Here is a 121896-nt window from a genome sequence, read left to right as displayed (position 1 = left end):
TCCACCAAGGGATCCTCACCAGTGCTGGCAGCAGAGGTGTGAGGTGGTCGGGGCTGACGTGGCATGGCTGATAGAAGCCGTGATGAGACATCTGGAAGTGCCACCTCATAACGTGTGAAGAAATACTGCTGAAGAACCAGATACCCTACAATTTGCCAGTGATTGTGTTAGGATCGTGTCCAGAAACAAGCCGTCTCCGGAAACCTGGAAAGAATGAATGAAAGCAGCTGCTCTGTGCGGCTGGGTGAAGAAAATCGAAACACCTTTGGTAGTTAGACCTGGAAAGTAACTTCATTGTTTCTTTAGGAATGGTTACGCTGTTAGCTATAATTTCCCGCATGGCAAGCACTGCTTGTTGTATCCCAAAGTGAATAAAAATCATTACATGTGATGGGCACATTTGGCACATGGGCATTTCTCTGAAACTGAATGGAGGGGGGGGGGGGGGACGACAGGTACTGACCTCTGGATATGGAGTTAGTGAGGTTTGCTTGCAGATGGAAAATCACGTATGTATGGCTCAGAAATGATGTGTAAACGAAGGCTCGAAACTTACTTTGAGAGAAAAGGTTAAAAAAATCATGTAAAAAAGCCTAAGGGTGACTAAAATCCTCAGGGGTGATAGTGCTGGCCGGCCCGCTTCAGAAGCAAGCTTCTCATCTTGGAGAAGGAAAAAAAAAAATAGAAGAAAATGCTTCTGCTGCTTTTTTTTTTTTCCTTTTCCCAAAAAGTTGTGTTTTTTCCCTCCCCGCCGTTTTTGCAGCAGCCCGACCCGCCCCCCCTGGTCGGGAGGCCTCCTCCGGCGGGCCCGGGCCCGGCGGCCGCGGAGAGGAGGAGGAGGAGGAGGAGGAGGAGGAGGAGGAGGAGGAGGAGGAGGAGGAGGAGGGGAGGGGAGGGGGGGGGGGCGGCGGTGCCGGTGCCGCACCCCTCGGCCTCCGCCTCGCCCTCGCCGCGGCCGGGCCCGGCGCGGAGCGGAGCGGAGCAGGTGGGCGGCGGCGGGGAGGCCGGAGGAGGAGGAGGAGGAGGAGGAGGAGGAGGAGGGAGGGGAGAAAGGAGGGAGGGAGCGAGCAGGTGGGCGAGCGGCGGGGCGGCCACCGGCCCCCCCCCCCCCCCCCCCGCCCCTCCATGGCCGCCGCCGCCGCCCCCCGGTGAGCGCCGCCGCCCCCGGGGCTCGGTGCCGGTGCCGGGCGGAGGCGGGATGCAGGCGCGGCGCCTGGCCAAGCGCCCCAGCGTGGGCAGCCGGCGGCTGGGCTCCTGCGGGCCCCCCAAGGCCGAGAGCGGCTGGAGGCCGGCCCGCAGGGAGGGCTCGGCCGCGGCGGTGGAGGAGGAGGACGAGGACGAGGACGCGGCGGTGGTGGAGGTGGACGAGGAAGAGGAGGACGAGGAAGGCGGAGGCGGCGGCGGTGCCGCCTCGGGCAGCCCCCCCCTCCGCGGCAAGGGCCCCAAGGTGCGTCCCGGGCGGCGGCGGCGGGGCCCTGGGCCGGGGTTGGGGCTCCGGGGGCGGCTCGGCACCGCCCGGCCCCGGCTCAACAAGTCCCGGACAAAGCGGCCGGGGCCACGGGGAGCCCCACCCGGGGGGTCCCGCAGCGGGTGCCGGGGTCCCGCGGGCACGGCCGTGGCGGGTAAGGGCTGAGCGTGGAGAATGAACACGCCCCGGAGTTGTAGCGGTGCCTCTCGGGCTCTGCTGGTTGTGGTGTTTGTTTGGGTTTGCAATCCGTGTGCTGACTCTTGCTGAACAGGAGGAGAGGAGAGGCCGTGCAGCGGAGCCGTGCAGCGGAGCCACGGGACCTTTGGATCGCGCCCCGCGTCCGCAGGGAGAAAGCAAAGCGCAGAGGGGAAGCGGCGGCAGCACCAGCTGGCCCCGAGCAGCTTGGCTTCAGCAAGTTCGAGGCGGCAGTGCCAAGGCGAGCCCAGCCCAGCTTGGCCACCAGGCTCTCGGGGCCGCTGCCCGGCGTTCTGGGCTGCCAGACACGCTGTCTGACGCGTGGTCGTGGCCCAGGTGTCCGAGCCGTGCTGCCGCAGCTCCCCGTGGTGCTGGTGCTTGGGCACCGGGCATCAGCAGAGGTTTGGATGGAGGCAGCCCCAGCAGTGAGGGCAAAGGGCTTTTGGTCAGCCCAACAGGCCGAAACAGTGCTCAGCGTGGTGACAGCCCACACGAGGGCTCCCAGAGGGTGCCCTTCTCTTCATGAACCCTCAGCACGCTGTCAGCGTAGGTCAGGTACAGCCTACAAGTTGAGGTGGCTGTTACTTTTTTTTTTTTTTTTAAGTCTGTGTGTGCATATGAGAACATCACCCCTGCAGGTGGTTTCACCCCTGGAAAGTAAATCTGCCTCGTAGATGAGGTCACAGGAGCAGCGTGTGTTATGTGTAATAAACCCTCGAGCCCTCCGCAGCACTGTGGTTCAGCGAGTAGGTGCAGGTATTTACTGCATCTGCAAGGGTATTTCTAATAACTGTACCTTTATCTATTTCTATATCTTGTGACCCACTCTGTTTTTGCTTTCCGTGTTTACACTTTTAAGTACTATAAACTTGGAAAAATATTTCAATTTAATAATTTAAAGAAATTAATCTGTTTGCTTTTGGTACATCTCTTTAGGGACTGATGGTGTAGGAGTGCAGAAAGCTCAATCTAGGGGTTCTTTCAGACAGGTTTAAAGGAAGAGATCAAGTGGGAAAAGCAGGCATGCAGGGCACTGACCGCAGAACTGCAAGAGGATAATAGTCCTGTGCCCATGGTGAGTCAAACTGGATCCCAGGCAGACGGAGAGCTGGCATGTGGTCGGGAGCATTTCCACCCCAGGAGCTAAGTGAGCTGGATGGGGATCTGCTGTGGAGGTGGGACATGGATTGTGATGGCATCTCTGGAACAGGAGACGTCCCAAAGAACTTTGGAACTCAATCAGAGTCGAAAGTGAGGTCGTTCGGGCCCTGTTCTTGCAGTATGCTCTTCTCAGAGCCTGAGAATTTGGTCCAGTAGTCAAAACGAACAGCACCCACGCCACCAGTTGTGTTTTCTCCAGTGGGAAGAAGTCCCCTGTGTGGTTGCACCATGGCGGTCAGTTCGTGACCACCACTTTAAAGTGTGGGGAGAGATAGGAAGAAGTACTTTCCAGAGACAAATCTCACCTCTCCGATTTCAGAAGTCTTGGAAGGAGAGAATAAATAGGGAGGGAGTGCTTCACTTTGTCGCTGTGGCCACACCGTTACACGAGAGGTGGAGGCTGGATGCTGAAGAGCACACGTTTTTTCCCCTCCCCTTTTCCCCTGCTGTTCCAACCTGATGCTGCACATAGCTGGTGGGTAGTGCAAGGACAGCCAGGGAAACCTGCGGCGCCTGTAAAGCCTTGGCCAGAGCTGCTGGGATCTCTGATATTGTCAGATGTGCCCGTTCATATGTACTGGAAAAACAAGTAGTGCTGAGGTGCTGGTTGTACCAACTCATTTCACATGTGAAACTCTTCTGGTCTAACCCACAGTTTCTGCTTTGGCTGCATCTAGATTTACAGCCATTTGAAATCAGACGAGAAAGAAAAATAGCATAATTACCAATGCTTTGTCTCGTAGCATGGATTAATTTGCAGTCCTGTTCATTTCATCTTTTATATGGAGTTTCGGTGAATCCCAGCGGAATGCTTCCTGCTGATACTCCCGCTGCATCAGAACCTGTGTAATTAGTAAGACGGTGCTTTATTTTGTATGCTCATGGCAGTTTCACAAGTTCTTGTTTTTCCAAGCTTGAGTTGGAAAAGTGGTGGTCTGATGAGAAATCCTTCGGTGAGCAGCCCCCCTCTGCTGTGCCCTGCATGCTTCTTGGATGCTACGTGCTGTGTAGAGACCCCAAAGCAGTGTGCCTGGGTTGGTTCGGACACCATGAACAGCTGAATCTGTGCTCTGCTGGGCCTGCTTCACGCTGTGGGCACTGCTCTTTGTGGCGATACGAGAGGAAGAGGTGGACGGGCTCTGTCAGCCCCCAGCCAGCCCCGCTGCAACCACCGGAGCGCTGGGATTGAGGATTTGGGCTGGTATCACAAGTCTGTGTTTGTTAACTTGCCAAAGTGTCACCGTATTTTCTCTGCTGTTAAAATGGTAAAAGGCTTAGTGGCTTCTGCTTAGCCCACCTGCTTCACCTTCAGTTCTGTGCCCAGGCTCAAACTATGGAAACGGGGCATTTTGAACCCGTCCTGCTGCAGGGCTGCTCCTGCTCCTCCAGCATTATGTTTCCATGGGCTGTGCCCTTTACCTTGCCATAAGCACCTGTAAAATCATTCATTCTAGGTGTTGGGCTTGTGTGAGAGTACTTTTGTACTTCAGAAGGACGAATTTACTGCAAATGGAGTTGTTCCCCCAAATACGCAGCTCCCAGAATATGACAGTGCAGGCGTATGATAACCCACGCCGGATAACCAAGATTTCAACTCCTTGCACACTGAGATGCCCTCAGTTTGTCCCACCTTGCGATGTGGAAATTGCAGCAAGTGCAAAGTGCAGAGCACGGACAAGGCGCTGATAAAGGGTCTAAGTGCGGCTGGCAGCTGTTGGTAGCAAACTAGATTAATCCAGTAAAAAGTATCCTTTTGGTCATACTTATTTTTTTTTTTTTTGATGGAGACGTACATCCAATATGTGCAATGTAGAGGAATCTTCAGACTGTGTCTGGAAGCAATTAGTTGCCTCTAATTTGTTGCTTTGTTTCGCTTGGTTGAGCTCTTAGCTCCTTTTCTCTGTGTTCTTTCTAAAGCCAGGTATTAATTTATTGTCATCCTTTAAATCAAATTTCAGATTTACTGTTGGAATGGATTATAGTCACGCCTCAGGCAAAACAAACTTAATTTTTGCTTGATTAGTAAAGTGCTATTGAATTTAGCTTTCTTATGTCCTTACAACTATATTTTAACTGGCAATTTGCAAAGTGCAGAATTCAGCAAATACCAGATCCGCTTGGTGGTGGGGAGATATCAAGAACACTTTAGGAACTTGCCTACTAAGGGTAAACTGAAAAGTGCTCTCTCAGACTAGTAATGATAGTAACTATGAGTATTTTCAGAAGTGTCCCTATAACATAGACCTGGTGTTGTGGTCTGGGAGCAGGACCCTGTTGTACTGGGCTGTGTGGGGACCCAGAGCAAGCATAGTGCTGCTCTACCTGCTCCTGTGAAGCTGAAGTGTGACACAAGGGAGAACAAATGGATGCTGATGGACTGTGGCAGCGCAGGAAGTGAAGACAATGTACAGCTATTCACATCAGCAGCTTAGCCATGGTTTTGCAAGAAAGTAAACATCATTTTTATCTTTCCAACTGCGTTCAGTTATCGACCTCGAGTGTGGAAACCTGGCAAGTGAAGTTGGTCTGGAAACTGCCCAAGTAAACTTGGGATTTTTTTCTTCCTTATTAAAAATTAAAAAAAAAAAAAAGTTTGTACATAGTATGGCTTAGTGGAGGCAGAGGTGGGGGTGGTGAGATTGTAAGATTATTTTTTTTTTTCCTGAATCTCCCATAATAAAGAATGAATGAGAGTAATTTGCTGGGGGGTTTTGATGTGGCTTATTTTTTTGTTGTTGGTTGGACACGGACCAAGGGTAACTACTCTGGCCTTACAAGGAGCTGTATTAGAAAACTGTAATTACGGGAGACTGAGGAGGTGTAGCGGAGCTGCTAGCAGGTTGGATCCCTGCTTGCTGGATTGGTTTCACGCCGGCTGAGCTTGGCTCAGAGCGATCCTGTAGCTGCCCTTCGTACGTGGTCTGTACCAGAGGGCAGGTGTGTGCTGCTCCGTCCTTTTCCCTCTGAAAACTCCACACTGAAAAAGGGCTTTTCATGGTCCGGCCATCGATCCGTGTGATTGAAGGCTCCCCACTGTTCGAGCAGGATCTCTATACCTCTGAGAGCATTGTAGAGATCTGAAGGGACTGGGACAATAACCTCATGCCCCAAACCATGCAGCCTGGCCGTATCAAAGCAGGGTTTTGCTGCTCGGGCCATCAGGAGCATGCTGGTCCTGGCTGGTGTCCACTCTGCAAATCCTGCTGCGGATTGAGCAATGATGGGTTTATTTATTTTTTCTCAGAGTAAGAGTGCCCGTTGGCTTTCCCATCATTACCCTTGAGTATTTGTAATGCTTTCAAGTGATTTATTGAAGAATTTATTCCTAAAAATAGCCAGCAGCTTGGCCATTCCTATTGCTCGAGGTCAGCCAAAAGAGTGCAGAAGGATGGTAGGCAAAGAGAGACTGTAATTAGTGTTTTTGTTTATTTGTAAAGATTGAACAGGAAGTACAGAGCGAACGAAAAGCGGGCATTAACTTGTGTGGTGTTCAGCTCAGACGTCGTGGATGTTCAGCTCAGACGTCGTGGAGCAGTGTTGGTGATGTGGGAGCCCAGTGCCACCCGCCCCGACCAGCAGCCCGCTCACTTTCACCGCTCTGGAGACTGGCCAGGCTCCCCAATCTGAAACGAGAGCCACGGTGACGTTCGCCTCATTGTGTTAAGAAGTACGTGTGTGGGTGGTATTTGTTGTCTGACAACAAAACTAATGAAGACAGGAAACTGAACAGCTCCTGTTGCCTGAACTTTGGATAAAAATACAGATCTTTTTATTACGGATTTCACAAAAGATAAAGAGTCGAACTTCCATAAAATCCTGACCCAGCTGAAGTTGATGGAAAAATGTCTTTAGTTCAAGCAGATTTGGCATTTCAACCTAATTACCTAACCACAGGTGTGCATCCATTGGCCTCCTAAAAACCTTTCTGCAGCAGTCCATTCATCTTTAAGGATTGCTTCAGACTACAGGAGGCAGCTGCCATCACTGGGCACAGAACCAGAGAAGGTAAAACGCCTTGGTGATTAGATACCGAAGTGAGAAATTACATAGCTCATCACTTTACCATTTTGAATGTGTTTTTTAATGCAGTGGATAAAAGGTTGCTCGGACTTTAGGTAGACATTGCAATTATGATGAGCGGTTTCAAGATTGGATGGTTACTTAGAAAATTTTCTGCTTCAGCAGAAGTGGCTAATGCCTCCATCGTTCTGACATAGAGAACAATTTGTGGGATAACTTCATATAAGTTAGACTTCTTAAATTTGGTGAGATAAACATTTGGGCCAACGTGATCTTTTGTACATCCATGTCTATGCCTTTAAAATGGCAAGAAGAACTGTGTTTAAATTGAACATTTTGGATCCCATATTTCTTAACAAGTCTCTTTTTTATGTAATTATGAGTAATGTAAGTACTGTATGAGGCAAAAATCTGAAATGACTCTTTTACTACTGTAAAACACTTCTAAAGAGAGCGCCGTGGTGCAGATCTTGCTGCTCGTACTGCCTGGGTGAGTGGTGGCTCCTCAGCGCCTCGTGGTTCACAGGGCTGCGGGAGGTGGCGCAGAGCTGTGTGGAAAAAGGGAAGTTAATAAAGGGTAAAATTGTAGTTGCCAAGGGTTTAGAGTGATCTTTTTCTTCAAAATTCATGGCCAGTGGTGTTGTAGGCAGGTGTCCTTCCTTTGGCAGGGTAGGAGGAGAGCAGCTTGTTCTGATGGCCTTCTTCTTCCCCCTGCTCCCTCAGTGGGAGCAGCAGTTCTTGGGCCCTGCTGCCCAAAAAACAGGTAAAACTGGGTGCTGCTTGAGGAGCTGTGGTGAGCTGATTGGTTTCATTAGCACAACAAGGGGTAAAGCATCCCCTTCCCATCTTTCCTTCGTTTCTTCCCTCCCAGCAGTGCACTGGTGGCCTTGGTGCGTGCTTTGGTGGGCTGCCGTAACTCACCCAAACAGAGGGAAACGAGTGCAGTGAAGAGCCTGTAGGCTTCTGGTGGGGACAGTGACTCAGGCAAGGGCTTGCCAAATATCTTTATGTTCCTTTATGAGGAAAAGAAAAGCAAGAGAAGGGAGCGGGTCTTCTCCCTTTGAGGACAGCATCCACTTGACTGGGTGGGCTGTGTGTGGGATTTGGGGCTTGGTTGTTCTTCGTGCTCTTGGTGAAGGCTCTTCTCCCCTCAGACACTTTGTTGTGTCCATCTGCTTTGCCAGGGGCTGGTTTCTAGAGTGGCTGAGGAAGCGAGGGTCACTTCTTGCCTCTGCGTGTTTCTGCTTGTGCTGTTCCCTTGCCTCCAGGGATAATGCGATGAAACTCTGTGATACCGCTCCTCTGCGTAGTCAGGCCCCAAAATAAACTCCGCTGTTGGCGCCTCTCCCACTCAGCAGGAAAACTGGCAATGTTTTTGTCTGGAGCCAAACATAGCTTTGGGAGAACCTGTAAACTGGTGGCAGTGCTCCTTACGTGTTGATCTCCTCTGGAGGAGCAGGCTTTCTGCTTCCCGACTGGAGCTGAGCTAGAGGAGACAAGGACGTGTCTGTAGCACTGAGGCAGTATCTCCTCCACAGATAAGCACCAACCCTTGAAGCTTTTGTCCACAGTATCTATTTCATTCAGAAATTGGATACATCTGAAATCCCATCGTAAATAGTCATAATAATTAGGAAAAAAGCCCCTTTTTTCCCCAAAGATGCTTAGGAAAATGGATTAAACATTCACACCCTTTTAAGGGATCTGTGATCTCCAGTCTCTCGTCTTGGCTGGCTGCTTCCAAACTCAGGCAATCGCTTCTGACCTTAGAAGATTTACACCTCTCTGTACCTTACTTGCAAGAGGTCTTGCAAACGAGGCTAATCTCTCCTCTCACTCACACTCACTCTCCATCTCAGTCCAGGCAGAGAAGAGCTTTCAGATGCAGATGAACCAGGCCGGTGTTCCTTACTGAGGAGCCAGTGAGGCAGCCTTCCCAAAATCTTTCTGCTATGTGTGGAAAGTTCCCCCCTGCCTCTCAGATGCTTTGATTTTGGGAGCTCTGCTTGCTTAATCCTGAACGAGGTTATCGAAGAAGCGGTGGTATTTCTCCATCCTGCTTTGAACCACTTTCTTACTTGTCCTGAACCACTGGAAAATGGAAAGAGAAGCGGAGCTTCTCATACACCTTCAGCAGTGGCCTTGAAATACTTGAAATCAAGGATTAATGTAGATTCCTTGATTGAAATGTTTTATTTACACATGAAATTTGGCAAATACTCCTTACAGAGTCCATAGCCAAGGCTCTGTTAAACTGCTTGGAGCTAAAGCTGTAGTGTACAACTTAATGTAGACAGAACCAAACTCAGGGTCAGCAGATACACCAGATACTTGTCTGTTAGCTTCTAAGACCCTCTTTACATCTCTTACAGTAGAAAAAAGTCATTGTTTCAGGAGAAATCGATGTCCACAGGAAAAACAGCTTTCACGGAATGCTCGCAGATGTTCACAGAAACTACCTTGGTGTGAGGTTTCAAACCTTCAGCCACTGCGATAGGAACGCCTGATTTGATGGCACTCAGTAATTACAGCTTGCGATTACAGCTAGCCCCGTAATAGAAAGGAGAGAGAAAAAGCTTGTAGCTTAATGAATTTGTTCTCTACCGTGTTAACACACTCATTTTTAGCTCCCGTTTTTTCAAGCTTTCCCAGGGATGGATGGACAGACCCAGGTGCACCCTATTCTTCTCTCCTCTCCTGCTCCATGACCAGCCCGGTGGCACGTTGTCAGTCCCTCTCCCGTCTGGTGTCCGGGGGCAGAAAGCACGTAATGTCTCGCAGGGACCTCCGACTCGCAGAGCCAGGCACGTATGCCACCTCAGGGAAACGTGATAATTGGCTTAGTTAATTTTAAACTCGCCATTTGGGAAACCAATAATTGGGAAAGCAATTATGGCTTCCCATTCTGGGCCAACCAAGCCCTTTTTAATTTGCGTCCGGTGGAAAGCCGAGTGTTTGACGGTGAGCGGGCTTAGCAGAGCTTAACGTGCAGTAACAGGATTGCTGAGAGAAAAATGAACCTGTCCTGCAAATACAGTCCTCTCCTTTCCTTCTGCGCAAGGCTTTCCAAACCAGCTTCTTAATTTTTAGGTGTCTAGAGGCAAATTGCTTCTCCTTCTTTTGTTTAAGAAAAGGAAGATGGGACTCAAGGGCCTCTGCTGAGATCGTTCCAAGGACTTCTGTGTGCGGTGGCTGTCTTCCAGAGAGGTCCAGGCTGGAAAGAGCCTCAATCCATTTGACCCTAGTAATCCACTTGTGTTCATAGAATATCCAAGATACTGAGCACTGAGAGTTTGTGCTTGTTTGTTTCAGATTTAAGCATTGCAAACAAATTGTGAAGACACGTGCACTCGATAGCTGGTATTAATACTTAGTGATTGTTATTAATTGGTGTGTGACTATCTTAGAAGTGATGTCGTGTGTACTTTTCTGTAAGAAATTTATGGCCCCATTTAGAATGGGAGAGGAAGCTGCCAAATCTTCTCTTTCATGACTTTGTCCCTTTGTTTCTGTGACAGAGGGACAAAAGGCTGTAATGTCTCTGGATTATTTGTTTTTAGAACTGAAAATGGTGTATGGGAAGGGCCATTGATTGCTGGTTGTTCAAGACCAGGTTGGATGAGGCCCTGAGCAACCTGATCTAGTGGCGTCCCTGCCTATGGCAGGCAGTTAGAACTAGATGGTCTTTGAGGTCCCTTCCAACCCCAACCATTCTGTGATTCTATCTTATTAATACATCTTTATCCAGTTTTAATACTGCTTGTGCTTCCTGTGTCAGTTATTGCTGAATTTCAGACATTGCAAACTGATGGTCCTTCCCTCAGGGTGAAGGGATAGAAACTTCTTGCTGACTCCAGTTCTTGCTGCCAGTGCCATATTGTGCATCCACACTACATAAATCTTTAGATTCACATTTTAATGTTTAGAAAATACATTCTCATAACACTTTTGTATATTCAGGCAAATGGTGAAGATACAGACTTCATCCTACCCAGGTTGAAACTGAATACTACGGTCACACTGATGTATTGGAAAAAATACATACAGTGACCTTAAAATGCATTATCTTAGGTATAGTTAGAGAGAAACAGTTTACAAATGCTTGCAGTGATTAGATTGACAAGGTTTATGTGTAATGAGCAATAGCTGGTGAAGCAAGTAATTAAATGCAAAGTATACTCCAAAATGTAATAATACATTGAAATTCAAGGCAGATTATTTCCAAGCATCATTACAAGAAACTGTCTTATCTCTTTGTATTCCTGTATGAATAGAGATTTCTGGTGAAATAGGAGTTCAGTTTGTACAATGTGTTCTTTCCTTCCGGTGAGAAGGCAGTTTGGGGATGACAGAAATGAGATCCTGCTTACATAAAGCACACTGCCAAAGGAACTCCAACTGCAAATAGTGTATGAAATAGGAAGAATAAACCAAAGCCTTTGTCCTTTGGGGGATTTAATTTAAATATTTTTTACTTGTATGATGTTATCTTGGTAATAAGTTCAGTGTTTCTCATTGCTGCTTATTCTGTTTTGCTGTGAACTCTACTTCTGATTTCTTTCTTGTACTGAAAAATGGATAGGCTTATCGCTGTCCCTAGAACATAGCCGACTGTTCAGGCTGTGCCTGAAAATAGGCTTGAAAAAAAAAAACACAAGAAATGATCTCTTACTTTGGCTGAATGTATATCATGTTAAACATATTAATTTCATTATTATTATTTGCCCTTTCTATTAGTATTGCTAGGCTGAAATACATTGATTCCTCCTTCCTTTCTGCCCTTGAACTGTGTATTTGTTCAGTGATAGATCAAAAATGGTAAAGTCATGTTTTTAAAAAAAAAACAAACAGTGACTTGTGGTTTCTTACCAGGTGGAAGTTGGCAGTCCCTAACACATATCATCTTTGCATTTATTTCAGGAAGTAGAAGAGACAAAAGTCAGAATGGGAAAATTACCTGTGAAATACAACAGAGTCGTGTGGCAGGTGGGATGGTACTAAGCCATCCAGTGGCTATTGGTGTGTTTACTAGTAAGGTGAGGGGGAGGGTTGATGAAATTAGACCAACTAATTGCATAATAAATCAGACAGAAATCCAAAATCCTCATCTTGAACTGTGCCTTCTTTAACAGCTATATAGTGTTGATACTGTACGTAAGCCAAGTGCTCACAATTAAGTTAAAATATTTATCTGTCAACAATGGAAATTTATCCAGAATGGGAGCAGAGTGACTGTTGGTGTGTGTTTTGTTTTGTTTTGTATTTTAATGAAATCCTTCCTAATTTGGAAAGCAGCCAGGGTGTTTTATTAGGGATCTTGTTTTGAGGTGACACTGGGGCGGAATCCAATTACAGTGACCTGGAGTTGAAATGCTGGAAGTCTGACTTTATGGGTTGAGGGAGAAAAGGAAGTTTCTATAAAAATGGAAGCGTGGCAATGGCATGAGGAATATTAAGATAAGGTGTTGTGTATCTTTTTTTGTTGTTGTTTTTTTTTTTTTTTTTTTAAAAACGCTAGTTTCCCAAAGCATATTCCCATTGGCATTTTTTTATAGGGAGTTTTGGATGCAGTCAATATTTATTTATTCCCCACCCTCATCATAAAATAATTTTGTAATGTTTCTAGAGCTACTTTTGTAGTAAAATGAGCTCTTTTATTTGGCAACAGAAAAAAAAAAAAAGGCGTAATGGCACAAGTAGACCATAGTAGCAAGATTATTTAATTTACCCAGGCCTCTGAGATTTGAGCTGTGCAGAGAGGGGACTTGCTTGGACATCTTAGTCCTTCCAGAGTCCCAGCAGACACATGAGGACAAATGAGAGTTAGCTTCTGATTGCTGGGTGGCTGCTCACGTGTGTGGCCACATCTTCAGCTGGCATAAATCGGCACAGCTTCACAGAGGTTGGATCATAGAATAATTGGGGTTGGAAAAGACCTCCAGGATCATCTAGTCTAACCACCACCCTACCACCAATGTCACCACTAAACCATGTCCCCAAGCACCACGTCCAACCCTTCCTTGATCACCCCCAGGGACAGTGACTCCACCACCTCCCTGGGCAACCCATCCCAATGCCTGACTGCTCTTTCTGAGAAGAAATTTCTCTTAATTTCCAATTCAGATGAGCAGCGCTCAGTGCTGGGTGGCCACGCTCTTCTTGTGCCATCCCATCGCATTGAGTTGACATCTGGCCCCTTGTTGGTGAATGAGCTCCTATCTGAAATTAACTAACTTCAGTTTTTAAGCAGCAATATACCAAAAGCGGGGGAAGATGCTAAAAGCCCCATGGGGTTGTACTTGAGGTGACGTGTATAGTCTGCCAAACTGAAGTCACTCAGTTTGGTTGTAAATAAAAGATGGGTCTCCTTTTTCTAGTCCTAGTCCTGGTAATCTTTTACCTGTAAGATGGAGTATTATACTACTTTAGTTAAAAATAATGAATCAAGAAAGAACTTAAAAATCTCGACCAAAATACCATCTTGGCAACTTCATAACAGAAACTAAAACTCTTTCCACTTTGCGTTTAGCAAAGTTTCTGCTCAAAAACCAAAGTATAAAAAGCTACTTTCAGTTTTCGTGGGAAGATCACCAAGCTGTCTAGCTGCAGCAGCACCTGCCTCTGGCTTGCTGGAGCGTGGCTGCCACAATCCTGATTGCTGACCTCGGAGAGGGGGAGAATTGCGGACCGAATTAGGGGAGGAGGCTCTGTGGCCTGCTTCATGTCTCAGAAGAAGTTTGTGGAAATGTTCCTGCTATTTGATGTTGAAAATGCCAGGGAGAAGGAGTGGGAGGGCCAGCACTTGTTGCAAAGCAGCAAGAAGAATAAAAGAGCAGGACCCACGCTCGTGCGAGTGCCAGAGCAGAGCTGCAGGGAGGAGGCTACAGGTAACATTGAGCTGTCATTTCCACACGTATCAACAGTTTCACGTGCCCAACCACCGCAGGAGGGAAGTTGTCAGAAGGAGGTGATGATAACTGCAGATAGAGACAAGGTTAGATTAAAATTTGCAGATTGCTTCTAACTCGTAGTTTTGTACCCAAGCTTCCAAGCAATGTCAGTTGCCGGAGGGCAGGTTGCAAAGCACTTAGCTGAAAGCAAGCTGAAGGTTACTGATGTCTTGAGGGCAAAAATATGCAATGAATTACATAGAAAAGCAGTTACCCTAGCATAAAATGGCTTGTATGAGTGATAATTAGTTGTGTGTATGGAAAAACTCTGCAAGTTCTTATCAGCCATTGATACCGGAGGCAATAAGGTGGCAAGTACTAAGGTATGATGACAAGAAAAGCCAAACCATTAGCAAACAAGGTAATCAGGTGGTTTAACAACTGCTTTGCAAGGTGTCAGAAGTAAACTGGAATAAGTTGGTGGAACCACGTTAGTGTACAGCTGTCAGTGAGGCTCTATCTGCTTATGCCAGACCTTCCAGTAAGTTTTTGCTGAAACGGGTTGCGACTTTACAGAACCACCAGAAGCCTTGAAACGGTTAAAAGGCTATGAGGGATCCATGGAAAAAAATGCGTCTGGTAAGATATAGCAGAATAGTTAACTTACCTGGAAAGATGCATTAGCAATTGGCAGTGGTATTTCAGAACTGTGAATAATTGTGAAGCAGAACTTGAGGGCAGAGTAGTCCCAATGGTTAATCAATGGATTTACCGAAAAGTGAGGAACTTGATCAGTCAAATTGCTAGTGGCACTTGGTGCTCCCACATCCATGTCTGCTCATGTAGTGGTTGGATTTCTGTAAAAAGCTCAGGTACCACGTAGGCAGGTGTCTCAAGTGGAAGTGATTCTTACAGACATGGATGAGTTAAAGACAAAAACCTGTCTGGAGAGCAGAAGAGAGTTATCAGACAGTGGCTACCGAGTTAAAGTCTTGTCTTTCTGTTATCACCACCTATTTTTAAAGCAGAAAAGATTCTTTATCTGAAATCACCGTCAAGGGGATGTTTAAAAAGATGTTAATCATTTTTTTTCAAGTATCTGTTGAAAACAGAATAAGCATTAGTTTTGGTCTTCTGCCATTTCTGGCCATTTAACCAGTGGACCTGAACTGTTTGGCAGCAGCTCTGCAACCTTCGGAATATTTGCCTCTGTGGTTTTTGTCATTTTTTCACTTTCACATGCTTGGATAGGTCTGGGTATTTATTACAGCATATTGACATATGAAAAACAAGCCATTATTTGAATATGTTTGAACTGCATATGAATAATTTTCATATATATATATATATATATATATATATATGAATAGACAATCTAGTATCACAGTACAAGTATTCTGCTTTTTGCTTTGGACTTTATTTGTCCAACCGCTAAATTAGTCTGAGTCTGCAAGTCTGCAACCTTTTGTGCTCACTAGGTCTGTAAAGTAAACTTACAAATGTGTGACAGTTTATTCGTTGTCAGCAAATATAACATAATAGTTCCGTATGTTGAAAAAAAAAATCCTTTGATGAAATCATGAATTTATTGGGTAAAAAAATAATCCTGATGAGTAGTGTGTTCAGTCTGGAATTGGAGGGTAGGTAAGAGGGGAATCTGCCTGCGAGAAGGAAGACAGTGGGATTCACGTTTTTATACATACCTTCATTTGGCTTTATCTGATGTCTAGGGGCCTGATAGTGGAACCTGGCTGTTTTCAGGCATTTTTTTTCTTTAGTGCCTCACTTCTAAGCTAACTTTGATGCAAATGGAAGGCACCTCAGCATCCGTTAAAATCCTCAGAACAGGACTTAGTGTAAGTCTAAGTTTTCTGAAAATAATCATTAAATCATAATTAAATTTATATTGTTTATGTCTTTGCTTAATTTTGTGTGATCACATGCTGACTGTTTTGTCTTCCAGGCAAATTTTCTTGGTAATGTGTCATCTGTTTGTGTGTGAAGAAGTGTAAAATGACTAATTCTTTCTACTATTTACATTCATAAAGCAACAATTCCAGCTTTGTTCTTGAAGCGAGTGCCAAAAGCCCTTCCATGGAAACATGAGAATGAGAGACATTAAATCATCCGTCCTAAGTATTTGTGTGTTAGTGGTGACATAGGCTTTGCATAATGCAACAAAATTACCTTGACAAGATTGTCTTTCCTGTGAATTTAGGATAGCTTGCACCATTGTTATACCTGCTAAGGTCTGGAAGTTATAAATAGATTTGTGGGGAGAATATATTCTTGCTTATGTATAGATGTCAGTATTCATTACATCTGCAGTATTTTTTTTTTGAACACAATGAAAAGAAGAAGGAGTAAGGTGGGAGAATTTACACAGTTTATTCATGCTGTTGGTACCAGAGGGTAGCACGTTCTGGATTTCTCCACTGTAAAGCTCAGCAGTAGTTTACAGGAGTCTAAAAATCCAGGTTGTGGCTCTCAGGGGATGTCTGGGTTTCTCTGGGGCAGTTCATGTGCTCTGGAAGCGCATCTGTTCAAGCCAGGCATTTCTGCTGGCTGTCTTCTGCTGGGGGCCGTCAACCTTCAGGGCCTTCTCTGGGGCCTCCAGCAAGTAGGTGGTTGAGGCTCCTGATATTAAAAGCACAGACACTTAGAAATAATACATGAGCTTCTGGTTAGCCCTGTCATGTCTTCATGTGGTCATACAGGCATGAGGATGTTAGCAGGCTGAGGGGCTCACCCAACATGGAGCAGTGGGCTGTAAGGGCCCATGAGATGGTGTGGTGGTTTTACCGTACTGGGCAGCTAAACCCCACAACCGCTCTCTCACTCCCCCTCCTTTAGATGAGGAGGGGAAGAAGTAAAGCGAAGAACAACTCACGGGTTGAGATAAGGATAATTTAATTAAAGGGAAATAATTATAATAGTTAAATAAAGACTACCATGAACTAACAATTTAACTAAGGGGAAAATAAAAAGGGAAAGGGGAAAGGGAGGGGAAAAAAAGGAAAATAAAAAGAAGGGAGGAAAACAAACAAACAAAATAAATGAAGGCTATATGGAAGTGCAGAGGAAAGAAATTACTCTCTACTTCCCACAAATGAGCGATGATTGACCACGTCCTTGAAGCAAGGCCTCAACGCACGCAGCCGGTGTTCGAGAGGAGGACCGACGTCTTCCAAACGAGAGCCCACCCCACCCCTCTTCTTCCTGTTTCCACCTTTTATTGCTGAGTGTGACATCACATGGTATGGAATATCCCTTTGATTGGTTTAGGCCAGCTGCCCTAGTGATGTTTCTCTCCTCACCTTTTGCCCACCCCCTAGGAGGGTTAGAGAAAGGCCTAATACTGTGCCACTGCTGCTCAGCAGCAGACACAACACTGGTGTGATAACACTGCTGTTCCAGCTACAAGTACAGAGTACGGCACTGTATGGGCTGCTGCTGGGAAAGTTCCAGCCAGACCCAATACAACCTCCACCCCTTATTCCATAACATTTGTGTCACACTCAGATCCCCATACTTTAGCATACAAGCATCCTCATCATTATTCCTTGTCCTTTAACAGGACAAGGATTTAATAGGACAAGATTAATAGGCAGGTGTATCTTCTCATTCCATAGGTCTTTCTTGGAAAACGTTCATAAGAACTGCTGATGATTAGGTCTTCATCTGCCAAAGTGGCCACTCAAGGCAGGTGGAGTTGGATGTCTGGACGCGAGCACCAGCTTAGCTCAAGTTCTTGTTGCACTGCCCGGCTCCTTGCAACGTTGACCTGTCGTTGATCCTACAGCATCTTCCTACAACATATAACTTAGATTACAGATTAGTTTTCTCTCAGTGTCAAATCTCCTTGAGGCACACACTTGATATCCCCATTCCTTTGCATGACCCACCAGGTATACCCTGGTCCTTGGGCGAAGACAATCCCACGAGTGGGTTTGCCTTTTCCCGAGGCAGGAGCAACCCACACTGCCTTCCCCATCCACCTTCCTACATGCACTACGGGAACTTTAGCTCCTTTCACAGTGTGTAGGGGTTTTGTTTCGGCAGGACCAGCACGGCTGTCAGACCCCCTATTGTTAACTAGCCAAGTGGCTTCTGGTAGATTTGTGTCCCATTGTTTCCATGTCCCAGCACCTAATGCTCGTAACATAGTCTTTAACAGTCCATTGTACCTCTCAACCTTCCCAGAGGCTTGTGGGTGATAAGGGATGTGGTATACCCACTCAATACCATGCCTCTTTGCCCAGGAGGTAACAAGATTGTTTCGGAAATGAGTCCCATTGTCAGACTCAATTCTCTCTGGTGTACCATGACGCCACAATACTTGTCTTTCCAGGCCCAAGATAGTATTTCGGGCCGTGGCATGGTTTACAGGGTATGTTTCCAACCACCCAGTAGTTGCTTCTACCATGGTAAGTATGTACCGTTTGCCTTGGCGGGTTTTTGGAAGTGGTCCAATATAGTCAATTTGCCAGGCCTCACCATATTGAAACCCTAGCCATCTCCCCCTGTTCCAGGGAGATTTTACCTTCATGGCTTTCTTGATTGCAGCACAGGTCTCACACTCATGGGTAACCTGTGTGATGGCTTCAATGGTCAAGTCCACCCCTCGATCACGAGCCCATCTGTAAGTGGCATCCCTCCCCAGATGTCCTGATGTTTCATGGGCCCATCGAGCTACAAACAGCTCACCCTTACGTTCCCAGTCTAGGTCCACCTGAGCCACTTCAATTTTCGAAGCTCGATCCACTTCTTCGTTGTTCCGATGTTCTACAGTAGCGCGACTCTTGGGCATGTGGGCATCTACATGACGTACTTTAACATCCAGGTTTCCTACCCGGGCAGCAATATCTTGCCACAGGGTAGCAGCCCAGATAGGTTTACCTCTGCGCTGCCAGTTGCTCTCTTTCCATTGCTGCAGCCACCCCCACAGAGCATTTGCCACCATCCATGAGTCAGTATAAAGATACAATACTGGCCAATTTTCTCTTTCGGCGATATCTAGGGCTAGTTGTATGGCTTTTACTTCTGCATACTGACTCGACTCACCTTCCCCTTCCATGGCCTCCGCAACTCGTCGTATGGGATTCCACACAGCAGCTTTCCATTTCCGATGACTCCCTATCACACGGCAGGATCCGTCAGTAAACAACGCATACTGCTTTCTGTCCTCTGGCAACTCATTGTATGGTGGTGCCTCTTCAGCACGGGTTACCTCTTCTGTTGGTACTCCGAAATCTCTACCTTCCGGCCAGTCCATAATCTCTTCCAGGATTCCTGGGCGATTGGGTTTTCCCATTCGAGCCCGCTGTGTAATTAGTGCTATCCACTTACTCCATGTAGCATCAGTTGCATGGTGTGTAGTGGGAATTTTCTCTTTGAACATCCAATGTAACACAGGTAACCGTGGTGCCAAGAGGAGCTGTGCCTCTGTACCCACAACTTCTGAAGCAGCTCGAACACCCTCATATGCTGTGAGTATTTCTTTTTCAGTTGGGGTGTAATTGGCTTCTGATCCTCGATAGCCCCGACTCCAGAAGCCCAGAGGTCGGCCTCGAGATTCTTCTGGGGTTTTCTGCCAAAGGCTCCAGGTGAGGCCATGCTCCCCAGCTGCAGTGTATAGTATATTTTGCACAGCTGGTCCAGTACGGACAGGCCCAAGGGCTACTGCACGAGCTATTTCTTGTTTGATTTGTTCAAATGCCTGTTGTTGCTCAGGGCCCCACTCGAAATAGTTTCTCTTTCGAGTCACTCGATATAGAGGATTCACAAGCTGACTATAGCCTGGCACATGCATTCTCCAGAATCCCACGAGGCCTAGGAAAGCTTGCGTTTCTTTTTTGCTAGTTGGCGGAGACATTGCTGTTATTTTATTGATCACATCCATTGGAATATGGCGACGTCCATCCTGCCATTTTACCCCCAAGAACTGGATTTCCTGTGCAGGCCCCTTGACCTTGCTCTGTTTAATGGCAAAACCAGCTTTCAGGAGAATTTGGATTATTTTCTTCCCTTTCTCGAAAACTTCTTCTGCTGTGTTGCCCCACACGAGGATGTCGTCAATGTACTGAAGGTGCTCAGGGGCTCCCCCTTGCTCCAGTGCAGACTGGATCAGTCCATGGCAAATGGTAGGGCTGTGTTTCCACCCCTGGGGCAGCCGATTCCAGGTGTATTGGATGCCCCTCCAAGTGAAAGCAAACTGCGGCCTGCATGCTGCTGCCAAAGGGATGGAGAAAAATGCATTAGCAATATCAATTGTGGCATACCACTTGGCTGCCTTTGACTCTAGTTCGTACTGAAGTTCCAGCATGTCCGGCACTGCAGCACTCAGTGGTGGCGTGACTTCATTCAGGCCGCGGTAGTCCACTGTTAGCCTCCACTCGCCATTAGACTTTCGTACTGGCCATATAGGACTATTAAAGGGTGAGCGAGTCTTGCTGATTACTCCCTGACTCTCCAGTCGGTGAATCAACTCATGGATGGGAATCAGGGAGTCTCGGTTGGTGCGATATTGCCGTCGGTGCACCGTTGTAGTAGCAATTGGTACCTGTTGTTCTTCAACCTTCAGCAATCCTACAACAGAAGGGTCTTCTGAAAGGCCAGGCAAGGTAGACAGCTGCCTAATCTTTTCTGTGCTCAAAGCAGCTATGCCAAAAGCCCACCGGTATCCTTTCGAATCCTTGAAGTACCCTCTCTTGAGATAGTCTATGCCAAGGATACATGGAGCCTCTGGGCCAGTCACAATGGGATGCTTTTGCCACTCATTCCCAGTTAGACTCACTTCAGCTTCCAGTACAGATAGTTGTTAGTTATATGCGTTTAATCAATTCTATTGTTATCTCAACCCTTCGAGCCCCACGTTGGGCGCCAAAAAGGACTGTGGTGGTTTTACCGTACTGGGCAGCTAAACCCCACAACCGCTCTCTCACTCCCCCTCCTTTAGATGAGGAGGGGAAGAAGTAAAGCGAAGAACAACTCACGGGTTGAGATAAGGATAATTTAATTAAAGGGAAATAATTATAATAGTTAAATAAAGACTACCATGAACTAACAATTTAACTAAGGGGAAAATAAAAAGGGAAAGGGGAAAGGGAGGGGAAAAAAAGGAAAATAAAAAGAAGGGAGGAAAACAAACAAACAAAATAAATGAAGGCTATATGGAAGTGCAGAGGAAAGAAATTACTCTCTACTTCCCACAAATGAGCGATGATTGACCACGTCCTTGAAGCAAGGCCTCAACGCACGCAGCCGGTGTTCGAGAGGAGGACCGACGTCTTCCAAACGAGAGCCCGCCCCTCCCCTCTTCTTCCTGTTTCCACCTTTTATTGCTGAGTGTGACATCACATGGTATGGAATATCCCTTTGATTGGTTTAGGCCAGCTGCCCTAGTGATGTTTCTCTCCTCACCTTTTGCCCACCCCCTAGGAGGGTTAGAGAAAGGCCTAATACTGTGCCACTGCTGCTCAGCAGCAGACACAACACTGGTGTGATAACACTGCTGTTCCAGCTACAAGTACAGAGTACGGCACTGTATGGGCTGCTGCTGGGAAAGTTCCAGCCAGACCCAATACAGATGGCCTGCCCCTGTGGAGCTGAGGAAGAGTGGCTGGCCAGGGAGCAGTGTTTCAGAGAAAATTGTACATCCCAGACTTCAGTTTACTTGCTGGCAAGAAAGAGTGGTCTTGGTTAAGGCACTCATTTTGTGTATGTGAAGCAGCTGCAGGAGCTGAGGCCACTCCTGTGTGTGTCTATGCTCCGTGTTGGTGGTGGAGTTGGCTGGCTCCTCATGGAGGTTCTGTGGGCATCTCCTGCTGCTCTGTGATGCCCAGCAGATGACTTGTGTTGTGGCAACTTACCTCTCTGCTCACAGGGAAATCCTCATTTACAAAAATAGCTGCTAAAAGTATCTTGTACGTGGCTGTTGGAAACTTCTTCATTGCTTGGTTGCCGTTTAGAAAGCATCTGTATAAATCCTGACGTCTTTACTAGGATTTTAAGAGGAGGGTGGCTAGGACTTCTTCTGGATAGTTACACAATGCAAATATACATACTGTAAATGTAAGTTGTACATACTGTGGCTTACAGTATTTAAATTGAAATACCTGTTTCTGTTTAGCAATCAGAGGTAACTGATTGCTTTACGAAGTGGCCAAGAACTGCTTGTTTTCTTGGGCTGTCTTCAACACTGCTCAGAAATTAAAGCAATTTCAGAATTTATGAAGGACAAAGAAGTGGTGTTCTATGATTCAGAGAGCTAATTAGAAGTAAATGCCTGTGGGTATTGGGCTTTTTGCCCCCCACTTTTTAGGAGAATTAGAGGAAAATTTAATAATTGCTTTTAATTTTGCAGGCAGCCAACATCAAGCGTGAAATGACCTTCCCTGCATTTCAACAGGAGGATGTAAAAAGTGACATCAGTCAAAAACTGCCAGACCAACAGTTTCTCCTGTTCACCACAAAGGAGGAAGATTTAAAAACAGCAGAGACCAAAAAACTGAGCAGAGTTCATGAGTATGAAAAGGAAAACACTCGTTCTGTTTGTCTTCTTGAACAGAAGCGCAAGGTTGTTTCTTCAAATATTGATGTGCCTCCAGCAAGGTAGGGAAAGTTGTTTTTTGTTTCTAATTTTTTTTTCCTACTGGGATATTGAAGGCAAGTTTGACAAGTGGTACTATGAACTATTAAGACTAGTAGTATTCATGTACAAGCAGTCTAAGGTTGATAGCAACTCCTCTCCTTGAAAGATGTGCTGCAAGTTTTACAGTAGTAGTGGGAGCTGAGACTGTTTGCAGTGTAGGACTTTGTATTGCTTTTGCAATGGTTTTGCTTTTATCATGTGCTGCAACTGAAGTACCCTGAGAAGGGGACGTGCCTTAACAGGAGGAGATTGTTGACCCAGCTTCAGCATTGCCTGATAAGTAATCTTCTAAATGAGACTTAGAATCAGCTTCTGGCAGTGTTATTTTTTCATACCTACAGCCAGCTTCTACTCACGGGAATGTGCAATGCCTTATTCGGGATAGTAAGGTTGTAGTATATTATTTTCTTTTACATCGTTCTATAGGGGTAGAGCTGGGTCATGACATGGTCTATGAAATGAATTAATAGAAAAAAGTGGCATAGAGAAATTGAATTCCTACAAAATAGGGATTGGGGGATTTTGGTATTGCTTTTTAATTTCTTATTCCTTGAGGAACTATTATAAATGCACGTATTTTTTTTTTTTTACTTCGGCACTACCATCTGGGCAGTTATACTTTTAATTATAAACTATTTATAGGGAAATATTTTGAGAAAAAATATTTGTTCTTTAAGACATGATGTACATCACAGCAAGAAATTCAAGATTTATTTATGTATTTTTATTTCTTTCTGACATATAAGTAGAATGATAGTAAGAGAAGGGGAAACTGAGAATTGCATCCTAGGTAATGATTTAAAGAGAAGGGGCTAGAAAATAGCCTAGAACCTTGAACTTTGCGGGAAGGTTTCTCTGTTTTCAGAGGGAAGGGGAATGATGCCTCTAGACAAGTGCTGAAAATGAGTGTAAAGGAAACATCCAGTAAAGCTGCAGATTCTCATGTAACAGTGGTGAAAAACTGACAACAAATTGGGTGTTCTGTCTTGCAAGATGACAAATGCATGGGAGACTTTTTTGTTGTTTGTGATTACATGTTGGCATCAGTCTTGTCTGCAAAGATACTTTTTTTTTAACCTGCCTGGAAAATTCACTTGCACAAAATGTTCAGTGAAATTTCTTCTGTGTTTATTGTCTATGATGTCACTTAAAAATTTAGTAGTCAAACTGTATGTCTTGTTGTTTTTTTTTTTTTTTTTTTGGTTTGTTTGCTTTCTAAAAGCCAATATAGAGCATCTGGTTTTGCCATGTCATCCAGAACAGGATCATCATTTTCCTCTGGCTCTCATAGATGACAGTTGTGAAAACCACAAAGTTCGCAAGCATCTTGTTAGTTTTTTTGTTTTTGTTTTTTTTTTCCAGACACCTGCCTAAAGCTATGCATTAAAATGTCAAAAATTTTAGGATACTTGATATTTTCACTCATAATCAACCCTGTAATGACTGACTGCCCTTGTCATTCATGCCTGCGTGTCTCAAAGTAAATAGGATCATCAGAAAATTCAGGTTGGAAGGAGACTGCAGGAAGTCACCTGGTCCAACTTCCTTCTCAAAGTATATGTTAGCATTCCCATTTTACAATTCAAGAAACGAAGGTACAGGCTTTAAGAGCCTTTTTGTTTAACTTCATGCAGATAATCCAGAGCAGTCAAGCTCCTCTTTTCTGTAACTGCAAGCAACATCATCCTTCCTCTGAGGGATGGGCATTTCTTCCCTGACAGGGTGGAAAAGGGAATGAATAAATGTCTTTAATATGTCATTAGAACTAATTATGACACTAGTTTTGAGAATGGGATTATAAGATGATGGGAAATGTGTTCGTTTGCAAAGGTTTCTTATGAAATAGTTAATTGTGAACAGATAAATGATCTTACGTACCTATGAGAAATTTTTTGCATGTTTTCAGGCACGCAGGCCAAGGTGCTGTTATTAGCAGATTTAGAAAAGGAAGTAGAAGACAAACCTAAAGTCTAAATTCAAGAGTATGATAAGCATCTTGGTCACTTGTGCTACGATTTGGAAGATGAATTTAATGCTCCCTTAGAATTGGAGGTGACTTGTTGGCCCGTTTGTCTAAAATCGACAGGAAGAGCTATAAAAACCTTTGCTTGGGGAACTTACTAAATATTTGTTGATATAATTAAGGGAATACCCAGTCTCTCTTCCTCTTCAACACAGTTTGATCTTTAAAAACCATATTCTCTGGAATATAGAGGTGTGTAAGGGCAGGCATTTGAAGTTCTGTCTCTTTCCAAGCCCCTTCCAGTCTTCTCTCTAGGACTGTGCTGCTGCAGCTGTACATTCGTGTGGTGCCAGGAGTTGGACTCAATGATCCTTATAGGTCCCTTCCAACTTGGGATATTTTATGATTCTACGATTCCCTCAGGTGAATTCCTCCTCCGTTCGCCCCCTGGCAGGGTTGGCTGGGCAGCTTTCTCCCACTTTGACCAGAGTGTCCACCTCCCTCTGAAGCTTGCTGATGACCTTAACAGATGACTTGTCCTGTCCAGTTGTGGAAGACCATCTTGTGATAATCAGGTGATGTTTATGAATGTGTGGGAGAGTTAGAGATCAATCACGGAATGGATGAGGTCGGAAGGGATCTCTGAAGAGTCCAACCCCATGTGATCTTCCCTTGCATTTGCTCTTTGGAACAAACTCAGCTGGTGTTTTGAAGTAGAAAAATGCCATGGAAATGAAGTTTGTTTGTTTTAAAACCTTGATGGAGGTGAGGAGGTTATCTACTTTACTTCAGATGCCCAAGTAAAGGGTAAAGTTAAGTTTTAATGAAGTGATTTGGAGACAGAAGGTTGTCATACTGCAGAATCCTCATTAACAGGAGCATATGAATGTTATGGAAAAGGGTCTGCAGAAGAGCTAGCAACATGAATAAATATCCTTCACTTTGACCACTAAATGAAATGAAGTCCATCCCATCTCATCTGTTCTTAAGGATACCAATGAATATGAATGAAAATCTTTGTGAAGCACTGTATCCAAAATAACCAACAGCTCAGAAAATATTGGCACAATAAATATTGCTTCTCAGACATTCAGCTGCAGTGGTGCTGCAGTGCTTTAATTATTGCTTACAGACTCCAACGTTTTAAGGATGTGAAAATATTTTATCGCTCTCCCTGGCATCTCAGGTGCTTCATACTAAGGTGTGCTGAAATTAGCGTAGATGGAAGTGTAGAGAGGGGACGCTCTGGTGGCCATGTCATGTGCATGTGTGGGAAAAACAGGAATCCAATGGAAAACATGGACACTAAAATTTTGTTTTTCAATGAAATCTGCAGCGAAGGGATAGATCTGTAGCAATTAAAAACCTAGCAGTTACGGACTTTCCTGGAGGGTGGAAGGTGTGGGTTTAGGTTTTTCTATTGCATTTGGAAGGATGCCATGGATGTATCGGGAAGGGGGTGTCATAACCATCGCATTCCTGGCACGGTTGGGGTGCTTCAGAGGGCAGGTCTTCAGAGGCCTAGCATTGGGATGAATGTAGCAGATCTGGCTTCGGTATTTTGTTACAGTCCAGAGAATTTCAATACTGAAATGCAAACTGATTTTTTTTTAAGTTCAGTGTTTACAGTTTTTATTTAATCTTGCATTGTAACTGTAGAACTTACAGCGCATACTACAGACACTGCATTGGAAGTGTCTGCTGAACTAAAATAGGAGATTAAGAGGTTGTTGTGTTTTTTTTGTTTTTGTTTTCTTTTTTTTAAATAAAGATTTTTTATGTTTGGGAATGCAAAAATGAAATATGAGATAAACAGCATTAAGTCTTTCCCTTTTCAGATCCCTTCATCATCATTTGCTCATTTTGAACAAAAACCAAATTATATAGCTTTCCTACTTTTGAAACTCAGATGAGTGAGTGCAAGTGAAACCGTTCAGCTTGAGTAAATGATTTGTTTAATATAAGGAAATTTGAATTCCTCGCTTTTCCTTTCCAAGTTTAAATTTAATCAGTAGTTTTAGTGTCTGCAGGACTGAAGTCTTGGAGAAAGCAGTCTGAAAACTCAACTATAAACTGCAATTATCTCTGAGAATTGAGGTTTTATCTACACAGTAGAGGAAAATATGCTTTAGATTGGCTTACTGTTCAAACGTAAGTGATCAAACACAGAACAGATCCCTAGGATCTGAGTAGTGAAAGGTCATTTACTAAAAAGAGAGTGGTGTCACGGAGGGAATAATAGCGTTGCATTGCAGGCAGAAGCAAGCACGGGTCTGCTGGTGTTTGGGGCAGCTCCATCTGCAGAGGTCAGATGCAATCAAAGACGATGTCCCCAGTAGGCTGCGGTGTACAAGTTAACAGAGCCTTTTCACTCATTTATATTTTCATCAGTTACTTACCACAATCCACGCTTACTCCCAAAGCACGTCGGCAGGGAAGATGAGAGAGAGCCTGGGCTGCTGCTAGCACAGCTGTGAGCAAGGGAGTCAGGGCATGGGGAGCAAGCTCGTGCCTCACAGAGATGGACAGCAAGGGATGAAGTTTCCTTTTTTCGAGTAAAATGTAAGGCTAAATGTCTGGAAATGGCGATGGGGTTAAAACTCCTTTTTAGACAGCTGTGTTTTGAATCAGCTGTATCTGGAAACTCTTCATAACTTTTATGTATTACTTAGAAGGACTGTCTTTCCTGGTGTCACAGAAGGGAGTAACTTGAAACATCCAGAAGGATTAAAAAATCAAAGTGGGCAGGCATCACTCCTGTCCCCCTGCTGGGTGGGAGTATTTTAGTAATTCCATTTTTGCTAACCTTCTGCTAGAAAATCTGAAAATACTGTGAAGTTTGTATTACCTCCTTGCCATGTCGTTTACCCTCTCCCCAATTCTCCTGTACCGTATGTCCAACAAAAAAATGAAAGAAACCCAAACTTTCCAAATGGTTGAACTTTACTATGTCATTTGTGCTCTTAAAGGAGAAGCCAAAGCTAAACCTCATCTGCTCAAGTACTTCCTACAGTGAGGAAATAGGTATTGAGCAATAAAAGCCTCGAGTTCCTGTGCCTTCTGGTTCACTGTTACTGAGCGGTGTCATTTAGGATGACAATAATATATAGGATTTTCCTATCCCTTTCTTTTTTTTAAAACAGTTGCTCTTACTACAAAATTAATTTTTATTCATGTGCTAATTAGTTCATAATTTAATGGAAAAAATGTGTGGTGTACTTGAAATAATGTAAATGAATTGTCTCTAGGAATTTCCCCCCGTTGCCTCTTTATGCATTTCTATAATAGCCACAGGAAACTGTGGCAACATAAATTGTAGCCATGTTTTCTAACCATCATTATAATGAAACAGCGTAGGCAGTGCTGTGTTTTCATCCCTGAATGATTTTCTTGCCTGGTGTCTCCAGAAATGTAGCTCTGGGCAGTCTCCTGGTTAGGGAGTTTGTTGTTGGTCTGTGAGGCCTGCTGGCTATGCCTGATTATGCACCACACATTTCAGTGGGAACATTTGCATGGTTTCCTAGCCAAAACTCTCCAAGAGCCTGACTCTGACATCAACAGCAGTATCTGCTTAGCTGTGATACCCTCGCGGGGAGGACTTCACGGTGTGCTTGCAGCAGGAAGGAAGAACCCAGTGATCACGCTGCGCTGTTCTGCTTACCCAGAGGTGTTTATTCAGATGCAGTCTTCTGTGGTTCTTCGCACTCTGTTGAAGAAAACCTTCAGCTTTGCTGTGGGAGAGCAGTGTTTTTATATGCCACATAATTTTGGCAGAATGGATTATCAGGCAACTTCAGAGGGAGTCAGAGAATCATTAAGGTTGGAAAAAACCTCCAGGATCATCTGATACAGCTGTCCCTCTCCCACCAACATTACCCACTAAACCATGTTCCTAAGCACCACATCCAGCCTTTCCTTAAACACCCCCAGGGTGCTGATGCTTTTCAGTCAAATACTGAAATACCATTGAGATACATCACAAGTGTTTTGGTTTTTTAACCACCTTATAGATTGAATGTACTAATTTTTTTGTTTTCTATTCATCCATGATAGTTGGAAACTTTGAAAACCATTGTATTTTTTTCATGTAATGAGAATTACTCCCAGAGTAATTCCCATATTTCAGGGCTTCTGTAAAAATGCTGGTAGTTGGCAACACCATGTGTTTAAAATCAGCTTCTCCAAATAACCGCACCAGCTAATTATTGAAGTATTGTATTGTTGCTTTGTTTTGCTAGACTTCTTTAGTTAAATTTGTGTGCAGCTTGATTGGATTTCACCCAAAAAGTCATTAGAGCTTGATTATGTTTAATATTGATGGTGAACTGCTTGTCATGGTCTGCTGCAAGAAAAATAGGCATGCCTTCTAGGATCTGACTGTTAACAGAAAACAGAAGTTTATCCACAAAGCAGTCAGAGAATCAGTCAGTGTGTTGTTCTTGATGCGTTTCTTGATGCTGCTTTCTAATACTGAATTTTCTTTGCCTTCTAGAAGGACTGTATATGTATATTAAACCCTAGAGCCTTTGAAAAAGCACACAAAAGTGGTGTAGCAGAATCAGGTTTGAAAAAACATAGATGAAGTTGCATATAAAAACTCTGCCGGTGCTTACCACAGTCACCACAGAGCGAAACCAGAACTCCAAAAGTCACCTTGCTCGTTTAACTGGGGCCTTCCAGATCACTTGCCTAATGCTTGCTGCCGTGATAGCTGCACCAGCTTCTCATGGTGCTGAGATGGAGAAGGGGAACATACCCGTAGATGCGTTGTGACTACTTTGAGCTGCTGGAAACTCACCTTTCAATGGTGGATCAAGTCTCAGCAGTGCTGGGGAGCAGAGGACACGATTGGGACAGTCCCTTGCAAAGGGAGGCTGAACGTGGGATGGTCGAGCCAGCTACAAGTAACGCAGACAGGCTGGGGTTTCGTAGCTGCATGTGCTCCAGTTGTGTGACTAAAGCAATTTGTCTTCTCATCACCACTCTTAGATTTGAGGGCTAGCCTATCCAGAAGGATTTTGTCAGCTTAGTATTCTTGCAAAAGCGTGAGTTTTGGATGAGATAAAGTTTGTTTTTTTGTTTTTTTTTCAGTAATGCCTAGAGTAGAGGGAATATAATGTCATGAATAAAGCAGAGTCCTTTTTATTTTCTTCACTAATAGTCGCCTGCATTTGCTAGTGATTTTCGCACAACTTGATATAATGCCAGCTATTTGTGTTTGTGGTCTTTCAGCCTGTTTTGCTTTACTCGATTCTGTGAGAACAGGATGGGATTTACGAGTGATTGAACCATCAAGAATGTGAGTGAAGTCTGCTTCTCGTGAATAAGGTGCTTTCTGCTTGGTGGGGCTCTTTGTAGCAACAGGTCATCCATTGCACAGACTTCTTAGTTGTTCCTTGGTTTCCATAATTGTTAAATTGCACCCTTTCTTCTACATTTTTTTCCTTCCTAATTTTTATTAGGAGAGGAACTTCACACACCATTAATATGATTTTAGCCATCTGGATTTTTGGCCAATGTTACTTGTCTTTTTTTTTTTTTTTAAACTGCAGGCTTGTGATAGAATTCCCAAGGAATGAAATTCCATTGAAAAATAAACACATGATGATTTGGTTGTGCAATTAATTTGTGGTAATGTTAAGTTTTCCCAGTGCCTGATGTTGGAGTCTGTATTATTTTAGGTAGTCATTGTTTCAAAAGGAAGCCTAGAAGAAGATTTTGAATGCATCTGTATACATGTATGTATATATAAACACATGTGTATATGTACACATAGAAATAAATTTCCCACTTCTCTAGAAAACTGTATTTTCAAAACACCAAAGATTTGTCTCCATCTGTAGAAATGTAACCTCTTTTCTTTAAGATCTTATTTTGATGGTAGCCCAGACTGAGGGCTGAATTATTTCAACTGTGTGACCAAAGTTGCCAATGGACAATGATCTCATTACCAAGCAAATTTCAATGAATTCTTCTAATGTGTCACAGAGGAAAAATGTGTCCTTAATCTGCAACAAGCACTGGGTGCTGGTTCTTGAGGAGCTGTATTCAGCAGTCATTGCTGCTCTATCTGCTAGCTATCACTGTGAATGCATGTCTTGTTCTCAGCTCTTCAGTTCCCTTAAAAAATGGAGTGTAATTTCAAAACACTTTAAACAGCAGGCAATATTCAATAAGAGTAATTTCTTTGTGGTTTGTGTTAGCTGTGGCACAAAAAAATCCCTCTTGAAATGCCATCTGTGCTGAGAAAAAGGAAAAAAGTCAATGGGTACATGGTTTTAAACTTGTCTATCTGTGAAACGTGCAAGAATGGGATACCAAGTGTATGGTTACACAGAAGCATGTTCATAGCCATAATTTTCTTTAAATGCTATAAAGTTAAAATATTCTGGTTTATGCAGTGATCTTTGACACTGTATTGTTCAGGCCAGGAAAGACATGAAGCCTGCCTCTCTGAGACTAGTTCTGTCACTAATTGTTATTTTTAAAATATTTTTTGAAATTTCTGTTTAACTCCTTGAACTCCTCTGGCATCATCTCCATGCAAACATTCATTTTACAGATTAAAAAAAAAAAAGGTAGAAAGTTTGACTTTTCAATATTTAAAGTAGTATGCTTGCATTGTGTGTAACGAGTTTTTCAATATTTTGTTCGTGTTCCTAAGATGACTGTTCTGTGGTAAAGCTCGGTTAAATCTGTTGGTTTCATTCTCTGCTTACTATTGGTTTGCATAGGTGAAAGGCTATTTTTAAGGTGCCGTTTATTAATTTCTGTAACAAAGATTTCCTAATGTCTACTATGAGATTTTTTTATACATCAGGTACTTGTTTTGCCTATTACTACTAGAGTTTTTGTGGCTAGAGGAATGTGAAAGGATGCAGCCCTTAATCTAGATATTGGTGTTTCAACATGATTAGGATATATATATAAATTAACAATAGATTTTTCTAATGTGTTACTTTTGAGGCAGAACTGCATCTTTCTGTGGGTTTAGAAGACTTCCAGGGATTAAAAGTGTCGGAACAGAGGTGTTAAATACACAAGATCTGCATGAATCAGCTATAATTTTCAGTAAGTTTAGTTCTTCCAAGAAGCATGTCCTTTGGCCTGGTTGTAACAGCAGCACTTGATGGCAATGCATTGCACAGAAAATGCATTGTGGATGTTCTTGCAGGTGGTTTTTATTCTGTAAGCAATGCTGAGTTACTCTGCAGAGCTGAGGGGATGCTCCTTGTAAGCTTACAAGAGTTAACGTTGCTGTCTGGTGTATTTTTAATACATGCTAAATGACTAGTCCTCAGTTTTGAAACAATGACAGTAAATGTTAGTTGCTGTTCCTCAAGTACACCAGTCGAGCTCATTAGATAGGAGGTCTTGTGATTTTGTGTATCCCTTTATTTTAAGTGCTGTCATAGGAAATCCTGCTGTTGATGCAATGCCAAGTCTACCAAGTAACTTTGGGCCTTCAGTGAACTGAGCATCTTTGGCAAAAAGGAGGAAGCTATGGGTGAAACGTGAACTTGTGTTTTGACTGGTCCCAGAAAAGAGTATATCCTGTAGCACCTTGCTGCTCCATCCAGACAGTGAAAGTAGGTGAAATGACATATCTTGCTAAAAAGATTTAACGTTCCCCAGCAAATGTATGTTTACACTTTCCGTAGAACTGGTGTTTAGGAAGATAAGTTATTTTGAGTTAAAACATTCACTGTTAGTAGCTGTGTCTATGAAATTGTTCAACAACCACATTTTCAAAACAGACTCCTTAGGAAGTTGGAGTAAAATATATGGAATAACATTGCCAGAACACAATGGCAGAGTGTTTCTTTTTTATTATTTATACATCATCATAAACTCTGGGTGTCTGATGGTTGCCCTTGCTTCTCTTAAGGAGCATACCAGAAGCCCAGATGCAGCTGGGCTCCCAAACTGTCTTGTCCTAGGGGCACGATTGCTCTCGGCAGCGTTAACACTGGCACATCGCATGGAAGCTGCTACCATGTTGACACAGGAAGAGAAAATGGATGTTTGGGGTAACAGCAGTATTCAAGATGGTAAAAGGAGTAACTAGCCAACTGATGCTTTTAATAGGCTGTATTATAATGCCATAGCTGCTTATTTGATTTGTTTTGCTACGCGCAGTTTAATATCTTGGCTGCTCGAGGAAGCGCAGAGGGTGCTATTTCCACCATCAGCAGATGTCCCACATTATGGTCAGCTGAGCTATTTCCAATGCCATTTTATGTGGAACATTTAGGAAGAGCTGTTGCCTTGAACATGCTAAAACATCCAGCTGCTGCTGGTGGCCATGCTCGCAGTTCAGACGTCTTTCACCTTCAGGATCCCACACATCTCATCTTCAGGGGTGTCAGTCACTGAATTTACCCTTGTTTTGTGGGCCTAAGCTCCTTTCACTTACTGTTTGTAATGAAATAAAGCCTATGTTTAGGTAATGCTTTCCTGTTGAAAAACAAAACAAAGCCACAAAAGGTTTAATACTTTGTAGCCTTTTACTTAAGTTGGTATACTAAAGCCATTCTTTATCCCATATGCCAGACTTTTAAACTCACTGCTTGTGCCTTTTTCCCCTTTATCTTAATTTGGATTGTTTCTCTTGCTTTCCCCCTGAATATCCGATTTCTTCCGTGAAGCTGAGGGAGGCAGTGAAGAACTAAGTGAAGGTTTCAACAAAATAACAAGAAAAGTTGGTTACTGCTCCCCCCAAAGCTGCTCAAGGAGCTCTGTGAACATGGCGGCTGTGTTGTGGGGGAAGGAAGAGGCCAAGGGGAGGGCATGCGTGGCCTTCTTGTGTTCCCTTCTGCTGAAAGGTGGCCATTAAAAATGGTTTGATGCCACTTTCTGACAGGTTGGCTGAGGCCAAAAAAGACCTCTGGTGGTCATCTGCTCCAGGGCCCAGCTCAAGCACTGGTGATTTAAAAAGAACATTTTGACTGATTTTCCTTACTTCCGAACTCCTGAGAGTCACTGGCCTGAAATCCCCTCTAGTGTTGTTAATGGGCCCAGGGCTTGCTGGAGCACCTCAGCTGGAGGGGGCCATAGCCATGCCCATGTGGTCTCTTACTTCTCAGTATCCTTTAGTTTTTTTGGCAGAGTTACGGGGGTTGCTTGTTGTTACTGGGCCCTTAACTCCAAGATTAGACCTTACTGCATATTGCTGTAGCTTATCTACAGCTATCTGAGAGCAAGGTGTGGGGAGCTAGGGGTCAGCCTCTTCTCACAGGTAACTAGTGATAGGAGTAGAGGGAATGGCCTCGAGTTGTGCCAGGGGAGGTTCAGGTTGGAAATGAGGAGACATTTCTGTCAGAACGAGCAGTCAGGCACTGGGACGGGTTGCCCAGGGAGGTGGTGGTCACTGTCCCTGGGGGTGCTCAAGGAGAGGTTGGACGTGGTGCTTAGGGACATGGCTTAGTGGGTGGCAGTGGTGGTAGGGGGATGGTTGGACCAGATGATCCTGGAGGTCTTTTCCAGCCTTAATGATTCTGTGATTACGGATGTGTTACTCCGATAGTAAGTGCAGAGTAGCCATTGAATGTTTTTCTGGGTGAGTGTGTGTATGTGTATCCACATGATCTGTGGGTATATTTATATAATACCAGTGGGTGAGCTTGTGTCTGTGTGACACGCACTCATCCCTGGTTATCCTCAGACGCATCTTGCTGATACTTAACCTTTCTGCCCTAGTCAAGAGTGCTTCTAGATCACAGGAATACTTCTAATAATAACAGCAATAGTAAAAATCTAATTGATCTAACCCTTTAAAACAGGTCACGTAAAAAGGCTTGTGGTTACACTTATTTGTGGCTTGTGGTGTGTATTTCCTCGTGATGTTTACAGAAATTCTAAGTATGATGAAGATACATTGCTTTCTCTTGCCAGTCCCTAAAGCAAATAAATGCAGAGAAATGCAGCGATTTTGTCATTTTGTTATGTTTTGGTCTGAGTAAGAAGCTTGGAGAGAAAATCTGCGTTGGATGTATAAAACTGGTCTTACAAAAATAAACTGCTTATATGCTATACTTCTATAATAGATCATTGAAATTAAAGCAGTACAAAAACAAGCTCTCGCTTATGTTTCAAATTAAGACATAATGTGTGACATTAATAAACACGGCTTGTACTGGTCCTACAGATAGAAGCTTTGAATTACATTATGCAACAAATGTTCTTAGTTATCTTTTTTCTTTTCTCTTTTTTTTTTTTTTTTTTGGCAACCTGTTGTGCAGACATCCAAACTGTTCGCAGTACTAATTAAGTTTGCCTGTCGTTACTGTGGCAGAGGGATTGGCGAGGCAGTTTGTATACAGCGTGGAGCTGGAATGACAAGCCACGGAAAGACGTAGCTGCTGCGAGACATCGCTGAGGAGGCAGCAGTGGTCCTGCCTGCTGGCACTGCCCCACAACGCTGGGGTTTCCTCCTTCAGGACAGGGATTTGTGGTTGCAGCTGAGCCTCCACGGTGGTCATTTCTGCTCTCATTTTGTCTGAGACCTTTCCCTGGGGTAGAAGGGACTGCTCAGGTACAGCTGGGGAGGCGCTGAATGCGTTGGCTCTGATGCTGTGATTCATCAGCATCCTTTGGTGCCTCATTTTGAACTGCTGTTGGCTGTAGTGCTCCTAGGAGTATGCTTTGTTTACTTGATACCAAATAGATAAAAATAGGAAATAGAGAAAATAAAATCTTTAGTCAGGCTTAAACCAAGCTGCCCTTCTTCCCATCCCTACACCCAGCGGCAAATATCAAGCTGTTATATGTTTCTGCTTCTTACGAGCTTCTTAAATTAAAGCCTGTCCAAGCTAAATGTATCCCTTGATACCATGCTAACTTACTAAGCATTTGGCCTAGAACTGCCCTCCTACTTCGCAAAGCCTGCTGTTGACTCACTGCGCTGTACAGCTTCCCACGTACCCATCCATCGCTGCATGCTCTGTTCCTCCCACTTGTTCTCCCCTTCCTGCTCCTGTTGTGGGTATGCCTCTGCTCCAACCATCCCTTAAAAAACAAGCAAAGCTCCAGACCTCACCCTCTTTCAAATACTTTACATTTTTCACAGTTGCGCTTCTAAAACCTTCTCCTCAGTTCCGGTGAGGAATACATTTTTCTTCCTCTTCACCATTAGCTTTGTTCAAAAGATGCAGTTCCAAATACTCTAAAATTAGTCTTTCCCCGTGCTTTTATGATATGTTACATAAGCAACGCTTGGGATAAATTATATTGAGCCGAACTAAGGAATTGCATTGTTAAAAGCTCCTCTTCTCATACATGTATTATGTGCTGAGTATATTTGTGTGCATGGACACTGTCCAGCTAACCTTTGCCTGCCCTAACGCAGTGGAAAGGAAGGCTGCAAATAGCAGTGTGAGCTCGTGGAGGGAAGGAAGTAGCTGGGGGAGAAAAAGCAAGCCAACTGAATACCTGAGCCCAATCATCATTTTTTGCTACTATTTTTGTAAAATTATCAACATCTGTTACATAAGCTGATTATATCTATTTTTTGTTCATGAGGTGAAAAAAATCTATTCTAAGCAGTGAGCAACAGACCAAACTTCAAGTCTGCTTTGTCTGGTGGTGAGTTTTTTCAGTTCTGCCATCTAGCTGAAGGTAACAGCATTTCCTAAGTAAGCAAAGGGTTATGTACACGCTAGGATATATTTCTGTGAAGTGCTAACTCGCCACCAGGGTAGTTAAAACTTGGTAATGTCGGTGGCGGGGCCATGAACAGCATGCCCTTTGTAAGCATGGATGGGGAAATGAGCCAACCACAAGACAACACAAAGCATGGAGAGCAGCAATCATTACGAATAGATGGCAAATTGCCTCTGGTCTTAAACTGCTTTTGTCAATACGTATTGCAAGCTTTAATGACTTGTTTTCTGTTTTCACTATGCTTGAGCCTCAAATGTGCACGGTTATCCCCAGACCTTCATAGGAGCCCATGCGCTGGAGTACAGGGACCTCATTATGCTGGTTCTGCACAAATCTAAGTGCATAGCTGATACAGAAATTATATTTTAGTGGGGAGGCAGAAGAATTGGTGGGAGAGTGCCTGCAGATGCTGAGGAGTTTGTCTTGATGGGAAAACTGCCTTTACCGTAGAGCCTTTTCTTATTGACGGAACTGCTGCAGCTTTAATGAAAAATATTTGAACAGATTTTAACAACCTTAAACAAGTACCACGTTCTGTTTAAAAAATATGTTGAGTACTTTTCCAAACTCTGGCTTTCAGGAGATGCATGGCTGCGTGTTTCGCTTCTGGTGCGTTGCCAGATTTCCTGTCTCATCATCTATGCCAAATAATTGCTCACTTATTACAGTAGAAGCTTAAATATTTTTGACTCAGAGATATGTTTAGAAGATGCTAATATGATAGATATTGGCGTATTCTGGTTTATAGTGTTGCAACAACAAAATCAGGGCTAGAAGGCCCTCTGCAGGTCATGTAGGTCTAATCTGGCCCCCTATCGAGATCAACTCTATGTATCCCTTTTGATAACTGTTTGTCAAATCTGTTCTTAAAAGTTGTTAATTATTGACAGGTCATAATTATGAAGGGCAGTCAGTTCCAGGGTTTAAATGTTTTCATGCCAGAATATTTTCCAATTTGAGCTGAAACCTCCCTCATTGCTTTTCACATCCATTGCTCCCTACCTGTACTCCTGTGGGCATGGAGAATAATTCAGACTTCCCTCCCCAGTTTGTTTTCTTTTGCTCTCCATCCTTTTCCATGGTGAAGAACAGTCTTGTGGTGATTGCAAGGGACACCCTTTATCCAACAGTTTAATACGAATTGTGTGAACAAAGGTGAAAACAAATGCCAGATGCAGGATTCCTCCTTCTGGAATGAACGTCCCATTTCACGACGATGCACCTCCTGTCTTTTAGGCTGGGGCAAGGGCCTGATGTCCCCCCAGGAGCTGGGTGGTGGGGTTGGGGTTGGGGCTGGGAAGGGGCAAGCCCCAGATAGTGGTGGCACAACCCGTGGGAACAGCACAGGCGGAGAGTCGGGATGCCTGTGGCTTTGATACTGCGTGAGAGGAATCTGAGGACCGTGCCCTTTAAGAATCAACATTTTTTGGTGGCTTTATTTACTTGTTTGTTTATTTTCCTGGCCTGGGTTCTTCCAGCTTCAACATAGAAGGTAAATCTGTCCTCCTTCCAGTGAAGAAGGTTGCACGAGCTCCATGGCCGGTCACGTTGAGTAGCTCCATGAGATGGGTGAGCGGGATAAGTAGGTGAGACTGCTGGCACTGTCGAGTGGGAACAGAAGTAACAGGTTCTGGAAACTGAATCCAGCATTTGTTTTCTGGGAAAGGGAGCGTAATATTTTCCACATTAGCGCATTGTATGGGCTCAGGGTTGGATCTAGCCCAATCTGTTGTAGTTCATGTGTGGCTGGGAGCCCAGAAATGCCAGTCCTGCTCGTGAAGGATGGCCCCAAAGCTAGCTTGGATAGAGAAGGCATACCCCGTGTTCACTTGTAAAGGCCTCCTTCCCTGCCTCCTCCCCAAAAAACACCCAGCAGGCAGGCACACTCCAAGTGCTTTGAACACTTTGATTGCAGAAGGTATAAAGTAGATGCACAGTTTTGTGCTCAAAAGGAAGCGTGGGTGTGTTGGCAGCCCTCCAAACGTGGGGCTTTGACACCTGATGGCTGTCCGCTGCTATGCTCAATGCACTGGTTAGATGTTGACAGACTCCAGGTAGCAAAGTAGTGGCGATGAAGCACAAATTGTTTATAAGCGTACAATATCTATATGTATGTATGTCTGTAGAGAATGTGAACTTGAACTGACTGTGGTTTAGACAAACCTCAGAGGTCGTTTCCTGCCCTCCTTTCTCCCAGAGATGCTTTAACTGTGTTCTATGGGAATTATGTTCAGGTTACAGCTGGGAATGGTTAAACAGATCACCCTGGTGAATCTGTGACAGAGAAACACCATCTCCTCCACGTGTGTTGTCCAGTTGAAACTTCTGGCATCTTAAAACTACGCACTTAAAGAATGGCCATTTCACTATCTATGATAAGAAGCATTTCCTGAGTGCTTTCCCTCGTCCATAAGTGTGTTGTTACATACATATGTACCTCACTGCTTGTGATTAGTGCCCTGTATAATTTAAAATAGAATACACTTTTTGTTTTATTAGTGAACTTCTTCATGCATGCACAGAGAAAGGCCAACTTATATTTGGGGGAAAAAAAAACTACACAGATGTCGATACCTTCCAAATTTATCATGTCCACTTCAACATGTCCAGGACAGCAGCTCTGCTTTTAATGAAAATAATAATAACATTTAGTACAGTATTTTATGATTCAATGCTGTGTAGCTACTGATACATTTAAAAAAAAAAAAAAAAAAAAGAAAAGCACGGCTCACCCAAACTTGCGCCTGTCTAGGACATTGCAAATTAAGACCGATGGATGGATGAGCCTGCCAAACTGGGAATTGCCCACTTTCTGGAAATGCTGAGCTAAGTGGTTGTCTAGATGGACACAACTGAGTTATCAGCATTGGGAGGGGATTGCAACTACTAGTCCTGATACAAATAGTATTTTTAGGTTGTTGCTGTTTTCTGATCAGTCCTTCTGCAAAAAAAATGAGGTGTTGAAAACATCCAATTTTAATTGTCTGCAGATGAAGAACTAAGATTTGTATTTATATTTTTTCCATATATTTCCATCCTGTTTAAAAGAGATTCCTTGGCCAGGTTGATATTCAAACAAAACAGCAATAAAGATGTAAAAAAAAAAAAAAAGTCATTCTTCTTTGTAGCTTACCAGAGAAGAGCTTAGTGTCTGTGATACCAAGCCGGCTGTCTTTAACCCCATGTCCTAGGGCTGGAGGTGTCAGAGAGACCACAAAGGGAAATTTCTTCTCAAAGTGCTACAGGCAATATAAGGATTTGTGCATTAGCTGCTTCTCAGCTGTATAATAACTTCAAAACTTTTGTTCTAATTTTCCCGTGTTACTTCCAGCTTATTCAGACCTTCCACTGCTTGCTGCGTCTCCACCTGTGAGACATCTCCAAGTGGTCATGCCTGAAGTGCCTGCCAAAGAAGCATCTAAGAGTGGTTTGTAGAGAGTGGTTTTCAGGTTAATTTGCTTAAAAACAGCTTCTTGAAAAACTTGAAACGTTTGTATTTTATATTAAAAAATATAGCATTTATGAAGCCATACTACAGAAGATGCATCCAGCCACCATCAGAGTGCTCCCATATGAGTGTCCCTGGTTCTTGCACGTTGCTGCCAGTCACAAGCAGTGCTTCATCTTTTGGTGTGGCTCTGCAATGTAAGCATCCTATCACAAGGATCGGGTTGCATGAAAATGTTTAAAGGGCTGCAATCGCAGTCTGATAAACTCTTATTTCTTGTTCCAGGCAGGGGAATCCTTTGCATCCTAAGAAAAACAAAACCGCATTGGAAACGTGAAGGTCTTGTTAATATAAGGAAGTGGAACTGCCGTGTCCCTGTTAAATAACAGATTATGCACCTGCATGCTTCAGCAAAGGGAGATCTTGTATTTAATAACCGAGGCGGTGATCTGAAACATCGCGTTTGTGACCTGCAGTTCTTCATTGTTGTTTATCTAACAGCTGGAATTAAATGAAATTCTGACTAAGGGAGCTCCTCAAAATACAGGAGTGCCTTATTTTATTGGAGCAGGGAAAGCTGTGTTTAACCGAAGTCAAACCCTCTTTTTACAGCAGGTGTTAGGGACAGGAGGAGAGTAGAAGAGCAGAGGTAGCGTTCTTTTCATTATGCTGGTGCTATTGATAATTGTAGAATGAGCATTTTTAGAGCAGAGAGTAACTTGGCTCTACTTTAAAACCTAATTTATTTTTTTTTTAAATGACAAAACCTATGCTTTGGTGAATTGGTAATTTTCCCAGTATAAGACCTGTACTGATTTTCTTTCTCCTTTTCTATTCGCAATGTGGTATAATGCTCTACTGGCAAATAGAAGACAAATTGTATGAGCAAAGAAACTAAGTAGTTTCTTTGAAAACTATAAATGGTGAGGAAGCATTTTTTTTGTGTTCTGAAATCCTGTGCTAGCCTGGCAGCCCTTCTTTTCCACCCACCAGAACTTCAGGAGCCCTGCTTGTGTTCCCATGTCTGTCCTCTCCCTGCCCTGCTGATTGCCAGTTTTGCTCTGTTCCCTCCCCTTCTCACCTCTGGGTTTTCCTTTCCACTGGGTAGCCTTGCTCCTCCTTGAAACCCTGTACTAATTTCCTCTCCTGCTTTACAGCAGCACCTCTCATTTTCCAATTTTTATCTCTGTCTAAAGTGTTTTAGCAGGTCTCTGGTTACTTCTGACCACCTTAGGTCTCGGAGTCTTTCTCATTATCTCATCCAAAAGTCAATTTATCGTGCATTCTCCAGATGTTTCCCTTGTGCCAAGCTCTTGTATGTCTGGCACAGCCTGGTTTCTTCAGCAGGTCTTCAGATCTTTCTTGAAGTGCCACTTCTGCCTGGTGTTACACCATAGGTTGGCTTTCTCTGTCTGCTTTTTGGACATGTACCTTCTTCTGCAGCCAGTGCAGAAATGGGGCACCCGCCCATTGTACGGTGTAGGTCGCTGCCTAAGAGCTCCTTGGCTCTGATCTTGTGTTGCGCAGATCAAAGAAATATAAATTAATACATACCATTATGAAAACACAATTACAGTGTTTCCAGGAGTATTTTTTCAACCATCCTTTAAAAAGTTGTAAAGACTTTAAGCTCACTATTTAAATATATTGCAGTAATATAATTAAAATGATTTACAAAAAGCATCTTCCTTATGTTCTATGCAGAATTAACTATTTAAAAAAGAACATTGTGAATAATAAATAACCGAAGTGAGCCTATCCCTTTGCCTATCCATGTGGGATTCAGTTTGCGCATCCTTTAAAGAAGCAGAAATACAAATCCTCTACGTCAGCGGAGTTTTTTCATGTTGTAGCTCTTCATTTACATATTGTCTGCTCAGAGATCAGTGCTTCCGATCGAGCATTGAAGGCTGCAATTGTATGCTATTAGCCAGTAAAGTGCATTAAATCTTCTGCTGGGGCTGTGTGTAGATAGAAAGAAGGATGGGATAAAGCTTAGCTAAAAAGTTGTTTTTCTAAGTTGCAAATCTAAAATGACTTCTTGAAGGGGAAGCTTTACTGATGTATTTTGTTCGCCTCTTCTGGGCCAAGGTAATGGTGTGGGAGATGAAACGCAAATGCAAAGTAAGAGCAAAGCAATGAAATGAAGTTTCTCTGAAGTTTTTCTTTCTGCATAGCCCTTTTCCAGATCATTTTGAAGCCTCCTGTTCTGGGGGGGAGAGGTTCTGGCTCGCTGACGTTACAAGCAGAGTTAGCAGTGACAGATAAGTGTGTGCCCTCCAGCTGTGCCCTACTGAAGCCACAGAGCTGGGATCCGGGGGGCTGATTGCCACAGAGTTTGATGTTAAAATGGAGATTTCAAATCATTTCCTTACAAAACAAAGTCTATTTACAAGACCCAAAACATGCACTGGGATCAGAGGACGTGCTCTGGTTTGTTTTCCTCTGCTGCTTGTTTTCTGAAATCTCGAGCACACCACCGTGCAAAGGTTTGCGTAGTATAAAGCAGGATTCCTCGAGGGGAAAGGAGATTTTGGGGGGAGCTGATGCACCTGTGCACCCATTGCTTCACTGCTTTTCATATTCTCTGATACCATTGCTTTTGCCCTGAGCTCTCAGACAGTTTTCAAGGCATTCAGGTAGTGCAAGGGCTGAGCAAAAGGAGCTGTGTGCCTGTCACTGCAGAGCTTGTTACTTCCAGAGGCCTTTTTTCAACGGGCAGAGAGGGAAGAAGGGAAGGATGATGCACTTGTTCCAAATTATGAGCCTGTTGAGTCTGCTGCGCTCCAGACAAAATGTTTCCTCGCCTCCTGCCTGCTGTTTGCCTGGCGGGTCCCACAGGATTCCCTCTCTCCGGGGGCTGAGGAGAGCCAGGCTCTGCTTTGCCTTGTCCCATGCTGCTGCCAAAGCGTGCTGGTCTTGGGTGCTTCGTCTTCTCCGGGCAGCTGTATTCTGGGTTTCTTAATCTTACATCATGTTTGGAGCTTGTGTACTTGCATCGGTGTTAAATAAGGAGGAGGAGGATGGTCCTTTGTGGAAAAATTGCCCAGCAGTTCAGTGAGCAATGAATCCCCGCTGTTTCATTTCGGTATCTGAAAGAGGTCCTAGCCCAGGAATGGCCCCACTGTACTAGGCTCTGTAAAAATGCTGGGTAGCGTCCACAAGCCCAGAAGTCTGCCTTTTTCCTCGAGCTTTTTCTAGAGGCCGGAGCTCCTGCCACCTCTTTGTGCCGTCTGCCAAGTTTACTACTTCTGTGTGTTGTTTGCTTCCTTGTTTTGCATTTTTCCTGTTCGTCTCAAGAACTGTATAATCCCCGTTTCAGCATCCTGTTGTAATTCTCCAGTCTGCAGGGCTTCTCCTGTGGTAGCAAGAACCCACTGCATGCCTTTTTCTTCCGAGCTGTGGGTTTTAGATAGCACGGCTCAACAAGCAGCATGAATCCTGGAAAACCCAACAATTCTGAGCCATGGCAAACCCACAAACCTCCTGGGGCCGTGTATATATAAATATACAGTGCATATATAAATATATAGTGCATATAGGTGGATATAAAGTGGTCCTTACTCAGTGGGAACTGTTTCCAGGACCAGTTAGGGTCAGGAGCCAGAGGGCTGGCTCCAGTCCTGTGTGGTGTTGCTGACACCGCGCTGTGCTTCCTGCTGCCATGAGAAATGGTATAAATGTCTGCAGCAAAATAACAACTGTAAGTCATTGAGGAGCATGAAATAGACCTAAATGAGCTTGTTAATATTGATGCTTGCTATGTAGCTGAAGCTGCAAAGCTTGTTGCAGACCTTGCCTGGCGTATTCATGAGCACAAACAAGTGCAGCTGCCCTTCCTGCTCATGGATGAATAGCAAAGCACCTCGAATTCCTGCAGATTTCATATCAAAGCTGTCAACTGGGCATTTTATTCACATATATTAATTCTGTCTACGGGCTTTTTGTTAGCTGTTTAGTTTCTCTGGTACGTTATCCCGTATTAATACCTTCGGACAGTTTCCCAATGTCACATATTTTCACGTCCACACCTTAAGTGCGTGACGGCAAACTGAAACTCAGGGAAATGAGACATTTCAACAGTGTGGCTGTATGAACATTTCCAAACTTGTCTGTGCTAAATGTTTGTGAGACCTGGCTTGGAGAGTGTTCCTGTGAGCAAAAGGTCATGGAGGCACGCTGGATGAGTATCAAGTGGAAGCGCTGAGCAGTCCTTTGAGAAGTGTTTGTGAATTTTATTCAAAGGCATGTCTCTTTATAATTTTCTTTCAGGATTTTTTGAGCTAGACCGACCAAGGTGCAGTTTCATTCTGTTCCAGACAGAAAGATGTGTTCTGTTGTGTCTGTGCCGGAGCCGTGACAACCTGGTGGGACAAACCCTGGATTCGGTGGCAGGTCCTCCCGCTTCCTTCCTCTGCCTAGGATGAGCTGTATATGTTGATCACCTATGGAAAAAGCAGCAGAAACCCTGCATGGGGAGGAGAAAGGGGAGTGAGCGAGTGTGAGCGCGTGTGCGCGGCTTGGCAAGCATGATGTCACTCATTTGCACTGCTAGGGGATGAGCTCATCGGGGAGGCGTCCTGCAGATTTACAGCTGTGCCAATTCATCTCTGTTTGGATTAACGTTCTCCGAGCTCCCTCCTCGAACTGAACAACAGGCGCTGCGTTATGAATTATTTAAAGGCCTGTGAGAGCTTCTACCAAATAAAATTGAGCGTCAGTGAAAAACAAAAGAGTCAACTCTGTATTTCGCTTCCACTATGTTAGAAAACAGCACGACTGCTCTTCCCAAGAGGATAAGCAGGTCATAGCATCCCTATTCCATCTTTTTTTTAATTCTTCCAGTCCTGTCCCTTAACATTTTTGAGCTACTCGTTTTCAACAACAATCTGAGGTGTGTTTTTGTGGACGGTGGGTGATGTAACTTTATATATAGACAGATAATTCTTGTTTAGGTGCAGCGTGACATGGGTAAGGCTGCATTATTGCACTCTATAACTGGGCTTTCATTTGTAACAGGAATTGAAATATAAAACATGGACTGCTAGGAAGAGCAAGCATATTCCTCTATTTCTAGAAGCTGTGCTTAGACTACCTTTTTTTTTTAATAATCGATGAGAAAAGGTGTGAGAACTGATTAGCTTTGGGCCTTCATTGTTTTCAGAATTTAATTGCGTTATAGCTAAGGTAGTTAGGATTTTCCGTATACAGATTTTGAAAGGGATGTAAAAATGCTGCCTCCGTTATGAAGGAAGATCCAGAGGAGACTTCCTTGTAGTACGCTGTTCTGCAGATGGGTCAGAGCGGCCACTTGACAGTCAGGTAAGTGACAGAGAGCTGGTGCTGCCTCCTGCTTTGCTGCAGTGTACAGAGGTGTGGGCATGGCTGTACATTCACCGTCAGTGAAATTATCCTCAGAAACACCTGGCTGACTCTTCCCAAAGGTTAAAATACCAGGGTGAGATCTGCCATGCAGACGGCGAGACGGAGCTGTGCCTGGCCGCATGTAATGCTCTGGGACCTTGCTGAGAAGCAGAATGCAGTGTAAGTGTTAGACATTACTCTGGTTTCTCATAGATAGCTCTTCTGTTCTTCTTCAGGGCAACACTCACGAGTTATTGCTGTTGTCTGCAGCAGCTTTATAGCTTTGCTTGTTCCTGATGTGAGGTACTTCGGCTGCTTCCTTTCGATGGGTGTACCAGCAAGCTACACAAACAAAGGGAAATACAAAAATAAATAGAGGTAGAGTTTGAGTTACAATGCCTGGTTACTCCGATAACACTGCCCCCTTCAAATTTTGGTTGTGAGCAGAGCCTGGCTGAATGTGCTGCGAGTGGGAGCAGAGCCAAAATGTGCTCATTCAGACCTACCACCATTCAGACTACCAACCCAGCCTGCCCCTTTGAACAAAACCTGTAATGCTGCATCAACACCGCCTCATTTCCAGTATTTCACAGCACTTTATGTACAGCTGTGCTTAAGGATGAACTTAATCTTCCAGACAGCAAACAGCTTTCAGCCAGTTTTCATTCAGACAAAAACTCTACCACGCATAAAAGCCTGCTCCCCAAACTTAGAAATGTTGGGTTGAACCCATACCTTGATTTTGGCAAGGTAAAAATGAGTTGTTTTGGAAAAGTTGCCTTGAAAATGCTTTTTGCTCTTTTTCTGCTGTCTTTCCCTGTGTGAAACCAGGACTGCTGTACTTTTACTGCACTTTGAGGGGTCTGCTGGAAGGAGCTGCATACTACAGCACAGTAGGTTATATGTAAATTTCAGGAATGTGGTTATGATTAAGCTCTTTTTAGGAACGCAGTTATGACTAAGTGTGTCAGTCAACAGCAAGTACCTTTGTAAAAGTTGTTGGTGAAGTGCAGGAGATCTCTTATTCTGAAAAACCCGCCAGGAACGGGGCCTTCATTTCAGGCTGAAATGGAGTGTCAGCTGCTCAAGGTCTTGAGCAGCAGCTCAGAGCCAGCTGGGATGTGCTGGGGCATCTCAGAGATGCTGCACACCTGACTTTACACAAGATCGGGCTTGATCCTGCCCGTAAAGGCAGGTCAGTGGCTCCCAGTGCCACTGCTGGTGACGTGACCAGGTTTCTGCTGGCAGCGGTGGGAGCGCAGACACAGCCCACATGTACACATAATGCACGTGTCCTAAACTGGACCCGAATCCCTCCTTTGCCTGCACTTCTGTAGCACCAAGCACACACGTCTGGACAATGAAGTTAAAGTTTTTGAGCGTGGAGACTCGGAGATTTAGTGCTGCTTTCAGTCTAGTTCCGATAAGGATACAAAATCAGTTTCAGAGCTGCAACTGAAAAGCAGCCCTCAATTAAGGTGGTTAAGAAGCATATGGAAACTGCAAATCAACTGTGATCGTAAGCAGCTTGTGGGAAAGTGAGGATGTTCAGTGCTCTCAGCTGCATCCTCTTTGTTCCTGGGAAACTGAATTCATCTAGCTGGAGGCAAAGTGTTATTACATTTAAAACGTAAGAAATACAGGCATGGGTGTCCTAGATTTGTTACCAAAGCCTTCTGAATATTGTTGTTTTCTATTGCTTGCTTTGGTGTTTGATACTCTGCATGAATATCCTGCCTCTTCGGATCCATGCTGGTTGTTTTGGGGCTGGCTTGGTTAACGTTGTGTACCTCTACTGTGTCGTGCTGGACGGGCACATTTTCGCTTGTGCTCCTGTTAGTTACTGAGTATTTCACCAGCTTTTATTTTGAAACCTGTTGTTTAGAAGTGATCCCTCATGTACGTTTTTATAGGGCCATTTCCAGTACACACTTTCCAGTTTTATTTAGTTTTAAATAAATGGGAGCATTTTTCCTGGTTTGGAAATGTAGGGCAATTTGTCCATTTAGCTATTGCTTAATCCTATGCTCCATTTTCTGTAAAAAAATAAATAAAACAAATCATCACACTCCCTTTTGTAGTGTCGAAGCTACGATACACATGCATTTTAGTCCTCTAATAAATGCCACACAGGCATTTTCTGGATGGTTTGAGGTTCTGTTCCAGACTAAAAATAAAGAGTTTTGGTTAAGATTGTTGGCAGGAATTGAATTTTACAGGATTAAACTGTTAATATTTATGGCAAGTATAATAAAAAGTAAAATATCTGAAAAAAAAATGCATAGTTTTCATTAGTCTACCATGTGATTTTCCAATCTGAGGGCTTCTCAAAGCATTTCACACAGTGCAATGATGGTTCCTCTGCTTTTGGTTGTTTCCACAAGGGCTGGGCTTAGCAAGTCATGCACTAAACTATGGATTTTTTGCACTTTTGGCTTAAAAGGAGCAAAGTAGCTCCTTTTAGGTTAGGGATATGGTTTAGTGGGGACTGTTAGCGTTAGGTCAGAGGTTGGACTCGATGATCTTGAGGTCTCTTCCAACCTAGAAAATCTGTGATTCTGTGAAGTATTTGCAGAAACTTCTTGTAGCATCCTTTGTGTTCTCTGCTGGGAATTTCTCCAGCAGAAAAGGAATGGAAATTAAATCAAGTAGCAACTCACCAGGGCTGTCAGCTGATTTCTGAGTATAGCAGGTATTTATTTTCTCTTTGCACCAATAGCTATATTCTTGTCACCGCTATAAGTGAATTTTAAAAGGTGTTACATAATCGATTGCTATGGCACATTAACAAGCTGTAGTTCAACTTCTTAAAGTTATCTCATCAAATTACATCTTAACAAAGAGAGAAAACATACTGCAACTTGGTGAAATATTTCTGAAGTTTCAATAAAGGGGAAAAAAATAGTTCCCCTTCTGTCATGTCTACTTCTTATTTAGTAACACAAAGGATTATGGGCTACTGAAATAAAATTTCAGCTGATAAATTCTTCCAACAATATAACACGGGAAAATGCAATGTGTAATGTGATGAAATCCTCCAGTCTGTACGTACCACTTTGCTTTGTAATAAGATGCAGCTTGAAGATGCAGTAAAGATAAGGAAGCAATAAAAATAACAAGCTGATAAAGAAGCAGTATAAATAACAATCTTCATAGGGCTGGGCTTGCCAGTTACTTAAGCGTAATAAGAATATTGTATGTCCTTTGATTAATTTATGCAACTTCACAAATGAAGTGGATTATAAACTGCACTTTAAGGCCTTATTTAAGAGGACAAGTAAAGTTTGTGGTGTAAAAACGCTTAGAAAGTTCATTTTGTACAAACTCTCTCCATAGAAGTTGATGCTGAAGTTGAAGCTCAAGATAAGCGTGAGTCCTTTGATTCAAAGATAAATACTTACAGGTTTCGTCTCTCTTGTCTCTCTTCCTGTGGTTTTTGAAGCAAATGCCCCTTTTAAAAATTTACATTTTAATAACCCTCAAACCAACCCATGCTTGCAGAGGAATATTGGCTATTACTGTTTGCAGACTTCTTTGCAGTGTTAGAGAACATAATACATATACTGTAGAAATACTGTACTGTCTTTGGTAGAATCCCAATAACAAGCACAGCCCTCACATGCTGGGTGATACTCTCAGCTTAAGCTACTTGTCAAAATTGTTGTGAAGTGGGCTTTTAAAACATTACATGCTTCCCTAACTCTAATCAATCTTCTGTGATTTTTTTTTTAACAAAGGTAATTTAAAAAAAAAAAAAAAAGATACAGAGAAAGCAGCTGGTTATTGTTGAGGAATAAAAATGAGACAATGAATCAAAAATGTTTTTTCGCTTACTTTTTTGGTTACTGCGTTTGCTCTATATAATACCTTGACTGTTCATCGTGGCAATAATACCTTCAGGAGGGTTGTGTAGGCATCTTGGCTTCCTTGTGCAACTCATATGCCCTTGGGGCTATAATGTGAAATCAGTTTTACTTCTGTTCATCTCTGATCCAAGAGTGATGTGTGAGACTGCTGATCGTATTGTATGATTGCAACAACTGCTTTTTTTGTTTGGTTGGTTTAGTTTGGTTTTGATAGTTGCTGCGTTTTCTAAAAAAAAAATATAAAATAAAATAAAATAGTCCTTCCAAGTTGCTAGGTTGTATGCCCCGAGTTACTGGTTGCTTCTGAAGAACATGACTGTGAGCACACGTGCAATGTAGTTTTATTTTGCTTTAGATTTGCATGAAATATTTTGTCCAGATGATGGCTTTGACAAGTCTTTGTTTCAGATTCCAACAATGCCCTTACTGAGGCAGAAGCGCAGCAGCCACTCCACTTGAAACCAGCAGAGCCTTGTGCATCCCAGTGATGGGGTGGTTGGGACCTTCAGGACCTGCAGGAGCAGGATGGAGAAGCTTTCTCCTTCTCCTTCTTGGCTGGCATCTGTGTTGTGTGGCCAAACTATAAAAACACTTGGTCATCAGACGTTCAACAAGGATGAGGAGATATTGTTGAGAGTGAAACTTTTGTTTTTTCCCCCTCCCATTCAGGATTTTTGTTAGGTTTAGCTTTGGAAAGGTAGGAATTATGCTGGTTCCCAGCATGGCAGTTGCAGAGGTGGAGCAGTTGGTGTTGCAGCACAAGGGCTCCACGTGCTTCTCAGCAGACAGGTAGGTAAGCGTCACACAGACGGGATACGTAGAGTTATTTAAAGAACAAGGAAAGCCCTTCAGATGCAAAGCTGGGCCATAGGCTGAGATCAGTGTTTGCAGTGGAGATGCTTTGCTTTCCCAAGGCAAGCAGTCAGAGCCAGCAGACGAACCACAGATGGGTCCCATTGCGTAACAGCCATGCTGATCCCTGCGCTGATGTATTGCTTGTGACAGGGTATCCCTTCAGTGTGGCATGCAGTTAGAGCAGACATACGAAAATAATCGCTGTTTGAATCTGCCCTTGAGTTTATTTTCAGTTCTTCAAAACGCGACCCTTGTTACAGAGCAAGAAAAAAAAAAATCAGTCCTAAAGCTTGTGTTATTGTTTTAATCTTCTTGCTTGTGAAATGTTTTTTGGAGGTTGTGACATATATGTTTGCTTCAATGTGATTTATCGTGCTCTGCATGCTGCTGCTTATAGCTGTAACTGAATAACTTTTGTTAGCAAATCCCATTTGTGGATCATGTGTGTGATTGAATTCTTCTGACATTGTAAATTAATGATTCTCTTTTTTAGACATTCCTTTAAAAGGAGGACAAATACACATCTTATGCATGGCTATTTGTCTCATTTCAGATGAAATTAATGAATCAAAAATTCACCTGTAAGGTTCTACACAGGAGGCTGGCAGATGGGATGTAGAACAAACAGAAAGAATTGGGAATGGTAGAATAATACTTTTGTAATTCCTGTGCACACATGCTTTCTCCTCCCACCCCCTTAGTTTACCAAAATGTATCTCCGTGCATTGTTGAAGCGTTGGTAAGACCTCCACCCATTGCAGGTGCTGCAGCAGGCCTTGCTGTGTATTTTCCAGCTACTAGCAGCTTTCCGTGAGGCACCAGAGGGCCACTTTCCAAACCGTTTGCCATAAATGTTGTTTTAATCTCTTCCAGTTGGCTACAATGAGTCCTGAAGTTCTTGAAGTCCTGAGTCAGGCTGTTTGAGGCCCTCCTTTCCATTCTTCCCTACTGAGCAGTGCCTGAAGCACCCTGATTTTTCTTTTCGGTTTTGTTTCTCTGTGATGGAGCAGTCGGACAGTGGAGTACTGTGTTGTGGGGTCGTGCTTTTCATCTGCAGGCTGTCATTACACCGCTGCTGCTTCAGCCTCAGCTCCCGTGGGTAACTCCCAGAGCTTGTTCCCCTCAGGACGAGAACTCGACTCTGGAGTTTCTGAGCCAGCCGCCTTGGCACGAGCTGGAGGAATTAATTTCACAGGCTGAGGATGGCACAGCCTGTTGAGATCAACCCGCGCCTCCTTACTCACAGCATGCTGTAAAGAAAGATGCTGTCCCAGATTTGCTCATCTGCCAGGCGCTGCTGCGCAGGCAGCAAAATCCTGTCAGGGACGCGATGGGGAGCGAACCCCGGGCCTGTGTCCCGTGCTGCTGGGTTGGGCAGCGAGGGCGAGAAGGGGGCTCTGGAGGTCAGAGGAGCTGGGGTGGGACACACATTTGGGGCATATAATTCTTAATGTAAACTTAATGTAAAGTTACAACAGGACTCTGCGCCGGAGGGGAGGTAGGCTGAGAGTGAAGCTGGGGAATCGGTGACCTGCTGAGCTGTGTGCTTAGGAGGGAAAGAGAAGCACGGCTGTAAAACGTGTGTGTAAGGAGAGATTGCAGGAGGGAGATAAGAGGGGAAACTGGGGCTCACTGGTTTTGAAGAGCCAAAAGCTGAGGGTTGAGAGCATGCTGTCAGGCTGTGCTGGCAGTTCTGCTGGGCACTTGCAGCTCCGTCAGAGTTTTAAGTCTGTATTAAGACATGCAGAGGAGAAAGAATATGTCCAGCTGCCGTAACTTTACTGCAAAAATAATCAGACGTTGTGTAAATTCTAAAGACAGTTTATTCCTTAAATAAAAACTGTCGAAACACACTAGTGCTCTGCAGAGATAACGCAGTGCTCCAGGTGGCACATGATGCAGATAGCAGATCCAGAGACAGTAACGTAATCTGCCTCTGGTCTGTGTCTTACCGAAATCTGCCGTCAAATAAACGGAGAAGTTTGTTTGTCAGGGCCTGGGTGGCTCTAAATACTCCCATTCTTTATCATGGGGCACTGCATGATCAGTCACCTGTAGGTTTGTTATGTGAAGATGAGGAAACTAGACTACTAGGTTCATGCTCTTAGTATAAAAGTAGAAAAAAAGATGAAAAATACATTTGTCTAACAGTGGCAAAGAATGCACATCTCTGTATGGAAGTAGGAAGACAAAATAATTCTGTAATGGAAAAAAATGCCATTTGTCATCGAAGTCTGTCATTTTTTGAAAGTAGAAATACGTATTAACAGTATGAACCATAACTGGGGCATTTCATAACTCCATCTTAAGCATGGCCTTGGTAAATGTTGACAGTGTGCATCTGTAGTTTTCTGTAGAATCCAGCTACTGTAGGAACAGAGCAGGGGGACAGATGAAGATGGCATCTTCAGTACAGTTACGTTTTGTTGTGGTTTCTTTAGGTGACTCTTACTGCTGTTCACGTTCCTCTCAGTGTCAGCAGAACCTTTATGGGAGTGTGAGGATGGGTAACGTAAGCATAACACCATACCCACGGTAAATGACTGGCAATTTTATGGCATGGTTATTATTACCTTTGGTATTTGTTACAGCAGCATTTTCCTAGACGAAAAAAAAAAAAAGCATGCTCTACTTTGTAATTTAAAGAACGACAAGAGCAAATTTCACTTTGCTGACTTTGTAGAACAGCATTATGATTTTGTATATAGTTGAAAACAAATACATATATTAACAAGGAAAATATTTCCTAGTAACAGAAAAAAAACGGAGAACAAGATGGACCTAGTACTAGACCGGGGCTGGATATTGTATTCTCAATTTCCTTTTGACACCTGCAGGCCATAGCTCAGTTTCTCATAATGAAAAAGAGGGATGAATTTAGGACAAGAATGCTAAAGATGAAAGTAGGGTTAAACCAGATGTGTTCTTCTGGTACTGCATATTATATCAGTCATTTCATTGTTTTAAATGCAAAGCATTCAAGTAACTTGCAAAACAAGAAAAAAAAAAAAAACAACAAACACCCACAGACTCATAAAGCAAACACAATATAGCACAATCAGTGTTTAATGTGAAAAGCACCTTGGAAAATCATTTTTTATCAAGAGTACTTATAAATATTGCTAATACCTCTCTTCAGTTTTAATCCATCTAAATGAACTATTTTGTGTTTTCACATTGGTCTAGGAAAAAAAATAATTGTACTTTCTAATCCATTTTTGTTTTCATAATATGTCTACGCATTACTTTTTCTCTTCATTCAAAGTACAAATATTGATGGTGATAATCTTTTTATAATGATTTTATGGATCATAGGTAAACTACTTGCAAACAGCAGTCTAAGCAATAATTTGCAGATTGGGTTTGCCCAAACCTTCTAATATCCCAGTAAGACTGTGGATGGTAATTGCTACTGCCAGCTTTTTCTGGGTCTTCTACTGGTTGGTAGGTGTTTTGTATATTGCTAGTTGCAGACTATTAAAGATAAAATCTTGCCCTGCTCTCAGACTGTGTTATCTACCCACTCACTTCACCGTGCAACCTGTGTTTTCTGATAATTTGATATAACTCCATTGCAGTAGTCTTAATTACAGGGTTAGATTCCAACTTCAGGTCCAATTTGTTCTACCAAGATCGTTGTGTGTATTTTAAAAACATAATCAAGACATGGTTAGTGATGAGACTCAGTAGGTCAGGCTGATGGTCAGACTTGAGCTTGAAGGTCTTTTCCAACTTAGATGTTTCCATGATGTGAAGATTATGATTGTTTTTCATTGTTACATCTCCATAAAAGGGGAATGCTTTGCATTCGCTCGAAGAGGAGATCAAGGGTGAAAAAACAGAGTGCAGAAATTTCATGAGGACTTGAATGAATTCCCAGTGGGTTAAAAAAGGGCTGTGTATTCATATGTACATGTATAGTTGTTGTGAAGCACCAGTAGGGTGCTGCTATTGTTTAAATGCTACGATTGTTTTAAAATGAATAAATCTACATTAGTGGTGGTGGAGATGTCTACAGTAAGGGATTTATTTAGTTTATTGTAGATCTGAAGATCTGTTGTAGATAAAATAATGTTGCATAGAATAAGTGAACTATGGCAACTTGCTTGGCAATCTTCAATGTAATGCGATGTAAAGTAGTGGTGCCATTAGCAAAACAACAACTTAACTATAAGCAGAAACAAGACTGAACGCAGTCCTCTAAACCACTGTGGATCTGTGTTTGAGTGTGTGTGTTCTTTATTTTACCACCAGCAGCATAACACTTTTCTCTACTGCCGCTGCTGCTTTAATTTTATACCATTCCAGCAAACATGATCGTTCCCAACTGCAGCATTGCCAGAGTTGTGTGAAACATCATGTTCACTTTGACGCACGTCCATGGTATGTTTTGAAAGTACAACCCTAGGTCTAGTTCTGTGGTTTTTGACTTCTGTTACTTGGGATGCAGGACATTTAACAAATAATCCTGACAAGGATGTCATTTCTAGAGGAGGGGAGAGGTGTGGGGGAGGACAGATGGTGCTGGGTACCATGGAAAAGAGCCTGGCTGTGTCCTCTTCGCACCCTGCCTTCAGGTATTGATACACATTGGGGAGATCCCCCCAAGCCTCCTCTTCTCCAGGTTGAACAGTCCTGGGTTGTAGCCAAGCTTTAATGAGTCAAAAGCCAGCCAGCTTCAACAGAGTTGGAAAGACTGTTGGTAACCAAGAAGAACAAGAATTCAGGAGGGTGTCCCCCATCTTCTTGAATGTCTGTCAGATTGTAGTTCTGTACTGTCTGCTTTCGTATACACAATTTCTAAAATATCTTCAGTCAGTATCAGTGCAGCAAAGGAGGAGTGTTCAAGCTGTGGGACGAGAAGACTGATCCCTCAGCTGTAGTGAGAAGGTGACCGTCTGTGAGTTTGCTCTCGGTTCCTGTGGAAGAAAGTAAGTTGTTAGGGAGGGCTTTGAAAGGGTCCAACAGTTGTTCCAAAGGCAAGAGGAAAGATTGGTGTTAAGGTTAAATATGTTGTCTTTGTAAGAGAGGGTTCAGAAGAGAAATATCTTTGTGCTCTGTTTGTTTCTTGAGAGACCAAATACCAGCTGCCCTCGTTGAGACACTTTGTATTGGCTAGGTCTGGAGATCTTCTGGTGTTAATACTTTATCAGTTCATGATGTCATGTTTGAATTGCAATTTTAACCAGACAACAGAAACCTCTCATCTGTAATTGTGAGATTAAAATAAAAAAAAAAAAAAGCCTGAAAAATCCCCAAGACTTAATGGTGAACTACATGTGACCTGAAATGAGATTGTGCAGTGGGGAGGGATTATGCAGTGTAGAGTACATGGCAATATGATTTAACTTAGTGCAGAATGTATTTTAAATTCAGGGTGTTTTTTTTGATATCTATTTCAGTCTGTAATCTAGCACAATTTCTTAAAAAAGAAGGACCCAGTTCTTCTTTAGCTCTTGCACACATCACTAATCAGAGAGAAAATCAGTTTCTCTCTCTTTCCTGAATCATCGTGGCACAGAATCAGTGAAGTCGGTTGAAATGTGGCCTGATCTCTGGCTTGATAAACACAGAAGGAGCTCGGTGTGAGGGAAAACTGAAGCTGCTGCGTATGTTCACATCAAAACAGCATGTACATGTACTGTGTGTGTTCGCCTCAAAAAGAAGATTTACAGGCGGGGACATCGTAGCAAATAAAACAGTCCTAGGCAAAAGTTGTGCTTGGAGCTTCTGTTCTCCCTCTCTGGTGGTGTGAAAACAACATAACGATCAGAAAAGCAACCAAAGCAAACGTGATAAAGGGTAATATTTGTCTCCTGAATAACGTAACTAGATTGCAGTGCTCCTGGAACATGAAACGCAGGCAGGAGGACAGCTTACAGAGGAGAAGATGCCATGGAAAAGAAGAGTAGAGCCATAGCTGACAGATAATGTATTGGAGTCTGGTCACAGAGCATAAGGAAATCCGTAATTCCTGGGTTGGTGTGTTTATCATGCAGCTCTTGCATCCTCCTTCGAAACAGGCAGTGCTGGCCACAGAGTGCTGGACCAAGGGGTCCCACGTGGAAATGTGAGAGTGGATGGATGCGTGCCTGATATTTGCAGCGTATACCCTGCTGGCCTACCTGAGAAGTGTCCAGAAGTGCTGCTGTCTCAATAATGATCTGTCCTGGGGGGAAAAAACAAAACAAAACGAGAAAACAGAAAGAAAAATGCTGTAAGTCTGAGCAGTAATCAGGCTGGATGTAAAGATAAGTGTCAGTTGTGTTTGTTGGCTGCAGTGTCCTGCAGGCTGCCTGCAGACACAGGGCGTGCTGTCCCCTCCCTGGGCTATCAGTTGGCATCAGCGGTTTCCTTAGCACGTCTCACTGACCTGGCACTTTTGATTTGTTTTGTTGTTTTCTAGCAGTCCAGCCGCTCTGCTCTGCCCATCGAGCACATTGCTGCTCAAAAGTGCAAAATTTCCTGTCCTGTAAGCAGTACCCCATAGAGGCAACCCCACTGATGAAAGTGGCTATGCCTATGAACAAGCCAGAACAGCAACATTAAGCAGAGGCAGAAAAGGGATGGACATGAATAGAATGGATAATATTTGGAATAATTGCTCTGGTGCTCCAGGGCACTGTTGAGACTCGGTTTGTAGAGGCTGATTTATTTATTGCATCAGCAAGCGGCCTTTTAAAGTAGAGGAGATGGAACAGAAAATCTTCCCAGGCAATCTTCAAGGATTGTGGGTGACTGTAAGGGATAACAGTTCTCCGCAGGATGCTATTATTCCTTTCTGAATTTAATTTTTGCTTACCACTCATCGTGTATCAAGTGATTACCATTCGTTTGATTGCTGGGTTGAAGTGGACTATTCCTATTCTCTGTCATATTCCTACATCGACTTCTGTTGCTGCCCTTGGGGCTCTTTGCCAAGATGTGCTTCCCTGATAAATCAGGGCTGTTTGCAAAGTAGAAATTACTCATTTGATCAAATTTTTTCAATATATAAAATAAATTGCTCATGTCAACTACAGTTTATCTCCCAGTGTTGAATTTGTCTTTCTTAACTGTTCCCAATCTCATGGGCCAGTAATGACAGCGGTTTCTTACCTTGCACCCCAGCGCGCTGATACCCGTGTGGCGTAAATCAGAGAAGGAAACTTAGAGTTTCCTGAAGACATCTGGGATAGCGACAGTCAAAAGAGCAAGTCTAGAGTATGTGCTGCACCTACATCAGCCACCCTTCGAACCAAACACTTGTGTTTACCTGGTCTGAACCTGCAACATGGTCACTAAAACAAATAGGTTATTTTCTGTTAAGTCCTCACGCTTTTAATGGTAACCAGCAAAATATCTGGCTTTAGAGTCCTGTTTTTGAGGAGTCAGGGGAAGGTATTTGTGTTATCTGACATGAGGAGGTATGAAAGACTGGCGAAATGCTCCGTTATTACCAGTCCCTTTCCCTTTGGTTCTTTTGTTAAACGGATTTTCTCCTCCAGGACGCCGAGAACCGCTCCGTGAGCAGTGCCTCCCGTTTGGTACGACTGATCTGCAGAGGCACTCTGTTGTTTTTAAACCATTACAATCCAGATAAAAAGTCAGTATCTGCGCTCCTGATGGCTCTGTAAAGACTCTGCAGCCCCGAGCAGACCAGCCAGGCTTCCCGAGATGCTTTGAATAATTGAATCTCCAAGTCTGTCAGCTTGGCCTGAGGGAGCTGGAGAGCTTAGAGGTGGCCTTTGATGCCTTTTTCTTTTTTTCCTTAAGAAGTTCAAGTATATATTTTTCAGAAAAAAAGTTCCTGTATTTGTATAATAAAGACTTTGATCATAATTAATTTCTAGTAGCTGTCAGTAGCCTTAAAAAATTGCTTGTACGTAACCGGAACAGCAGAGACACAGAAAGGGCAATTATTCTGTGCATGAATACAGTCCACAAATATCACAAGGACAGTGTGGAAAAGGTTAATTGCATGTTTGGCCAATATGAGCAAAGGCAGAAATCCCGAACTTCTAATTACTGCATTATATTGTTGTGTTTGTGCTTCAGATATCAAACACCGGTTCTCTTTTTAGATGTATAAATGGTAATGATCCCTCATGTTTCCAGCTCTGTCATTACAGTGCCGTACTGAATTAATATAATCTTTGAAAATATTTCCCTTTGAGTTTGGCTTGGTTGTGAGAAGGTACAGCTTTTCCCAAAGAGTGCTCAGGACCTCTGACTGTTCCCGTGCATCATCTTTTTATTCAAGTTTTGCTTTTCTCTTTGTTTGCAAAGCAGGTTAATTTTTAATCTTCGTAATCAACAACCAACCACAACAGCAACGAGCAAGATCAGTTCACTTATTTGTCTGTACTGTCAGCATTTTGAGTTGTTCAATGGTAACCGAATAGTGTTGTAAACATAAGCTGTTGTATGGACTCATAATGTTTTGTAGCACATCATTGTGGGTCTTTGCTCAATATAGAAGAGTGGCTGTGGTTATTGAGGTATCTGAGTCACAGCCACATGCACGGCTTTTCTTGCTGGTTCCTCGTTAATGGATTGTCTTTGCCATTAACGATGAGTTGAAGAAACCCAAAATCTTTTATTTTACATGTAGAACATAATGGAGGATTTCCTCTCCTTTCAGAAGGGCTTTTGCTATGACTAGTACTGATTACAGCTTTCATTATACGATTAATCACATTTTTGCTGTACAAAAAAAGCCAGCAACAACATGTTTATCAATCAGTATTGCTGCAGTGCTCACCTTGATGTGACGTGCTTATAATCAGGTGGCGACAGTGAGACTTTTCTGCGTTTTTTTTACTGTGTCCTGCTAGTGAGGATAGCGGTAAGAAACAGGTAAGTGCAAGTCTGCCAAAACAAAGCAAATTGTAAGCCTTTTGGTAAATCTGAATGTTTTGGCCATATGGGTGATGCTTAGAAAGTAGAATAAAGAAAGACAAGTTCAGCAGAGCTGGATCTGTGACCACCAGCTTCTGCAGCCAGCTTTCACCTAAAGCAATTGGAAATACCCTTCCCTTCTACAGGGGCTGGTGTTCATGTGCTGGAGCTCCTGCCTGTCACTACTCTTCCCCTGCCCAGACAGCGAGCCCGTGTCTCGTTGATTTGAGCCTCACTGCATGGGAGGTGAAGGTAGCGGGTGTGGGAGTTAGCCAAGGGTTTGGAGTTGTGGGCAGGGAAAGTCTTGTTCTGTTTTGATTTTATTTTTTCTTTTTTCTATGGTGAAATAGGAGAGCTTTTTTTTTTTTTTTTTTTTTTTTTCCCTTTTAAGTAAGGTCAGTTTTATCAAAAACACCTGCTAACATTACCAATTTTTCTGCTATGCAGGGAAAATCTGCTTGGGTAAAGTACCGGGCCTACCATGCAGTCTGTCCAAGAGGAAGAGTTGCGGGGTTTTGATCTAAGCCAGACAAATAGTAAAGGTTGCTTGAAGAAAATCAAAGGTAGATCGGAGAGGCTTTAACACTAAAATTCACTACATATTTTTAATGTTTTTGTTTGTTTGTTTGTTTTTGAGAGAGGATTAAGAGATAATAAGGAGGGGGAGCTCCAGCTGCAGATGATATCATGGTGAATTGAGGGCAGAACCAAGGGGTACTGGTGTGGCCGGAGCAGAGCAGACACCTGCAAAGGTGAAGGTGGGCTGAGGAGATGGGGAGGACTTTGAGGGGGCAGCAAGTTGTGAGGAGCTGCACCAAGAGCTCAGCCTGGGAATTCAGCCCCACGAGGAACCACGAGCTGTGGGAATGAGGCAGCAGGAGCTCAGGGTTGTATCTGCTTTCTGCCTGGCTGATAGCAGCCATCGTGGGCTTTTTGAGAGGACAAGTCAGAGCATCCCAGATCACAAAAAGTAAAAGCAAAGGGGAATGCCTCCCTCGGGGGCTCGGGTGGGTCAGCTCAATGTTAAAACCCAAATGAAGGCTTGCAAGGGACTGCAGATGTGGTCGGGGTGATGCTGCAGGAGATACTGCCAGAGGAAAAGTCCCATCAGGGGCTGGTCAAGGCCAGCAGTCAGAGGCAATCTGCAGAGACTTGGACGAGGACTTTCTGCATAACTGAGTGGTTTGGGACACTTGCCTAGCCTTGCCTTCTGCCCTCTTGTGCTCACCTTTTGGGTCTTAACTTCAGAGAGCTCTGAGAAAGATGTAATAGTTCCTTAACATTATCGTATGGTTTTCAAAAAAAAAAAAGTGGTACATTCATCAGCAAAAGAAATGAAAGGGGTGGATGAGCGAGGGTAATATTTACTTTTAATTTGAGCTGGGCTATTAAAGAAAATGGCTAATTTAAATACCCGGCTGGCCAGGTATGGAGTATTACAGGGACCAACTGAAACTGCTGTGGAATTGGGAAACCCTCAAGCCAAGAGACACAGGGCAGTGGTAAGAGGTCTGTCACCGAGGTCATCTAACATCCATGAGTTATATCTAAGCCAGTTTATTAAAATTCAGCTGTTGGCTTGTATTTGGACTTACAAAACACTCAGGGGATTCTGGGCACTGCTAAAAATATGAAGACTTGGAAATAAAGGATCCCAAACTGTTTGGTCTTGAGTGCAGGCTGGGCTGACGTGAATTTCCCCATCCAGAAGCTGGGAGAGTGTGACTGAGAACTGGGAAAGAAGAAATCTTTGTAGCTGGTGCAGTAGACGATTTTACAGCTGATTAAGATTTCATTGCGCCTAATAACTGTGTGAGCAGTGCCAGGGTTTATGACTTCGGTCTGCAGAAATTGGCATGAGCGATAGTGGAATAAATGGCTTGTGAACAATCGGTTGGTAATGGACAAGTTATCCTCCCCCTCTGAGTACAAGCACCGTCGGACAGCTGCGTGCACGTTCAGCTTCCCAGCACGAAAAGCTGGAAGAGACGGGGGCAGTCTGAAGGCTTTGACCCGAGTGTGTTTGTGACTGAATGCAGATGGCTGAAGTGGTTCCTGTCTTTGGTTTTATGCTTTGCCTCTCTCTCGAAGGCTGCTGTTCCTGCAGTGGTGCTGGCTGAATGATGCACGAAATACGTGTGTTTATGTTCAGGAGCTGAACTGCAGAAATGTGTTGGGAGCAGATTCACATCGGGCAGTGCTTGGAGCTGCTGAAGTTCCTGCAGCTGGGAAGTACGAGTGCAGAGTCCCAGGGGGCACCCGAGGAGCAGCAAGGATTCGAATTGGGCAGAGAAAAAGAAAATGAAGTTTTATCTCCTTGGGCTCTCCATGCTGAAAAACTGTTAAGTTGATCAGGTGAGGAAAAAACCATGGACACAGGTGCCCGTGCTGACAATTTGGGGCATTACTGACCCAAGGCCAGAGCAAAGGGTGGATTTTCAGCACAACAGTTTGAGTCCTTGCAGGGGAGAAAAAGGCATCAACGCAGAAGAGCCTGAATAAGTTAAATTTATAGAGCACTTGGAGGAACTTTGTGTCCGGGATTAGCTCTGGGTCTTTAGGCCCTGAGATCTTGACACCAACTTGGCAAGCCCTTGCAACAACTGCAGCTGTGGGATTTGGTAACTCTGCAGAGGCCTGGGCAAGATCGTGTTAATCACGTTGCCACACATGCAGAGCAGCCTTGGTGGAAAACTGATGGCAGACTCCAGGGTTTGGCTTTCCCAGCATATCAGGAACCTGTTATTGTTCCTTCCCCGTAAAGTGCCGAAGTGCAAACATTACTGGTTCGTCCGCAGCAGGATGAGTGAGATGGGGCAGTCAGGGGAGCGCTGTGTGGGTGGACTGCGGAGCAGCAAAACGCTTCTCAGGGAGAGGATTTCCATACTGGGGCGTTAGGGAATTGGAAAACCAACTGGCAGGACTGGTCTCCAGGAAATGTAGTTGCTCCCTGTCGTCCCTGCGGAGAAGGCTTCTGTGTCCAGAGGGATTTGGCGTCCCAGGTGGCACGCTCCTCTGCAGATGAGAAGAACTGATGGGTGATGGATGCAGGTACTGGCGGATCATAGCGGGTATCCAAGACCTTTTCCAGTATCTGATGGTGACCCTATGGCTGCTGTGCTCGTTGCAAAAGCCTTGGCTGGATGAAAGGAGGATTTCTATGGCTATAACCAGAACAGCTCATCAGTGTCCCAGTTCCAGGTGCTGATGTCTTGCAAAAGACACTTAGGAGAGCTAAGCTGTTAGCATGGGAAAGTGTTCGTAGACATCCACGTGGGTCCTTGCATCAATCAGCCAGAAGGCAGCTATGCTCTGCTCTGTGGAGCAGTTTGAGGCTCACTGAAATATCGAGAGGCTTTGACTGTAGCGTAGTTTCCAGTAACTGAGTCTTTCAGCTGGTTTGGGAGAGCTGCACGCAGGTCAGTGGATAAACTCGGCACCTGAAATGTGTCAGCTTGTGAGTCGGATGTGTTGGGAGCGATGCGTGGCATTCCAGAGCTCTTGGTGACTCGTCCCTGTGTCCCGCGGGCCCAGAAGGATGGAAAGCAAAAGTCTGCTAAACCTGGTGGGTTTCGTGGTTGTGTTCTGATACATTGACTCTTCAGAAATTGTTCATTGTACTTCTGAACTCCTCTGGAAGAGTGGTATTTTGGGGAAAAATAATTATAGTATATATGTTTTTACAGCCAAAAGAAATTCTGCATTTTTTTTGGAGTTTGTTTAAAAAAAAAAATAAATAAATTACTCCTTGAGTGATAGATTACTGAAGCCTGGTTTCCCAAGGCACCCCTTGTCTTCAGGTTGTCTTCTCCCTGCCCTCTCCCTTATTGCCCCTTCCCCATCCCCTGGGGCTGTGGGTGCTGTGGCTGGATGGGTGCTGCCAGCGTGTATGGAGCTTTCTCTGCCTTTCCTTCAAGGCAGTGCATGAACATGATCCCTCTCTTCTGCCTCTCTATCGCCTGAGTTATTTGTTTGTTTATTTATTTATTTATTTATATTTTTCCCACAGAACATGTTGATCTTATCTGTAAAGCGGCGGCGTATGGCTGCTTCCCAGCCGCCCTGTGCTGTCCCGCTGGCTTGGGTGCTTGGTGCTGAGCCTTCACCGGGCTGACTCAGCCCATTTCACCAGCAGAAAACTCCTTATTTTTTTTTTTTTTTTTAATTTTTCCTCCTGTACCAATTTTCTGCCAATTTTATAAGTTGAATGAATTCAGCTGCTGCCGGTGGCTGTGGGCTGGGTGGGAGAGCACCCTTCTCAGCATCACCTCTTCAGCAGCCTCACCCTTACCTCGTGGCTGAATAGATGCTTGGAACTAAAGGCTGAAGGAAACATGACTTGTATGTATATGGATTTTAAATAATTGGTAAATAATCTCATCAGGAGAACTTGTGGAGTAGAGTAAAGGAGGGTTAAGGGCGTTACGGTGAAGCAACAAAGAAATAATGCCGTCCCTTTGTTCTAGTTCCCAGTTCTTCCTCACCCTACAGAGAGCAATGGGTGTTGTTAATGTTACTGGTCCTATTACCTGCTTTTGCATCTCTGTCCTCATCCAAGAAAACCCATTAATCACCCGCTTTGGTTTTAGCATATGACTAGCTGGAGTTGTGAGAAGAGGGAACGGAGTTGAACTAATGGAGTTATCACAGTACTCCTGGCAACTTTCTGTCAAGATGTGTTCTCTTTTTCCACTCCTTTTCCTGTTCACACCCCGCTGTTGTGCTTAAGTAGCCACTTGGTGTGCTCAGCTTGACAGAAGACAGAAACCTGGAGAACTTCAAGATTTTTGGAGAAATCACAGAATCCTAGAAGTTCTGTGATTTTGTGATAACTTTGTTTGCTGTGGTCACTGGGCTTTGCCTTCTTAGGGTTTGGTCTGTTATACTAAAAACCATATCTATATATACTTGCTGACATGTTTCCTGCCTTCTATTCACTGTTTTTCAGAAAATCTTCAGAAGAACTGGACATGGATAAAGTAACAGCAGCCATGGTACTAACCAGTTTATCCACCAGCCCTTTGGTTCGCAGCCCTCCTGTCCGACCCAACGGTAAGCTGCAGAGAAATGCCCGGCAGGGACTGAAAAGCCCCAAACCTGGGAATTGAGTACACGGGCTGTAGGGGAGGGATGCAGTGTGGTTATCTGTGTAGGAGGAAGAGAGAAGAACGTGTCCTGTTTGCCAGAGGCGGTGCTGGGAGCTCCTTTCCTGAAGTCGTGGAGGAGAAGGTGTGAGGCGTTATCATCTGGCTGTGCCCCTTGTGTGCTGGGACAGCACTGAGCACAGGTCCGGGGTGCAGTCCTGTCAGAAATGAGGAAAAAAATGATTCCCTTCCCCTGGAGCCGCCCCTTGAGCAGAAAGAAAAGGGGGAATTAGCACCGCAGGCCACCTTCTGCTCTCGCTGACGCGCTGCCTCTCCAAGCAGCCTGTCTGCGTTTGCACACACACCGTAAATAATCTGGCGGTTCTTCTTGCCCACATGCTACCGAAAGCAGACCAGATTTGACTCAGCTCTGCGATGAGGCAAAGCCTTTGTGGATCCTGGTCCTCGGCTGAGAGGCCATGTGCTGGCAGCCTGTGGTGACACAGGTCTGCCGCTGGTGCAGGAGTAGGCCCTTGGCTCCTGCCCTGCTCCTCTGTGCCCTGCACAGCTCTGGGGGTCTGCCATCGAGCCCACAACCCCTTACAAGGCTACTTAACTACAAATTATACATGGTCTAGCAGAAGGCACAGGGATAAAAAATAAATGTGAGCGATAATAACGAAATCGCTAATGAATCATAATTGATGTGTGCAAGCTTGACTGGAGTTACAAGAGGTTTTTAAAACTGTTACGTGTTAAGGAATAATCTCAAAGTAGGACACTCTTGTTATGATGTGCCACCATTATTTGGGTGACACTTGGTTTTCTTGCTCACTTGTAGCAGTTAAATAGACACTAAATGCCCTCCTGCTGTAACTGAGTGGACTGCTGAGAGGAATATTTGCAGGTTGCAAATTAACATGGAAATAGTCTCTGCAGGTCTTACTGTTATCAGGGATGACCCCCTGAATTATGTCATACCTAAAACAAATCTATCCTATCAGGAATGTCATGGCTTTAAAGATTTTTATATGAGTAGCATTGTTTGTTTGTTTGTTTGTTTGTTTGTTTTCATTTTCTTTCCAGAAAATATAAGTGTAGTCCCTTTGGCTGAGTAGCTGGAAGTCGAGCCATGAACATCCATGGCTGCTGCCTGTGTGCTTTGCACAAACCTTCCAGATATTTTAAAGCCAGCAATGCCTGTAGATTAGCACAGCTCTGACGAGCCCTGAGAAGTTTCTGGTGGTGGTGTCCCCATGACTGTCCTGCAGGGCTGGAGGCTGCCTACTCTCAGGAGGGAAGGAAGACCCGGTGGGGTCTGCAGCCACTCCAGCTCAATGAGACCACAGGTGAAGGCGGATGTGTGCCAATGTCCCAGGCAGGGATTCGGAGCGGCTGAGACATGTACATGTCCCTCTTAGCATCCCCTGTCACTGGGAGGTGCTTGCTTGTAGGGCAAGGCAGTTCTGTCACCTCCACCAGCTTCAGCAGGTGACAGTCGTCAGGACCTGCAGTGCATCTTAGCCAGCATATGCTGGCTGGGAAGATCTCCCAAACAAGCCTCTTTGAATTGCTAATAGGTAAACAGGAGCTATTAGCTGCGTTTGATACTTCTTTTTGCAGTGCTCTTTGATATTCCTTCACATAGATTGTTTGCATCTTCCCCAAAATCTGGGAAGACAAGCTTGAAAAAGCAGTTCGCATGTTTTCGGTAGTCACAGATGAGATTTTGAAGCTGTTGCTGGGCACGTTCTCCCTGAATATCTTAGTTTTGCCTGAGTGGAGGCTTATTAAAGACTTCAAGAAAAGTGCAAAGATTTGATAATTTAAAACTCAATTGGTATTGCAAGGCTAGGCTCTGATCTTAGCAACACAAATTTAGTACTGATGACTCCTCCCCCCCCCCCCCCCCCACACACACACAAAAAGGGAGGGGGGGCAGTAAATAGTAGAAAGGAGCATTTCTTTTAAAAAATGGAATTCAGCCTAGAAGTAGAAAATCATATTATCATTGATATGAAAGTCTGATCTTTGCTGGAATTCCTGGGGGTGATCACCCATATAAATTGGATCAGAGTTTGGCCCCTATTTCCCTGCAGCTGAGTAATATTTGGTCTGGTTCTCTTTCACGCACTCCAGCACCATGAAACAAGCCCCAAAGTAAGAGTAAGTTGCATTTATTCTTAGTTTAAACTCCTTTACAGTGACAGATTTGTTAGTATTAACAAGAACCAGTGTTTGTTTTTCTTCCTGTTGTCAACCTCATTCAGTCTTTTCTTTCATATATTACTTTAAAAATGTTCTTGATCTAAATCTCTTTCTCAGTAAGGTGAGGAGGAGCTGTAAAACCGGAGAATACAAAGTACCACTGTAATGTGTCAGAAAACAGTAGTTGAAAGAGTGCTGTTTCCTCTGTTTATTTGAACAAATGCAATTTTTAAACTATGCAAAGTTCACAAGTTGATACCAGATGTACTCCTTGGCTTTGGCAGGAAACTCAAGTGCAAATACTTAAAAGAAACAAAAACCACCTCAATTACAGTGGCATGAAAATTCAGAAGGCTGTAACCATGAACCAAAACACTACATTTTCATACGTTAACTTAGTAGCTACAGGAAATATGTGTCCTTTTCCAAGCAGGATTATTTTGTTTATCAGAGGAAAATGGGGTTTACAGCCAGTGGCCCTGATCTGTAAGTGCAGGGACTTGGCTGCTGCCCGTGCGGGCAGGTATTTTTATACGTGTGCTTACATGATGAAGCACTGAATTTGGTTTTGTGAGCAGCTGATGTTAATAATTAAGGGCTTTGTCCAAAACCAACTGAACTAGGGGTTAAATAAATAAATAATAAAAATAAATGATTCATTTAATTGTTTTTGGGGTTAAGCTTCTGGTTGCAGACATTATGTTCTTGCTGACATCATTAGTTAAATTTGTCTGTAAGAAATTGGGAAGGAATGAAGGAGTGACTTCTGCAGAACTCTTAAATGCAGGCACTGACTTGAAAAGGCTCCTGCCTCACACTTAAGATCTTATCTGTTAAAGAAACGTTACTTATTTTATTTCCTTGCCAACTCCAAAGTCAGGTCTTGCACAATGCTCGGACACCTACGGTGCCATTGAGAAAAACTTCTGATGCCTGACTTCTGGTGAGACCTCACAAACAGTCCCTGCCTGGTTCAAAGCTGCAGCTTCGGGCAGAGCCCCCCGTGGTATTTATTTGGCGTTGCACTGCTGGGTGTGCTTGGCCCATACCTATGCATTGGCTGGGGACCTGAACCTTCCCCTCCTGCCAGAAGCCCTTTTGGGGCAGAGAAGAGGACCTCAGTATGTGAAATAGGGCTCAAACCATGCCCCACACAACTCTCACCCACCACAGCGTGGCCAAATCTGTGGGTTTGGGTGCCTGCTAACCACCTAACGCTGGGGTAGCTGCTGCAGTGAGGAAGGGGCTCCTCCAGCGAGCAGGTGGGACAGGGTCCAGGGATGCCACGTCTGAAACCAGCTGCCCAGCCACACACCTTTATGAAGAAAACGGGATATCCTTCTAAGGATGCATCCAGTTACACCAGGATGTCAATTAGCCAGAGGTGTGTGTGCTGGCAGAAGCCTTTCTCATAAAGAAGGCAGTTAGAGTGTAATTAGGGTTTTCTTTGGTGTTTTAGTGCTTGGATGATGATGATGTTTTTGCAGACACAGCTCATGTCCTGAGGTGCAGAACCTGTGTCCTCTGCCCAGGGGACTCCTCTTGGTGGTGCAGTGGTTTGAGGCTTGCTCTTATGCCCCACTGCGGTCATGTGTTGGTGTTTAAAGATCAGAAAGTATTTGAATGCTTTTCCTTAACTTTTCATGCAGTATCTGTGTGCTTATCACTGTTTATATTCCAGAACAGTTTATTTTTCTAGACCCAGAAATTCTTTTTAGAAAACTGTCTTCTTTTTCCTTAACTACAAAATCAAGTGTTGAACATGGCTATTAACAAATGTGTGCTCTGGGATAGATGTGGTTGTCCTCCCTGTGTCCAAGCCTTTAACTTTCCTGTGCTGAACACCCAGTTAATTACCAATGTGGTACCTAAGCCTTAGATAAAAGTGCTCCTTTGCCCTTAACACGTGATACTGATGATGGCTGTTGTTCTTGACAGAGTCCCTAAATGGATCTTGGAAAGAAGGAGGATTTGTGCCTTCTAGTACCAGCAGCAGTGGATACTGGAGCTGGAATGCTCCCAGTGACCAGTCCAACCCATCCACCCCATCTCCACCTCTGTCAGCTGACAGCTTCAAAGCTTTCCGAACGCCTTCCCAGCCAGATGATGGTATTGATGAAGCTGAAACAAGCAACCTTCTCTTTGATGAACCCATTCCTAGGAAAAGAAAGGTTAGCTTCCTCTTCAGTTCCATACCTGTAGGCAAATTGGGCGTTGGTAAACTTACTCTGCCATGAGGAAGAAATGGGTCACCCCCATTCTGTGTGCATATCTCTCGTTGGCATCCAGTGAATGTAGGTGCTGAGCCTCGTCCCTGTGTCTGTGGTCTCCTCACCTACTGCCCACGCTGCCATCAGCACCGCACATTTGCTGGCAGGTGGTGAGGTTCTGCAGAGCCTCCTGCTCGGAAAACAGCAGCATGCTTTCCAGAAGGTGTCGCCTCTGGCCATTCAAGGGATTTCTGTCCCACTGTGGCAAATTCTTTGCACGCAGGAGGCAACAGGCAGCCTTTACGTGTCATCACGAAGACTGGATATGGCCTTGATGTTTCATGCCCCCTGGAAGTGCTGTTTGTCTGACAGCGTGTCAGTTGCCTTAATGCTGCGAAGCTTTCTCTGCACAAACATATGGGGTGAAAACAGGAGAGGGAGATGAAACCCCGTGGCTTTTGATCCAGTATTAGCAGTGGCCGAACTTATCCATGGTAGGAGTGCAAAAGCAAACTAAATAAAGCACAGCGTAAAAAAAGAAAAAAAAAATCCATAAATAAAAACAAAAAAGCACCGCTATGCCATCAAAAGCAGGCTCCTCTCGAAGAAAAAGAAAACAAAGAGATGGCAGTAGTCCAAGTCCTCTTCCTTCCCAACACAACAGGACAGGTTTTACATAGCAAGATGAAAAAGAGCTTTTTGTAAGAAAGAGAAAAACAATTTATTCTCCCTTAGTGACTTTGTTTCTGGCTCAGTCTGAGGCAGTTAATTGCTTCACCACCAGCAGGAAGAAGTTTTAATGATCGTATAAACGTGTTCAGATTTATCTTCTTGCTCCAGACGTTGCTTATTTGCTGACCCACACTGTTCTGCTCGTGTTTGTGGGAGAAGGGTGTAAAATGTTTTATGTTTTTGTTTTCCTAAAAGGAAAATGTATATATTTTGGAGGACACTTTTTTTATAATAAATTAAAAGTTAGACCTGGTTGTTAAACTAAAGGCAGAGATGATTTTGGGCTGTGTGGCAGCAGGAATGCAGAAGTGTGCTGCTTGGCCTTTTACTTTTCAGTTAAAGTTACACTTATTATCATCACTCCTATTGTTCAGCTGTGATTAGACAGATGGCTTTACAGCTGCCATCGTTATTGTTATGTAAGTTGTCTTTGAATATTTCTATTTATGTACACACCACAGATACATTGCACTGTCTGTTCCCATTCTCATGAGTTTTGCTCTGTATGGGCAATGTTTAGTTTAGGTAAATAATAACAATACCTGCTACACTATGTTATGGATGAGCGACGTTTCCTGTGGTTCTTTGATTCTGGCCCCAGCATGGCACTCTGCCTGAGTACATCTTCACGCATTTAGAAGCTGAAATAAAAATGTTCAGGTTAATTCTTCTTTAGAGCTTCAAAATCAGAACAAATAGACATGGAAATAGTGATTGGTAACCTGACTTTGACTCATTGAAATTTCTTCCATTGCATATTAGCAACCACTTCCACTAAGAAAGTTGCGTAAAAGTTTCCATTAAGGTAGTCATTCCCCACCAAATCATTTAATGTTCAGTCATTTTCTAGAATAAAACTTTAAAGCCTACTAGGCAATTTGGTCAGAAATGGAAGCGTGGTTTACCTTCCATATTTCTATTGTGTGAGATTTCATTTGGTTAATGTTAAAATTCATTAAAAAAAAAAAAAGCATTGACAAAAAAAAAACTAAAAATGCACTAGAGAGATCGTTTTTGCAATGTAACCAGAGGCTGATGTAAAATCACTCTGTGTTCATAAAGGTACACACGGTGTTCGTGGCACCGTATCAGAATTCCTAAGATGTAAATGATAAGCCTGATCTTCATCTTGTCACTGTGGCTGGTGGTGTTTTGTTGGTTTTTAAGCTGATGACAGTATTCAGTCTTTTTTTTATTGTAAAAGTAAGAAATTTATCTGTTAGAATTGCTAGATTATGTTTAATTTTAGGAAGAAACGGTTCTGTGTTTATTTGAATGGTAGTTGTACTGTCAGATTAAAAAAAAATGCAGGGAATTTATGTGCAATTTATTCTAATGTAGAAGATTTTTGTACAAGCTATAATCAGTACCTCAGGTCTTGCAGCACCTAGCATCCATACTTCAGAACAAGAGCTGTTAGACTGCCAGATAGCTGTGAGAACATGCTACTACAATCAGTTCAGGTTTCAAAAAGCCCATCAGCTCAGATTTTTTAAAAAATTATATTCTAATTGTTGTCTTTATAGCAAATGCTGAAACTTACATCTACTCGCATGCCATTCCAAAGGGTCCAAACTCTTTCTCTTCAAGATACAGAGGAAGCATGTTATTAACTCTAAAGATATGCTTGGTCTGTTGTGTTTTTTTAATTGAACTTTACATGAGCATATTCATTTAATCTTGCATGTAATTAAAATTATAGGTTAATAATACAATATTTAGAAGCTCTTCCTCATGTTTTCTTTAATAATACATCCTCTTGTAAGAGAGAACGTGATTTTGAGGAAGCACAAATTATTTAGGTATTAACAATCTTTATATGAAAGGTATAAAGTTGGTGTAATCTGGGGATTAAGTTGGCTTTTAAAATATCTGTAAAATTCTGTGACTTCTGTGCAGTTTGTTACCACGTCCTGTGCTTTAAACTGATGATTTGTATTCTCCAGTCTTCAAAATAGTGAAGGTGGGGGTGGGTTATAGTCAGGTCTGCCATGCTTTAAATCAATGACAACTCAGTCTAATGAAATCACATATGCACAAGAATCTCATTAAAATGAGATTATACACATAGTCGTTAAAAACATTAAACAGAGTTAGATGGAATTCTCACTTGTCCAGGCAAGGGTCGTAGGAGCTTCATGTCATGCCAAAGAGCAGAGAGAGGTAAGCTTTTGGCACAAGCTATTCCAGTGGCTTTCCACCAGGATTTGTTGGGTTCAGTGGGATTGCACTGTCAACAGAGCCAGCTGCAGTATTACAAATTCAGAGTTAGACGCTCTAGACCTTCAGTGATTTAGCATACAGATAAAACAGTGTTTTGTAACTCTGTGTTTGTTTTGGGTTGCTTTTTTTTCATCTATCTTCCATGCAACTAAGAAGAATATGTTGCTTTACTCATAAATTTCAGAACTCCATGAAGGTGATGTTCAAATGCCTGTGGAAAAACTGTGGAAAGGTACTGAGCACAGCTGCAGGGATTCAGAAACACATACGGACCGTTCACCTTGGGTAAGAGACTGGTGTCTTCAGAAGACAAAAGGATTTGGTATAGGAGGCAAGCAGTCACCCTTTGCCAGGGAGATGAACCAGATTATCCTTGTCTTTTCTAAGATTCCCAGCTTTCTGATGAAACCGTGGAGCAGTGTATTAAGGTGAACAGGAACTCTTACCAACAGCAAGGCACTTTCTTTTCTGAACTTTTGTGAACTTTGCTAGAAGGTCAAGTGCAGCTGTAGATCGCTAATGTCCATGCAACTCAGCAATATTTGGTAGAGAACTATTTTTACTCTATACCTGTGCACTGCACATCACACCCAGACTGAAGCCATGTGAAAGATGACAGGTTTCAAGGTCTTGCATGAATACTTCCCAGTTTTGTTTCATATCACATTGGGTGCTTGCACTGGTTCAGATTCAAACCAACCCAAAAAAAAAAAAAAAAGAAAATGAAACCAAGCTGCAAACTTAATATGTGTTTATGTGGACTAGAAGCAAAAGCTCTTACATGATGCAAGGTTTTTTCAGAACTTTAGTTTTCAAGTAAAATCTCCTGTGCAGTTCCCCGAGTGATCTAGCTGTTGAATACATAATTACAGGGGGTCCTCATGCTGCCTCGTGGTGTCACTGAGAAAGCAGCCAGGGCAATGAAAAAGGGAAAAGGGCTCCAGGTGTTGTCTTACATGTCTATGTTCTTTGAATCTTCTTTTCTCATTCCCCTTCTTATGGTCTTCACCCGTGAGATACATGGAAATATATCTGGTGTGTAAGTCTGTTAAACAGTACTTAAAAATTAAAGTGACCGTGAGGGTGTAGTCTGGTATGGAGCTCTGGAGAGAGACTTGCAGGCTTGCAAAGGTGGCAGCAATTGCTGTTGGGCTGAGGTTCTGAAGAGTGAGGTTAGCAGAAAAAAATCTCTTTATAAATGCCGTTATAAATTTTTGTCTTGTATATTGCTGGGACATGCTTTTCATGGCCTGGGGCAGGCAAAAGTAAACAGCAGAACTTCCCTAGAATTTGGAGCTTGCAGCTTTTTGGGGGAGAGAGGCTTTTGGTGGTTAACTTAATGTGGTCCAGCAGATAATATTTTTGACTGAGCCTTTCAAAAATGCTGAAACCGTGCTCTCTCAGTGCGTTCTGTTCACTAAGGTAGCAAGAGGACCACAGATAGAGTTATATGGGCAAGCAGGCTGAGAAACAGGTGAGGGGCTGCTCTTGGGGTGCATACCTGGAAGAAGGGAAGTCCAGCATTCAGCCCTGATGTGGGCATGCACAGGAGGGCCCACAGGGCTCCCACACTTTCCATAGGGAAGTTTGGGCAAAAATATGCGCATATGAGCTGTGAGTTACATTTGAATAGCATTTGGCTTGGGAATGTGTTAAAATAGTGGTTTGGGATTTCCAGATGATGCATAGTCTGTTGGGAACTGCTGCTTTTGACTGGGCTGCTTCACTGCCAGCATGTGTGCTCTAAGACACAACAGAGGGTGCCAGGGGATGCCTTTTGTATCTTCCCCTTCAGCAAGTCTGCATCTGGAGAGTAGGACCAGAAGGTCCAGCACTGGCAAGCCAGCCCTTACATGTCCTTCGTCTGCCTGTGTCTGAGGCACTGTTACCTAGCAGCTTTTTCTGTTACGCCAAGGAAAGTTACAGTGAACCATGGCCATAACTGTATTTGATTTAAATAACACATGATAAGATAACAAATTATTTGCTGTTATGTTAGTAAAATATATCTTGCCCGTGCCTGTTATCTCGACATGTCCTTCTGTGGTTTCTCTGCCATTTATGAAGTTAAAGGGCTTTGCAATTCTTGTTAACTTCAGTGGTTAGCAGTGGGAAGCAAATACTGATATTTAAGTGAAAGCGTAGAAGTTAAACATCAAGTCCAAGGTCAAAGAATTAGTTCAGAATAACATAGAGGGAAAACAAGTTTTAATTCCTGCTTCTTTTCCCTTCAGACTAGATGATTTTCTTTTCCTCTCCCCTTCCCTGCGGTCAGAATACTGATCAAGTAGGCAGAGGTGAAACTGGGAATATTAATTTGTCAACAGTACGAATATATGTGCTCATGCATGTAGGACTTAAAACTCACCTTAGGGTTCTTGCTTTCATTTAATCAATTATTCTTTGTCTCGATACAGACGTGTAGGAGAGTCTGACTACAGTGATGGAGAGGAGGATTTTTACTATACAGAAATCAGGCTCAACACGGACTCAGTAGCCGATGGCTTAAGCAGCCTTTCCCCAGTCTCTCCATCCTTAGCATCTCCTCCTTCGTTTCCCACCCAAGATGCAATCCGTCCTGAAACTTCCTGTGCCAAAACTGAGACTAAATTGATGACACCTCTGAGCCGCTCAGCTCCTACCAACCTCTACCTCGTACACACGGACCATGCTTACCAGGTAACGCGGGTGAGAGGGAGTTCCACTGCTTATACTAACTTCATTAATGTAGAAACAAATGTCTGATCACTATGTTTGGCTTCTGAAAAGCCAAACCTAGTTTCAGAGGGTTCAAGTTTGATGGGGCAGCCAGCAAGATTTATCTCATTTAAATCTAATGTCTTCATCTGAGCTAGTTGTTTGTTTATGCTCCCACCACAGGCAGTGGACTTTGGGTTATTATCTATCCAGCCACACATAGGTGCATCCTTGAGGTAGAGAAGAGCTGCTCGGTGTGTTCCAGTGACTACCCACAGACTGTACTCACTTTCTTCACTGACTGTAAGGAAAGGCCAAGGTGACGTGTTCTAACGTGGCCTCCTGTGTTGTAAATGATCTCATGCAGTCAGCTGAATCCCTCCCAAAGTGTTACCCATACAAACAGAGCTGAAACTGTGTCTGGAGGCAAGTACCCAGCAGATGCCAGGAACAGTTCGTTTCCTGTATTTGTACAGTGCGAGATGTCAGTTTGCATATGGGAAGTAGAGCAGCAAAAATGGAAAGGCGTATCTGGGATCCTCCTACTCTTAAGGGTAATTCTTTGCAAATGGCAAAAATCCAATGAGATCCAAAGTGCTGTTCCAAAAACTTCCAATTAAGTTCAGACAGAAAGCATTAATTGTAAAAGTGCACTAAAATTTGGCTTTTTTTTTTTTGTCTGGATACCATATGGGAAAAGAAGAATTAATGCTTTGAAGTGGTGTGGTCCATGACCTGCATATGCACCGGAGAACTGAACTCTGTTAAATTTATCAGATGCAATAACTTTTGTATGCAGCACGGTGCAGATGAAGCCCTTTTGTTGTTTGTCTGGAACAGACCCATTAAAGGGGCAGAGGGAACCACCCAGAGACTACAGGCTTGTTTTGGACTCCCAAGCACTGTGGAAAACCTGGGTGGAAGTTTGGCATCTCAGGGGGCTAGTTGCATCAGGTGGTGCACCAACCTGGACACTGATCAAGCCAGTAGGAGATGACCTTTTTTCTCAGGCTGATTTAAGCCCTGCCTCTCCCAGGGCGAAGCACCAAATCCTGGCTGCTCACTGCATTTGAGATTGGCAGTCATGGCACTCTTTTTCCTGCAGTCTGAAGACTGGCTCCATCCTCCTTTATCTGGCAGAGAAAGGATATGCCAGCCCTTTGCATTTTTTTCCAGTCTTTGAGTAAAGCATTTGATTAAGGAAATCATGGTTCAGATGTTTCAACTGCTTGAATTGGAATTGGGCTGATGTATTCTATGGTATCAACCTGCATGTATCTGAGCTCTACAGATGCCTCCTTTTCAAGTTGCTCCATTCTGAATACTTCATTTCATCAACAGAGAATGGACCTGTGCTTAACTGTTCAAGACATTCTCCTGGTGAAAGTGAGAAACTGGGGTCCCTGCTCCAGTTCATGTTTAGGTTTTCCTTGCCAAGGAATCAGGTTGTGTGGAGCAGGGCAATGGGATCCTGTATAGAGTCCTCTCCAGCCCAGCCAGAAAAAACTGTGGGAGGGAAGGTGGAGATTCAACTCTGACCAGAAAGAGGAAGAATTAATTAAAACCTGTTTTCCTTTGTAACATCCAAGCATTCTTATGACCAATCTGTTGTGTCAAAGGAAAAAGAAGGGAAGGTGACATCAGCATCTTTAATATTAAACAAATAATGTTTAATATTACCACAGTTTTGATGAAGTCTGTATTTTTTTTATCAGAATTAAAAAAAAAAAAAAGGTATCCAGTGGGAATATAGTTATGAAGACAGTCTTTCATATGAATCAGAGCATGGAAGTGCAAATTACTTCATTGGGAGTAAGTGAAGAGGCAAAATTCAAAGCTCAATAAACTTATTTAAGGGAGGTTGGATAATGTTCATCCCAGAATTCTTATTAATAAAAGGAAAAAACAAATACAGAATCCAAAGTTGGGGTGCAGAAATCCTAAACAGATCTGTTAATCTGCGTTTCTAGTATGACTGGCAAATGACAGAGTACCTGCAGTAAGAAGGGAGTAAAAGGGTAGCGATCAGGCAAGTCCTCTCTTGTCAGATGCAGTCATATGGGTGAGGAAAGATCTAGAACAATACTTGAAGAAATAGAGATAAATGAAGTAAATTTCAGTGGAGAAACCCTGAAGAAAGACTAGAACAATCTAAAATCCAAGAAAGAAAAAAAGGTAGTTTTTTTCAACAAAGAAGAAGCAGTACAGTAGAACAAATCCCTCTGGATTTGAGGAGAGTTTGATCTTAAATCATATAGGCAGTATTTGTTTGGCTAGAGATAAATTTTAATGTAGGAGTGAAGCTGGGAAGTAAGGGAGAACAACAGTGAGTTATTTTGAAGGGACTGTAGGATGTTATTAGTGGAGCTGTATGAAAAGGCAGTATTTGGACTTGATCGCATTTTCATTAAATCATTTTGATACTAGGCAAGTACTATAATAACAAACTCAGGAGATGTCAGCAGTACTGAGATTTGTGTATCATGTTTACATAACTGGATGATCTTAAAAATAATATGTTTTTGGATGCAATTTAGTGGCAGAGTATGCAAAGTCCTGCACCTTAGGAATTAATGAGATGTTTCTGCTCTAAGCTGAGGTGGCTAGAAAATCACAAAAGGAGGAAATCTCTGTTTATTGATCAAGCACAGAATGACTGTGAGTCAACAACAGTGGAGATGTGAAGGGGAAAAAACAAAACAGTTATAAGTTGTCTCGGGTGAGAAATACAAATTTCTTACAGGTATTTTTATGCCACTGTACAAGACCATTATATAACTTAGCTGAAGCTGAGTATGGTTCTGGTAACCCACATTCAAGGATGGTGATCCCAACTGGAACAGGTAGAAATAGGTGATCAGAATGAAGAGATCCCATCCAGCATAGGGACTGAGAACTCTGGCAAAACAAGATCTGGTAGGGGATGGGATTGCTGCCTGTGAAGAGCATTAGCACAAGAGTAGCTTATTATAAATTGGCCATAAATATACTTTGATTGGAAATCAGGTGGAAGTTTCCAAGCAAAGTGAAATCATGGGTATAGAAACTCTTCAACCCGTTTTAATGTTATGGTTGCTTACCTGATGGAAAAGGTTGTCTAAAATGTTAGCCTGAAAATAGGGGCTGTGCTTGAAGTGCAAAGATGCACTTGTAGGAACCAAAGAACAAGGTGATTGTCTAAATCTCATCATGTCTGAGGTAAATATTTAGGCACTGTGAAAAAAGAATTGAGCATCATAGTATTTTAGGAAACTGCAAATTAAAGCAATTTGAAACTTTTCATACCTCACATTTCATTATGAAACCAGTGCCTCTACCTGTTAAGTTTAGCTACAGAGTAGCTACAGGTGGGTTCTTTCAGCATTTAGGATTCCACTTGCAGGTTTTACTGGCATCCCTCGGGGAGCAGCCATACTGGCACTGACATCCCAGGAGATGCTGAGCACAACCCATTGCCTTCAGCTCCTTCTGGCAAAAGCCAGTGTGGTTTCATGAAGGCAAAGTCGTGCCTTGCTAACTTAATATACGTTTGTGGCAAGATTACCCAATAGTGGACAAAGGGAGGAGTGTGGATCTGTTTTTGTTGTTGTTCAGTTTGTTTTGTTTTCAGATTCTAACAAAATTTTGATATTGTCTCTTACAGTGTCCTTCTGGATAAAATACCCAGTGTATAGCTGAATGTATACACAGTATTGTGGGTGAACAATTGGCTGAAGGGTCAGGTTCAAAGAGGTGTGGTAACTGGGGTTACATCAGTTACAGTAACCTGTATACAGGAGTTGTGTACACACTGAGTGAGTGTGTGGATGGTGCTAAATTAGGAGGAGCCATTGATTCCCTTCAGGGCAGAGAGGCCTTGCAGAGAGATCTCAGTAACTTTGAGTGCTATGCCGTCACCAATCGAATGAAATATAAAAAGCAAGTGTCAGATTCTGCACCTACAATGGAGTAATCCTGGATGTACATATAGTTTGGGGGACAAGTGGCTGGAGTCCAGCCCTGCAGAGGGTTTTGGTTGATGATAAGCTCAGTATGAGTCCACAGTGTGCCCTTGTAGCCAAAGGGGCCAACTGTACCCTAGGGTGCCTCAGGCCCAGCACTGCCAGCAGGTCGAGGGAAGGGATTGTCCTGCTCTGCTCTGCGCTGGTGCAGCCTCCCCTCGAGCACTGTGTGCAATTTTGGGTGCCACAGTATGAGAAGGCCATAAAACTATTAGAGGGTGTCCAAAGGAGGGCTACAAAGATGGTGGGAGGCCTAGAGGGGAAGACACATGAGGAGAGTCTGAGGTCCCTTGGTTTGCTTGGCCCCGAGCAGAGCAGGCTGAGGGGAGGCCTCATGGCGGCCTGCAGCTCCCTCATGAGGGGAGCGGAGGGGCAGGCGCTGAGCTCTGCTCTCTGGGGTCAGCGACAGGACCCGAGGGAACGGCATGGAGCTGGGACAGGGGAGGATCAGGCTGGGGGTTAGGGACAGGTTCTGCACCCAGAGGGTGGTTGGTCACTGGGACAGGCTGCCCAGGGCAGTGGTCACAGCACCGAGCTGCTGGAGTTCAAGAAGTGTTTGTACAGTGCTCTCAGACACATGGCTTGGTTTTTGGGTGGTTCTTTGTGGGGCCAGGAGTTGGGCTTTGACCCTTGTGGGTCCCCTCCAACTCAGGACATGCTGTGATTCTATTTTCACACGCTTCTGTTTAAATAGGGCTGTGATAAAGCACTGCAGGTACCACCTGAGTCACCACGTTTTTCCCAATGCCTTTCAGTGAGGCTTTTATGTTACTGAGCTCAGTAGACACGTACTTCCTCGAGAAAGTGGTGTGTCTGTATTGATTCCCTTGGAGCTGTCTGCAGCCTCAGCAGCACACAGAGCATAGCTGCAGTAGATGGAGTCATTCAGTTGTCTTGGTTTCTTTTGCTTGGAGAGGCTCCAGGGGATTGCTTCAGCACTTGTTTGCTCTGAAGATTATCTTTAATGGGGACAATCAGATTGTAGTTTGTCATCGCTCCTCCTCAGCGTTGTGGCTCGGGGAAGCAGTGAGGCAACTCCAGCAGCCTCAAACATAAACACTGCTTACATAAATGCTTTGTGCTCTTGCAAGGCACAAGCAACTGAAAGACAGAAGGAAAGCTCATTTTTAAGAGCAGGTTCTTCATAAATTTAAACCAAGGGGCTTTTTTTTTGTGATGAAAGCTTAAACCTAAAGAGTCAAAGGAAGTCAGTTGGTGGGGGCTTCTCACACTCCTGCTAAGCAGGGTAAAGTGCAAAGTTACAAATTTCCTGACTCTGTCAAACAAACAGGGATTCAAAAGGAGGGGGGAAAGGAGTTGCAGAGGACACAGAGCCCAGTGAGAAAAGCTGGGGGAGGACATAAGATGAAAGAACAGTCTAAGCTGTAATTACTGGGGACTGCAACCCAGGGTATTACTGGGTGTTACAACCCGGATAGAAAGAAAGTACAAGTTCCCAGGACTGTAAGAGTCCTTCAGATACTCGCTTTAGCTGTTACTGAATCCCAAGGATGATGTTCAGCTCCTTATTGTTAATAAGAAAGGCTGTTTTAATTATGTTGATTCTTAGGAACATTCATCTGATGAACGGAAAATGGCCAACCCTTACCATTAACCCTGTTGTCCAAAAACACTCTCCAGGCAATCTTCAGTTGTTTAAACCAGCTGCTACCAGTTTAAATACTTCCTTGTTTATCACTGTGGGAAGGTTAATTGTTTCTAATACTTTTTTTTTTTTTTTTTTCTGCTGGCTGGCATTATTAAATACGTTTTTTTTAATATGGTGCTTGATTTCATTTTTTTTTTATCAGATCTAGCTTTTAAAGGTTTTATGTGGATTCTTGCAAGAGCTATCATCTCTCTCTAAATAAGGTTTTAAGAACAGTGGTATATAAACATGTTCTTTCCCTCCTGGCTTATCTGTGATTATCCCTCTCAGTAACAGAGTAAAATGCTTGTCACTGTCAGCACGATGAAATTTTTTTCTCTGCTTGCAGATTTACAGTTTTGAGAAGTGAAAGATCCCTTGAAATGCTTTGGAAGAGGACTGGTTCTTTTACTAGAATAATATTTTCTTTTCAAACAGGCCACTCCTCCGGTGAACATTCCAGGGTCAACAAAATTCACTCCTAACGGCAGTAGCTTTAGCATCTCTTGGCAGTCGCCTCCAGTTACCTTCACCGGCATTCCAGTAAGTGAATAATAATTAAAAAAAAAAAAAGGTTTTAGAACTTTTTGTGTTTCACAGCGTCTCATAACATCAGGGTCTCTGACCCTTTCTTCAAAAAAGCTAGTGTGCAAGGCCTAATTTCTGAACAGTACTATGGAAATGTTCTTGCTTAAACATAAACTTCCAGTAGTCCTAAACACAAAGCAATATAGGTGTGAATACTGTAGGGGGAGTTAAAAACCTGTATGAAAGCTTCAACAGGATAAGGTTTCTGGGGCCTCGCATGGTGATTAACAACAACAGATGTAAATCACTACCTTTAAGTAATGGAAATTCTTCTGTAGTACAAATAGAAATAAATATGCATATAACATATTCTAATTTTTATCGGAAAGCAATTTTCAGTATAAATTATTACTCTCTAATCATAAACCCATTTCATATCACAGCATTTCATTTAATACTGTACTTTATGATTTTTTACAGTGTATTGCATAAGGCACATTGCTCATTTAAGAGCCATATAGGTTTTTTTTCTTCCTTACAGTGAATATTACGCATGGTGATAACAGATACTACTTCCCTCCCTTTTCTTCACCAAGCACATCTCCAAAGCCTCTGACTGTCAACCTTTGGCAAATCTTGGAGATTTTCTGCAGAGGCTGTGGCATCCTGCAGGGCCGATAAAAAATGAAAGTGGCTGAATCAATTACATTGCACTCTGCCAATGAATATTTATTAAATTCCATCAAGGAACAACTAACAGTGAAAGACATCATGCTGGCAGCAATTTGAACACGAGCGCCTTGACAGAGCATGCTATCCATAAAGTTCCTCAAGTATTTGATTTCCCAACAATGGGGTTGATACAGAGCAATTACAAATCTGGCTCCTTCTGTGGAGTAGCAAAAATTGGTGCCAGTAGTGTTGGGAATCTAAAAGTGCAATTAGCCACATTGTAAATCAGACACTGAAGAGGACAGGATTAGACATGTATGTGTCGAGTTTACCGGCTCAAGTAACGACGTCGATCTGTGGCTGGAGAGTTGAGAGGGCTCAAAAGAATTCAAGAAATGCCAAATCCCTTTCTGGGAATTGTGTGAAGATGCCATTGATTTAAGTACAATTCAAGAATAATCCCAATACAGAAACCTGGGGAAGCAGTGATGGTAGTAGTATTAGAAATCACTCAGGGAACCGCACGAACTGTTTTTATATCTGTATCTAATAACATTTATAAGGCTGTTTAGCAAAAAGGAAAAGGGAGGGGGGGAGAACTGAAGTTCACACATCTGAATATTCTGTCAGCAGTGAGATCATTGAAGAATTAAAGGCTTGCCTGCAATGGGAAATCGTGTGGTAAGTGAGGGTGTAAATGCTAAGTGATACTAAAAAGCTGCATATTAAATGAAAATTGCATTTCTTTTGTTTCAAAGTAAATTAGATATTGCCTCATAAAAGCAGGGGCCTATCTGATCCCACCCTTGCAATGAATATAACCCCTTTGGGAAAGCTGTAAGGGTTTAGTGGACTTTCTCTGCCTTACATGAGGCTTATTTGTGATCAGCCTGTGTGACAGAGCCAGCATAACATAAACTCATGCTCTGAGCACCAAGCATGCAGTACTGTATGTAGCCGGTCCCTGAGGTTAGGCACATGTCTGCAGCAAGCAGGGGAACTTCAGAGAGTAAATCCAAGCCACTACTTTCTCTCTGACCCCTAGAAAGGGGGCAAGCCTTTTTCTAAAATGGCTCAGGGATACCTTTTTGGCCTATGACAAACCACTGAGTAGTAACAAAATAGATACAGATTTACAAAAGCACACAGGTCTAAAAATGTCCTCACCTTATCAGGGAGGTTGGGATGGGGCAATTCTGTCCTGGGCCCCTGAGAGCACTGCTAAACTCTCATTTGGCACAGGTTCCTTCCTAGGCCTGGATGTCAGCAGTTCAGTCCCAGAGAGAGGTGAAATTTCAAAATATTTTTTGGGAGGTGTTTTTTGAAACCTACCTTTGGTATCTCCTCATTCGTTCCTGTGGACACTGAGTTTACATGACACTGAACACTCCCTGTGTGCTCTTCCAGGAACGTGGGTGCAGTATAAACTGCTTTAAGCCCTGGCTTTTGGGTGGTCTTCAGCAGGAGCACCAAAAAGCTTTGGGAATGTGAGTGTGCTTATCAGCAATTTCCTAAGCACCTCTGAACAACCTGTACCTACAGCTGGACCAGTTGGGATTCATTATGCAGCTGCTTTCAGCTTGGGGGTATTCACAGCATCTAACCTTAGACATTTATCTAGAAGATTTTGGTAATCTGGTGTTTACAGCTATTCTCTGTAACTACAGCTTCCCCTAGGAGCTGTAACGGGAAGCTCCAACTCTTCCCTCCTAACAAACAATAGCATTTCCCATTAATGCTCTGTGCAGACAGCACTTCAGATGTGAAAAGCCTGCAGGGATTGAGGTCTCAGGCCCTGCTCTTAGCTGGCACTCAGTGCGGTGTACAAGTGAGTACAGCTAACAGGTATTGTTTGTGCCTGCTGCAAAGCATGTCGAAATACACTAAAGCCCAACTTTGGTGCAGTTTAGCCTCCTTGCTGTGCTCATCCATGGTAACCACAGTGCTGAGACCCTCCTTGGAGAGCTGGGGGAGGCACTGTCTGCACGTTGTAATTGCTACTTGAATTTGTTTTGTGTTTGGAAGCAATTGGGCAGTGTGCTTATATCACAGGAGGCCTTCAGAATGCTCCTCTCTTTGATGATAGCCAAGAAATACGCCGAGTACCAGCTAGCAGTGATATTTAAACACCAGTGCCAGAGAACAGAGAAGTGTTACTGCTTTGCCAATATGAAAACAAGGAAACATTTTCAATGTTCCAATCATTCCTTGATTAAACAAGAGAAGTGATTAATAATGGATAGAAAGTTAATGACAATCTGCATGATTTTACATAAAAGCACGATTTGCCAAAGAAACCTCACACTGGTCTTGACAGAGGTGACAATTTTCTGGTTAAAGGCAACTGCAGAAGTCTAACGTGTAGATATTGAAAGGCAGCAGGTATCTCAACCGAAAATATGTAGTGCCAACGCAGCACATGCTAGGTGAATTAAGATCTGGCTGTCAGATGTCAAGCAGCAGTAGTCCACTGGGAATCCACTGAGCCAGCATCACCTCCACGCTGGGGCTGGTGCTTTGGGGCGTTTCTGGAAGTGAAAATATAAAGTCACTGCTGATGGAGAAAGACTGTCAAAAAGGCAAGATAATCATGAATACTCCATACGTAATCATGTATGCTCCATTTGTGAAGTGGGACCCTTAAGACCAGGTGTGTTTGAGTTGTGCAAAATATAAGTTTGTATTTATGAAAGAAGGAATTTGGATAACCCCTAGCATCAGGGGAGGCAGCATGTCGTAGCCAACAGGCTGCACTCAGGAGCGAGGACTGACAGGACAGAAGGACCTAGGGTGGTCTCTGGTTGTATAAAACTTGAGTTATGGTAAGCAGGTGGAGAGAGGAAATTCATTTCATGTTTTGAGATATGAAATACTGTATTGGTAATGGCCTAAACCTGTGCAGGGTGTGAGCTGCACATGCACTTAAATGGGAGAATTCTGTAGGTGCCAGCCAAAAGTGAAATTTGAAAGAGTGGCTGCTCTAATAGCTTTTTGCTGCTGTGCAATAGCTGTAAAATAGAGTAATGCTCAAAGCACATTCAATAACTACCCTCAAATCAGGTCACTTCTTCCAGACAGATATTACGAGACTTGAGAAGGGCAGGAGCGAAAAGCCAGCCGTGGTTGCACAAGGAGCTGTGATGATATCTGCTATTACTGCATGCAGTAGCCAGCGACTGATGCAGCTTGCTGCATTCTGTACATATCAAAATGGAATTGCTCCAAAGTATCATTTTTTTCTTGTGTTTTAGAAGTAAGTGGTTGGGGCATTCACCCAGGAGCTAAATAAGCCCCTAGCTGTAAATAATCAAGGAATTATGTAAGGCCAAGCTTTATGGCACGTGGCTACTTGAATTATGGCCCCAGCTCCCAGGCTCCTGCAGCACGTTTATTTGTCAAGTCTCAGGAGACCAAACTACGCCGTGCACTCAGGAGCATTCAGAGAAGAGGAAACCTGCTGGGAAGGTTTACAGTGTAGAACAAAGGAAATAATTTGGTATGGCTTGCTAGCAGCCTGGATCAGAAGGGCTGACGTGGGGGGCTGCATTGTAACTGCCCTGCAGCAAACCCCCTTCGCCAAGGCTGAATCCACAAACAGTGCAAGGTCACGGACTGGAGCAGCATGCAAACTCCCTTCGTTTCATAAGGGGTTGCTGGTATTCATCTTAGCACAGCCTGGAGTTTGTTTTTCCAGGTATTTTCTCTGCTTACATTGGAGAAAGTTTTAGTAGGAGCCGTTCAGAGTTCTTTAAAAAAAAAAAATTGAATGCACGCATTTTCTGTGTCTCCCCAAACCTGAAGTGATGCCGATCTGTATTCCAGTTTACTCTGCTTGCAGGGCTAGAAGTACAGAAGAATGAAATGCAGCTAATAAGTACCTGATGCAAAATGGACGTATTTATACAGAGACCTCCAGCTTATTTGTGTTTGTGTGTTACACACTAACCTTTCCCGGGTATCTTTGCCACCACGTATCATTAATTACGTTTTGTGGGAACAGTTCTGTTTACCTGTGACAAACAGCAGCGGTTTGATTGCCAAAGACTTAAAGGTGTGTTTGTATTGCATTCGTGCCTGTACGCGGTTCATAAGCAGCCTTTTTTGTCTGTATTGACAGGTCTCACCAACTCATAATCGTCCTGCAGGGAGTGGAGAGCAGAAACAGGCCCACACAGTTCTTTCATCACCGCCTAGAGTAGCATTTGGCTTGAGGTACGGGACCGTTAGCTCCTGCTGACAGACCAGCAGCTTCACAACTTGCAGGTTATTTAGTAAATAAGATGTCAGGGGCCAAAGCAACAGAAAAACTACAGCACCGACTGTGATTGCAGTTGTCAGGCAGCTTCTCACTAAAAGACTTCAGGATAACCCTTCCAGACCTATTATGCTTTTCATTAGCATCAAAAGTAAAGTTCTGGGGAAAAAATGAGTTGATGAGAAATGAGAAGTGCAGACTGCAAAGCACAACTGCAGGCGTTGTGCCAGATGAATCTGGAGTTCAGATGCAGATCTAAATTCTCCTGTAAATCAGTGTTATGCAGACCCACTGCAACTGTTCCAGCTGAAGCACCCTGAACTTTGTTACACGGCTTTGCTTTTTTTCCTAAAAGGCTGGGCTCTCTCGTGTGCTCATCACCATTCATTCATTGTGGTAGTTGACTCCAGTTAAAAACAGATATAAAAGTATATCTTAAAATAAATTAGATAAAGCAAAGCTTTATGCCTTGCCTTCCTAGATGTGAGCTACGTTCACTTCCATTAAAGATGATGTTTGACTGGAGTTTTGTTTTTTTTTTAAAAAAAAAAAGGCATTCAGAAAGTTATGTTAAAAAATTCAACTGTGATGCTGTATTTCTTACAGTAAAGAAATGCTTAATCTCTCAGTCCTAGAAGGTGACTACCCTAAAAAGAAACCAAAGACCAAAAGGAAGATTTTAAGCTTTTCATTTTCTTATGACTCTCAGACCGTTGCACGTGCTCTGAACTGAATTTGGGATCTTCCCAGTTCATGGATTTTGACCAATAGTAAATGTTCAGTAATCAAAAAATGCATATGTATGCAAGAGAGTAATCACCAGGCAATTCCCATGTATGCTATGCAGTATTTAATACAGGTATTAAACAATTTTAATCTATAAGCTGACTTGATTTAAGGATGCCAGGGCAGATGGCACTGCCATAATAAGCACTGGGTCCCTCCTTGTAGCATCGCTCCTCAGGTTTGCTACAAGTTGAACAGAAAAGTTCCATTTTAACAATTACTTTGATCATTTTCTGAACTTCTTGTGTGAACTCTAAGTATGTTGCAGGATGGAAGACCTGACAGTCATTAGAGCTTTAGAGGCAGGTACCGCCTGCCTGCCTGGCTTTGGGGAGGAAGGAGCAGGAGCACACGTGAACGCCTTGCTGCTGAGGGCAAGGGTTGACACTTGGTTTTAATCACCGTGGTGTTCTTTGATCTATCAGCCTCAGCAAACCATGCAGCAAGGACTTAGAAACTTCAGAGATGGCTTTTCCTCTCCTTTGCAGAGCTGCTGCGTGCTTGTAGTCAAGGTCTGCTGCTCGGAGCTATGCAAAATATTTGTGCCAAAGAGCGCCCGTGTCTGATGTGACCTGGGCTGTGGTTATCCCTTACACCTCGGCACTTCATGTGGCTGAAGTAACACGTTTCTAGATCAGGCTTAGCCTGATGACTGGGACCAGCCTTGGCATAGAGGAGCAGGCTCAGCAGCTGCTGGAGAGTGCAGCCATGGATCTGCCAGCTTCACCAGTTCCTGGTCACCTCGAAAATACCCCCAAATCTTTTTGAAACACTGGGGTTTCTCGCCCTTGTGTGCTCCATTTAGGTCATTTGTCCTGATCTGGGGGTGGTAAAGCTAAAAAAAAACCATCATGTTAATAAGCTTTCCTTTCTCTCCAACAGGAAGCCTAGAGGGGAGGGGAAAAAGTGTCGGAAGGTCTATGGGATGGAGAACAGAGATATGTGGTGTACTGCCTGCCGGTGGAAGAAGGCCTGCCAAAGGTTCATCGACTAACGAGTGAAATCCTGCAGCGGATTTGGGGATGGGGGAGGACAACAGCAGGACCAGATTGCTACAGCTGCACTGTATCACTTCCCGGTTTCCCTCCAGTGATGTGGTGTTGGTTGTTTTTTTTTGTTGGTTTTTTTTTTTTTTTGGTTTTTGGTTTGTTTTTTATTTTTTAAAAAAAAACAAGAGCTTTGTATTTCAAAGTGAAGCACTTGTAGCCAAGGAGAAGCACTAATCAAAACCTGTGTGGAGCAATAGAGCAAAAAATAAATAAAAAGCAAAAACAAGAACATATAACAAAAATCTGTCTTACTAAGTATCGAAACCAGAGCAGCTATTAGTGTTTTTCTGTTAAAAAAAAAAAAAAGGAAAAGTTAATTTTTTGCTAACTCTTTGAGCTACTTGCTCCTTCCGATCATTTTTAACCATTTCAGTCTCTTTGCTGTGAACATCTGTATTTGCTAAACTGAACAATTTTTCTGTTCCTGAAATGAAGATCTCTTTTTGAAAGCTTTCTAATAAACACTTCAGAGTCCTATAAGCTACCGTTTACTCAGCAAAAGCTGTACTAAGACTGGAGACTGCTAAATAATTCTCCTGATACGAATAATCATGATGATATTATATTTTTGAGAGGGGCTATGGGGAGGAGTTGGGATTTTTGTTTGTTTGTTTATAGGAGAAAAACAAAAGCCTGAATTTTCAAGAAGGGCAAGCAGTGCTCCTGGAAGATTTTTAAACCAGGCACAGACCAGCGGAGTGGAACAAAGTAATTCAAGTACCAAATTGGATTTTTGATCTCTGGAGGAAGAAAAGCAGCAATGGAAAGTCACCAGCAGATACCGTCACCATATAAGTGGAGGGAAGAAATTCAGCGATGGAAACTCATGAGAATAATGGGGTCCAGTAGCTTTTCTTACCACTCGCCCTCTTCCTGGGGAAGATTGACAGTTGGACCAGCACGTCTGCTGCTGCACAAGGCCTGTAGCGAACTGGTAAATGCAGCCACTAGGATTATATCAAATACTTATTCAGGGACATGATCCAGCCCAGCAGTTCTGCTCTTGCTTCCTTTTCTCGTATTTGAGAGATTGTTGTTAAGATAACAGTTTGCTCAACGTGTTTTTTTTTTCACCTGTTAAAGTTGCTAAAATTTATTTTGCGCAAAAAAAAATGGCAAAGGAAAGAATATACCCCCTATCCACAACGTCATCTCCGAAAAAGACGTACAACAGCAAAGGAGCAACATATTTATGGTAAAAGTCCATTTCTTAATTCATTTCAGTATACACATTAACAAGTTCCTGTACTCACAGTACTTGGATAGAGATTCTCTGTCCATTAGGAAGTATGCACCTGAATGTGGAAAGCTGTGTTGTCTCAACTTGATGGAATTGATTGACAATTATTTTAATACAAAAATAAAGTAAGGATTTACTAGGATATGAACGTATACTGTTACGTAATGCTTGCCTGTTAAACAAAACAAGACACCTTAAAAAAAAAAAAGCAAAACTTTGCCTCTTAATAGAGATATAGAGGCTGAAAATCTCTGGATTTCTTTTCATACCATTTGAATTGAGACCAGATTTTTTTTTAATTTCTTTAAATTGTCTAATCTGCCTTGTCTTCCCTGGGATAAGGACTCTGAGTATCTAAACAGCTTTCTAAAATCTGGTCCAAAGTTCATTTGGTACTTTATTGAGCATGCATTGCTGCTTTTGCCTGTGTTAAAGCACAAAATAACGACGCAGCTGTTGAGGATATGTGCTATGAATTCAGCAAAGTGATGCGGAGAAGTAAATATATAATAGGAGCTACTGATGGTTATCATCTGATTTTTTTTAAGCAAGTTAATTGGGCAATCAGCTGCCTAATTTGAACGTGCTATTTCTGCAGTTGTTTACAAATTGTGTAATTTACATGCACAAGCAGCAGGATATGCTTGCATGCACACAATTTCTTGATTTTTTTGAGCCCAGTTGTGTTCTCTTAAGTTATTCCAAAAAAAAAAAAAAAAAAAGAAAAGGAAATAGAAACCTAGTCAGACCCTGAAATATATATATGTGTGTGTCTATCTATGTGCATAGATGTGTGTGTATATGTAGGCACATACATATACACATATCTGGGATCAAGAGGGATGAGAAGGATTGTTTTCTTTATAAATCTAAAACCAGGCGGTTAATGTCACTGGATATACGTAGCCACTGTTCTATCATCTTTTTTTTTTTTCCTCAGCAAAATGTGGCTCGTGGGTTTTCTTTGGATATTGTATTTTTTCAATGCCTGTAGTAAAATGCCTCGTAGTAATTCATAGTCTCAAATTTTGTCTTCAAACACTGAGCTTGCTGTTTCCGTATTTACTGTGGTCGTACTTACAAAATCTGGGCCTTTTCAAAGATACTCCTGCCAATTTGCCCCCTATTCTTACCGCACTGCAAGACTAATTATAAAATGTATCATAGTTAATGAGACCATTGTAAGACTTAACAGTATTTGCTTATATGTTTGTTGTTCCCCTCCTTTTGTATTTTGCCTTGTTGCTTCGGAGGATTTTGTAAAAATAATGCGTTAGATTGTATGTTGGCTCCGTAATGTCAAGGCATCACGAGCACCTTTCCTGAGGGCACTTTAAAATTATTGTAATAAGATTATTTGTTATAGATTTCCGCTCAGAAGATTGGTTTTCGTGCCAGACCAGGGCGCCCTCTGGTACGGATTTGCTATGGATTACGTAGAGGTACAAGAGCTGCAAATCATCAAAAGTGGTAGAAGGTTTGTGTTAACAAGCAGAGAGAGGATGGAAAACCCAGCATAAATCCTGCCGGGACAAAATTAAACTATCAGTATTTTTACACAAACTTTAATCAGCAGAGTTTATATTAAATCAGTTCTGCACCTTTTGGCTGTGGCATTGTGATTAACGTGTCTCGCTCCCAGCCTGAGCCAGGGAGATGGCACAGCCCTCTTGAGCTGCCGCAGGGCACCCAGGCACCCAGCTGACTGCCCTTTGTCATCTGCAGAGATCCCTTTTGCCTTCTTAACACACCCAGCAAGACCAGAAATGTCAGCAAAGCCTTTCTCTCTCTGTCTTGGCATCACAGAGCGCATCTGACATAACTTCTTCCATTTTTTAGCGTATTGCTTCGGTGTTGTTCCACGCGGTAATGTTGGCCTGCAAATGCCTGGCTCGTGTCAGAGTTCTGCACAGTCCTTCCAGAAACAGTTTAGATCTCTTTGCTTCCCAGGAAGGGGCTAGCTTGAATGTTTTGCTTGTTTAGAGCCGTCAGGACACGCCATTCCCCCAATTTCCTATTTCTTTGCAGTTCGTAGGTCATTCTCTCTGACCTCCCAAAGATGGGGGGAGCAGCCAGAGCTCGTTATGCCGTGTCTGTGTGCTTCAGGTGGCTGGACACGTGCACGTTGATGGCAAGAGCCCGAACCTCCCCGTAAGACACACAAGTGGGAGGATTTATTCTGCTAGTTTTAGCCACTTGCAGCCAGCGATGCTGGTTACAGAGACTGTCGGCATCGGTAGCAGAGTGGCTGTCAACAGAGCAGCTCCCAAATACATCAGGATTTCTCTTCCTACAACAAAGCTGTTTCCCATGTCCCCACCCTATAGGAAACAGCAGCTGTTGGACAGCGTGAGCTCCGATCATCTTGCTCCTAAAAATTTTTTTCCACCCCAGTGTGCCTGATTCTCCAGTGCCTTGCACAAGTGTGAAAGGACACACAGGATGCAAAGTGAGCAGAAGCTCTTCCATGAAGCAACGTGCAGGTACCCGTTGTTGTGTGAGCCAGACCTGCAGGGCCTGCTCGTGTCACCACACTGAGCAGGAAACCTTCCTGCTGTGTTTCCTTACCCACATCGTTGGCCCGGCATGAACACCGGCTCTCTGATGATGCATGGATCCCTCGCAGCCCTTCTCCATCGCCTGCTTTCCTCGCTCCTTCTCCCCTTCCTTGTGTGAGGTAGCAAAGAGGACCACAAAGGAAGGCAAAGCTTCAGCAACAGGTTCTTGTGGAACCTGTGCTTAACAATGGGTTCTGGCTCCACGGCATGGCCCAAACGTATTCCTTGTCGCTGCGTTTGGGTTTTTTCATTCATCCTGACCCAGTAAGACAGTCTGATACGGGCTGCGACCAGCTGAAGTGGTCCCAGATCACAGGACAAGCAGGCCCAGCCAAAAGTGTGGCACACAAAGTCCTTTCTTCCATCCCCTCTCGGTGTCCTATGTTGAGAAACCATCTCAGGAGGAAGGCAAGACACGCAAAGCTTGCTGGCCACATGTAGAGCAGGTTGCCAGAAAGGCTTGTTTCTGTCAGTATAAACTCCAGTCATCTGTAGGGAGGCGTTGTGCTGCTCCTTTTCTTAAACTACTTGGATCAGGAAGTCTTTGTGAAGTCTCATTTTGTCTTCTGCTGACACGTTACCAACCTTCCTGTAGGTGGTAGCACTGGAACTGGGACCTGGCAGTGTGCTGGGTCTATCCTGCGGCTGTCGGGGTTTCACTGGTGGAAAACGGGGCTGTTACAAAGCAGCGTGGTGGAGGTGTGAGCAGGAGGCTTTTATGACACCTTTAGCAACGTAATTAGAGAGTAAGTCATTAGCAGACGCTAATCACGCTGACGGTTTGAATACATTCAGTATCTGCTAGGTGGAAGCAGCCCTTGGCTGCATCTGCTTGACCTTGAAAAGCTTCCTCAGGGCTGCAGAAAAGCCAGTGCACAGCTGGAACTGATAACGCCCACTTGGAGGCCTTTCTCCACCTTGGACTACAGCGCTTCCGCGTGGACGGCCATCTCACTGCTGCCCAAACACAAGATACAAAGGCCTTGCATCTTCAGTTCCTGAGTTTGTAGCTCGATGTGAAGAGCACTGCCCGTCTGCTTTTGGCTTCACACAGGCCGTTTTGCGTAGCAATCCCAAAAGGCCCTGAAAGCAGGGCCTGCTGCTGATGGCACCACGCGAAATAAACTACTTGTTGCTCCTGTTCTTGCTTATGCTAAGAGCAAGAATCCACTCGAAATGTGAGGGAATGGGTAAATTCAATAACGAGCCAGGGTCTTGCTTTTTTAACACGTCTTAATGCCAAGATTTTTTTTCCTTCAGTGTTTGAATGTAAACGTGAGATATCCAAATTACCCTTGGTAGAAATTAATTTAGCAAGGCAGACACTATTTCAGCTTTTCTTTTACTTTTGACTACACAAAATATTACACTAATGGGGTAGGGTGTCCATATTAAATCAAAATTCTGGATGTAGCTCCTTGCCAAGGAGGGACGCTGACACGTTTGGGTGTATTTGCCACCTTTGCCAAACGGGAAGGCCAGGTTTTCCAACTCACATATGAAACCAGCCCTCTTCAAAAATGTACGATTGACCTCCCACTCTTCATCTTACCGTGTTTCGCCCTCCAGCCATTAGCGTGTAATGTGTAATGTTTAGATAAACAGACGTCACTAAAATGTTTATACAAAATGCCTTGGGAAGACTAACAACAACAACAAAAAAGATAAGGTTAATGCAGATTTCCTCAGGGAGCAGAGGAGGGTTGTAAAGGCAAGGTGTAGTTTTATTTGAATGGAAGATGGGTAAGAATTTGATTTCTTTTTTTTCTATTCTAGGCAAAATCTGAAGAGCAATATGTCACTAGCTGAATTATTAATGTATTATTATTGCTAGGAAGGAAGCATTAATTGGGGAATGTGAGCTCACTCGGCACTAACGCTTATGAAGGTCCAAACACAAGCCAGACATTTTAGCTGATACAAAATACAGAAAGTGAGCTTGAACCATAACCTAAATGTAGTATAAACCTATACATTTGTAGAAGTCTTTCCAAATCTGCTGTAAATATAAAGGGTTCTCGTTCATATCGCTGCTTGGTCAAAGCATACTTTGTCTATAATGGAATTACCAAATGACTTCAGCAAGCAAAAAATCAGAGACTAGGATGATAACCCTGAGTACTCCACTGTGCATGGTGCTAATTTCTACATGAAATTAAAAGAGACCATGCCACCACCAAACTCTTTCCATATCTGCAAAGGCTTCAGTCACCCCAAGGTCCTACCGATCCATATTAACCAGTGTTTTGCAAGAATAGATATGCAATTTCTCAACTTTTTCCTTATTTATACAGAATTATTTTTTGCCCATAATAATTTTTCCTATCATTTTCTGTTGTCCAGGACCTTCTTTCTGCAGATTCTTAAATACGTACGCTGAAGTGAATAAGAATGCACACCAAAATCTTCAGTATTGGGACCTAGACGTGTGAATCGCACACGGTGTCAGGACTTTGGGTGTCGCTACTCACCTGTAGGAGCTGCGGCACTGACGCCAGGCGATGTCTTGTGGCAGGGCTGCCCGTGATCCTCAGGGCAGAGCAGGGCAGGGCTGGCTGCACAGACAGGGGCAGCTTGGTCCCAAACGCAGGCTCAGCACCACCGAGGTGCTCGAGGAAGCCTTTAGCCTTCCTAAAGCCAGGCACATGCCTTGTGCTTGTCTGAAATCGGGCTGTGGAAGGAGCTGATGTTCGTACAGCTTTGAGCAAAATATGCACTTTGTAAGACAATCTATCTTTTTCTGATTTTACGCGATTCATGTTGTGTGTGTAGGAGACAAGATTAATTTAGAGGACTCTTGGATTTTATTTTTTTGTGTTGTAAAGGGAACGCGAGAAAGAAGAAACATTTAATTGTGCATTTTAACACGTGAAAGCATTTCTTAGATACGTAGAGGTGTCTATTTGCCAGCAAGCTCAACGGGACTTACTTGAGCACATCAGAAAAAAAGGCATGAGAAGCATTTTTTGTGTGTCGTCCTGCCTGTATCCCTTGTGTGCTCCCTGTTCCTCCGGGGAGCGGGAGGCACAGAGTTCTGAGTATGCAAGGAAATAAGTAACCTTACCTAAAAACTTGAGGGTATTGTTCTGTTAGGCCACAGATGATGCTGTCTTTGTGTGATTTTTTTAGTGTTAAAAGAGCATCAGTGCTGTTAGTGACAATAGAAGGTAGTCTTCTTAGCAAGGTGCAATACTTACAAAGGGCTAAATTTCGGAAAAAAGCGGTGTGTGTATGTACAGCACTGCAAAATGTGCACTCTCTTTTTTTTTAATGAGCTTTTATAGCACTGGGATCTTATTACCTCTCTGAAGTGATGACGTTGGTATAATTTTATATCCATTCTTTGTAAGCTACGAAACAGAATTTGGGATTTCATAAGAACCAAAAGGAAGAGAGGGAAACCTGTAAATTGCATAGAGTAGTGGTGTGTTGTCTTACAGGGCAGAAGTAACCCAAAGCACCTTTACAAAGCTATACACATCTTGGATTAGTGACAAAAAAATACTGCCTTTGGTTATAGAAATTGTTTAGTCTGGAACCACCAGTGATGTCAGAAAAATGCCTACTTCTGAGTAAATTCTGCTTTGTGTCTTGCGTTTTATTACTGGGCTTTACCTGTTTGTATTCTAGTTGTGAAGATATTCCTAAATTAGCAGTAGTTGGCCTGAAATCAGATTCTTTTGGAAATAACTTTTGAAAGGAAGAGATTTCTTCCTTCATTGCACTGCATGGTCTGAACGATCTGCTCCTTTTTAAGCAGAGAGCTCGTCAAGGAAGTGGGTATGTACAAAAAGATTGCTGTATTTAAATACAATCTGTATCTGTATTTAAATGTCAGGTTGAAATGATCCAGGCTGTTGAGCAGGAGGAGGGTGTTTGGTTGTTTCCCTCTGACTCTTCTAGTAAAGGGCCAAAGGACAAAGTGAAATTCAGAGACCTTACTGACACAGGCTTGAGCCATGAGGCACAGCCTGAAACAAAATAGCTCAGGAAAGAAAAGTTGAAACTTCTCTCTTGGCACATTTTTACTTGTGATGAGGCCAGAGGCTTGAGAATAAGGCATTACACACAGCAAACTTCACGGTACCATCGTCGTTCAGATGCTACCTTGCAGTGTGCTGCCACTTCTGTGGCCTCATCCCTGTTGGTTTTGGTACGAATTCATTCCACCTGCCAAAGCATTGCACTATTTTCCATGCAGAAGGGAAGGATTCTGCCACCCAGCAGTAGCCAACCCTGGCTTTATTTATTTTCTGTAACAGCGTACCTGACCTGCTGGCGGAGCTTTCTTGCCCAAATGAATAATTTTTTCTCAGAAGCATCCTAAGCCAAATATGTTCAGATGCTAAAGTTACCGCAGTTACTAAAAATCAGACTGTGTAATGAATTGACCAGAAAACACCAAATTCGATGAATCAAACAGCACCGATGCAACCTTTTGCGCTGATCGTCTTTCACACAGGTTGAAGGTCAAAAAAAGCATTTTCCCCTCCCAAGCCATGCAGACAGTTAGAATTCCTTCTGATTAATCTGAGGAGGAGAGGAAAAGGAGCTCGTTTTATTTAAATTACAAGCTTGATAAAAAGTCTTGTTACACAATTAAGAGTAAAACGTGCTGTAACGAGCTGAGCCCTCGAAGCATCACATTTTTTCTCCAGAGTGGAAGGTCACTGAGTAAAACACGGCGCTGTCAGAGCAGAAAGCAGAGGCAGTGGTCTCCCTGCTCCCAGAGCCGTGCTGCACCTCGGGGACACCTCTCCCTTCTGTGCCCCGTGAGCTGGCCAAAGGCAGCTCCCCAGGATCTGCTGGAATCCAGCAAGAAGCCCTAAAACCAGGCTGGTGTTGGGTTTGAGCCTCAGGTTAAGGGAGGCTTAAATCCCAACTCCCCTTCCTGAGTGTCTTATTGCCAGGCTGTTACAAAGGGGGCACTGCTCCGTTGCTTTCCCTGTGGGATTTCGAACACAGCACCAGCCGCCAGTGTGTTTGCAAGGTACAAGGAACAACAACCAGGCGTTGTTGTCTTTGTCAGTCACAGGTTTTGGGGAATATTCTTTTAGATTTAGAGCTCTACACCTCACCTAACACCCGGCTTCACAGCAGCTTGGGTTGGCCCAAGCTTGGAGAATGTAGAGTAAATTTAAGTTCCTTCTTAAAAATATTTTTCTGCATGAATATTTTTAGAACCAGCGCATTTCCTCCTTCCCTCGGTGTAAATCTGTTTCATGGAGCTTTAATGTGCTCTGCACTGCACTTTATGAACTTTTTCACCTGTTGGGCCACGTCTGTTTGATGTCCAAGACAAGAAACTCCTTGTTACTCTAGTTTTACCCAGAAATTAACCGTGACACTCAGATGTTTTGATGAAAATACAAGTTCCATAAAATGTAGCAAATGAACTATTTAGATCGGAAAACTTTTAATGATAATGCTGAGGGATGTTGTAGCCTGCGAACTGGTTTATTATGTAGTAAATTCAATATATTAGCGGGTTGCATGATTTAAAATGGAATATGGATAAGCAGGAGACAAAGCGCTAGATTTGCTTGGATACAAAACCTGCATTAGTTTTATTGATATGGGCCTTAAAAAATAGTTTAAAGAAGTGTAAAGTCATTTAATAAACCAAGTTGAAATGAGAAGAGTTCCCAGAAAAGTTGAAATCAGCTTCACTTAGTTACCAAAGAGAGGTTTTTCCTGTTCTAACACAACCCTGGGTGCTGGGCAGTCTCTGAACTCACAGAAGGAGGATATACCACAGAGTTAGAGGATCGCTGGATCACAGCATCACGGCCATGGTGTGGGTTGGAAGGGCCCTAAGAGATCAGCTACTTCCACCCCCTGCCATGGGCAGGGACACCTCCCCAGAAGCTGTGTGTGAGCACCAGAAGCCATACGTGAGCACGCGTTTTCCTGCTTTCATCAGGAGCTCTCCAAGCTCTTACGCTAACAGACCTGCTTCCAGCCTGATAACGTTATTCCCATTTGTTTTTTTTTCTGGCTTTATTCCCCCCAGTTTGGGGAGCCAATGTCCTATAGACAATCTTCTTGTTCCTAGATGTGCTAACAAAGAAATCGTCTTCCTTCTGATCTTGGGGTCACACGTAGTGCCCTAATACCATTGCATGTGGGTTAGCTTCAGGATTTTTAGCTGCCAGTTTCAGCTTCAAGCTTCCCCCACAGAAGACAATCAGGAGCAGGGGATGCTGGTGTGTGGCTGGCCTTCAGCAGCACAGCAGCAGCTCTGCTGCCCGACTGCTTTCTGTGCTTTTATGTGTGTTTGAAGGAAGGCTTAAAAAGAGAGAGACTTTTGCATGTAGCTGATACTTACTGGCAGTCTGATATCTGATTGCCCTCTGGGGGCAGCCTGTGAGCAGCGCTGCAGATTTAGGTGAGGTAAATCCACTGCCAGTCACTTGGACATGGCTAACAACTGCTTCTTAGAAAAAGGAAAAAAAAAAAAAAAAAAAGTGTTTGAAATCTTTGTGTCTGCATCTGAGTGGATCCTGCGTGCTGAATCAGAGCACTTCAAATCGACTTGAGCTACGCAGGGAGTCAGTAGTGCAAGTGGTGACACCCCAAACGTTTCAGATACTTTTCTTAAAAACATTTGTGAAATTAGCAGTGTGCGTATTAATGTCTAAAAAGCCTATGAAAATTGAGTTTAAATACTAAAAACCACGTGCTTTGTACTTGAAACTGGAAAGCAAGACTACTGAACTATTTAATTTGCTAAGCACCAGCTCCTGGGTTTGTTAATGCACTAAACCAGCTTTTGACAGAGTCACTGTTTCTAAATACAGGGAAGGAATAGTTTCTTCTCAAATTATTGGAGCAATTCAGGAAATTAATTCTTTTTTTCCAGTCACTGGGTTTTAGAAGGAGGCCAGAAAGAGCCCTCATCCTCTTGTGCTTTTAATATTCATTATTTGTATGGAAAAAAATCTCTTTTTTTTTTTGGTTTTTCATTTCCCTGTGAATTATCAGTTCACTAGCTATAGGCAGCGTTTCTTCACTTTGATTGCCAAACGTGTTTTTAATAATTTTACTCTTCTCCTTGAAAATCCTGATAGCTACATTTTTTCTAGTTTTAAAGAAGCTTTCTGTGCAATTTGCTTAGGTATGGTTGACTAAAAATTGCAGAGAAGAATCTAAGCCATCTTGTAAGTGCATGGACCAGTTTTTCCTAAAGTAAAAATTAAGAATGTGAGAAAACAAGAGCATGAAGAATCGTGAAGAATGTTGCAGCATTTCTGAATTAAATATTTTTGGAACATCCTGACTAGTAAAATTTGCTAAGTTTTGTTGGAGTTATATTCTGTTGCACATCACTGTGCTTTAGTAAATGAGAAAGCAAATTTTCTTCAGAATAAATAAATAAATAAATAAATAAAATAAAAATAGAAAATAGAAATAGAAAACAAGATTAAAAGCGATCATTTAAACCCAGGTTTTCTGCTTGTTTTGAAGCCCATCCTGCCTGGTACATCACTGTTGTGTTCAGGGACGCTCAGGACAACAGATGCTCCTCCCAGGAAGCAGCCAGGTTCCAAACTGGTGACTGAAAGAAAAGCCACGAGCAAACTTGTAGAGTTTTCAAAATATTAGCTCAGCTATTGCCAAAAAAAAAAAAAAAAAAAAAAAAAAAAGCATGAAAGCACTACTAGTTACTGAACAAGAATTTCAGCATTTTAAAAGAATCACTTTTTAATCTAGCTCATTGCCGTCTTTAAGTCCAGGTTTCTGTTGGCCTGCTCGCTTGTCTGTCAGGGCTTGTAATTGCTGATAAGCCTCAGGGCAGGTTTATCAACGCTGGTGCTCAGATGGCCACCACCGAGCTGGAATCTCTCAAAATCCATGGTAATGTTACACATTTTTTGAAGAAACAGGAGGCTTTGAAGGGAAACCTACTTGAAGTTATCTCAAAAAAGCAAGAAGAAGCTGCTTCTTTCTGTGGGAAATGCCATGGCGTTGCCATTAATCACAAGACGTGTGCTTCATTGCTCTCCCGTAGCTTTGTCAGGTCATGTTCCTGCTGAGAGCAGACGGTGATGGACCCACCTAGCAAGGACGCTCCCTTAGACCTGTGCGAATGAATGTACACACACCAGCTATGCACCTCACAGGGCTGCATCCCCTATCTTGTGTCGGCTCCTTTACAACCTTTTCCTCTAGGTGAGCGGCTCCCAAGCTGCAGGAGCTGGCGGTGCCCCCGCCCCCATTAGCACTTGGTCCTGCCTGATGTGCTTCTGAGCTTTGGCAAGGCGAGAGGTGGGAGCAGCACTCAGGCCTTCACCCTGAGCACCGCCGGGGCCTCAGGGCTTGGGGTGTGCAAGAGAGAAGGATCGGGGCTCGGTCTGAATGTACCTGCTGTTGGAAGGCCGTGGACAGATGAGCAGGGTTGTCTTGTTCTTGTAGCTGAGGTAATTAAATGAAGGGAAAGGTACCGTGTGCATTAATACTTGTATTTGGGGTTGTTGCTGTGATGTGCATCAGCCCAGTAGGGTCAATGAATGAAGTCTGTTCTTACGGTTTATCTTCAAGGAAGAAAGACCCAAAAACAATTAAAGATACACAAGGAACACCCTTGCTTTAGAGTAAAGCAAGCCTGGACTGATCAACAAAGAAAGGTTTTGTTTATATGCAACCTATTCAAATATTTGCTGCTGGTGTGAAGGCAGTGGTATTTCTTCCTACCCAGATATGTGCACTCATCTATGTTATGCTTAATTGAAAAATATTTTTACAGTATGTGTTTGTATTTGGTGGGCTACGGCCCGTAATTTTATATTCTTTACAAGAATTAGAGTGGAAATTATGTTTCCCCATTTATCAAGCTACCTGATTGTGCTGTTTGCATAAAGCATACTTACAGTACTTTGGAGGATTTGGGTTTTCATTTTGTTTTGTTGTTCGAACGCCATCCTTAAAAAAACGCAGTGCTCTTTGTATGTTGCCTAACAGAAAAGCATGTTCCTTACCAGGGCCCCTACAACACGATCCACAGAACACAGTGATGTGGAAAATAAATGCTTGAGGCCAGGTCTTCATGGGCTATCTGCCGAAATACCTGCGGTAGGTGTGCCCGTGGCCATCAGCAGAGCGGCTGCCCTGGGGGGTCATGCTGTGGGGGTGCTCGGTGCGGTACGGGGGGCTCCTCGGAGCTGGGAGACGCCGTGTCCGGGACGTGGCCTGGAGGAGCAACAAGAAAGACCCGACTGTATTTCTCTGCAACCTGCAACCCCCTGGGTCTGGCACAGCTCCCGCGGCCATCCCTCAAAGCCAAGCTCTGAGCGTGGCGGCCAGGCCGTCACCAAGATAACTTTTTAAAACGAGAACGAGCTTCCAACTCTGGCACTAATGGAAATAAATACTGAATACTTTTAGTATATATATATATATATTTGGAAAGTATTTGAAGAAAAAAAAAAGTGTTTTGTCTTTTTTTATACGACTTTTAGCCAAATAGAAGTATTCTGATTATTACTGCTGTGGACAGCTGTCCACCTGTACATAAACTCAGATATTCAGGTGCGTGAACCTGAGGAGAGTAAATAAATAAATAAAGACTGTTCTCTGGCTATGCGCTTTGCTAGCTTTTGGTTCCTTTGTACATAAGAGGCAACTGTTTAAATGTTGGGTGGGGTTTTTTATTTAATTGCTGTTCCTCTAAAGAAAGAAGAAGAAGAAGAAGAAAAAAAACCTTTTGACTTTGTTTTTTTCTGAGTTAATACAAAGATTTTCTAACTTTTTACTGCAGAAATGGATAAATACCTGGTGCTATGTGAATCTGAGAGTCGAACTGGCCATAGCAGACACCCCAGTTAGGATGCACTTTTCCTGTGGCACACGATGTATTTTCTCAGAATGGACTTTCAAAGGACCATCAGATGTTTACATTTCTTCTCGTGGCCCCAAATGGTTTTGAATATTGAAACGACTCCCCAGAATAGCGAAAGACATGATGCATTGCCCATGTGACGAATCCTTACATTTAGGTAAATACAACAGGTTTGTACAAATACCATTTTAGAGATAGTTGAAATATTGGGCTTTCATACTTTGTAACGCTTTGATGTGACAATAAATATGCTGTTGCTCTCTATCTAGTCTAACCTCATCGTAGACCTGTAATTTCCTGTTTATGGTTATGTCATGAATTGCACTGGCTTGAATTCAGCCAAATACTGACTGTTCAGCTGAGATATTCCGACTGTTATGATGTCCACAGAACATTAATGAAATGCACTTGTAACCAATTACCAAGGAGTATGTCCAATTATTCATGTAATAAAACCCGTATGTACTACTTTGCAACTTGTTTGTGTGAAACTCAGTTCTTTCACAGCCACGAGTGCCAGCACGTAACCGAGAACCTGCCCAAGTCCAAGGCAGCCTTTGCACAGACTTCATTACAAACGGGACCGACTTCCTTCCCTGTGCACGTGAAGGAGCGCTCCCGATAGACAGGGATCAGTCTGAGCAGAATAAGCCTTCCTCCACGGGAGAGCTAATGAAGCTACTGCTTTGAACTCACAAGTTGGAGAGACATTCCCGAAACAGGGAGTAGTTTGTGGGGGGGGAAAAAAAAAGAAAAAAAAAAAAAAGAAAAAAAAAAAGTAAAAATTAATACTGTTTCTGTCCAAATTCTCAACTCCCTTCGCTTTGTTAGGTCATATTTAGATTTTCCTTTGGCTAATGCATTCCTACCCTCTGCTGCAAAGCCAACTCCAATATAAATAGCAGGGCTATTAAATTTAATGAGCGGTTTAATCACTCTTCTGTTCTTATTTTTCTCCCTTCCAGCAACACCTCCTCACCACACACATGCACCAACAGCCGTCCATCTCTCCTCAGGAAGATCTCCAAGCCCGGCAGAGGTAGCAGGCACTGCTGCAGTGAGAGGAGCTCCTTGGTGCTTCTGTTGGAGGAGTCTCGCCTTCAGAGACCCCCTCCTGCCGGGTGGTACCCAAAGCTGTGTCAGTAGGGACCTGCGACCAGGTGGTCCTACAGCCCATTCATCTAGACAGCAAAAGGAAGAGATTGTGAAGCCATAATCAGCAAGGAAGTGTTTCAGTGGTATTTCAGACTAAATCCCGCTAATTAAATGCCACCCTAAAAGGCAACAATCTCTGCTGTGAGTGGTGTTTCTAAAGGCAGGCATGCCGACCACTGCAGTTAGCTTTGTGCAAAGAGCGTGGTTTAAGGACTGTACAAAGCAGAAGCATTAAAGGAAAGGGGTTTCAGTTTAATGCAGAGCTGAATACCTACACTCCCTCCTCTCCCCTTTGCACAGGCTCTGTCCCGTTTGAATTAATTCCAAACAGCTTTCAGAAGTGACCGCCTTATGTGCATTTGGGTTAGAAAATAGTTCGTGCCCTGGTGTCCTTCCTTTAGAAACTCTGAGCCAGAATGAAACCTTCTCTGCAGGCATCAGTAACTTCCTCTAACATCGTTTCTTTAGATAAAATAGTTCACTAAGTTCAAATTTGGGCTTCAAATACCCTTCGCTGCAAGAAAACATTTTTTTTCTTGAAATATCCCATGCATTTTATACTTGCAATGTTGCCATCATCTTTTTTTTTTTCTTTTTTTTTTTTTTTAATAGCAGCACCTTTGAGACCTGCTCTCCAAATGTGGTGTTAGAGAATCATTGCGTTATAACCTTGCTTCTTTTGTGAGGTCCTGCTGGGAACCTGTAACACTGGAAACAACCTTTCAGCAACGAAAGTGCTACCTAAGGAATGGCAATATCATTGTGGTGCCCCTTAATTGGACGCATTATTTTCTGTTTCATTTGCTCAAGCTGCCAACTTTTTTTCTCCCCCTCCCACCCACTCTTTTTTACGGTGCCAAGACAAATATTTAGGTTATAAAAACAGCCTGATTGGTTTGAAGACCAAGCTACATTTTTCCTTTTGGCTAGCAAAATAAAAAGTAAACATTATGCTAAGATTTATGTTCTAAATTTAGCTTTGGAACAGAGGGGGAGAGGGAGAGAGGGAACTTGCACCTTCCTCAGCTACACTTTCCTGCTTTATCCCCAGATGATACCAACATGAACAAATGATTTTATTTATTTAATTCATTTTTTTTCACTTATAATTGTTGAGGAAGGAGAAGAAGAACTTTCAAACACGTTTGTTTTGAGGCAAGACAAATGATGAGCAAATTTCTCATCACCCTTTGGTTCAGCTTTGCCGCTGTAGTATCGCGTCCTGCTCTGAAGCAAGCCCTTGGGTCTTTTTGCCAAGCTGTAGAACAAAATAAAACAACAATAAAATAAAACAAAACAAACCCCTTATGGACAGGGAGAAAGGGAGGAAACACTGCCAAGGTCTGGCTTAAACTACCAGGCTTGTTTTTAACCAACCTTATGGCATAGCTCCAGGTGCCTAAATCTGACTCTGCAGATCGGTGATCCACCAAACTCCACCTTCAGTATTTTTGAGTCGTGTGTGAGCAGTCCCTGTTTGGCTAAAGCAGACTGACCTCTACCTCCCAGGCTTCTGAGCTGGGAGCTTTGCAGACTGCTTAGCTTCATGTCATAATGCCACGAGCAGCATGTTAATATAGAATAATGTATATTTATATTTTATACATAAAATTGGTTTAGAGACAGATTTCCCCAAAATTAATTTTGAAAATGAGAACCAACAGGGGAAAAAAGGGGGAAAAATAACTAGAAGGCAGCCGGTTTTTAGCAGAGAAGAGGGTAAAGCCGTGCAGGGACGCCAGGGAGGAGCTGGGGACCCCTCTCCAGAGCTGCAAACTGATCCAGTGCTGACCTCGCGTGGCCCTCCGCGAAGCTGCAGCCGCCAAAAAGACCTGGGGAGAGCCAACAGCAGGCGAGGATGGGGAAATTGGGGTGAGCTGGCCATGCACTGCAAGCACTGAGTACAAAGAGTGCTCTGCCTCTCCCCCAGGGGCGGTGCCAAATTCGTTTCGGTGTCGCCAGGAAGAGCACTGCTGGTTTTTCCCCTCATGCTTGAGGTACGAAACCAGCAAGGCGGTGACTCACGTCGCCACTTTTAGCCCGAGCTTTGAGCTGGGACCGACCGGGCTTTTTGAAGTGCTGAAGAGCCGAGGTCTCTGTGAGGGGACTCGGATGATGTCCTGTTTAGAAAGGGCCGGGTTCCTTCCTTCTGGGCACGGACCTCTTGACCTGCGAAAGCAAAGAGGATACGGAGTAAGGGATGGAGGGAGAAAGGGAAATGGTTCTTACTTCCTTGGCTTTGGTAAAAATCAGAAATTTCCCAAAAAACATTCTGAAAACCCCGCTCCCAGGCTCGGTTCCCAGGCTACTCCTTTCTCGGGTTTTCTTTTCTCTAAATGCTTATGACTTCACCCAGAATGGTGGCCAGGAGTCTGGGCATTTGGGGCTGACCAAGCCATGTGGCTCGCTACGCGGGGGGACTTTCAGAGCTCCTCCCTCCACCACCTCTTCTGCTGCTTCCCAAAATCGGCGGTAAAATGAGAAGTGCAGTCCCTCACGGGAGGTGTTTCGCATTTCGAGCCAGCCCCCGGTGTGGTGTCGGGGCAGAGGAACTGGGAAGTCACCAGAGGAAAGCGAGATGAAAGCGGAAGGGAAACGAAGTACGGGGCTGACAAAATAATCCTGTTATACAGGGAGAAAGCCAGACGGATCGAAGGATCTCTTCTATTTGTATTTTATCCTCATTTCTGTTCCTTGTAGTTTCCTACCTCTGCTGCATATTGCCAGCAGCTCCCTTATCAAACTTGTGTTGCTTGCCTGCGGTTATCCCCCAATAATCCCCCACTGGGCTCTTCCCCTTTGACCTGGTGCAGCACACGCCTCCTTGCCGTGTGACTGACTGTCCGACTGCTGCGTATTTAGGTAAAAACATGCACTTTTTGCCACCTCTTTTTTCCAGTTTTCCACCTCACATCTCCAGTGTAAGCCCCTGAAGCCTAGGCAAAGTCGCGCATCCTTCACCAAATCCTTCCTGCCTGCTGCGGGGCAGGCGGGCTCGGCTCCCAGTAAAAGTGTTGTAAAAGGAAAGCTCCCTCCGACGCCTTGCTTTTACTCAGAAGTTACAGTTGGAATTTCACACAAATCAAGAACACGAACTACAGAGAGGAAGACCTAATTATGCCCCTGGTTTTAGGCCACAGGGTTTTTCTGAGGTGTGCTCCTGCACTGTAAGTGTATGAAAAATGCTGACCCAAGGAATCTCATCTTCATTCTTCAAAGCAAACACTGGAGGAACAGGAGGGATAGGTACCTTAAAGGAGGCTGTAGCGAGGTGGGGGTTGGTCTGTTCTCCTGTGTGCCTGGTGAAAGGACGAGGGGGAATGGGCTTAAGTTGCGCCAGGGGAGTTTTAGGTTGGATGTTAGGAAGAACTTCTTTACTGAAAGGGTTGTTAGACACTGGAACAGGCTGCCCAGGGAAGTGGCGGAGTCACCATCCCTGGAGGTCTTTAAAGACGTTTAGATGTAGAGCTTAGGGATATGGTTTAGTGGGGACTGTTTGTGTTAGGTCAGAGGTTGGACTCGATGATCTTGAGGTCTCTTCCAACCTAGAAATTCTGTCATTCTGTGATTCTGTGAAAAATGGAAAATGTCTTCTTTAACCTTTTTAACATAAGCTGTCAGTACCCACACCCTGCACCAACCTCCTCCTTAGCAAGGTGCGTTAGTGAGGAGCTCCTGGAATAAGCTCCTTCAGGGCTTCTTTTCCATTCTCATGGTCCTCCTTTGAACCCAAGCCAGCCCGTGCCCTCCCAAAACATTAACAACCCCGGTAATAAATATATCTGATAAGGGTTCTCACAGCATTAGCATCATCAAGCCGAAAAACGCCTGCAGGTGCTGGGGAACGCTACCTGAAGGCATTACACAGACTGTGGAAGCCCTCCAGGAGCTCCGAAGGGCAGCCTGCTCCCCTGGGAGCTGACCCACGGGGCTGGGTGCCTGGCACACGGATGTCAAAGGGATGGAGGGGACAAGGTGATTCAAGGCTGCTATAACCTACTTGAGGGAAGAAAGAAAGTGGTGAAAGCTCTGTGGGCTGGTTTTTGCTGGGCAGCGGTGCTCTTTTTTTCATTTTCAGGTTAGTCAGATTTTGTCTGACTCTCACCGAGGGGAGATGTGCAAGGAGTACATTTTGATGCTGCTCCTCCCCGTGTGAGCGGCACAAAGCAGAGGGGCTCCTGCAGCAGCTCAGCCCCCCTGGGCTGTCACAACCCCGCAGGCAGCCTCCTGCTGCCAGGAGCCCAGAGATCCCTCAGGGGCCCGATCTCTTAGGGTACACCGGGCTCCAATCCCCCAGCTGTGGCGTACTCGGCCATAAAGGGAGGGAACGAGATAGACAGGCTGAGGTCTGCCTCGCCTTTTGATGTCTTCTCTTCTGATCTCAAGGTGTGATCTCGAGCCGGTGCGCTGCGTGTTTCATCAGGAGTCAAGTTTCAGTAACATATGCAAGGGCTTCTCTCTTTTCATCGCCTGGAGACTCAAGGCTGTGCTCAGTCTGTTCAGACGCTTTCTCTGTTTCCTTTCAGGTGCCCACCACCTATATTTAATCTAGAAGGATTAGAGAACGTTTCAGGAACACAAAGGTATCGTTTTTCCACGTGGCAAGCTCCAGTGGGAGGTAAATCACACGCTGTGTCTAGTTAAACCTGCAGAGGGGATATAAGCAAGCAGGGTGCTGTTACCCCAAGTGCAAGCTGGAGAATTACTGGATCCATCACTGGGAAATTCGGCACAGCTGTCCAAAGGCACAGCCAAAGCCAGCAAAATGAGAAAAGAGGTACCGAGGTAGGGCCAGCAGCTGGGCTGCCCGAGCAGGAGCTGGTGCTCCTAATGGCTTGTGGCAGAAGGTGAAGACACAGAGCTTCAACATTGCGAAAGCTGCAGCGCCGAGGACTTCTGCTTCAATTTCACAGTGGCACTTCCCTGCCAGCGGGGCTATTTCCAAGCAGATTGCCTTCTTGGAACTTCTTGAGGGGCATCCTTCAACCTCAGCTCCTCTTCTGAGACCTCAGTTTTATTCTGAGTCAGGGCAGAACTTGCGGCCCTGCCGATTTCCTCCTTTCACAACAGAACTGCTCTGCTCCTGCTGCAGATACCAGGAACTCGATTACTGCAGGGGAAGGCCACCGCCAGAGGGGAATCATGTGTGAAGTGACGTTTCTGTCTAGGAAAAATAGGGTAGAGATTGATCCGGTTTATTGTAGTCCTCTCCAGTGAATATTCAAACACTTTATTTTCTGACCAAATCTTTGAAGAGTTGTTTTTGAAGAGTATCCTTAATCTATATTAAGATCCTCAAATAATAGTTTGATTGTCAAGTATATTAAGCTCTACAGCTGCCTTAAAACCTACACCAAAACACTTTTTATAGAAGTTCATTTTTCTAGGGAAACAAAGACAAAGATGAAGTGTTTAATTAGTGAATCACGCATCTCAGTTCAAACACGGTTTGCTGGAGCACATTGGGAACGACTGGGATCAGCCTGGTAGGAACCCGTGTGTGCCTAAGCCCTGCAATACCTCTCTGGGAGATGTCATCTCAGCTACTTGGTTCTTCTTCTCCATGGGATGGTGCTTTTTTTTTTCACCTGTTTGTGGGCACAGACCACCAGACGTTTTGTGCCAGCTTGTTTCTGATTTGAAGACAGGCTTTTTTACATCTGACAAAGATGTCTGGTGGCAACTTCTTTGATCTGCCCCTGTTAAAACACAAATCAGCGCGTTGAACTAAATCTATGCGGAAAGCAAGGGGATGAGTGATCATCCAGAATTAGCAGGGCTTGGACTGTACATCCAAGGCACCCATCGTGCTGGCTGAGGTAACTGCAGGTTACCAGTCTCTAAAATGTGTGCTGCTCCAAGGGCCTGGCGGCTTGAGGATGGAAAATAAAGGAGTGCTTTGGCTAGGGCAGAAGATATCAAACCAGGCTTGAAGGGCAAGGAGACAGCAAATAGAAAAAAGATAAATGAAGGACAAGTTCTATCCCTCTGTTTCTCTCAGTTCAGTGACTAATGCACCAAATTCACCACATAAAATACAAGCTGTGGCAAGTGCCTCAGGAACTGAGAAAAAGGAGAAACAATGATGTGTTTTTTTTAGAAGTGGTTTTCATGTGAAATTCCAAAGATGAAGTGCATTTTTGGCTACTTACTTGTTTTTTTCATACGCTATGTAAAAATCCACTAGAATTTTCTGTAAGATTTCATTGAAGTTCACCTTCAGATTTGCTGCAATTTTCTTGTTTGATAACTGGAACCGTTTGGGGAAATTTTACCATTTTTCCGTATTCTGAGGAAAGACTGAAACAGAAAGGGAATACACATTTTTGTGGCCACAGACTTGTGAGGGTCAAAAGGTTTTGACATTTCCAGTACTAAGCACCAAACCTTGTGCTTAAGAGATCCACAAAAGCAGTGACAGCTCGTTTCAGAAGCACTGTGGATTTCTGTGGGTCAAGCCAGGATGCACTTCCTATAAGATAAAGGCTAGGATCAACAAACATTTCGAAAGCAGCTTGTCCTCCACCATGCTGATAAGGAAAACCGAGAGCATTTGAAGGCCGATTTGCAAAGCACGAAGGCTGGAGTTGTTCACAGTGCTCGGCGAAGGACGTGGTGCTGGGAGCACACTGGGAGAGCTTTGGGTGAAAATTCGTCTTCCCAAAGTCACATAGCTCCGAAAGTCTTTGTGACTTACACTTCCCTGGTATTCACACAGCTTAACAGGAGCGGAGAGGAGGAAACCCGGGGGAATTTAAAGCAGAGCTGCTTTAGAAGTGAGGACTTGCATTCACCGCCTTGTTTTTAAGGAAGGAAGTTTTAAGGCGCGCGTGGGTCCCCTTGTTCTGTTTCCAAGCTCAATTGGACCTCGCTGTTTTCAGGTGTGGCAACCCGTGAATCAGACAAATTAAAAGTGCTTGGAATTAACTGCACAGGCAGCTTTCCTGCCTGAACAAACATCATCCAGCCCCAACCACAACCTTAACCCCGTGAATCTGTCAGTAATTGCTTTCAGTCTTAACTGATGCGATAGCTCGGGACGAAGCACTGCCTGGCTTTTCCCTGACTCTCTTCTCAGCCTGCTTAATAAAAGGGCAGCACTAGGTGAGGCCTCTGTTTGCTTCTGGTCTTTTTCCCATCCCTATTTCTGCTCCTATTATCACAACGCCATAGGCTCTGGCACTGAAGGAACACACTCGTTCCTACAAAATGATTGTGGTAAGTGGAAACTTTGCAAATAACCTAAATAGGTGACCACAGACATTATTTAGGAAGAAACCAGGGTGTCTGGGGTTTGGGGGCGGAAGGAGAGAGAAGCTGGAATGCATTTTATTTTATTTTATAGCTGCTGTAATCCTAAATTTTGTGGTCGTATAGCTGAAGCTGCGTGCTGAAGAAGACAGGTTCCCAGCATCTCCCTGTTCCTTCGAATTAATTTTGGTCTCTCACAGACAAATCCTGGCAGGGTTAACAGTAACATCCGAGGTGTTAACACACACAGTTGACAGGATGCTCACTCCCAGAGGTTACAGATTTCTGGCAGGAGAAGGAAATACAAATTGAATCTCCCTTCTTTCTCCCTTTCTCCCTTTACCTCGTAGTTCATATTTCATATCCCAGAGGAAACGCACATTTTTTCGGACCAAAAGACTGCTCAGATATATCTGGTGCAGTTGAAATATGATTCAAGTCTGCACTGTGTTACTTAAACTACTATTCATTATATATTAAAAAAAAAAAAAAAAAAAAAAAAGGCAATCAAGCCTGTGCACCCTACTTTTTCCCCTGGCTGGAGATCCTCCTAATGGATTTTGCGTAGGGCCAAGGCCATTGCACAGGAAAGGTGCAGGAGAGCTATGTCCTTCATGAAGTGGAGTGCTGTGGCAGTGCCTCACAGTAATTATCCGATTGTCCAAATAGGTCTCCCTGAAACATCAACATTGTGAACTTGTGGCCCTGAAACTTAATGAACAGAAGGTCTGTGTTGTACCCCAAGACTGTGTTGTATCCCAAGACTATTGCTGGTCCTGGCTGCTTCACCTCATTGCTTGCTCCTCTGCCTTCCACTTGAAAATGAGGAATTGCCTCCTTTGTAGCTCATTTCCACAACATTCATATTAATAACATGAAAAGCTCCCGTGCCTGTCCTCTGCCCCTGCTGCCAGCGTGTGTCCCTGTGGCAGCACTCTCCTCCTTTCCTAAAACAAGTCCCCACGCTGCCTCCTGGGAATGGTCTCTGGGCATGGCCCAGGGAGTACTGCCTGCATGGACCAAAGCCACCCCAGAAAGCACGCTAACAGCACGAACATACCCGTGACCGCTTGTGCCCTGTTTAGCTCATTATTTTATCATAGTTATTCCCCCCAAAAAGGGACATGCTTTTCGTGTTTTCTCATTAAACAAAAAACACGTTTTGAAACACGATTTCTTCGAGTACAGACTTAACAGGAAAAGGTGCAACAGTAAAGCAGAGCCTGGAGCGCTGTGGGGACACAGTGAACAAGTCCTTCCAAAAATATGGAACACTGCAATCTGCATTTTAGGAGTTTTTAGACCATGATTTTAGGAACAACTAAAAAAACCCTGAAGTAACCACGCCTGGCAGCCTAACTCTTATTTACTGGGAAATGTAAAATAAACTCTGGAGGCAATGTTATGTTTTTAAAGAGTCACTGTCAAATTAAAACCAATCGAAAGCACACGTGCATTTCAAACCTAGTTGCCTCCTGGTGTTATATGTCACACAGACTGCAAAACAGATGCTATTAGTAATGTATATTTTTTTCTCTTGCCTGGCGTACTGGCAATCTTCATGCCTATTTTGGTGGATCTTCCACACAGCAACAGGAAGGAGAAAACATTTTTGAAAGTGTGATTGTAAAACCACAAAATACTGGCTTGGGAACTTGGCCACTCGTCCCTGAAGCTGCCCTTATTTCAAACCAAAAGTAGCCCAACTAACATGCACTAAGCTCTCTAGATCCCCCACCCTCAGCAGTCACCATTTCCTCAGCTACAGACACCACTAAAATCCTTTAAAAAACCTGGCCCTGCTGGATTGGGCTGTGCTACTCACCAAACAAAGAGGTTATTCCCTTCCCTATACCCAGGGCCAGAATCCTTAAACCTATTTCCTCATCTCCCTTTTTTTCCGTAAGACAAAAGGAACAAAGGAAACTTCTGCCCTTCTAATTCCTGGCAGATTGATCTCTGGTGGGGCAAGCCACCCTCTCGCAGGACCCAGATGCTCTGTTCTTTCTTTGCCCCCCGGCAAATCAATAGTGTACACCCAAGCCTGCCTTGGGTTCCCTGGGGAACGCCGGCTGCCTCTCCCCACCCACGCAGCCGGCTGAGGCTGCACAGCTTTCAGCTCACACGCTTCTTTCAGGGAGGGGAAATGAATGCAGCAGCTTCTGTCCAGCTGAGGAAGGAGAAGGCCTACAATGGACTGGGCTGTCCTGGCAGCAGGCAGGATGAGAGAGGCCCCTGCCGCTTCACCCCGGCTCTGTGGGCATGGGGATGCAGGCAGCAGCACCCTCCTGGGTGCTACAGGCAGGGAGAAATGGAGGAGCAGCCTTCCTAACCAGATCTACACACGGTGAGGCTGGAAGAGAGGTATTTTGGGATGAACAGAATATCTAAAAGGAAATTAGTATTTTAGTCAAACGCTGGGTTCAGAACCATGTCCTTCGCTTAGCTCTGTGCACAACTGTGCAAGGATTCAGTCTTTAATTACATGTGATGTTCTAGATTTTTGTTTGTTTGTTTTGTTTTTGTTGTTGTTTTTCTTTTTTCCTGTGGGATTCTTGCATCATTTGGTGAGCAGAAGAGCCAGCAACCGCTTGTGTAACTCCTGGTCAACAACCTGATTTCTCCAGCCTTCTGCCTGTGCTCCTGAGTCCTTATATGCTGAACGTTGCCCTAACCCTCCTCCACACTGAAAAATTATTCACCAGTGTTGCTTGGGGGCTCAGACAGTGGAGTAACTCACCAGCATTAATGAAGAGGTTGTTGCATGCCTTTCAGAGGCAAGGGGCCAGTTCTTATACCATCATTACTGCTCCAGCGAAGAGGGACTCAGGGTATAGCTAACAGAAATCTTCCTCCCACGGCAAAAGCAGTAAAAGAAGTTCCCCCCCTCTCAGCCCACACCTCCAGCTGCCCGGTCCCACTCTCACAGCACAGTTCACTGCTTCTGTAATAGCACTGATGCAATTATTTATGAGATTGGCCTGTAAATCATCTGCTCTGCAGTACCACATGCAGTTGCATTGCCACACTTAGGGAGCTGGTAACTGCCACGATGAGGCGAAGTACAGTGTATGGGCAGACATGACATGGGGAAACCAAATCTACCTTTGATATCACAGGAAATGTTCATCTAACTAAATATTAAGGCTTCCTTGCTCCTGAGGCTTCCCCCATGTCATTCACCATTTGTGTTCCAGTTTCTACAAAAGTGAAGCAGTGAAACACCCCCCATCCCTGCCCAGCTGCCATTCCTCCCCTGAGCACCATCCACCTCCTGCACTGAGGAATAGAGGCGTCCTGTGGAAAACAACCGTGATCATGCCACTGAAACCTGCAACGTGATGAACATACAGAGGGAAAATAAATTAAGGCCGTGTCCCGCAGCATAATTGTGCAGGTCGCACTGAAAGCAGAGAGAGGTCACGCATGCCGCCATCTGAAATTCTGTGTATGTTACCTCAGGATCGTTAGCAGGGTTGCTGAGCACTTTGACTACACAGCATGCCCTTCTGCCATTTGTGCTGGGGGATTAACCTCTATCAGTGGAAAATTGTCATTTTTTACAGAGATGAGCAGTGCAGGCACTTGATGGTGTCTCACTATTATTTGCTGATGGCAGAGGAATAGCAAGCCATGGGTGTACCTCACGGTTTTCAGCCCAGCTGATCTGTCAGTAGGGGACATTCCTTTCTCCCGACTTGATAGCTGTGTGTTTCTCCCCTTGTCCTTGTGCCGGCTCTCACATTCCTCTGAAATTCCTCCCTTCTGACCTGTTGTGTTTGTTTCTCTTTGCCTTGCTCACAACCCCAATTTTATGCTCTTGCTTCACCACCTGCCTCCCTACCTCCCTCCTCACAGACCACATACCCTGTACTCTGTTCATTCCTGCTGCTGAAGGGGAAGGCTTTCAGCACCATCTGCCCACCTCAGATCCCATCCTATTTCTCTCCTGGCCCCCTCTCCTGCCCCTTCCAGCCTCTGCTCTCCTCAGTGCCTCATCTCCCCCCCTTCCATGTCCAATTCCCCCCCCTTTCAGCCAGGAAAACTGCTCATAACATAGGAAAGCTCTCCTATGTTATTAAAAATAAATACACATATGCAGTCGGTGCTAAATTCGGATGATTTTTTTCTTAATTGCTTATGATTTTTTATTTTTCCCCCAAAACAACACTGAGTGGCGTGAAGGAAACATCGTGACGCAGCGCTCTGGATGACTTCTCCCAGGTTTCTCTCAGCCCTTCAGCGGGTCGCACCGGGTGGCAGGGGGGCGAAGGGGGTCTGGGGGGGCCGAGGGCGGCGATCCCGCCGCCCTCGGCCCCCCCAGACCCCCTTCGCCCCCCTGCCACCCATCCTGCTGAGGGGAATCCCATTCCCACGGCGGCTGCTGCCCTTATGTCGGCGCAGCTCCCCCCTTCCCGCTGCGGGGCCAGAATGGCGGCGGCGGGGAGGGCGGGAACGGTGGCTCTGCCCTGTCACCCCGCGGAGGCCTCCGTGAGGAGCCCTGAGGGGAAATGTGAGGGAAAATGAGGGCTGTTATAGACAATTCCGTGTTTTTCAACCCTAAAGCTCCACTGTTAGCCCAAGGGGATGGTTTGTGCGCAGGGCAGGTCCCTAATGGCAGCAGGGCACGAAGGAGACACGCGCCGTGTCAGGGTGAGGGTTTCATCTCTGCCCTGACTTCCATACTCGCTGTGCTGTGATGCTGCAGGCAGAAATGGCCCGTGTCTTACCCCGTGTTTCAAAATTTTGGTTTTCAGGACAGCCCATTGTTTCAATATTCCATTCTGAACTGTTCACTAAAATGTGTGTTTTTCATAGAAAACTTGGTGATTAATACCTCTTAGAAGGTCCTGCTGCTGAGCAGCTGTAAAAGGAGGGATGACGTAGTCAAACAGTTCTGAAGCAAAAATCCTTATTCAGCTCTGTCTATATATTTTTAGGCATAAGCAACATATCAAAGCCACAAGACCATAGACTGCAACAGCACTGTTAACAAAACTCTGCTCATTTTGTTTGCAGTTGTAGCACTGAAACCCTCCGTGTAAACAGAGAACAAAATGTACTTACACTGAAACACCAGGGGTGCTGAAATTATATATGACATCATTTAACTTAAAAAAATCAAGACCATCAAATATAGGCATCAATAGTATATTGCTAGTGTGTGTGTAACTGCATACATTATGTCATTTCTTATTTCAGGAAAAGAAAATCCGCCGCTTCCAAAATGATTCACTCCTCCAAGCTGGCACCTAGCTTCAAGTCCGTAGTGCAGAAGAGTAACACATCCTACACATTCCCTGTAAACTTTGTTTAAAAATCAGCTTTAGGAATCCAGGGATGGGCAATGCTCTGCCACAGCTGAACTGTATACACATATTGCCTTGTGCTGGAGCCCACTTGGCTGTGTAATTGTACAAACTTGTTTGATATTTTGCTTATTATATTGCTGCTAGGAACTCTCACCCAAATTAAATAGTTTCTCAAAGTTGCTTTCCAAACACGTGAAGATTAGAAGCCCCTTAAGGTCCCATTTATGGGCTATTAATTATATTATTATTATTATTTATATAATACCCTTCTGTGCTGAGTACTTGTGACTCCATGTGCTTAAGGAGCTTACTGGATGCATTCCAAAGCTAGGATGTTGCAAAGCAGCAGAGGAAAGAAAAAAGCCTACTGCTTCTTAGAGGACAGCAGCATGTTTTATTGGGCTCACAGAAGTGGTTTTATTTAAGCACATGGAAGGTGAAAGGCATAAGAAGAAATGACAATAGGTGGGTTTCAGATATGTGCGAGGTCAAGTCAGTGGTAGTGAGAAGCTAAATTCATAATGGAGCTTTGGAAGTTGCCAGTGGTAGGTTTGAAGCAGTTTAGCTTTTAGCTGCTCTGAGACCTAATGGCATTCACAGGTTTGAAATAGAGACTCATTCCCTCCTGCAATGCCTGGAGGCAGCAAACTACACAGACATCTCTCTGAAATTGCTATAGGAAGTGCTAAGGAGAGAGCCACAAGTTAACCCCAAGGGACTTAGGCTCAAATTCTTAAAGGTAATTAGGTACCTTTAAATACAAGTTACGCATCTAAATCTTTGAGACTGGAGGAAGTCTCCTTAAGTGATTCACAGCCATGAATCCTGTCTTGGATTCGGAGCTTGTTTTGTCTTTCAGAAACTAAACGGGGCATAATTTTATATCGCGATAATTAGGCTGGTGTGGTGTGGACTCTAATAGCCTCCAGGAAAAAAGGGGCAGGAATGTGTAGTTTGGGTAGGAGACGTTATAACTGTTGATCTCATGTAAGAGGAAAAAAAAAAAAAAAAAAAAAAAAAAAAAAAAAGCAGTAAAAGGAAGAAGAGAAAGGCTTAATTTATCATGCAGTAGAATAAAATTTCAAAATTCTCATGTTTTTTATTTTGATGGACATCACTCATGTCACTGCTTAATTTTTCTACATTTGGTATCTATATTTCTTTTTTCTATATCATCTCATGCATAAAGAGTCTTGAAATTATGGTCAGAATAATTTACAGCACATGCAGGAATCCCACAGTGTTTTATATTAATTCCTTGACATATTTGCATGCATTTTTTGTTTTGGGCCTCCAGCACATGCTGCATTCCACACATGAATCTTAGGAGGTTCAAAAGTACTCACAGCATAAATTTTCTGAGTGTTACATTATTAGAAACGTGTTCATATATTTGTTTCTGTAGAATGTTCAACTTTTAATAAATGACTTTTCTGTCTTTGTCTCTTTCTTCTGTCCCCACTGCCTAAACTACATAAATCTACAGCTTTGCTCTTTAGGAATCCTGAAGTTCATTGCTTTGACATTATTTGGGTTATAATACTCAATATTTATGAACCCATTCCTGCTATAATGTTATAAAATACGTAAAGAAGAGCTAAATTTAAAAGCACCAAAGTTCATTTTTGTACAGAGTGAGAAATTCCTAGTAGTAGAAATATGTCTGTGATTTAAGATCCACTAGAAATAATTTTCTTTCAAGTTCCCTGAAGCATTTACAGCCTGAGCATTTCAGTTTTGCAAGAGTACATGAAATACCAGCTTGAAATGAAATGTAGAAGTGTTTATTTCTTTTTAGTTGGTGATGGACTGAAGTTCTGAAAGATTGATTTCATTTGTGGTATTTCCATTTTTAATAACTCGGAGCTAGCAAAACAAGCCACCTCCTAAATAATGATGCATTGAACTAATTCCCTGCTTTTTCCAGAATAAAAGAAGCTGTTAAGAGGGAGCCTGAAACACACTGCTCCTTCTTGCTGAGCTTCCTGTGGAGTACATCCTCCCCAAGGACCGAGGCCCTCACCTCCCCACCCCTTCTCTTGACTTCTGTCTGTCTTAAAAGCTTTTCCACCCTTCCACACCTACCCAGCCTACTTGTACTTGCATTGTGCTCAAGTGAAAGGCATAAAGGGCCCAAACAATTGCGAAGGATCACTCAGGGACAGGTTAATGCAGCTGAAGAATCCCGAAGGATCACCATTGTGGCAGGAGAACTGTCATATCCTGAGAGCTGCGTAGCACAGCCATAAATATCCCACACAGGAGCTGCTCCTTGCGGTGACTGTTGTTTGCTATAGGGTCTGCTGGAATGAATTAAAGGAATTCAAGGGCTGCTAAAACCAGATTCAGTTCCTGGTGTGTGGTGATCCCCTAGAATCCAAGCAGAAAAAGAGCTGCCAAGGTGCATTAAGTCACTTCTGCATCCCTTCCCCCATTTGTGCCTTAGAGAGGTGATTCAGCTCGGCATTCTGTGCCATGTTATCCAAGTTTGCAGATGTGGTATAAATCTAAAGGGTTTTCATGGCAGGAAGTGGTAGGTGGAGACATCCTAAGGGCTGGAGCAAGGCTAAGACACGGCTGCCAGGGAAACTCTGGTGGGTGGGAGAAGGAGGAGGCAAGAATATGCCTGGCGAGTGCCTTCCCAGGGATGAGCACAGCTGAGAGAGAGAGTGGTGGAGTGTAACCGAGCAGTAGTGCCTGGAGTGGGGTTTGTCCAGCACTGCCTGCTAAGGCTGGAGGGGGAATGCAGCTCCCTTCGCTCTGTCATAGAGAGGTGAAGTGGGAGATATGTGAACCTTCTCATTTACTCCTCCCCACCTTCCCCCATCTCCAAGAAGAGGAATCTTTATAGTGAGGAGATTATTTCTCTACAACCAAAACAACTTTTTCACTTCTCCCAGCCTTCCTTTCACACCGGTCATTGATTGTGCTGCTGTTACCTGCAATAGTCCGAGGAAGCCAGAAAACAGAAAACTTGTTCTGAGCTGAGACACAGCCCTCAGATTAGAGCTGAAAATTGGCAGTCAGATGAGATACATGGGAATTCTTTCCGTGCTGCTCTCTTTATAGGGTCTTCTTGATCTTGAGGCTAGCTCAGGGGGAGTATCAATAAGGGACCTGCTGGCACCATCCAGGACCATCCAGCTGCAGCCTCTGCTGTCCACAAAGGTACAGGGAAGATATCTAGGGTGTACAATGGTCAGAGATCCCCCACTGAATGTGATTGCTTACCAGCTTCTTGGGGTAGAGAGGGTAAAATGCTAATAATTAGGTCCTGATTTTATTAGGAGATCTTGCAACATTAATTGAGAGGTCTGCCTGTGGGCTAAACAGTTCTTAGCACATTGCAAGTAAGAACTTGATGCTCAGCACTAGTATAGGAGCAAAATCAGAATTCCCGACAAGAACTGAAGGCTTGCACATAAATGCCAGTGTCGCTTCTGTCTAGGAGATAACAGGCTTGTGCTGCGAGTAACAGAGAGGTGGAGGTGGCATTGCTGGAACTGCAAGGCAAGGGCATGTCAACTACTGGCTCAAAGGCTTTTATTTTAATCCATGCAAGCGTAGCAATCTTTGACCTTGATTGTAGCAGGTTCCTAAAGCCTGTTACTCAGTAGAGCGCCAAAAGGGCAAAAGCAGACCAGACAGTTGTTAAAGCACTTTTTTATTTTTATTTTTCTAATATATTTTCCTTAATGAGTTGTACGCATATGTGTTTGTTCCCTTTTTTCTGTGAGCAGTAGCAAATATTTGTCATGTGAACATATTTTCTACAGACTTCAGAAAGATAGCTTGTATTTAAAAATGCTTTCTATTTTGTCTTGATAGACGGGCTCTCCCAAAATCAATCGCAGCAGGGTATATGAAGAAGCTAGAGAAACGAGCCTGCCTGCTGGAACTTCAGACATCATCTCTACATCCCTTTGCAAAATCAAAACTGAAAGCGTAGGAACTTCAGAACAGTGTTCATGTAGGAAAGTGTACTTAATCCTCTTCTAGGGGAAAAGTGATTCATTTGACTTACAGTCGGAAAAGGGGCTGATTTCCTTTGTTTAAGGCTCCGTGGAGAATTCCTTATTTGGAAGCTGTGTGTGGTTCCCCGTATTTGGGAAAATCTGTTTGCTGTTTCCTAAGGGTGTGTTTCGAGCTGTGAGAGCAGACCAGATTTTAAAGGCAGAGGACTTATCACTAGAGATGCAGTCTACCAAGCTGCTTCATCTGCTTCTTTGGGCAACTGAACATCTTTCCTTCATTTGCGGATTGAATTTAGTTATCTGTTTGGAGAGTGCAGATTGAATGATCATCTTGTGGCGATGTCTTTTCGGAATCCTACCCAAAAAACAGGCAGATAGTTTTAGTCTTTTATGTGAAACAACAGGTGGTTGGATTAGGAAAATAAGACATGGTAATAGATGAGGAATTATGGAGTTGGAATAAATTAAAAGTCTCCATGTAAAAGCCTGTGTTTGCCATGGCTCCCAAAGCGTTTTGCATTCATTCACAGAAGTGACAGCAGAGGAGTTTGTAGAACGGGGTTTTTATGCATGGCAGCAAGCCAGAAAAAGTTAAAAATACTGGGAAGATTCCTTAAGGTTTATGTCTTGAGTTAATGCTTAGTCAAACTTTGCAAAAGACAGCCAGTCTAATAGAGTGATGAGACAGGAGTCAGGTCAGACACCAAATCCCTATTGTACCAGCAGTAATAACGTCACAACACCATAGCTTTGTTTTCAAAGTGGGGCTGTAAAATGTGCTGTGGGTTGAAATACTGTGTATGTGATCAGGTTTTCTTGCAAAACTTATTTGTGGAGGGCTAATATTCCCATCTGCTCCTTGTGAAAAGAAGAAATTCGGAGAAAGGTCATAGAATTTCATGCAGAAGGAGAAACAAGTTTGCATTTTGCATGATCCATTAATTTGTAGATGCTTCTGTCTTCTTCATTTCTGCAGCACCAAATGTTGCTGGGGAGAAATATGAAACAACTATTTGTTGTTTAGCCCAAATTGCATTGAATATTGGTGTGTTATTGTTTTGAGCATCAGAATTTCTCTTTGTGTGGCTGTGGCATTCCTTGGAAGGGATCTACATGCCCAAGGGCCAGATGGTGGAAACTGGGCAGATGCTGTCATTGCAAGAGCAGAGGACAGACGTGCAGAGTAGTGGACTAGCTCAGTATTTCTCTTCTCAACAACTGTTGTGGTTGGAAGTCCCCTCCCAGATCTAAAGTGCTTATGGGACTGAAGAAGAAAAGTTCCAGGTCTTCATGCCATTCTGGTACTATTTTACCCACAAAAAAGGAAGTCATAGGCTTCATTTCCACATTCTGGCTGTGGTCAGTAGCTGCATCTAAGAAAGACACCATATGGAGGCTGCACTTTCTGCATCAGGGCAAATTTCCCCTGATGAAATAAAAAGCTATTCCTGAATTGGTCAGAGGCCAGGCTGTCCTGTCAGACCCCATGAAGACTGAAGGGGAAATCAGTCATCTACAGTGGAGCTGTACGAAGGTGAAGACAGTAAACTCAAGGAAAGAAGTCACTTCTTTTTTTTTTCCTTTACTCCTAATGGAAGCAATGCAGCAGGCAGGGACTTTGAAAGGAAGAGGGACACAAAATGCTCATTATAGGTGACCGACGATCTTACTTCCCTCCTTTCCAATGGAGCATTGCAACTTCTTTTGTCTCTTGCACATCAGATCAGGTAAACCAAAGAGTGGTGTCTGTATGCCACTGCAGAGAAACATGAAAAATAACCTACAGCCTCACGTTATCTGGAGCCTTTGCTATGGGCCCACCCCATAATTTGGCAGCCAGGCAGAGTAGGGCTGTACCCACCCATGCCAGGGGCACAGTTTTGCCATTATGGCTCTGTAGTTGAGATGTAAGCATGTTTCCTAGATTCCTCCTATTGATAGCAGCAAGATCTCTGAAGCTTTACAGGATCTAACTGATACTTCAGTAGACTGCCGCTCACACGAGGGCATGTCTCTTCAGTACTGGCTCTTCCAATATTTTCTGCTTTCTCCTGGATTTTGCCCTTTAACCACTTTTGTATTTTTGTCGTTTTCTGAGTGACAGCTGCGTGTTTGCCTTCTGAAGAAATGGCACACATGATGTACGTGCAAAAGTCTCACAGTGTAAGTCGGTCTCGTGATTTTCAGGAGTGCGCAGTTTTGGCAGTATTGATGATTATGGGAGAGATCAGAGACTTCCCAAGACTTTAATATACGAGTGCTAATTAGATTCTGCTGCAATTAAATCTAAATAAAGATTTGCTGCCTAAGCTATTTAGCTCTGTTAAGACAGTTAGCCATCTTTGGTGTTAAACCCAAGCAGCCCGTATTGCAAAGATGAAGGAACGCTCGTAGAGTCGTTGTTTCAGCTTTACATCTGAAAAATAAATCTAAATGTGCGCTATTCATCCTGCTGTGGTCAAATCATCATGAGCCTGGGCAGGCAGTACTTCTCAGGAACAAGAGCTGAATATTTCTTTTCCACATTTAACAGCACTTCAGGCAGAAGTCATTTTTTAGGCAGATAGTTGCAACGAGAAGCGAGAAACACGAGATGATGATTAAGGCTGGCTGCACGGTAAGAACAAGCACGCTGTCACACTGCTCCTCAGGCACCCCAGAAATAGCCCCCATTCAGATATTTTCAGAGCACGAATATCATGTGCACGCTCTATTAGGTCCACTAATTTGGTCTAAGTTAGGAGCGTTCATTATTTGTAGATCTGGGCCGGTAGTTCTGACATCCGCTGCAGTTTTCTCCGTGTCCTTGTGACCATCATCTTTCGCCTAGTGAACCGCCTTGAAGCTGAAGTGTTGCGAGCCAGCACTAACCCAAGAATATATAAATATAAAGAAATGTGACATTTCCTGACAAGTTTTGGCAAAGTTTGCTTTTACAAGTTGCTGTGAGAATTCAAGCATTTAGGAGATGAGCCCATTTTCTTGTTACCAGCTGTCAACGTTTTATCTTTAGTCTTGCACCACGTTTTTTCTTTTCGTCCATAAAACCTTCAAGATCGAGATTATGCAAGAATTCCACCTTTTATTTTCTTTGCTGTTAATAATTCCTGTGGTTATGAGGTAACTCTAATGGTTATCTCATGATAGCTCTCAAGAAAAAGAAGAAATTGTATCCCACAAAACATTGGAATTTAGAAAATTAATCAATGCTTAAAGTAAAGTTGTCTTAGCTTTTGGTTTAGAGGGGCCCGACTTACAGTGACTGCTCACTCTAGCCAGTGTGGCACGTGGCTGCACAGGCACTAAGATGGCAAAGAAGTCATGCAAGGAAGGAAGTTTGCTAGTAAATTTTACAACAGCTTCCAGTGTTTATATTCCTCTATATGCATTTTTTATAATAGCTGTCACTAATTCGTAGGTTAAAGTAAAGTGGTTGGATAACCACGTTCCCAGGAGTTCAGTAGAAGGTTTGTTTGGCATTTAAAGTCACTCCTCTCACAAGCACTCACCTGTGACAGATCACTATGACTACTAATTTATGCCCTCAGCCTGTTTTACATTAGCTTGTCCTTTCCTGACTCCAATAATGATTGTTTATCTTGCTTGTGGCAGATGTGCCAAGTTTGAGGATTAACAAAAAAAAGAAAAAGCTGAAGTTTCCCCCTGCACGCACACACCCCCGGTCAGGTGCCCATGCTGTGGTTATTTATTCTAAGCAACATTGTTCAGTTCTTTTATTTGCTTTCTGCTTTCCGAGCTTGAGGGTGGACTTGACTCATATTTTCCAAGCACTATGTGAGCTGTAGGGCCTGTGTTTTTAGGGTTTCGTTGTTATTGTTGTTTCTTTTTTTCTTTTGGAAAGTTCTGTTCTATTGCAATCCTTTGATTCCTGCAACACAAATCTCGAGAAGAAAAATCCAGTATAAAATGAACTGCAACAAACCCCGCCGAGCTGGCACCTCGTAACTTCATCGAGATGGAGAGCCCAGAAGCAGTATGTGGTGTTCTGCTTGTTGCAGATGAGCACAGCGGCTGTCCGTATTAGCTGCTG

General features: G+C 43.7%; 1 protein-coding gene across 3 annotated transcripts; it reads left to right on the top strand.

The window, feature by feature from the left end:
• The first annotated feature begins 1047 nt into the window (after positions 1-1047).
• ZNF704 (zinc finger protein 704) lies at positions 1048-100629 on the top strand. 3 transcript variants are annotated; one of them, XR_011093086.1, is made up of 10 exons: positions 1049-1447; positions 22100-22347; positions 63373-63476; positions 67655-67887; positions 71066-71166; positions 73299-73560; positions 79666-79770; positions 84545-84639; positions 86351-87712; positions 100073-100629. XR_011093086.1 is itself a non-coding variant. In XM_068672163.1 (9 exons), the coding sequence occupies exons 1-9, from the start codon at positions 1199-1201 to the stop codon at positions 86460-86462; spliced, it is 1509 nt and encodes a 502-aa protein (XP_068528264.1). In that variant the 5' UTR covers positions 1049-1198; the 3' UTR covers positions 86463-100629. The 3 variants fall into 3 exon arrangements, 2 of the variants coding, with proteins under 2 accessions (XP_068528266.1, XP_068528264.1); XM_068672163.1 differs by having other exon boundaries at positions 86351-100629; XM_068672165.1 differs by lacking the exon at positions 84545-84639 and having other exon boundaries at positions 1048-1447; positions 86351-100629.
• Positions 100630-121896: the final 21267 nt, after the last annotated feature.

Source organism: Anas acuta, chromosome 2 (genome assembly GCF_963932015.1).
Source record: "Anas acuta chromosome 2, bAnaAcu1.1, whole genome shotgun sequence".
Classification (NCBI taxonomy): domain Eukaryota; kingdom Metazoa; phylum Chordata; class Aves; order Anseriformes; family Anatidae; genus Anas; species Anas acuta.
Note: the sequence above shows the minus strand (reverse complement) of the source record. Positions and strands in the feature narration are given on the sequence as shown.

What these genes read in the sequence shown, in the direction of transcription:
- ZNF704 (XM_068672163.1), top strand. Translation starts at nt 1,199, where the DNA reads ATGCAGGCGCGGCGCCTGGCCAAGCGCCCCAGCGTGGGCAGCCGGCGG. An exon ending in ATTGATGTGCCTCCAGCAAG is followed by an intron (nt 22,348 to 63,372) that starts GTAGGGAAAGTT and finishes ACTGTTTTTCAG; the next exon opens with AAAATCTTCAGAAGAACTGG. An exon ending in TTACCTTCACCGGCATTCCA is followed by an intron (nt 79,771 to 84,544) that starts GTAAGTGAATAA and finishes CTGTATTGACAG; the next exon opens with GTCTCACCAACTCATAATCG.